The sequence below is a fragment of the Trachinotus anak genome, unplaced genomic scaffold, assembly GCF_046630095.1.
Source record: "Trachinotus anak isolate AG129_WGS33_773 ecotype Australia unplaced genomic scaffold, CSIRO_AGI_Tana_v1 ptg000017l, whole genome shotgun sequence".
Taxonomy (NCBI): domain Eukaryota; kingdom Metazoa; phylum Chordata; class Actinopteri; order Carangiformes; family Carangidae; genus Trachinotus; species Trachinotus anak.
The window spans coordinates 2153705-2275600 of record NW_027273868.1 but is presented as its reverse complement, the minus strand read 5'-3'; the positions used below and the strand labels follow the sequence as shown (position 1 = coordinate 2275600).

Genomic DNA, 121896 nt, shown 5'->3' with positions numbered 1-121896 from the left:
GTGGACAAACACAAAAAAAGAAAATAGAGATGTCAGTATTAATTAATCCAAGCCAGAAGGAAAGAGCATCACAAAGAAAATATACACAGAGTTTGGCAACAACACAGGGATCAGGAGACAAGGGGGAGACATTCACACTCAATTCAAAATAAAGTAGGAACTGTAAGATAGAGAGGAGGAAACAGGAGAGAAGAAGACATCATAATATCAAGATGAAGAATCAGACACAGCAAACAGATGACAGGGAAACATCCAGGTAGACACAATTCAGAAAGGGAGGACAAGATGGTGGAGATGGAAAGACCAGGGCTGAGGAGTGTCCTGGAGGTGGCTGCAGGACAACGGGGAGGAAGATGTTCTCTCAACACCTGATGGGACAGATACAGTAAACTGGACAAGGGAGGTGAATGAGGCCGAAAGATGGCAGTAATGAAACTTCTTAGATGTCAGCTGCCGTCAAACACCACAAAAGAAGAACAGGACGCAGAGGAGGTAGAAGAAGAAGAAGAAGTAGACGGAAGCGGAAACGAGAGAAGAAGAAAAAGAAGAAGACGAGAGTAAACAGTGGCGGGATAACTCACCTTTCTCTTTCAGGTAACGTTACAACGTGTGAACAGCTTTGGTAACGGACTCGGCCTCAGCTCGTGTCTGTCCCGCTCCTCAACACACACCGGTGTGTTTACGTTCAGCAGCTAATGTTAGCATGTTAGCATCACTGCTAACAGCAACATTAACGCCGCCGTGTTTTCCTCCGGTGCTCCAGATCAGCTGATTCAACGAGACCATGACCCGCCACGGAAAGAACTGCACGGCGGGAGCTGTCTACACGTACCACGAGAAGAAGAAGGACACAGGTGAGAACCAGCTGCACAGGTGTGCACGGCTCAGCCCCACAGGAGGGCCGGGACCGTCCCACTGCCACCCGGGCAGCAGCGGCATGTAGCCGGTGTGGTAAACAGAGAGGAGACACACACACACACACCAACCATCAACGTCATCATCATCGTCCACTTTGAACGTCCGGTAGTCAGCTGACCTGTGGAGCTGGAGATCTGGGTCATTTCTGAGTCAAGACACGAAGAAATCTGATTTGACATCAGTGTGTCGACACTAAAACGTTCAGAGTCAGGCTGACACAACAAAACATTTACACACTGAGTAGTGACAGATGAGAAATGTTGTGTAGAGCAGGTCGGTGGTTCGATTCCTCCAGTCCACATGTTTAAGTGTCCTTGGGCCAGATACTGGACCACACACAGATGCTGACCTGATGGCTGTTCCATCATCGTGTGTGTGTGTGTGTGTGTGTGTGTGTGTGTGTATGTATGAATGTGTGAGTGAATGGGTGAAAAGTGCACATATGACATCAGCACCATGTGACCATGTGGCTCTCTTCCTGCTCAGCGGCGTCTGGTTACGGGACTCAGAGCATTCGATTGGGAAAAGACGCCATCAAAGACTTTGACTGCTGCTGCCTGTCCCTGCAGCCCTGTCGGGATCCTGTGGTCACGTATGTTCCTCTCACACACATACACACACACACACACACAGTAACATAATGTGACCTTCACGTTCGTCTTGTTTCTGCTGCTGTCTCAGTCCAGATGGATACCTTTATGAAAGACAGGCCATCCTTGAATACATCCTGCACCAGAAGACAGAAATCGCCAAAAAGATGAAGGTAAACTTGAACATCTGGCTCAGACCACATCTGCACTGCACCTCCATCCTCACAGGTGTTTCCATGATGATTTAGTGGAGAGCTCTGTCCATAGGCAAACATCTGAGCTAGACAAAAACAGTCGACATCTGCATCACAACAACATCTGGTGAGGACAGACAGACAGCTGCTGATAACATCTGTACTTCTGATAAAATGTCAGCTCTGACACAAGTCGATAACAACAGCTGTGTCATTAACACACACATTAACGTGTGATCACTGTGTGAAGTTAGACTTTACTGTCACACTGTGACAGGACACCAACACACACCAACAACATCAGGTTAATTGAGTGAAAGCAGCAGATATTTAAGCTGATGGATCCCTAAGGTCACAAAGCCTCCGACCCTCTGCACAGCTGACGCCTTCGTCTACCCGTCCACACTGGAACATTTTAAGATTTAAGTTTGTTTTCACTGGTTTATCAGTTTGCTGATAGCTGTTGTTAATCTGAATGAAATGTGTGTGTTTAATATGTGTTATGTTTGTGTAGCACAGTGATAGTATGTGTCTCCTGTGACTGTTCAGGCCTATGAGAAGCAGAAACAGGCTCAGAGGAGCAGCAGTCAGCTGGAGTCCAGGTCAGAGGAGAGAGAGAGGGTGGAGAGGTTTAAGACCAGGGAGAACAGCATCGTGTCCAAACCCATCAACCCGTTCACATCAGGTACCAGTCAGCGCTGTGACATCATCTGCTGGCAGTGTCACATGTCCTCTGCGGAATCGACATGTGTCACACATCCAGTCGTGTTATTCAGTCATATTCATAAAAATAATCCTGAATGTTCAGACAGTAGAGACCGTTTTCTCCTTCAGGACAGAACAAAGGAGGAGAGATGAGCAGGACAGACAGCAGCTCAGCAGAATCCTCCTCTGCCGCTTCAGCTTCCACCTCCAGCCAGAGTCTGCCCAGTTTCTGGATCCCCACCCTGACCCCAGAGGCCAAGCCCACCCTGCTGAAGAAACCAGTGAGTGGTGTCTGATCATCAGCAGTTTGATCATCTGTCAGTGTTCACAGAGGAGAAGTGAATCACAGGAAATCCTGTGATTGAGAGCTCTGACGCCTCGCTGGCAGCAGGTCAGTGATGTCATCTGTCAGATTCTCCTCCTCTCTGCGATCTGAGGGCAGGTTAACATGTTAGTTCAAGGGTCATCAGGAAAAAAACCCACCAGAAACCACCACTGATCACCCTGTTAACATCAGCAAGAGCGGAGCAGCGACAAACATCAGCACATGTGAGCACAACTCATCTCGTAGGTGTAACATCTGGATCCCAGTGGGGGCGGGTCTATGATGTCATCTGTAGTTTAGTTTCCCACCTGGAGCGTTTGTTCTGCCTGAGTTTGTTGATGTAGTGATGTGACAGACTGCACGATAGAGAGTCTGCACAAGGGGTTTTATTTTGAAAATTGCTCTTGTGTCTGACTTCCTGGTCTGAGTAGGTCGATGCTGTTTCTGTGAAAATAAATCGGACACGTGTCACATACTGTGTGTGGTTGTTGTTGCCAGGTTCACGTGTTTGCTTGAAGTGTTGATGTCATGTCGTTCTGTGTGTGTGTGTGTGTCTCCCCCATCAGAGTAAGGCTGTGTTATGTCCCATGTCAGGACGACCCATCAAGATGAATGAGCTCATCACAGTGCGCTTCACCCCCCTGGACCCGAGTCTGGACAGAGTGGCCCTGCTCACCCGCCAGGTCAGTCTGCCTCAGAGCTCAGGTGTGACGGGCTGACTCTGCATGTCACCTGTCTGTGTGTCCTGTGGTATCATCTGTGCTCTGTCTTCAGGACAGGTATGTGTGTGTAGTGACCAGAGACGTCCTCGCCAACAGCGTTCCCTGTGCCGTGCTGCGACCCTCGTGAGTCAACATGTCTGTCTTCACTCTGCCAGTCTGTGTCTCTGTCAGGACTCTGAGTGACAGTGTCTGTCCTCTGCTCAGGGGGACGGTGGTGACTCAGGAGTGTGTGGAAAAGCTGATCAAGAAGGACATGATGGATCCTGTGACAGGAGACAAACTGTCGGACAGAGACATCATCCCACTGCAGAGGGTGAGTGTGGAGCTGGGAACTGGTTCACATACAAATCAAGCGTGGATCTAACAGAGTCCAGCTGAGACTGACAGGACTCCTCAGGTGTCTCTCAGACAGAGGTTGTCACTGCTGCCTCAGATCATGTAGACACGCTGGCGGCCATGCTGCTGAGGTCAGGAGGTAAACTGAGGATCAGCTAAACTGACCACAGGTGGACACACAGGTAATGACTGATCAGCTGTAACCTGTTCTCCTCACAGGGTGGAACCGGCTTCGCTGCGTCCGGGGTGGACCTCAGTGCCAAAGAGGCACGTCCAGTGATGCAGGTGTGAGCGATGGAGGATCAGAGGACTGCGGTGTTGTGGACTTCCTGATTGTAGCTCTGCGCAGTGTAACAGACTCTGCCCACCACACTCTGATGATGTTGTGTATTTTTCCCGCTCCTGTAGATGACTTTTTTTAACCAGAGGTAATAAATGATGAGTCATGATGATACAGCTCCTCCCTCCTGATCAGCTTATTGTGTCTTCACTGACTGTCCCTGTCTCTGCTCAGCCTCAGTCTGACCTGCTGTCACTCACACACCTTCATCTTAAAGGACCAATGTGGTCTTCATCATCATGTTTTCATCAGTGTAGTCACCTGAGGCTAAGAATCTAAGAGAGGGAGAGAGAGAGAGAAGTCATTGGTAACAAGGCCTTGTACTAAAATCCAGTTCCACAGATCAAACGGGAGTCAGACACAGAGAGCTGCCTCTGATAAAAGTCTGTGAGGGTCTGGAGTCCAGGTGAATAAACACTCACCTGAGGTGGGTCCAGACTGAGGCTGAGCTCTGAGAGAGACACACAATAACAAAGATATTCTGTCTCTGCTCATTTTAGAGCGAATCAGCTGAAATCTTAGCACAGTCTTTGTCTTTCATTCAAGTGTTTGGTGATTCTGTCAGATGACATCACAGTTATAAAATAAGGACTTAACCACAGGAGGTCCAGACATGTATTAGGTTCTGACCTAGTCTTGTTGTGTCACCTGAAGGCCACCGTAGTCTCTCCTACATGCTTGGTAATGGAGGAGTGATGGGGTGATGCAGTTCTACAAATTGCAGGAGAACTTAAATTACATTAGTCCATGGAGATGAACATCATCTACAGTTAAGTCAGCTTCTCCTGGTTTGGATTTCCTTTTTTATAACAATTCCATATACAACAACATGGCTTTGACATCTTTGTTCTATACAAAAGGGAGCCAAAAAATTAAATTAAATTAAAGAACTTAACTATCGAGGTGGTGTTCCGCTAACGATGTGGGCTTTGTTGATAACTGGCAGACTTTCTGGGGAAGACCTGGTCTGATTAGACGAGATGGCATACATCCCACGCTGGATGGAGCTGCGCTCTTATCTAGAAACTTCACTGAGTTTATTAGAAGCCAAAGCCATGACAAACCAGAGCTGAGACCAGGAGGCAGAGTCGCAGTCTTACACTCTGCGCCTCTCTTAGAGCAGTCGCCTGCCATTCACCCCCTACAAACTGTGTCTGTCCCCCGACCACCTACATTTAAATATAATAAATCAAAAGTGAACAGAGGAGGAGTTAGACATGAAAACCTAATAAAAATTAGCACAACTGTTAGTCCAGAACCAAATAACAGGAAAATTAAATGTGGATTATTGAATATCAGATCACTCTCATCTAAATCTCTACTAGTCAATGATCTGATAACTGATCATAACATTGATCTGCTCTGTCTGACTGAAACCTGGCTGCAGCAGGATGAATATGTTAGTTTAAATGAATCAACACCCCCCACTCATGTTAACGTTCATATCCCTCGAAGCACAGGCCGAGGAGGAGGGGTGGCAGCCATTTATCACTCCAATTTATTAATGAATCCCAAGCATAAGGTTAATCATAATTCGTTTGAAAGCCTTATTCTTAGTCTGTCTCACCCAAACTGGAAGACACAAAAACCAGTCCTACTAGTTACTGTATATCGTCCTCCTGCTCCTTACTCTGAGTTCTTATCTGAGTTCTCAGACTTTTTATCTGAGTTAGCTCTTAGCACAGATAAAGTCATCATAGTGGGTGATTTTAACATTCATGTAGATGTTGAAAGTGACAGCCTGAGTCATGCATTTAATTCATTATTAGACTCAATTGGCTTCTCTCAGCATGTTAATGAACCCACTCACTCTTTTAATCATACCCTTGATCTGGTTCTGACTTATGGGATTGACATTGAATACCTAACAGTTTCTCCCAGAAACCCTCTTTTATCTGACCATTCTCTGTTAACATTTGAGTTTTCAGTCATGGACTACACAGCATCTGGGGAAAAAATCTATTACAGCAGGTGTCTGTCTGACAATACCATCAGCAAATTTAAAGAAAGGATCCCATCAGTACTTAGCCCACTGCCATGTATCAATGCAGTAGGGAACAGCTCTCTTAACTTCACAGCCACACAGGTTGATGATCTTGTTGACAGTACTGTAGCCTCACTGCGTGCAACTCTAGACACTGTAGCCCCTCTGAGGAAGAAGGTAGTGAGTCAGAGAAGGCTAGCTCCATGGTACAACTCAGAAACACGAGCTTTAAAGCAAAATTCAAGGAAGCTAGAAAGAAGGTGGCGTTCTACTAACCTGGATGAATCTCTAAAGGCTTGGAAAGACAGCCTGTTGGCGTATAAAAAAAGCCTCCGTAAAGCCAGAACATCCTATTATTCATCATTGATAGAAGAAAACAAGAACAATCCCAGGTTTCTGTTCAGCACTGTAGCCAGGCTGACAGACAGCCACAGCTCTGTTGATCCATCTATACCTTTAGCCCTCAGTTGTAATGACTTCATGAGCTTCTTTACAGATAAAATTGTCTCTGTTAGAGAAAAAATTCACCATCTCCTCCCCACAGCTGGCTCAGATGTACTGTCCAGTTCAGCAGCCTCAGAGTCGACTGTAACTGGCTTATATTTTGACTGTTTCTCTCCTGTACATCTCCCTGAGCTCACTTCAACAGTTTATTTATCTAAACCATCAACTTGTCTTCTTGACCCCGTTCCAACAAGGTTGTTCAAAGAGGTTTTTCCTTTAATCGACACCTCTATATTAAGTCTGATTAACTTATCTTTATCAACTGGTTATGTACCGCAAGCTTTTAAAGTTGCAGTAATTAAACCTCTACTTAAAAAGCCTACTCTTGATCCTGACGTTTTAGCCAATTATAGACCTATATCCAACCTCCCCTTTATCTCCAAAATCCTTGAGAGGGTCGTTGCAAGCCAGTTATGTGATTACTTGCACAGGAATGGTTTGTTTGAAGACTTTCAGTCAGGTTTTAGAGTCCATCATAGCACAGAAACAGCTCTGGTTAAGGTTACCAATGATCTCCTCATAGCCTCAGACAATGGACTTGTCTCTATACTTGTCCTACTAGATCTTAGTGCTGCATTTGACACCATCGATCATAAGATTTTATTACAGAGACTAGAACATATGGTCGGCATCAAAGGAACCGCACTAAGCTGGTTTAAGTCATATCTGTCAGATAGACTCCAGTTTGTTCATGTTAACAATGACTCCTCTATCATCACAGAAGTCAGTCATGGAGTTCCACAAGGTTCTGTGCTAGGACCAATGCTCTTCAGTCTATATATGCTTCCTCTGGGAAACATTATTAGGAGGCACCAGATGAATTTCCATTGTTACGCAGATGACACCCAGCTGTACTTATCCATGAAGCCAGGTGAGACTAACCAGGTAGCCAAGCTTCAGGTCTGTCTTAAGGACATAAAAATCTGGATGACCAGTAATTTCTTACTCTTAAATTCAGACAAAACTGAAGTTATTGTAATTGGCCCAAAACACCTCAGAGATACACTATGTGATAATATACTGACTCTGGATGACATCACCTTGGCCTCCAGTGCTACAGTCAGAAACCTTGGTGTCATTTTTGACCAGGACTTGTCCTTTACTTCACATATAAAGCAAGTCTCTAGGACAGCCTTCTTCCACCTGCGCAATATTGCTAAAATCAGACCCATTCTATGTCTAAAGGATGCTGAAAAACTAGTTCATGCATTTGTTACCTCAAGACTGGACTACTGTAACTCTTTATTGTCAGGATGTCCCAAAAATTCAGTAAAAAGCCTCCAATTGATCCAGAATGCGGCAGCACGAGTACTGACAGGAACGAGGAAACGAGATCATGTCTCTCCTGTGTTAGCCTCTCTGCATTGGCTCCCTGTAAAATCCAGAATCGAATTTAAAATCCTCCTCCTCACCTACAAAGCCATTAATGGTCAGGCACCATCGTACCTTGGAGAGCTTATAGTTCCCTATTTTCCCAATAGGACACTTCGCTCTCTAAATGCAGGTCTACTTGTGGTTCCCAGAGTTTGTAAGAGTAGAATGGGGGGCAGAGCCTTCAGCTATCAGGCTCCTCTCCTGTGGAACCAGCTCCCAGTGTGGGTTCGGGAGGCAGACCCCCTCTCTACCTTTAAGATTAGGCTTCAAACTGTCTTGTTTAGTAAAGCTTATAGTTAGGGCTGGCTCGGGTATGTCCTGACCCATCCCTTAGCTATGCTGCTATAGAGCTAAACTGCTGGGGGATTCCCATGATTCACTGGGCGCTCTCTCCCTATTTCTGTCTCTCTCCCCCGCTCTCTCTCAATGACTTCATGCCATTAACTTTGGTTTTTTTTTTTCTCTCCCGTAGTTTTGTGCTTCTCCTCTCTCTCCCTCTTTCTGTCCTCATTCTGCAGGTATCTCTGCCTCGGGAGCAGCAGGATCCAGATCCACCACTACTCATCTTTACTATTACTATTACCTGTCTTTATTATTAATAACGCCATTACCGACACAGCTGTTCCTGGTCTCTCTCTCTTCTCTCCCCTCTCCTCCCCCTCCCCCTCTTTCTATCTTCCCCTAAACCCAACCGGTCGAGGCAGACGGCCGCCCACCCTGAGCCCAGTTCTGTTGGAGGTTTCTTCCTGTTAAAAGGGAGTTTTTCCTCCCCCCTGTCGCCAAGCGCTTGCTCGTTGTGGGAACTGTTGGGTTTTTCTCTGTAACAAAGTAAGGTCTTGACCTTACCCTGTAAAGTGCCTTGAGATAATGTATATTATGATTTGGCGCTATACAAATAAAATTGAATTGAAATTGAATTGAACTTAAGAGGCTAGGTTTTTTGGGGGGAAAATCACAATCCTCTGTTATACTAGCCTTTTTCATGACTTTCAAGGCTTTTATGTAAAAAAGAAATTCATTATGAGACACACAGAATTTAGGTTTCACTTTCATATACTTTGATTTGTGTATATAAAATTTTCCAAGAGTGAGGATGGTGGTCATTTTCTTTATTGTCCGTGACAAGTCCATAAATGATGTTTGAGAAAAGTTTTCCAGATGAAGAACCTCGGGGTACAACCAGTCATATATATCAAGCCAAAAAGCTTCAGAAAACATATGCTGGGAAAACAAAGTAGTTTCGATGTCATCACAGAATATACAATTATTAGTTTCTATTCCAAAACTCTGTTGTAACTGGTCACTAGAAGGGTACACTTAATTTAGAATTTTAAAGTGGATTTCTTTTGCTTTAGGGATTATGGAAAATTTTAAATATTTAGTTTGTAACGTTTTAATAGTACATTTTGAATAAAGTTGTGAGATAGACTTTCTCTAAGATACAATAGGGTAAGAAATGAAGTTTCACATTTAAAGTCAGTGTTTGACTGACACTGTACAGAGGACACAGGACATCAGGGAGGAGTCGGGAGTTTAGGCTGATTATCTAACTAACTAACTGCTAATATATGAACCAGATGTTCAGGAGGTTTTTTACCAGCAGCTGAATTATCTGCTCCATCCTCCTCTCTGTAAATAACGGTCCAGGGGATTAAAAGAAACAAACAGTTTCACTTTCTGAATCAGTGACATAGGAAATCTCAGAGTTGATGCATGGACATCCATGAGTGACGGGACCTGAGCTGCCATTTACCTGTTTCCTCTGTGAACTTAAAGCCAGGACTTGTCCTTTACTTCACATATAAAGCAAGTCTCTAGGACAGCCTTCTTCCACCCGCGCAATATTGCTAAAATCAGACCCATTCTGTGTCTAAAGGATGCTGAAAAACTAGTTCATGCATTTGTTACCTCAAGACTGGACTACTGTAACTCTTTATTGTCAGGATGTCCCAAAAATTCAGTAAAAAGCCTCCAATTGATCCAGAATGCGGCAGCACGAGTACTGACAGGAACTAGGAAACGAGATCACATCTCTCCTGTGTTAGCTTCTCTGCACTGGCTCCCTGTAAACTCCAGGATAGAATTTAAAATCCTCCTCCTCACCTACAAAGCCATTCATGGTCAGGCACCATCGTACCTTGGAGAGCTTATAGTTCCCTATTTTCCCAATAGGACACTTCGCTCTCTAAATGCAGGTCAACTTGTGGTTCCCAGAGTTAGTAAGAGTAGAATGGGGGCAGAGCCTTCAGCTATCAGGCTCCTCTCCTGTGGAACCAGCTCCCAGTGTGGGTTCGGGAGGCAGACCCCCTCTCTACCTTTAAGATCAGGCTTCAAACTGTCTTGTTTAGTAAAGCTTATAGTTAGGGCTGGCTCGGGTATGTCCTGACCCATCCCTTAGTTATGCTGCTATAGAGCTAGACTGCTGGGGGATTCCCATGATTCACTGGGCGCTCTCTCTCTATTTCTGTCTCTCTCCCCCTCTCTCTCTCAATGACTTCATGCCATTAACTTTGTATTTTTTCTCTCCCATAGTTTGTGCTTCTCCTCTCTCTCCCTCTCTCTGTCCTCATTCTGCAGGTCTCTCTGCCCCGGGAGCGGCAGGACCCAGATCCACCACTACTCATCTTTACTATTAACCACTGTTACCTGTCATCATTATTATTGATAACACCATTACCTACACAGCTGTTCCTGGTCTCTCTCTCTCTCTCTTCTCTCCCCTCTCCTCCCCCTCTTTCTATCTTCTCCTAAACCCAACCAGTTGAGGCAGACCCCCCCACCCTGAGCCTGGTTCTGTTGGAGGTTTCTTCCTGTTAAAGGGAGTTTTTCCTCCCCCCTGTCGCCAAGCGCTTGCTCGTTGTGGGAACTGTTGGGTTTTTCTCTGTAACAAAGTAAGGTCTCGACCTTACCCTGTAAAGTGCCTTGAGATAATGTATATTATGATTTGGCGCTATACAAATAAAATTGAATTGAATTGAATTGAAAAGCCAGACTTCTGATGATTAAAATCCTTCATCCGGTTAAAATATATAGTAGAAAACGACCAAGGTGTAAAGTGTAAACTGACAGGTGACCAGATGAAATGGACCATTATGGTAAATAATATCACTATTTCTCTGGTTTGGGAATTGTTATTTGGGACACATTTGGGATGATGTAAGTACATAACTCAAAAATGTTCAACACAGGTCTGGTCATTTTTAGACATTTGAATGTGGAAAAGTTATATATTATAACTTAAAGCCTCACAAAAGCAGCATCTGACAGGGTCTGTGTGAAACCAGCTCCTCATGTTGGTTTAAGCAGGACCTATGTGTGTGTGTGTGTGAGTGTGTCTGTGTGAGTGTTCTCAGCAGGTCTCATGTGATTCACATTAAACACGCACAGACACATATCTGGCTGTTTTTATTGGATGTAGATTCAGATTGAATTCAGCATCAGACAAACTCCAGTTAGTGGATCTGTGAACATGTATCTTGACATCCTCTCCTCAGCAGCTTTGCAGCGCCTCTTTGAGTCTTTGCAACGCCTCTTTCTGGCTGTTGTTGGCCACTTCAGATGGACGTCAATCACTTCTCTTCACAGTTCATCATGGCCATCCACCCTCATGCCTCCGTAGTCAGTGATGGTGCTGGTCTTGATGAAGTCCATCTTATCCAACATCTCAGACAGAGTGAGACGACTGTCCTGACGAGCAGAGGACAAGGGACAGAGGATAGGGGGCAGACGACAGGGGACAGAGGTCGGGGGACAGGGGACAGGGGACAGAGGACAGGGGGTAGGGGACAGGGGGTAGGGGGCAGGGAGGGTTAGAAATGTTCACAGGGTACAGATCATATGTATGGCCTCAATAGTGATGTAATGACCACTGACAATTTACACTGCTTCAATAAAGTTTTACACCTGAATAAAAACAAACACTGACACTGTGTTTTCTCCTTTGGTAAACAGTGTGTGTGTGTGTGTGTGTGTGTGTGTGTGTGTGTGTGTGTTACAATTCAATTCAATTTTCAATTCAATTTTATTTGTATAGCGCCAAATCATAACATACATTATCTCAAGGCTCTTTACAGGGAAAGGCCGAGGCCTTACTTTACACTGTGCTCCTGTACTGTCACTCTGTGTGAAAGAATCAGTCACAGCTCACTGAGGGAAGAAACTCGCAGTAAGGCTGACTGCACTTTAACCGGTCTGAGCTGATCATCAGCTTCAGTTTGACCACAGTGACTACAGGCTGACAGGGTCATCCATCATGATGATGTTACTGTTCATCAATCACGATAATGTCACTGTGTGAGCACGGACACCTTTTGTTCAAAGATCAGGTTGTGTATGAAGTCCCTCACTCATTCCCTCTTCCCTCCTCCCTCCTCCCTCAGACAGGTCTCTGTAGAGGACGATACACTGAGCTCATCAGTGAAACTGAAAAACACTCGGACGCTACATAAGTTTCTCTGCATCATTTTTCAGTCTTTCACCACGAGTGCAATGCACAATGGTAAATGTCGCTTGGTTAGTGACCATCGGTTGTACACTACTCTTGATGATGCATTGTGTGATACTATGAGTCCAGTATATAGTATATATGTATAATAATTCTCACTGTATAGTGAACTATAGAGGGAGAAGTGACTAATTTTCGGACACCAGGTGTGTGGAGGTGGCTGCCTGATGAACGTATTCACTGGTTATGACATAACAGAGGTGAGGGCTGGTCAGAGAACATTCAGTTACACTAGAGAAGAAAAAATAAGCAAATTCCTTTCATTTTATTGCCTCAAACTGTAGTGTCAGTCATTAACTACACTAAAATGGTAAAACTACTTGAATCACTATGAACATATGAATGTGGTTGATCTAGTTAGTTAGTTACTTAGTTAGGTACTTATTTGGTTGAACTACCAGTGAGCTGCTGCTAAATATAGTTAAACCTCCGGTTTAATTACAGGTGGTTCACTACAAGACTGTTGATTCATCATGAACACAACAACAACAACAACAACAGGAAGCTGATGTTCAGAGAGGAGGAGCTTTGTCAACCTGACAGAAACTACAAACAGGACAAGTACAGAGATGCAGCTTCGTCATACACTCAGTGATCACTTCATTAGGAACAACACACTGACACAGGTAGCTCCTCAGGTCTTCAGGTCCTGGATCCAGATGTTGAAACTTTCCTCTGAGACTCTGGTCCATGTTGACATGGTTGCGTCACATTCATGCTGCAGGTCTCCTGTTCTACCACACCCCAAAGGAGGTCTACTGGATCCAGGTCTGAGACTGAACTGGACTCAGTATCATGTTGATGAAACCAGTTTGTGTCATGGAGCATTATCCTGCAGGACGTAGCCGTTAGAAGATGGTGAACTAGGCCATGAAGGATGAACATGGTCAGCAACAACAATCAGACAGACTGAGACATTCAGATCAGGATTGATTGGTGTTAAGACCCAAAGTGAGTCCAGAAAACAACCCCACACCATCACACCTCCACCACCACCTGGACAGGTTGGTCCATGGATCCAGACTCTGACCCTACATCTGCTGCCTCAGCAGATCCAGATCCATCAGACCAGGCCTTCACCTGTCCAGTGTTGGTGAGCCTGTGTCCACTGCAGCCTCAGGAGTCTGGTCTTAGTGACAGGAAGTGGACTCTGACGTGGTCTCTGCTGTTGTAGTCCATCCACCTCCAAGATGATGTGTTGTTCACTCTGAAGTTTTTCTGCTCAGCACAGTTTACAGAGTGGTTATCTGAGGGACCGTAGCCTTTCGGTCAGCTCCAACCAGCCTGTCCATTCTCCTCTGACCTCTGACTTCTTTCATCAACAGAGCTGAGCTCACTGATGCTTCTGTTGAGATCAGCAGCTTCACAAACACTTGGACCAACAGTCACGTCACGGTCAGAGTCTCTGAGTCACTACCTGAAGCTCCTCACCTGGATCTGCAGGAGGTTTATACACTGCTGCCATGTGATTGGCTGATTGGATAATTACATACGTAAGCAGGTGTGCAAGTGTTCCTAATAAAGGTCACTGAAGGTCACTTAGCTACAACATGAACTACAATAACAAAGATGTTGTGTGGAACAGATGAGCCACAGTGTGACCTAACACCCAGCTGATGTTCTTCACGATGAAATTTGAAAGTGATCAAATGACAAAAAATCATCTGACACAGATTGAACCTGAAGCTTTTGGCCCCCCAGAGATCTGAGGCCCCATCCAGCCTCTCTGAAGCCCCTTCACATCCTGCAGGGGAACCTGGGTACTGACTGACTCCTCCCAGCTGAGATAAAGATAATGGTGTTATAAATGATGAAGGTGTCTGCAGCCTGATGGAGGACAGCTGGGCTCAGCTCAGGAGACATCATCATCATCATCATCATCATCATCACACTGATGGAGAAGGTCTACTCTGCTGGTTAACACTTCAGACTGTGGTGAATGTGCTGATCCTGAGGCTCAGCAGAAAACTGTTGTAGCTCAGTGATTTCAGGTGGACCCACCTGAACCCCTCACTGAGATCAGTACCACAATATGAAGTACTTTCTCATTATAATATGGTAAATATCTGTAAAATTACATATGAAATGATCAGTCAAGTCAGTGCTTTTGATCATCTGCGTATAACAACTTGTATAAGTAAATGAGTTAAATATCAAATATAAAAACATTGAAATGATTGATATAAATGACAGAAATATGATGATTTAATATATTTCATCACTGAATCTACTGCTGAGCCTCACTGCAGCAACTTTAACACCAACACCTCCAAACTGTGCTGTGTCTTATTGGAGGCAGGAAACTGGAGCAGCCACAGCTCCACACTGGTCTGTACAGCTGTCATACAGTCATGTGACCTTATGAGACAGTCATGTGACGGAGGCTTCAGTTGGTGCAGAATAATAAGGACTATATTTGTAGAAAAAAACAAAACTTTATTTAGAGTCAAACTCAAACAAAGTCAGTAACAGCCCTTTAGTGTCATCCCTTCTAACTCAGACAGCAGAGACCTGCAGCCTGATCATGTGACCATGTGACCATGTCTCAGATAAAACATGTGGTCTCCAGTGACAGCTGGCTTTATCATAAGAACAGCTGTTTTCAGCTGGAGGATAGAGACATCATTGTCAGTGACATCTGAAGACACAGTGTGTTAGACAGGCACCTCAATTTGACATGTAACAGACATGTGTGTGTGTGTGTGTGTGTGTGTGTGTGTGTGTGTGTGTGTGTGTGCATCATCATCAGTATGATTTGTTCACATACACAGTATGTGACTGCATGCTGAGATAAGTGTGTGTGTGTGTGTGTGTGTATATATAAGGGTCCATGACCCCACCCTTGATTCTGGTGTCACCCACAGTCAGACCCCCCCCACCCCCACCCCCCACCCCACCCCCACCACCCTCCTCCCCTCTCCCATTGGACCATGAGGGTCATCAGAGCTCGTCGTGTCTCTTCGTTAAGTCCTCTCCATAATTAGTGGCCTGGCTGCCCACAAACATGTTCCAGTTGGCCAGGATCTCCTTCTTGGTGATTTTCTCGTCCTGTTGGTTCATTGGTTTGTGATTGAGAGGAAGAGGAGGAGGAGGACATGAGGTGATGAAGAACAGGAGTGAGAGACAGACACAGAGAAGCTTGTTAATCAACCAGTAATTAACCCACAATTACCCCAATTACCTCCACCATGTTAACCAGAAGAGACTAGTTCTCCCTGTTACCATGCAGCAGTATGTGTAGTGCACAGTATACTGTGCGAACAGTGTGATCCTGGTCCAGGTCCACGTCCTGGTTCTGGTCCTGCTTCTTTACTCCACCCTCCATTCATTGATCCATTGTGTTGCACTCATTGTGTATTACTGATGTGTGTTGTTTATCACATCATCGGCTCTGCTCTGTGTGTTGTGTGTCACTGCAGTCTGTCTCTGTTTTCTGTTGTGTTTCCACTGACAACCTGTAACAGTCTGTTGTATCAGACAACACAACACTGACCTAGGTGTTCCTAATAAACTAACAACTCACTGTACATCAGTATTGACTGTTCAGAGAAGCATATGGTCTTTCCATCTGTCTGACTGTCTGTCTGTGTTGGGGACTACTTTCAGAGGCGGATTAATCCACATTATGTGCAGTAGTGAGGTCTGGTTCAGATCCAGGTCTGGATGTTGGTCTGGTTCTGCACATATAGTTTATACAGTTAAATTAACTGAACCACCATGTCCCTGGTTCTTCCCTTTCACAATAAAAGCTCTATCCTCTGTCAGTTATAATCAGAGTGTTGGACAAACTGAACAGATTCAGCTGCGTCTCTGAACACTCCCTGCTCACATCATAACGGTCACTACCTGCACTGTCACCTCTCTGCTACTAAACCTTCAGGCTTCAGGTATTGATACATGATCATTGTGTGTGGGGTGACCCTGTCTGTATCACAGTGTCTGACCCAGGATCAGGTGTACCTTGTCAGTGTCTGTCTCGTGGATCAGGTGTTTGGCCTCGTTGTCAGCGTGGTCAACCTCTCCTGGCAAAATCCAGTGGGCCACCTCAGCAGCGTCCAGGTATCCGTCCTGAACAACACACACTGACTGTTAGAGCTGTGAGGACAGAGACACTGAGACAGACACTTCATACTACACCAGCGGACACATCATCAGTTCTTCATCACCACATAATCCACCTGAGGTCACCTGAGGTCACCTGCTGCTTCTCACCTGGCAGCCACAGACTGTACAACATGTACACCTCCACAGACCTGTCTGACTTCATCATGAGCTCATCAGCTGCTGGACTGAACCTTGGGCTTCAGTCTCTGAGATATAAGATGAACCAGTCCACAGGACAGGACCTCTCTGGTCCTCGGGACCTTTACTTGTCTGGTCTACAGTCCAGCAGCAGAAAGAAAAGCTGGTCCAGGTTGCCTGCAGCAGCTGATGGAGATGAGGCTGCTGATGGAGGAGTGTGATGTGATGATGGAGGAGTGTGATCTGATGATGGAGGAGTGTGATGTGATGATGGAGGAGTGTAATTTGACCTGATGGAGGAGTGTGATTTGACCTGATGGAGGAGTGTGAGCTGATGATGGAGGAGTGTGAGCTGATGATGGAGGAGTGTGATTTGACCTGATGGAGGAGTGTGAGCTGATAATGGAGGAGTGTGAGCTGATGATGGAGGAGTGTGATTTGACCTGATGGAGGAGTGTGAGCTGATGATGGAGGAGTGTGATTTGACCTGATGGAGGAGTGTGAGCTGATGATGGAGGAGTGTGAGCTGATGATGGAGGAGTGTGATTTGACCTGATGGAGGAGTGTGATTTGACCTGATGGAGGAGTGTGAGCTGATGATGGAGGAGTGTGAGCTGATGATGGAGGAGTGTGATTTGACCTGATGGAGGAGTGTGAGCTGATGATGGAGGAGTGTGATTTGACCTGATGGAGGAGTGTGAGCTGATGATGGAGGAGTGTAATTTGACCTGATGGAGGAGTGTGATTTGACCTGATGGATGAGTGTGAGCTGATGATGGAGGAGTGTAATTTGACCTGATGGAGGAGTGTAATTTGACCTGATGGAGGAGTGTGAGCTGATGATGGAGGAGTGTGATTTGACCTGATGGAGGAGTGTGAGCTGATGATGAAGGAGTGTAATTTGACCTGATGGAGGAGTGTGATTTGACCTGATGGAGGAGTGTGAGCTGATGATGGAGGAGTGTGATTTGACCTGATGGAGGAGTGTGAGCTGATGATGAAGGAGTGTAATTTGACCTGATGGAGGAGTGTGATTTGACCTGATGGAGGAGTGTGAGCTGATGATGGAGGAGTGTGATTTGACCTGATGGAGGAGTGTGAGCTGATGATGGAGGAGTGTGAGCTGATGATGGAGGAGTGTGATTTGACCTGATGGAGGAGTGTGAGCTGATGATGGAGGAGTGTGATTTGACCTGATGGAGGAGTGTGAGCTGATGATGGAGGAGTGTGATTTGACCTGATGGAGGAGTGTGAGCTGATGATGGAGGAGTGTGAGCTGATGATGGAGGAGTGTGATTTGACCTGATGGAGGAGTGTGAGCTGATGATGGAGGAGTGTGAGTTGACCTGATGATGGAGGAGTGTGATTTGACCTGATGGAGGAGTGTGAGCTGATGATGGAGGAGTGTGAGCTGATGATGGAGGAGTGTGATTTCACCTGATGGAGGAGTGTGAGCTGATGATGGAGGAGTGTGAGCTGATGATGGAGGAGTGTGAGCTGATGATGGAGGACCTTTTCCTCACCACACTCTGACAGAGGACGTTCAGTTAAGTTATTACTTCAGTTGTTGGGGGGGGTTTGTCAACAAAATAACTCTGATGATGTCAGGATGATGTCATCAGGGAGTTGGGGGTTGACAGAGGAGAAGAAGACAACCTGCAGTGAGTGACCTTGTCCTCCAGGGGGCAGCAGCTCACCAGCTGTGGCTGTAACAGCTGTTTCTCTGAAAACAGCTGGATGCTTAACAGAGAAACACTGAGCACGGTGTGAACTCAGTCCCACACACTCCTAAATGTTAAACGTGTTCAGTCTGGCCTTGACCCCCCAGGTAAACAACCACCTGTCCCCACACAGCTGTGAGCTACAGCGTCTCCTCCTGCCGTCTCTCTGACCTCAGAGGACCTGAGCTCTTACCTTGTTGGAATCTCTGAAGTCTGAGAAGTGTTTCCTCTCCGTCTGGACCCAGTCAGGCTCGCTCTCCCCACTCTCAGGTGTGTACATGTCACCTGTGGAGCAGCACACACAGATTCAGGACAGGCCACCTCGAGGAGAGCAGTGGAGGGGAGGCTGGTTGGAAAGAGGCAGAGTTACCTACCAATGTATTCATCCATGTTGACCTTTCCATCTCCGTTCTTATCAATGTCCTCCATAGTTTCCTGAAAGACAGAGACTCAGTTCTCAGTCCTGAACACTGACACTTGTGAGAGGAGGAGGGGCCTGTGAAAAGTCTCCTGTCTGTAGTATCTCACTGTTAATTGAGTTGTGTCACTGCTGTTTAATGAGCCAACAACAAGTCCCTGAAAAGATCTGAACCAGACTGAAGGTGCCCCCCCAGCTCCCCCTGACCCTGTTCACCTGTCCACCTTCTCACACACCTGGTGACAGCGGGCTGCAGCTTCAACTGGAGGACATGGTTTACAATATGACAGCAGAGCCAGATCAGCAAGGGGGTCCACATAGAGACCACCCCTGTGGTTAGAGACCAGGTCCTACCTGCACCACCACGTCCCTCATGTAGTCAAACTCCTCGGGGTGCAGGAAGGCGGTGAACTCCTCCCGGGTGGCGATGCCGTCACCGTCTTGGTCAGCATTCTTAAAGCGCCGCTCGTCCCGGGTGAGCATGGACTTGTAGGTGGCCTTGTCTTCAACGTCATCAAACTCCTCATCTGAAAAACACAAGCTGCAGTTTTCAGAGCTGTGGGGGTCCTGGTGGTCCCTAAAGAACTTCTGAGTAATCAGTCATCTGTCCAAACTAACACACATCTGTCCCTACAAGGCTTTTATTTTGGGGAATATTTCAACATCCACTAAAATCCAACTGAGCATACTCCATCTGCTGATGAAGACCATGTGCTATGACTGAAAGCTCCAGAGAAGCTAATAAATGGAAGTTGACGTTGTTTTACTGACTTTTTTCTCGACATCTGACCTTGAGATAAATCCAACTCAAGACACATGATGAAGACAATCAGTTGCTGAAAGCTCCAAAAAACAAGAGTGTACAGACTGCTGTGCCAGGCTCCGCCCACCCTGACCAGGAGGCACTTCACTCAAAGGAAAGATGGAGGAGGAGATGGTTCATGTTCTGTAACCTCAGCTGTGTCACTGCTGTGATGACAACACTGAAACCAGTCTGAACTCACAGAGGAGGAAACAAGAGGATGTGCAGAAGAAGTCAGGACGGAGGACCTGTCTTACCCAGGTAGAAGCCGTAGGTGGTATTCTTGTACTCCTCCCAGGCGATCTTGCCGTCGTTGTTCTTGTCGTAGTCGCTCCAGTGCTTGTTGACGTTCTCCTCGATGTACCTCCTCTGCCGGTGTTTGATCCAGTAGTGCAGCTCTGCGTGGCTCACGTAGCCGTCCTTGTCGGTGTCAATGCGGTCCACGATCTTCCTGCGGGGAGAGGCGGGGTCAGAGTGGTGGATGAGGTTTAGACAAGACCCAACTGATTTCTCCACAGCTCCAGTCTGGAGGAGGAGGAGGAGGAGGAGGAGGAGGAGGGAGAGTCTCTTCATCAGTTTACATCACAACACAGTTCATTTACTGTTTATCTACTTTTCCATTTTTGTCCACACTGAGAGTCTCCTCCTCCCCCACTGTATCATCATCATTATTACAGTAATGTTACAGTAGTTCTGACTTCATTTCCTCCTCCTATAACCTGCTCCTCAGGTCTCTAGAGACAGATCACTGACCCTGACCCTGACCCTGACCTGACCCTCACCCGCAGCCTAACCCTGACCTTGACCTGCTGTGTGACGTCACTGAGAAGTAAAATCAGAGTACAGTTCAGAGAGAGAGAGAGAGAGAGGAGAGCGGGGGTGGGGGGGGGGGGTGTCAGAGAAACATACGCTAGTCTGCTTTTGCTCTCCTCGGGGGTCAGCTGGTCGAAGGTCTTGGCCTCCTCCTTGCCCAGGAAAGCCTCGTGGTCATACTGGAAGCCGTGAGCATCATCGTGGGCGTGGTCGCTCAGATCAGCCTGGTGATGGACTCGCTTCTCCTGAGCGGGGACGGCAAAGGCGACAGCGACCAGGACACAGAGGGATGCTAGAGACTGGAGCAGCATCATGGTTGACTGGAAGGACAGAGAATACAGAGACTGCTCAGACCAGACCAGAACTTTAAAAACTTAAAAACTTTAAAATACCTAAAGCATAAAACATGAAGCCTCAGAGTGTGGACTGTGCAGCAGGGCTTAGTGGTTCTGTCAGGTTTTGTCTACTCAGTCTTGTGAGGAGGTGAAGTGTGGACCACGTTTCTTTAACTGACTTTAACTGAGTCTGGTCCTGGCTCTGGTTCTGTCCTCATCAGTCTCTGTCCACAGCAGGTCCCTGATCAAATATGGCTCCAATAATCAATAATCAGTCTGAGCCACGGTCACCTCTCCACATCAGTCCACATCTGTCTAAATCACTCCACATCAGTGTATCTCAGACCACATCTGTCCACATCACTCCACATCAGTCTACCTCAGGCCACATCAGTCTACCTCAGACCACATCAGTCTACCTCAGACCACATCAGTCCACATCAGTCTACCTCAGACCACATCAGTCCACATCAGTCTACCTCAGTCCACATAAGTCCACATCTGTCCACATCACTCCACATCAGTCTACCTCAGTCCACATCACTCCACATCAGTCTACCTCAGTCCACATCTGTCCACATCAGTCCACATCAGTTCAGATCATGGACCTGCTGAGGTTCACCAGCTCCGCCTCCCCCACCTTCAGGTACGGGTAACAAACACACTCACCAGCGTCCGGCGGCCTCTCGTGACACCGGGTCTTCGTGATGAGTGGGCAGTGGGTCAGTCCGCGTTGGCACTCCGCACCGTTAAATACCCGCCTCAGGGGGGCGGGCCCTGGTCTTCAGATAGCCAATCACCAGCGCCCTGACGGGGACTCTGACCAATAAGAAGCGGGAGGTTGTAGCTAGGTCATTTATGACACGTTCTGATTGGCTGTTAACCGCCACGTTGTCACGCAAACACGTCTCACGAAACAGCGGTCACGTTTCACTTCCGTGATGCCGCCCTATCAGCGTTCGCTCCGGTGCTGATGAAACTCCTTCTTTGGAGCAGGCCGTGGATAATACATCTACGGACCAGGCCGGGAACGGGTCTGGGGTAGACCAGGTGTCCCGGCAGACGAGGCGGACGCAGTTTTCTGTACGATGTAGAAAATGAACAGCTTTTATTTTTGAAATATTTCTTGTCCCAGCTTCCGTTTGGGGGGTGGGGGGTGGGGGGGTGGGGTTCTCCCTCAACGTCACTCAGGAGCCACTGATGTGACGTGTTTGCAGAAGTGATGTGTGAAACCACTGATTTCTGATCCAACACCATGAAACACATCACAAGTAACGAGAAAGAAAAGATATAAAACAGCCAAACATCTGATTTACTGCACCACAGTGCACCCTGAAACTAAAAACATAAATCATTTAAAACTCAGACATGTTCTTCAACATAACCGTCTGAGATCCACCTCACAGGGCCACCTCACAGGGCCACCTGTGGTGACTTGTAAGAGAGGGAGAGGTATGAGGGACAGGGCCAGGACCATAGCAAGTCACAAAACTGAAGCCCTTGATAGTTCTTCTAGTTTTATGGTGTTGATAGTTTTATAGTTTCAATAGTTTTATTGTGTTGATAGTTTTATAGTTTTTACACTTTTTGATAGATAGATACTTTATTATCATTGTGCTGATAAAACAATACAACAAAATCTGGTTCAGCAGCACTCCATATAGCAGCATCCTAAAATAATGACATGATATCCTAAAATAATAAATAGTTACAATCACTACAATGACTAATATATCTTAGTATAGTTTTTATCGTTTTATAGGGTTCTATTGCTCAATTCCATGGATTTGCATTGGTTTCGATGTATATATGTATTTATGTATTTTTATGATGACTTTTTTATGCTGTAATTTTTGTGTTGTATCTTGTTACCTTTCACATGTATAGTATCCTGTTGAATAAAGGCAAAAATGCCCCAAAAGAAATGTCTTTAAAAAAATCTACTGGACCAGATCTGATTATGATAGAGAACTAGATTAGACAGATCTGCACACAGCCAATACGTGAAACTTGATTTATTGATTTTTGTCAAACTTCTGTTCCCAGGTCAGACACAAACTTTCAGACTGAAGAAACAAAAACTCTGGTGCATTAGTCAAACTTAATTTATTGATCACAGAACATGGACAACAACAGAGCCATCTACAATAATCACATCAATCATGAGTTAAAGAGGGTCATCACAGACTCTATGTAATACTGACCGACACCACCATATTCTTCATCATCATGATCATGATCATGATCATCATCACTGTCGTATTGCTCAGGCCTGACACCCTCCTGACCTTATTAGATCTTCATTAAATCTAGTACACATTCTAACACTGGTCTAAAAGCTCCATGAACATTCACAAACACCGATGAGTTCTGAGGTGTTCTACAGTCAGCTGCTTCACTGCAGACACATGGACAGAGCTGCGACCTCGTGTCTGTGGACCACCCTGTTTACAGCAGTGTGAGCATGGTCTCCATAGAAACGCTCAGCCAGCCAGAGGTGGTTGTCATCCTTCAAGTCTTTCCTCTGGAGGAAGTGAAAAGTACTGCCTGAAAACACCTCAGGTAAAACACAGAACTCACCTATAAATCTCCTGTCAGGTTGTTCTCAGGTGTGGGACAGCCTCACTGTTGCCTGCCACCCCACCCCCCACCTACAGTCCAGTACCTGTAGGAGTTCACTGCCCTCAGGTGTAAGGGGCAGTAATAAGAGGAAGAAGACAGGAGAGCTGTGTGCTTCACTCTGAGTGTTTCCAGTGGATGAGACCGTCCCACAGAGGCCAACCTAACCGGCTACTAGTTAGTTATTAACAGCACTGTCTGTGTTGAGTGTGACGTCACAGTCAGTGTTAATGTAGATATGAAGTGATGTTACAGGTTAAAGTTAGTGACGGAGCAGAGAACAGAAACACAGAGTGAAGAACATGCAGGCACTAACTCATCTAAGACATCTTCATGGTCCAGTTTAGAGTCAACAACATCTCATTCCTATGAAGAGCAGCACAACAGAGCGAGCACAGGGACATCTCTAATGGGTGGCGATACACATGCAGGCGGCTCTCAGCTGTGTGGTGTGTTCATCGCTGACACACAGGTGTGTGTCTGCCTCCTCCCTATGAGGATGAAACACATGAGCACTGACAGAAACTGAACACAGCACTTTGTTCTGAGGTGAGTATGGGCTCAGCTGAGGGTCAAAAAGCTCTGAGCTGCTCCCAGTGTGTTGTTTAGATCAACCTGTCAACTATGTTTGTACATGTGGTGATGACATCAGTGATGAGGTCACACAAAGAGGGTGTGAACTGATACTAAACTGTGTAAATCTCAGTCACACTGTGTGATCAGGTTACAAGTATGAAATTTAACCCTGTTTTTATCCCTGAATCTGATTGGACAGTGACAGTCCAAACACACAGCAGAGTGCAGTCAGAGGGCAGGTGGTTCTGAAAGGTGTGGTGGGTCTTTATGATGGACGACAGTGTGTCTCCTCTGCTCCTCATGTACAAAGTTATTCCACAGGTTGAAATCTGATCTATAGCTACACACTGTGGAGAGATCTGTCAACTTCACGTCACAAACTCACAACCTTTTTGACCCTCAGCTGAACCCGTACAGTGACTGAGGGCCATTAGGAGCTGTGATCTTATTTACATTAATTTATCTGTAGGCCAGATTAAGAAGGGGGACGTCATCTGTCTGAGCCAGAACCACAAACAGTGGATGAGATGAGCAGAGGTTTACGTCAGCTGATCTGTGACAGGACGAGACCTGAACAGAACCTCAGGTCGATCGACATCATCCAGTCCAGACTTTGTTTCCATGACGTCAGACTGTTTTAATGACGATGCTGTCAGGGAGCAACGATACAGGCAGTAAAAGGTGTGAAACAGAAGGTGACGGAGATCATGGACCATCTGCCAGGACCTGATCCAGAGTCCTGCAGGTCTTGTCAGTCTACATGAACTTGATTGTGGAGGTGGAGCCATTTATTAGAGCTGTTTTACAGAAACATTAACATGTGTGAAATCTACTGTGACAGGGGCCACTGTGGCCACTGTGCTGAGTGGGCACATCTCTATGGTAACAAAGGTAAGAGGACATCACCAATATGATGTCTGGCTGAGAGGATGAAGACTGGCCTTCACTGTTAGGAACTGGGCTGTTCCTGTGTCTGGGGTCAAAGGTCATATGGGATATCAGCGTGATTATGGTGTGGATTGTGCTTATCGTGGCATGAGCTGTTTCCCACCCTCCTGTCTGGATGAACTCGTGTAGAGTCAGGCAGGTCCCTTCAGGGTCAGGGTCTACTTGTGCTGGGCCAACACGTCGTTGAAAATGTTGAGGAAGAGGTGGACGTGGTACTCTTTGAAGACCAGTGCTGGACGGAAACGGATCGATCGATCCCCACAGCCTCCCAGGAGGATACCTGTCAGAGACACACTGTCACTGGTAAGAGACATCGACTGTCTGACTGACAGAACCTGATGAGAGCCTGATGAGAACCTGATGAGAACAGTCCACTGACATCCTACTGCATCAATCAAATCAGTGTCTGCAGACTGGACATTAACAACACTGAAGCAGTGACTGAGACTGACCTGAATTTGTCTTATAACAACTCCTGCCCCTCAGGTCAACACTCAGCATGTTATCAACCTGCCTACTAATGTACAGGCCTCATCTGTAAGTACACCTGGAGTCCACTGACAGCTCACCTGTTCCTTTAATGAACAGGTAATTAGAGCAGTCAGTCTGACTCGGTAGGAGTCCAGAGAGACAGCAGCACAGTCACCACAGAGACCTTCAGCTCCACCAGGCTCAGTTATCCCAGTGTCTCCCCGCAGCAGGGCCAGACCATGATTGTCCACACTAATGTGAACCGTGGCAGCCCCTCAACATGAGAGGGGCCGCACTGAGAGTACAGTGACGCTCTTCGTACCTTTGTCTCTGGCCTTGAGCAGGATGCTGGTCCGTGTTGCATCATCACAGATATCGATGGCACAGAAAGTCCCCTGTCCTCGAGCACGGCTCAGGATGCCTGGGTACTGAGCCTGGGGGGGGCAGACAGAAACATTGAGGTCACATTCACACACATTCATCTCATATTCACACTGAGCATGATCCAAGAAGCTATAGTCAGTCTGCTAGTGGAGACAAACACTGAGGGCCTCATGGTGGATAGATATACAGAGATATACACTACCTGCAGCTCATAGAGACCGTTCAGCAAGGCTCTCCCAGAGCGGGTCACCTCCTCCAGGAGGTTCTCTCTGCGAATCACATTGAGAACCTCAGATAGGAACAAGTTCTTTGATGGGTCCCCCATCCAGGTGTTGAAGATACGGTACGCCTGGAAACACACAATGCACACAAAGAGAGCACACGTGTCAGTAATGACAATGACCTTATAGACATCTTCTTACATGTAGGTCACAGTCAAACCTCAGGTTCATCACAATATGGCATCAGACTGAAGGAGCAGTCAGAAATGATTTTAGTGGACAGCAGAGTTCAGGATGGACAGTGCTCTGGACTAAGAACTGGTTTCTGGGTGTTCACTGTCTCTAGAGGAAACTGTCTGATGACCCTCTGACCTCTGGGCTGAGGATTAGGTCAGAACCATCACTTTGTACCACAGACTGTAAATAAAGATGGACATAGCCATCAGAGTAAGCTGTTCCACCATCGCTATCTTGGCAGCTAATCCAAATATGGTCAAAGAGGTGGGGTCTGTGTGTAGATTGTTTGTGGCAATCATAACCTCATCCACCTGTCACTCAAAGAGGCCATGCCCTCAATTCTCCATCACTTTAGTCTGTAATAAAATGTAAACAGGTGAGTTCTATAAAATTCAGCTTTACAGTCGTCATGAAGGAGGAAATTAGCTCAAAAACAACCAAAACAGTTTCTGTACCAGGCTGTAAACATGTTTCTTTCTGCTGTAAAGTTGGACATTTGAACATGGGAGTCTCTGGGGACTGACTCACTGTTGGAGCCAGACTCTAGTGGTCACTAGAGGAGCTGCAGCTTTCAGCTCTTCACTGTTGTTTGTTTGTGATCTAATGAACTACACTACTGACCCCCTCATAGACACAGTCTATGAGGAGGTCACATTCATGCTACCCAGATGATGAACTTTGACCCCATGTTCAGTGACTATAGCTCCACCCACTGAAACCTTCAGCCCCAGCCCTGGAGAAACAGCTGATCAGCAGATTCATACTGTGAACACTGCAGGCTTCAGGTTTCAGGTGTTTGTCTCGTTCAGTCGGACACATAAAACCTCACTGATGAGTTCAGTCTGAGCTCCACCTTATCAGCCTGTAGTTCAGTCTTGTGGTAGTAGCCCCCAGTCAGAAGCTTCTTGCTGAAGGAGACGATGTCAGCAGGGTCATCCATGCCCCAGTGCTCATGGGCCCAAAACTTCCCGGTGGACCCCCCACCGGTCTGGACCTCATCCACGTGGAAAGCACAGCCATGCTGGGGAGATAAAGGGTTAACAGACTGAGACATGGCCAACAGATGGCTGATGTAAGGAGGAGAGAAATAAATACACTCTGAGCATAAATCAGTTCAACACAAGACAATTTACTTTATTGAAAAAGGATGTGCACCATCCTCCAGACCACCAGGATTTCAGACCACTCACTACCACCCTCCTGTCAGGACCATGTGGACACTTGGTCCAAACCAGTTTCAAGAGTAGTCCTGAAACTGGACTGCTGCCATGACGAAACCCTGAGCTCACAAAGACCTGATGTCCACTCAGGTCTGTCTGAGCTACACTTCAGGACAGGGACAGTTTCAGGTCTGCCCTGGTCTGTGTCCTCCACAGGTGACTGCACACCTCACTGTGACCTCACTGTGACCTCACACTGACCTCTGACCTCTCACTGGCCTCACCTCACTGTGATCTCACCTCAGTCTGATCTCACTCTGACCTCACAGTGACTGAAGCTAGTAAACCAGTAAACCTTTCATGTTGATGCAGCTGAGACTGAGCACAGCTCCTTAACAAAGTCTTTTTAAAGGACCTGTTGCCATGGTGATAACTGGTACCTTGCGTGCAATGTTGCGGAGGCTCCTGAAGAAGTTTGGGGAGGCGTGGTTATCTCCACCTTCAGCCTGGATCGGTTCAATCACAATCCCTGCTACAGGCTTCCCCTTCTGCCTCCACTTCACGATCAGGTCCTCCACCTGACACACACACACACACACACACACACACACACATTAAAATCACAGATTTCTCTGGAAACATTAGTGATGATGTAAGAACACAACTCAACAACATGTAGAACAGAGGTCTGGTTGATTTAATGAGGGACAGGTACAGGTGATAACTTTAAAGACTGACAGAGAAAAGAGAAGGAAAACTAAAGATTATATATATCAAAATATAATCAAAATTATAAATATCAAAATGTATACAGTCAAAGGTCTGGTATTTAAGAAACGTTTCTGTAGCATCAGGTTTAAGTGAGAAAGTATATACAACTTCATGATGTGACAGATCAGTTAAATTAAACTAAATATGGCTGCTGCTCCATCTTTCTTTAACTAACAGGATAATGACTGAAACACCTGAGCCACTGTTAGTGGTGACAGGTTCACCTCAGGCGTCAACACAGGTGACCTCGCCAATCTGGTTTAACCTCATCAGGTAGTGTTACTGAACATACAATAACCAGCGCGCGCACACACACACACACACACACACACACACACACACACACACACACACACACACACACACACACACACTCTCTCTCAGCCCACCTCCTCCAGACAGCGAGCCTCCTCCTGTGCATTCTCTCTGGTGAACTCCTCCAGTGGATATTGTAGTCTGGGGAACGGAGCGATCGGCCAATCAAAAGAGGGCACATCCAGCTTGTGGATCGCTTTTGAGTGTGTTGTTGCCAAGCAGCCTGAACAAAGCAACAGCACAGTGTTAGCCATGAATCTGCACAACAGTCCCTCAGACCACTGTCCCACTGAACTCCACATGCTCCACCCAGCCCCAGACACTGAGCATCAGCCAGTAAACAACTTCACTCTGACTCTGTGCAGATGTGGCTGTTATGGAAACAGCTGCTGTAACAGTCACATGATCTGTGTTGAACATACCCAGAGTTCTTCCATGGAAACCTCCCATGAAAGATAAAATACTGAGGTCTGGACATCCTGGAGCCTGGAGGGGGAGGGGGGGGGGTGGGGGGTGGGGGGTGGGGGGGGGTGGGGGGGGGGCATATTCAGTACCATGTAAGAGGACATCCCAGAATGCTGTGCTGTGTAGTGACCTTTCTCTCCCTCACCTGGTTGATCATGCAGCTGCTGACGTCTTCTTCAGACGGTGTCTTGTGTCCTCGCTCCTTGTTCTATACCAAAGGATAAACACAAAGTCAGGACTCACAGAGAGGAGGCTCCATTCACATTTACATGATGAGATTAATTTAAGTTTTAATGTTCATCATGAATATGAAAAAAATGACATAAGATATAAATAAATACAGAAATAAATGAAAAATAAATACTCTTTAGTGGTGAAGAATGCTATTTCTGTATTTCTACATGTATTCATTTATGTCTGTGTCTGTATGTTAATTAGGTGGGCGGTCCTACCTCAGCCTAAAGCCGGATTGGTTACAGTGATGAGATTGATTGTCTGGATCGATTAGTACTGCCTTAAGTGGTCCACAGGAGGTTTACCTTTAGCTCGTTACTACATTAATAATTACATCCATGTAGAAATAAATAAATGAAATTAATGCAGAAATACAGAAATAAAATTTTTCACTGTGTTTCATGTCACAGCCGTTAGCTGTTAGCATGTTAGCATTTTAACCAGTCACTCACCCTGTACCAGATAAACATGGCTTTGTAGGCATTCTCATTGGAGCAGGAGCCACAGGCCATGGTCTGAACACGAGTCATCCCACTGGGGGCCACCTGGGGAAAGGGGGGGGGGGGGTTTCCATCAATCAGATCAATAACAAAACACCATCATCTCAACTCTGTGTGTGTGTGTGTGTGTGTGTGTTACTGACTGAGAGAAGACTTTCAGTGAGCTTGTCTGGAAAGTTCTCAGGAGGCAGGATTCCCAGAGCAGGTCTGTTCACAAATGTGCTCTGAGAGAGACACACAAAATAAACACAAATGAATGAATGAATGAACACACACATCCTTCATGTTTTACTGACGTTCTATTGACAACGAGAGAAGAAAGGTTCCAGTAACTGATTTATATTAATTACACTGATAAGAGGAAAACTCCATTTAAACCCAGTTAATATTTATTCACCACTGGTTTAATATGAACAACTACAGAAGCAATGAAAGGTCACAGAGCTTTTACATGATGAGGAACTGCTCATGGATGATTGGACCATTGTAAGTACCACACAGAACCACACAGAACCACACAGAACCACACAGGACCACGCAGAACCACACAGGACCACGCAAAACCAGACGGAAGCACGCAGAACCAGACAGAGCCATGCAGAACCAGACAGAAACAGACAGAAACAGACAGAACCATAGAGAACCACACACACTGTCACTGTAGCTGATGACATGCGAGGTGCTGACCTACCAGATTGTTGGGGTTGGACATCAGCTTGAGGAGAGCAGGATGGTTGTAGCCTGAGGAAGATGAAGATAAAGAAGAGGGAACATTGTTTACACTGTGACTCTTCATCAACACTACGTCCTGATAAACATCCTGTAAGATCCAAACAGTTTCTTCATTAATGTGACCTGAACAACATCAGATTCAGATATCAGGGTCTTTAAGTTCACTGGGAGAGTCCAGAAGAAATAAACCAAATAAAGACAGAAGAGACCAGTCAGTGTTTTAGAGCAAAGCTTCACATGTTATGACGATGATGATGATGATGATGATGATGATGATGATGATGATGATGATATTTCTGCAGCACAAATGAGTGATTTTCATTAGGGTAAGTGAACACGTTGAAACAGAAGATCAATGGCAGGTGGTGGATCCTGGTCTCCGGAGGATTATGGAGCAGAGAACAGAGTCAGCAGGGAGTCTGTTAAAATAGACCAGAAATCAGCTCCAGTACCTGGAGCAGGATCAGGTCCAGCTAACTTCAGAGAGTCTGTGTTCTCTCTGCTCTGGAGACTGCTCAGTCTTAAATAACTCAAACCGTCAGGATCCTCACTGTGGGTTTCTGGGTAAACACTGGTCTTAATGAGAACGCCACCTAATTACTGCTGTGGAGAGCTAAGTGGGCCGACTCCACTGTGGGGTAGGGGTTGGTCTGTGGACCCTTAGTGAAAACACACTTGTCTTCTGAGCACAGTGACAATAAAGCTTTGAATCTTGAATCTTACCTAAGCTGGTGCAGCGGAGTTACATAAAGAGCAGCTCCTCCTGCAGCCAGCAGAGGGCAGAGAGGAGCTGTGAAGCTCCCGCTGCTCTGAGGCTTCCACACATTCTCAGTTTTAGTTCAGTTTTTCTCAGGTGAATGATCCACCATAAAGAAGGACAGCGTGTCCACCTCTGCTCATGTAACACACACACGTTACAGCTGAAACACATCGCTTCACATGAACCTGATGTGCAATCTTTCAATGCCCTGACATCAGCATCTAGTTCACATCATCACACACACAAACAAACACACACACACACACACACACACACCAGAGGAAGAGAGAACAGGAAGTGAGGGCCTCATGCTCCTTCTGTTTTCCATGTCATTTGAATGCTGCAGGGCAAATCTGTAGTCCACAAACCCTGGAGACCTCCACCACAGTGACACACACACACACACACACACACACACACACACACACAGCCTATTCAGAGCAGGAATGTTGGGCCTCTACTCCTTCTTGCTGTTCTGTATAAAAGGTATATAGAAAATGGTTAGGGGAGTGAGGAGGGAGGGGGGTGGGGTGGGGGGGGGGTTCACAGAGCCAGATCAATGCCTGTGTTAAAGGTCGTCATGGTGGGACAGACACTGATGCTGTTGTGTTATACTTCTCACTACCTGAACACCAACATGTTTTCTAAAATCATCCTGTTACACTGGTGGGGAGCTTCTTGATGGAAACAACGTCCTGGTCCTGGTCATGATGTCACGCCAGATCCAGGAAGTGAGCACTGACTGAGGTCTGACATGAACCCCCCTCTCTGAGAAGTGTTGGCACTGAACAGACAGGCCCTTTAACTACTGAATTAATGAACAAACCCTTCTGTCAAAAGGGCCCCCAGGCCTGGGGCACAGACCACTGACTGATTAAATATTTGTTCACCACACATGGTGTGTCTCTGCTCCACAGAGCATCTGGATCTGTGCTTCAGAGACAGAATCACAGCATTTACAAACAGTGAATTGTTTTATTGTGCTGGACAGTGTTACGGTGTCTCTGTGAAACATCCTGACGTGTGATTTACTCTGAGGGAACAGTCCACAGAGGGGCAGCAGCATGCTAACTATCAAACAGACGTAAAATCACTCTGCAGCTCCACCACAGAGGGTTAGCTTTGGCTGCTACAGGCTAGCTGCTCCACTGGCTCTTATTACCGTCTGACAGTAACATTAGCTGCAGAGTTAGCGAGGCTAACCAGCCTACAGCTGCCTCTGTCTGTCACATGACACTCGCCCTGCCTGTTGTCGAGCTCCATCAAGTGTCTCCAGCTGTCGCACAACTTTATTTTCAACTTTATTTGGTTTGTACAAACAGGAGGGAGAAACAGAGGAGAGGAGATTTTAACTGGTTGGACACAGTTGGACCAGTCCCAGCCTGGTCAGGTGCGAGAAAGAACTGATGAAGCCTCTTGGATGAGAGGGGAAACGTCTTCCTAGACAAATAACCAAGTCCAGTTGCTTTCGATTTAAAACTCCTTTGAGATACTATGACCTGGACAAATGAGAATATTCACAGGCTAACTGGTTCATCATGTGGTGTCTCTCAGTCATGTTTCACCTCAGTGTGAAGCAGTGCATGCTGGGTTTTCTTCTGACCATCTGCATTCATCAAACTGTGAAATAAGAAGATCTAACATAAAAACATGACTTCTGTCCAGCACCAGCCCCCAGGCTCCTCACTGTAATGACCCCTGTCTCTGCTGAACTCATCACATCATCATGTCTGTGGGCTGCACTCAAAGAGGAGGGGGGCTGAATGCTGAAGAGGAAAAGGTGATCAGACTGGTCAGTGGCTCTACAGCACAGATGCTTCATATGACATGTAACCAGAGCTGCTCCCTCAGCTAGACCTCCTCCCAGCAGCGTCTCAGCCCCTCCCCCACTTCTCATCACATACAAGGCTCTATACAAAGAGTCCTGACGAGCTGCTTCACTGACCGTGTGGCCCTGCAGGGGCTGGCGGGAACAGGACAGAAGCTCATTGGCTACAACAAGACCCTCAGACAGTCTCTCTCCACTTATGACTGTACAGAGTGGGGCTTCTTCACTAATAGATGATCCTGCAGGAAACAGCTGATGTGACCTGCTGCTGGATGAAGCTTCTGTCCTCAGACAGAGAAGAGGGTCTGGGGCTGGTACCAGGAGCCTGGACTGTTTCTAGTTTCTGAGCTGAGCTGAGCTGAGCAGCTTCGCACTGACTGTTCAAACAGAGCAGCATCGATCTTCTCAGACCCAAACAGACCTGACAGAGTCAAACTTAGATGAACCTGTCTGCAAGGTGGAGATTCGCTGACAGGAACAACCAACCAGTCCATCAATATCAAAACACGATCAACACTGAGTATAAAATGACACACACCCTGACAGAGGGTTGAAGCCTCACTACACATCCTACAGTGTGGGTGGGTGTTAGGTACTGACCAATGGGGATGGAGGAGATCTGGGTGTAGATATCCAGCATGCGGTTCCCGTCCACATCCACCAGGTAGTTCCCCCTGCTCTCCTCATAGTTACAGAAGAAGTTGACGGCTCCAACGTTCTGGGAAGAGACAAGAGTTAACATCAAACATCAAACAGTCATCACACACACACACACACACACACACACACACACACACACACACACACACACACAGTTACTGAGTCAGACACATCTGAACTTCAACAACTCCACAGATCCAGTCAACACCTGTAGAAACAGACCTCAAGTCTTTGTCTCTGCTGTACCTGCAGCTTCTGACCACAGACTGACCAGGATCAGACTGACCAGGATCAATCAGACTGACCAGGATCAATCTGACAGCAGCCGTTACAATCATCGAGGACTAAAACTACACATGTTCTGATGTTTTCTTCCTGATTCCTGACCTTGTGTATCAACTGATACCAAGCACTGATCTGATACTTAACAGCTGTATATTACTGACCCTGTGTGGATGTGATGTGACGGCTGTCATTGTGATAAATAGTATTTAATTCTAGTTTATCTATTCTATTATTATGAACTATTAATTTTCTTATGTCTGTTTTTGTTTGCTAACATTATTATAGCAATGTAACAATGAGATACAATAAATCTATTTTATCGTATCTCATTGTCAGCTTTCTTACTTGATTGTCCTTTTGTTTTTAGTTTATCAGTCATGTGTGAAGCACTTTGAACTGTACTAATCTGAAAAGTGCTATACAAATAAAGATTAGTTGATTGATGAATGGCTCAGGTTAAACTCTTTGTAAAACAGGAACACAGAGTCTCTTTTATTATGAAACCTGTCTGTCATAAAGACATAAATGTAGGAATAAATGATTCTTCCTACACTGCACTCCAGATTAGGGTTACAGCCCGGACTCCAAACTGAGACACCTTCAGAGAACATGAGCTCTGATGTGATCAGTTCAGTGAAGCTTAATTTCTCTGTATCACTGATGATGATGATGATACTGTATATGAGCCAAGTCAGATCAATCACTAATCAAATGATTGTTTATGACACACAAACATTGTTGCTTATGGACCTGGAGCTTAGCTTGTTGATGTCACAGGAACACATGCAGATTTTTGTTTTGCATGTGCAAAAACATGAGGGAGACATGATTTAGCAAACATTTGCATGTCAGTACACACATACACACACTCAGTCCTCTGCAGATTCCAGCAGCACTGTATGTGGAACAGCATCATCGCTGCAGGGTGCATTTAACTAGTTCACTGAGTTGATATAATTGGAGATCCCAACTGGACACACACACACACACACACACACACACACACACACACACACACACACACACACACACACACACACGCTTCGTTATAGTCCAGCTACAGTAAGTAAACTCTTCATGATTCCTGTGAATGATCTGGTCTGAGCTCCACTGTCTCCTCCACCAGCACCTGGGTCTGTCTCAGTGTGAACAGGTCTCTCCTTTAGTCCCAGGTCAAATCACTGCAGGAGGCTCAGTGTTTATCAGCAGTGATGGAAACGTGACACCTGAGTGGACATACTGACATTCAGCCCTTCTCCACCACCATGCTCTTATGTTGCCATGACTACAACCTTCCAACCAAACTCACATCAAGCAGAGAAGGCGCGACACACACACACACACACACACACACACACACACACACACACACACACACACCAGCTCACCTGGATTTCTCCCAGTTGTTTTGTCAGCTCCTACAGATTGAAATAAAAAAATTTAGTTAGTGATGATCAGTAAAAACATGGTTGTGTTTTTAATCATCTGTGTGTGTGTGTGTGTGTGTGTGTGTGTGTGTGTGTGTTACTTGTGATCGTGGCCCTGGAACTGAGGTTTTCATGGAGGGTCCATCGTAGTCAAAGTCCACCTGGGTCTGTGGTGCTGCTTTACTGACGTATCTGCATCCTGGAGGAGACAAGGTAATTCGTCATACTCATACACACACACACACACACACACACACATACTTGTACTTCTATCTTTGTGAGGACACTCATTGACATAATGCATTCCCTAGCCCCTTACCCTAACCTTAACCATGACAACTGAGTGCCTAACCCTGACCCTGACCTTAACCTAAACCTAATTCTAACCATAACTCTAAAACCAAGTCTTAACCCTCAACATGTGATTTGAAGGTGTCTCAAAAAGTGAGGACCGGACAAAATGTCCTCACTCTGTTAGTAAAATATTTTTTTTGGTCCTTACTATGTAGCAAGTACAAGTACAAGTACACACACACACACACACACACACACACACTCACACACTTCTAACATCACTGTCTGCACATGTGAACACCAGGTTCTGGTTTCAGGATTCTGGATCAACCTTTTCTCCAGGTTTTATCATCTACCTGGAGCTGAAACCAGGTGACCTGATGACACCTAATCCAGGTGTCTGATCACAGGTCCATCATGATGGTGGACACAGTGAACGCTGACTGACGAGCTCCTGTCATTTTTCTGATGTTGTCAGAAATATGAAGAACTGAAGAGCTAAACCTGCAGTTCCTCTAATGACCACTGGAGTCAGGGAGTCAGTCCCCATAGACTCCAGACTAGATCAGATCAAATCAGATCTACAACCACACAGTCTCACCTACAGTCTCCCTGTAGTTTCATGTCCACTGCTCTGATGAATCACCAGCACACCTGACACAGACTGAGCTGACACCAGTAACAGGAAGTGAGGTGTTGCTCATTATCACAGCAGGAACCTCCTTCACGTCCTGACAGCGTTAACTCACCTCTGTGTCTCTGCTGCCTCAAGTCTGAACAACATTCACATACAACACCTCAGTGTCTCAGTGACATGGACCTGACACTTCAACAGACACACCCCATCTCTGAAAGGACCACTGATACCCCCACCCACAGAGAAAACTAGACAGGGTTTGGAGGAGATGGTTGCATTATTATATCATTGTATTGTACTTGTGATGGAGTCTGTCTCCTCTGACTGAAGCCTTACACACAGACCAGTCAACAGCAGCATCCTGAGGTGCAGGACATGTCTACAGTCTGACACAGAGTCCTGGAAGTGGGAAGTGAAGGGTTCAAACACACACTGTTCTTTAACAGAACCCACATGTCAGCTCCTGACACGAGAACAGACACACTCTGAGACCAGCTGCTGCTCCCACATGAGACCTCCACCTGAGACTGTCAGTGACTTCATTAAAGATGAAACCTCACAGGTACGAAGACCAGACCGGCTCAGATGGATCCTGGATCTCCATCATTTCTGTTCTGATCTTCCTCACTGAGTCTGAGCTGAAGGTTTCAAACACATACATTTCTCTTGACTAAAGATTAGATATGACCTTGTCTGCTTCTTTAGTCTGTAGCTCTTCCTGAAGATGTAGCAGCTGCTGGGGACCAGTACACTGTACTGACATGGTACAGCTGGAGCTGTGTCTCTGTGTTGGAGCTGTGGAGACCTATAGTGGCTCCGTGCACAGACTCAGAGGTCGTAGCTGATGCACCTCCACAACGTTGAGGCTACGGTGTCGATAGAAACACCGCTAAAGAACCGTGACTTGTTTCTGACGGAGGTGGAGTCTGATGAGAGTGAAGACGACCTGCAGGAAGTCGTGTATTTCACACAGTGATCACCTCAAAAAAGGGAAATCCCCTGGCTCTAACTCCAGGTCTGTAGCTCACAGCTGATCACACAGAATGATCATCATCATCATCAAATCTTGACTGCAGGTACCTACAGCAGAGTCCACCAATGTCTGTCGCTCGTCTCCTTGACGACAGCATCAGCCTAACCTCAGCTCTGCCCAGCGCCGGCAGTCAGTGCAGCAGTGCACAGAGACTGAACCTGGGTCCATGTAACAGTCTCACACACTGCGGCCATGAGTGGAGTCATGTTGTGGTGTGACCTTACACAGCTGTAACCTCTGCAGTCTCTCACAGTGATGTTTCCTCTTCACTGTAGCTGAGTGAACAGACTGTGTGTTATTGTGCTTCACTGTGTGGAGACGCTCTGACCTGGAGTGGTGAAACCACTGACTCAACCACAGACAGGCTGATAACAGACTGTGCCCAGAGCTTCTTCTTCAGTTCATGACTTGACTCAAGTGACATCAGGACACTGCTGCTGGTTGGTGGAGGCAGAGGGTAACAAAGGTCACGGACAGTGACTGGAAAAAGGAGATGTAACACTTTTTATTTGCATTATTAGAAATGTATTAAGGTCTTGATGAAAAACAGTGGCTGTGTCTGAATGTATAATGAAATTATTGAATGAATTATTATCCCACAATGCATCAGGAAAAGTAGTGTACAACCAGTGGTCATTAACCAAGCAATATATACCATCATGCATTGTGCTCGCACTGAAAGACAGAAAACAAGCGGTGCAGAGAAAATTAGCAGATAGGTTCTACTGATGAGCTCAGGACTCAGGACACCGAGCAGAGGAATGAATTCAGAGTCAACCAGAACAAACAGAACTAGGGCTGAACAATATGTTAAAAATCATATTGCAATTATTTTGGCAGATATTGTGATACAAGTCATGACTTCAGTTCAATGATCATATTTCATTGAGTTATTATTTGGGAGGATTAATCACTCATTATCTGAATAAAATATATGAAACCAATTATAAAACAATAAATGTTAAGATAAAGGGAGATATCAAAAAATGGTCAACACTTGTATTAGACTTTAGTTCAAAGACAGAGGCAGTGAAAATGAACCTACTGCCAAGGCTGACCTCTTCTTATCTTTACCAGTCAGACTTCCAGAATCTCAGTTGAGATTCATGAGATAAACAGTTATTCAGGTTTATATGGGCAGGAGCAAGACCAAGAGTAAAATTGATACATTGTCTAATGGTGTTCATCTGACTACCAAGCTAGATGGAAGCACATGGAACTAAATCCTGACCAATCTCACCCTCAGGCCAACCTAGGCAGGAAAGAATACAAAGCCCAAAAGGGGGGAAACTATATCTTTGAAAATACATTTGAAATTATGTATGAGATAGTTAAAAATATAAAAAATAAATATAAATAATATAAATTGGAAGGAGATAGAATTGATTGATTTGGCCCTCTCAGACATCCAGGTTCAGACCCGGAGAGATGGATAACTCATTTACAAGGTGGAGGGGAAAAGGGATAACAGTAATGTGTACTCTCTCAGAGGGAAAGGCTTTTAAAACTTTTGAAAAACTCAAACAAGAGTTTGATTTGGAAAATGGAGACCTGTTCAGATATTTACAGCTAAGACATTTTTTTGAGACAGAAGTCAAAAAGGGAATCTCAGCAGAAAAAAATGAGGTGATTGAAGAGTTGGTAAATGCATATAAACAAACACCTGCAAAACCTGTTTCTGAACTGTACAGAGGTTTACAAAAACGAAATAGAAATAATTCATTATATGTGAGACTGAAATGGGAGCTAGAACTGAACATTAAATGATCAGAGAGTGATTGGGATTCTATGTGTAGAACACAACAAATTTCCACCAGCTCTAAAAGATGGAGAGAATTTGGACGAAAGAATTTAATCTGCTTCTTTATTACATCCCAAATTAAAAGTAGACAATAGATCCAGATGATCGAGGAGATTTTAGGTTACGAGACACCAAGGAACCCACAGACTATGTACCTGGGTCTGATACCTGACAACAGTATATCTCTTTAAGATTTTGACCATTACAAGGAACTGGTTGAAGTGTGACCCTCCAAGCCCAGGACAGAGGCTGGACATTGGTGAGGAAATATACTCAATGGAAAGACTAACTCACTATCTAAGAACTAAAGCATGGACTATGGATCAGGGCTGGGAAAAATTGGGCTGTCTACAAAAGAAAAGACGGGCAAGAGCTAGATGCTCTGTATCAGACTCTCTCATTTCGTAAGCAGATAAATCAGGAGCGGGTGACAGGTGAAGGTTCTCTGTGTGGATGACCTGACACCATCACAGCTGCATCAATGACAAACCACCTGTCTGATCTCAGACTATCTGACCTCCACCTGCTGGTGGGCTACAGGTGAGGTGGTGCCGTTATGTGCATCCAGACACTCTGACAGTCTGGATCCTGATCAACAGTGTCCTGTAAATGAAGTAATAACAGACTGGTCCATTGATGATTGACAGGAGAGAGGCCCTTGAGACATCAGTCAGTGAGGAGCATGAACACAGGTACTGATAACCACATCCTGCCGCAGGTCAGTGAAACATTTACACTGCTTATGTAACAGCTGTGTTTTCACTAGTCTCATGTGGAGCTGAAGAGAAACTGATCAGAGTCGACAAACATGCTGACTTGGAAATTAAGTTTGAAATCAGTAGTAACACACACACACAGACACACACACCCCTCACATGGTGGAGCAGGTGTAGCAGGGCGAGCTGCTGTGTTACAGTGAGGCACAGTGATTGGACAGTTCACTGATGACCTGCTCTCAGACTCTGCTGTGACTGAGTCCCAGGTCTTCACAGTGGCTTCCAACTACACACTCACATGTAAAGTTGACAACAACAACAATGTAAAGAACAACGCATGTCTAGGTTAACCTACAAAGTCACATGTCACACACTGACTGGATCATACAAGAGGACCTGATGTAAACTCACCTGGAGCACTGAGCCACAGGTTCTTCTGCAGGGAGAGAGCAAGCTGACGGCTGATCAAGGAGGACGCCATGGCAACACTGTCAACAGACAGGAAGTAGAGTGAGACAGAGGCAGCACCTGCCTTCAGGGTTCAACTTCACCTGGTCACCTACAGGAGGAGGAGGAGAAAGAGAGAGAGAGAGGAAGTTACTCATTACTCTAAATCCTACATGTACGCACAAGCACCAAAACGCACGCACATGCACACACACACTTGCAGTGTAACAAGCAGCAGCTCCAGGGGTTTACTGAGCAGCTAGCAGTTATCTTTGCATTAGCCTTTGCAACTGCACATCATGGAAGAGCTAGTTGCAAAAAAAAACACAAAATGACCTGTTTGCGATTATTTTGTTTGGCAAACTAGGGACCTCAACAAATCTGCCGTCTTTGCAAACATGCGGTGCAAAACAAAATAAATCACCTTGAGATCTTTGATAAGTAATAAGCTGTAGAGACAGGTGGAGCAGCTCTGACACTACTTGAATTGAATTCTGAAGGAGGCACAGCCTTAAATTAGCTAAATAAAATGACAAAAATCACCCAAAAAACCAACCAGTGATGGACTCAGCCAATCGCTGAGAGCCAATATATTCGTCTAGTCGCCCAACCCTACTGCACACAGCTCTCCAGATGTCCTGACTTCAGATGTTGTATACAGCCTCACCTCTACAACACAGGTGACTCCTGAATGTCGACACACCTGTCGCTACCACCAGCCACATCAGCCAGTGAACACACACATTTAAAATATCAATATGACCCTTTACAGGGTGTTTCCTAACAGGCTGAGAGTTACCTGTGGTGGTGGGAGGTGTGTCATGTGACCAATGTGCATGCAGATGCTGAGCTTAGAGCAGGAGTGTTAACCAGGTTTTTTCCTCACAGGCAGACTATTGGTAGATGCTACAATTTACAGATGACCCCAGAACACCTCAGATGTAGGCAGAAAGAAACATGTATGAAACAAAAGTAGCACACACGCTGCAGGACTCAGGTGTTTGGACAAAAATTAGTTAATTAGAAAAGAGTGAAATAAGGTTTTAATGTCAGATTCACCTAAATTGAAACTGAGTGATTTCATCTACCTGGCACCAAGTTTCCTTATCCCAGCAGCACCGGATCAATGAGACGTTCATGTTACATATTGAAATCAAAATAAGGGTCACTTCAAAACCCAGCGTTGGCTGTTTAACACTGTGACGCTGAGCAGACGTTTAGCAGGCGTTTGCTCACGACAGTAATGTTGATATTTTCTGTGTTTAGATGGTGTGGACATTTGAAAGACATTGGAATTTGTTTTCTTAACAACACAACTTGAATCCAACAAAACACCAGCAACAGCTGTGGTCAGAGTCCTATTGAGTCCCATCAAATTGCTGTTGTCCTGATATTGAGTTGTGTTCACAAATGTCAAAACCTACAATCAACCAAGTATCAACGTCTCACGGTGCTGCTGACCAGCAGTTAGTCTGCTGTTATATGTTCCATCTCACCCTCTGACACTGGTGCATTACACTGTGGAGAAGATGTTGACATGAGGCAGTCCATGTGAGGGGGAGTTAAACTCTATGGACTTTTTGACAGTGCACTGGCCCACATTATGTATGAAACTAGTGCTGGTGATCTGACCTTATAAACAGACTGCTAACCAGACTGCCTTAACTGTCAATCAGCTAGTTGCTAACCAGACCGCTGTAACCGTCAAACAGCTAGCTGCTAACCAGACCATTTTGTCAAACAGCTAGCCACTAACAAGACCACTCTAACCTTCGAACACCTAGCTGCTAACCAGACTGCGTTAACTCTCAAACAGCTAATTGGTAACCAGACCACATTAACTGTCAAATAGCAAGCTGCTAACAGCACTCCTTGTTCTGGTGCTGGAACACGGTTCTGGATTGTTCCGGCCCACTTTAACCAAGGTTAATCAGTTGAGTGTTTTATACAGTGAAGGCTTGGTTAAGTTTAGACCGATAAAAACACTTGGTTTATGTTATGGACACAGACGTTTAGGTTCAGGAGCCTCTGACATCATGATTGTCATTAAGGTTAAATGCAAGTGTGTCAGTAAAATGTCAGTTCACTGCTGATCCATCAGCCTCCAGACAAACTGACCTGTACCTGCAGCTGCTGACAGACGCCTGAGGAGACCTGACTCCATCAGCTTCACAATGAACAGGAGGCATCAGCAGCTCACACTATTTAACCACTCTATCCCATTAACCACTGGTGGTGTGTTTTAAAATGAACACGTTGTTGTTATTAATATTATCCGATGACAAAAGGAGAAATGAAAGAGGAATCTGAGCAGAGAAACTAGAGCTTGGCCACTCCTCTCTTTCTCTCCCCCCTCTCTCATCCTCTTATGTAACACTGGCAGCAAGAACAGGAAAATTCCAGTTATCTGCTTTCACACAGCAAAGGGAACCCTGGCCATTCACATTCACATTCACATACACACACACACACACACACACACACACACACACACACACACACACACACACACACACACACACACACACACGGTTTCTTGGCAACACCTCATGAACTGGATGAAACTGGTTTAGAGTACGAGAGTTACACAAGACTACATCTTCCTATGCCCTCGGGGGTGGGGGGGTATGTGAGGGGGTGCATAATGAAGTGATGGAGGACGCAGCGGGTCTGAACTGGGATAAGCTGGAATCTGAACACAAAGGAGGGCGACAGCTCCGAGGTCTGATGGAGGTTTCAGTGGTCCTCATCACAGATCACCACAGTCCATGAAGCTGGAGTTTACTGACTGATCATCAATGCACCACTGACATCAAAATGTGATTTACATCATCAGGCCTGTGTCTTATTTACATCTGGGCGAGTCTGGGTAAGACAGGTTGAAAAGCAGGTCATCACGTACGTGTGCGTGCGCGCACGTGTGTGTGTGTGTGTGTGTGTGTGTGTGTGTGTGTGTGTGTGTGTGTGTGTGTGTGTATGGGGGGCAATCATTTAAATTCAGAGAGAACAGCGCTGGTTTTCAGTCTTTCATAGATCCAGAGAGGTTCTCGTCACTGCAACCACCACAGTTAATCCTGAACAGAGCACAACTCACCTGGACACACCTGTCCAACCGGCAGCATGTCAACACAGCTGGACATAAACATTTAACAACATCTGGAATGACCTGCCGGCTCCACTTGTTCAGTGTATGTGTCAGTGTGCGTGTCAGTATGTGTGTCAGTTCTACAGAGTGCAGCTCTGTCACAACCAACAGACGTTTATCATCAGAGGAAGAAAACTTCAATATTAAAACTTTATCAACATTTAGAGGAAAACCTCTGATGAAACTCTGATGTATTGAGATTAGCTGATGGTGACAACAGGAGGAGCTGCATTATATCAGGTGTGTTTCACTGTGCTGAGTCATTTTAAATGTTTATTCTGAGTCTTCCGCACCAAAGTGTGATGACCTGTAAAACTGTGGTTCGACTGAGTAAGTTAAAGATACATTGCCTGTTTTAACTGGTTTGATTAGAAAATCAAACCAGAGTCAGCCGGTCGTAACCGTCTCCCTCCTCCACTCAGTTTATCCAGAGTCAGATTAAATATTAACTACTGTAAAGCTTTTGTCATACTGTTCTGTGAAGTCTTGAGTAATGGTTAAAGTGTTTTATGAGGTCACACTGGCCTTGACCCTTGACCATCAAAATCTAATCAGTTTGTCCTTTGGTCCAGGTGAACAACCTGAAAACAGTACGTTTGTGGCTGTCGGTGCAGAGGCATAAAAACACACTGTGGATCTTTATGATGGAACAGGTGCAGCAGCTCCTCACTGACTCCACATGAAAATAAAATAAATACACATTTTACTAAGGTCCAAGGTCCTCTGGTATCAGACTAATTTATATTTTAGAAAGTGACAAATCCCCTGATCAGTGTTTTGTTATTGTCTTCATTATATGATTTAGAAGCTCTGTCTACACTGATCTGAGGTGTCTACAGTGAACACTGAACACCAGGAGCTTTTAATACATAAACACCCCAGATCAGCTTCACCTGGGTCAAACTCTGACAACAGCTGGGACATCAGGCAGAGACACACCTGCTGCAGCTGAGTAAGGCTCAAACGATTCATCGACTAACTCGAGTTTCCAGTTTCACGCTAAATCACAGTAAAAATGGCGGATGTTCAGTGTCACTGCTTAAATTTTAATCACCACTCTAACTGTGGCTGATTACTATGGTTAATTTAACTCACGTTAGGTTCTGTCAGAGACAGAGTCAGAGCCAGAGCCAGAGATAGAGTCAGAGTCAGAGTCAGAGACAGAGACAGAGTCAGAGTCAGAGCCAGAGCCAGAGCCAGAGTCAGAGACAGAGACAGAGACAGAGCCAGAGCCAGAGTCAGAGACAGAGACAGAGACAGAGTGATGCCTGTTGGTGAAAGGTGACTCGCAGGAAAGAGCACTGCTCCTTCTTCTCTTTTACCAGATGACTCCGACCTGTTACAGACCCAGACCCAGACCCAGACCCAGGACCAGGACCAGGACCAGGACCAGGACCAGGACCAGACCCAGGACCAGTCCCAGGACCAGGACATACACCAGGGTATAGTCACATATAGTTACTGGTTTCTAAGACCACATGTTCTCTTGACTTCTAGTCATTAACGAGGTGTGGGTCGTTCATATGATGTCACTGATTCTCACCAGTGAGTCAGAACCAAGCTTGACATCTCCAACCGGTCTCCATGGCAACAGCATAGGCACAAAAAGAGATGGTTGTTTGGTGTGGCTCATAAAGACAAACTGCTCCAGAGAGACGTGGTGTCAGTCCATTATCCTGATGACTGTACTGTTGGCTGTGTATGGTAACCACCATACACAGCCTACTACAGCCAGTTCAGCCAACCAGCAGAGGATGGTGGTGGTTTACACTGGCTGAGACCTAAGGTTAAGGTTGTGGAAGGTCACACAAGAAATCAGTGTCACAAAGGAAACAAACAGCGGTCACCTGACTTCCTCCTTTAGTACCGTCATGATCACTGTGACCACTAGAAGTCGCCTCACAATCAACCAGCACTGTGGGTTGTAAGAGGATCCTGTGGGCCGGCCTCTTACAGGAGCACAGTCTCAGGCGACTCATCATGAAGCTGCTGCTGAGGAACCAGCTGCAGTCAGGTCAGATCTGGAGCTGGTTCAGACACAGGTGAAACACCTGCACTACATCTATTTCTTTGTTAATGTGTACAGCTGCTTTATGAGCAAAGCAGAACTGAGCTCTGCTGATGAGGATGATGATGAAGAGCATGAGTGAGTGACAGCTGGCATATTCAGGTGCAGAGGAGGTCACAGGCGAATCACTGGAATTCAAATATTCAGTATTTATGATTCATCAGAGATGATCACAGAGAGCAGGTTTCTGCTTCCTCTGAGGAGGAGGAGGAGGAGGAGAAACTATTTTAGAACATCACACGGTGCAGTTTGAAACCTGCAGGCTGCAGCGCACCTGAGAGTAAACAGGTCCCACCACACAGGTATGAGAGCACGGCTTTCTGCTGTGTGTTGGAGGTGGTCAATCTGTCATTAACCATGGAGGTTCAGACATGACACAACCAACATGACTGCTATGGGAACGTGTGTGTGTGTGTGTGTGTGTGTGTGTGTGTGTGTGTGTGAGGCTGCAGTCAGGACAGACAGGTGAGCATCAGGTCAGATGTAAACAGGCAGCCCAGCAGAGATCCAGACTCCTCCCCTGAGCCTTGACCTCAGTGTGGAGAGTCAGTCAGAGTCCGGTCCAACCAACCAGTAACGAGTCCAGTAGACCTGGACCCCTGACCCTGACCCAGACCCACTGGAGAATTCAGTCCAGAAACATGGACGTTATCCTGGATCCAGATCCACATCTGAAACGTGAACCATTATAAGGGTCTGAAAACACCTTGGTCAGAGGGACTCTGATGTCGTCCTCCTCTCGTTCAAGAGTTAATGACCGACTGAAGCTCGAACACGTGACAGCTGTTCTCAGATCTTCGTACTGGATTCTGGTTTGTTTCAGAGTTTTCTTGTTGTCTTGCTCCTCATCACCACCTTGACCCTCTGGTCCAAACCTGTCAGACCCTGGGTCACATAACTTGGTCCTGCTGTAAACAGTTGTGTGCTCCTGTGGGTTTTCCTCACTCTGATTGGTCTTTGTGTATGTGGGTGTGGAGAGAGGTTAGCCTGGTTTGTGCTTGAAGCTGGTCTGGGACAGTCAGATCTACTGTCCCCTGGTGACCTGAGCTCACATTGATAAAAACACTGTTGTGTAACCACAGCTGCAGTGTGGTGTCACTGAGTGGAGCTGCTGGACTCCACCGTCCACATCAACTCAGTGAAGCTCCTGATTTCTGAAGTCTACCTGTTCTGAGCGTTTGCTGCCACAGACCAGACATGGACCAGGAAACGTGTCTTAGCCACAGCCAAGAAATCCACATCACACAGCATCAGATTACATCTCCTGTAGCAGACAGTGAAAGCACCACACTGTTTTGATTATAAAGCAGGTCTAGGTTCTATATTAATACTGTGAAAGTATCAAAGCCTCAGTCCACAGAGAAATGCACACAGCCTGTATTCACAAATTGAGCCTTAAAACCAGCCGTCAGGACTTCTGGAACTTTGTGATGTCACAACAAAGCAGTCACCACCCTCAGCTACGCTCCAAGCCCCGCCCACCTGGACCCACCATCCAACCTTGCAGGATTTGGTTTCTCTAAGTGTTTACCTGAAATCTGCTACATTTTTTATTGGATCACTCAGAAAACAGTCAGCCAATCAGATCCTCAGAACATGGTCCTGGTCCTGGGGTCAGGACAGAATCCCTCTGTTGCCTTCTCCTGTGTTGGCTAAATAACTAATCTGCCAGGTGAGCATGTGAAGTAACTTACTGTGTTACCTCCTCAGTATGTATCCCAGCATTCTTTGCATCCCTACTATAACCTGTTCTATTTACAGTACACGTTGAACAGGAAAGGAAAAGGCTGGTTCCTAGAGAGAAAGACATTTAGTCAACACAGGAGCAGCAAACAGAGGGATTCTGTCCTGACCCCAGGACCAGCGCCAGGACCAGGGTCAGGGTCAGGCTGGTCTCTGGTGAACCAGTTTTCTTCAGGTGCAGTGAAGCTGTGGAAGAGTTCAGCTGATCCACCTTCAAAAACAGCTCAGAGTAAACATGAAAGCATGTGAAGAACAGTGGAGGTAAACCTGAGCACAGTCGAACACAGTGTCATCAAACAGTAGACACAGTAGATCTGTGCTTCAGTGTTTCTACCGCTGTGTAGTTTTAAGCTATTGTGCACTGAGCTGGGGAGTGTGGGTGACTGAATCACAGGGTGTGGTGTGTTGTCACCATTACCTGTAAAGACTTGTTGTTGGTCTTTACTGTGTTTCTCTTATTTGTGTTAAATGTTATTGTTTTTATGTGACAGAAAACAGGAAATAAAACATCTGTTGTCATGGAAACACAAAATCCAAATCCTCCAGCAGAGTCAGTGCTACGTTCCACATCGTCACCATGTTTCCATAGTGATGCTTTGTTTTTGATGGCATAGGAAACAGTTTTTAACAGCACAGATGAGCTGAGTCACCTGAGAACTGTCACAGCGTTATGGTCCCAGGACCCTGACCCCTGACCCCTGAAGATGTTTGAGGTGTACAGTGACAGTGAGAGGTGAAATAACCAATAATGATAAAATCAGCCAATATTCGCTCTCATTTCATCACTGGCTCCAACAACAGTCATTTGTCATCAGGTTCCTATTTGTTGTCATGTGACCCTCACATTTTATGACACTGACTGTGGAGACATGAACCTGTCTCTACTGTGGTGGACAAACATCTCTGTCATTCCTGTTTACATGTGACCAATACTACAGAGCTGCAATCAGTCACCTGGCAGACTGAGTCCTGAACTCCTCTCCACTAACTCACTGATTATTACATCTCTTACCTGCTGGTTTCTGCTCTCCAACGAGGGTGCCGAGACCTCCAGAGACCTCCAGAGACCTTAGCAGAGCAGGGGACCTACAACAACACCAACAAGGAGCTGCTTTATAAAACAATATGTCACCTCCTGATACACAGCAGTTCTTCATTAAAACACTGAGGTACAGCTGCACCGGATCAACTTCTCTGATTGAGGGTTTCTGTGCTGGACTCGGTCTGGATCCAAGAGGATCACAGGACCACAGGGCTCCTCTGATCCTCTTGGATCAATAAGAATGAAGACCAGGTCTCAGCTCAGACTGACTCATCCAGGTTTTACGGAGCGGGACTGAGGCTGTGGAACTTGTTTACACGGATTTTGTTTGTTCAGGTGTTTTTCGCGGGTCTGAGTTTCTTCTGAAAAATCTGGTTCCGACTGGATCTGACTGGTTCCCACCGCAGGTTCTGGATCAGAACCGCTAGAACCCACTCACAGCCTCTCTGCTCTTTCTGAGGTGATGCTGCTCCAGACTGACGCGGCGTCAGACATGGACGCTGCTGCGCATCCCGACGGGTCCGCGGCTCAGACGCTCTCCGACAGACAGCGGTCTGATCCGGGCCCGAGTCGTCGACGAGCCGAGAGCCGCTGCTGGAGGCTGAGCAGAAACTTACCGAGGATCCAGAGGCAGCAGCACAGTCTGCACGGAGCTCCGCGCTCAGGCTGACGGTCGGACGGCCGCAGAGTGTCTCCGGTCTCCGGTCTCCGGCAGCCAGGCCCGCTCTCCACAGGAGGAGGGGCTTCTCCTCCTCTTTTTTAGAGAAACCTTTATTTGTATTGAAAGACCACACAGGCCGATGAAAGCAGGAGTTCTCCGGTGATGACAGCCCTGAACACGGTGTGGGCTCAGACAGTGAAACTCAGCAGATGAGATTAAGAGTATTAAACATTAATTTACTGCAAATTGCCTTGGGGAGGGGGGGGGGGGGGGGGCTCGGACACAGCGGAGCAGACTGTGAAACTGCACAACTGCAAGACAAAAAAACAAGGATATATCACGATTTATACACAAAATGTCGTGATATTTAGTGTTATTGAATATTTGCTGAAGCCTAATGACATTTCTGCAGGGATCTGACAAGAATGACGGTGACGTGAAGATCATTCTTTTATTTGTATGTATCTTGGCTCACATAATGTACACACGTGTCCCTGGTTCAGATAAAGCCTGCAGCTGTCTGTCAGATGCTTCATCAGTGTATCTGGTCAATCACCTGACTGCTGCTGGTCAACATGGAGTTCAGTGACACGATGACTTCCTCCTGCTCAGGGACTGATAACAGAGCCAGGCTCTGCAGGCCTCAGCTGGGTGTCCTCCCGTCCATCTGTCGCTGCACACAACATTTACAACACATCATGAACCTGTCAGAGCCACAGAGAGACTCCAACAGACTGCAGATGTTACTAAGAGAAATGAAGCTGCAGGAGGATGTTTCCTTCATCCATGCTGGAGTCTTGTTTTTGTGGCTGGTGTCACGCAGACACCTTGATAAAGCTGAGTGATGTTGTGCTGATAGACAAACCACAGACCTGAGAGAGGCTGCTGTCACATTAGAGGTGAACTTTATTGTATGTATATTTTCTTGATATAATTTATTGCAGCATCATAAATACTAATGATCATCACTAATGTGAAATGGTGTGGTTTCCAGGTGAGCTCAGGTGTCGTCAGCAGTGTGATTTGTGAACAATGTTACTTATTTTTCCACCATCAGTGGACACACATGTTCAGGTCTCTCCAGATGCTGGATTGGGTTCAGGTCAGGACTCTGGCTGGCCCCCTCAAGGACATTCAGAGTTGTCTCTGAGTCTCTCCTGTGTTGTCTTGGCTGTGTGAACCTTTAGTCCAGTCTGAGGTCCTGAGCTCTGGACCAGGTCTTCATTAAGGATCTCTCTGTACTCATCAGACCAGAGAATCTGGTTTCTCTCAGTCTCAGAGTCCTTTAGCTGCTTCTTTGCAGTCTGTCTCTGAGGAGAGGCTTCAACTGGACCCTCTGACATAAAGTCCAGGATCAGTGGAGCTGCAGTGATGGTTGTTCTTCTGGAAGTTTCTCCATCTCCACAGGATCTCTGGAGATCAGCACATCAGGCTCCTGATGTCTCAGTTAGTCCAGGTCCAGATCTAGAAGAGTCCTGGTTGTTCCAGACTTCTTCATGATTCTTCAATGATGGAGACCACTGAGCTCTTGAACCTTCACTGAGCCTCGTCACAATCCTGTCTCTGAGCTCTGCAGCAGCTCCTTCCTCGAGTGTGTCCAATCAGCTGATTCACCACAGCTGGACTCCAGTCCAGGTGTCGAGACATCTCAAAGCCTTATTTTCTTCTGAGAAGCAGTCAGAGCGTCTCACTTCCTCTAATGTCGATGTTGCTCAGTAATCTTTGACCATGTTCTTTCTGTGCCTCAGTAATCTAGGGGTGAGGGAGACTTACTGGATGCCATTTATTCCTTCCTCTTCGGTAAATCACCTGGCACTGATGGCATCTTTTAACTGGTCTTTAAATATTATCAGACATAGAAACAGGTATTAACACATTATTCCTGGAGGATGATCCAGGATAAAGCTCTTATATCTGAAACAGTGGAGACCACTGTTCTGCTGTGATGCTCTGTGTTGGATTGAGAAAGAATTATTGGTGATATGATAAAATATGATAATGTATGATCCTTGTTGTTATTGGTGATAACAGCCTTCACACTGTACCATCCCTGCACTCCCTCTATTACAAAACCTAAAGAGCCTCACAAGCTGACAGGGTATGGCTGTTTAATACTGTCAGGGCACCACCAGATGGCAGCATCAGATAATTATATGAAGACCAGAGAAGAGACAATGGATATGTTTAAATCACTTCTGAATAATAAACATGTTGTAGTCTCTGTGGAACCAAAATCTTTTGTTGAATCATGTTTTATCTCATTCACCGTAATTAGTTGACAGATTTTAGTTCAGGTAACTTTTTCACTAAATTCATCAGTGCAGCTCAGGATAACATAACACTATATAACATCTTTGAGTGGTAAATTAGAATTTTGTTATTATTTAAACATTCATCATTTGTCATCATTTATTATGCTCCAACAGTAAACAGGGTTTCATGGTAAGAAAACAGAAGCTACCACTACAGGTTCTCTTATGACCAGCTGACAAAGGGCTTGTGGAAGTTAATGTTTTTTTATTTCTATATGCTTTCATTATAATGCAAGTAGGCCTGCATTTTCTTTTATCATTCATTTAGACGTGTCATTTCATTTATCTTTATGCCATCCATCCCCCCATCAGGACGCCTCTGGGCACTTTCCATTGGACTGTCCAGCTGGTAGGAGGCCAGGGAAGACCCATAACACACTGTGTCCTCCTTCATTTAATATAATGGGTCAATTATGCATGTATGAGGTGTCAGATGTAAAAATTCAGTTACATTTTTTATAGCTGATATATTGTGAATATCTAGCTGACTTTTAATTAGCTCATTTTCCTCATTTGAGACATTTGAGAAATTCATGTGAAAAAAAACATGTAACTGTTAACAATGTGTATATGTTAATAAATATGTTAAATGTTAACTCTAAATCTAAATATTTAAAGGTCCATACAGTCTAAAGGCAGATGTCCATGTGTGTTTCTGATTATAAAGCAGGTCTAGGTTCTACACTCAGCCAATCAGAAGAGAGGCTCAGATCCTCTCTTCTGATTGGCTGACTGACCTGTTGTTACTAGAGCTCCAGAGAGAAGCCTGAGAGAGGAGATGTAAAACTACACTGATGGTTTTTAGTTCTTAAAATAACAAATATATCTTCTGATGGAGATCAACACTTCAAATAAAACACAGAAGAACATTTTAATGCTGCGATGTAGTTTCCTTGCCATGTGAATGAAAAATGTTTTAATAGCAACTTAATCATACAGCATTCTGAGCTGCCACTAAATCAATACATAAATAATAAGAACAATAGTTTTAAATGGTTAAATAGCATTCCGAGAGAAGAGAAATTATGAGAAATTATTTTTTATTAGACCTTGTTTCAATTGGTCCAGCTCCAGGTGACTTTCCATTAACAAAGTTAAAAGTCTTTCTGTTAAGGTCAGGTCAGAAAGCATGACTCTAGTTTAACAATAAATAATTCTACATCCATGCAATGGATCAGTGAGCCACTTTAAAAACACCTGACAAGCTTTAGTTGTCCAGATGTCTGTCTGTATGTTGAATGAACTAAATGACATCATTTTACTCAGGTAGGAACAGGTGATGCTGCCACGAGTTTCAAACCTTCACCTGTTCCTGCAGCACACTGTAGATCTGATTCTGGGGACAGCAGTGTTACACTGCTTTGATGTGAGTCCAGTCAAGTCGAGACCACCTCAGATTCAGACTGAGCTCGGTCACATGGAAGTGGAGTGGAGGTCACCTTCCACAGCTCCTACAGAAAACCAGAATAAAAATTAATCATCTGATCCATCCAAACTGAGCAGGACTGGGGAGATACAGGACTTCCATACACACAGCTCTGTGTGCGTTACTTACAATCTCTGCAGGCTCTGTGTGAGTCTGCAGAGGATGTGTTCAGGTGTTCAGACACCTGTGGAGGTCACCTGTGTCAGGAGCTGGACTCTGGGTCCAGGGTTGTTTACAGGTAAATACAAAGACGTACGAGAGCGTTTCTCTTACCAGCTGCTCTATTCGCTCATACAGAAGAAACTGTGGAAAATCAGCAGGAAGCTGCTCCACTGTGAATCTGCACCGTCCGTCCACCAGCTCCTGCAGCTGGGACAGACACAGGCTGAAGTGGTTGTAGGCCTCACAGGAAACATTCATGTGTCTCAGGGTGAAGTTCATCCTGGAGCAGAGAGACATGGAGACAGAGGAGGAGACCTGAGCACTGCAGAGGCTGTGAGACTGAGACACAACCAGCAACCACCACTCAGACAGACAGTTTACAGTTTATCAGCTGTTTCTCCTTCACTTCATTAAATTCCTGCAGCACCTGAAGGCAGCAGGACACACGTGGACACATCTGCAGCCTCTGATTACACACACATCATCAGACCATTCCTACAACTGTATGATGACGACAGGTATTCTCATCACCGGAGAGAAACAACCTGGACGTTCCACAAGCACCAGACAGAACGTCAGCTCTGATGTTCCTGAACGCCTCCCAGCACCTGGACTGGTGGAGACACTCACCCTGTCACAGTGAGAGGATGAGGAGCAGACTCTTACCTCTTCTCTATGGAAATGAAGACGGTGCAGCTGTGAGTGAAGTTACTGCAGAGTCGGTACAGAGTCCTGAAGAGGCCGTCGGTCAGGTCGTCGTCGTAACAGACTGGTGACACAAAGCACAGTGTGAACCTTCATCCGCTGCTCTGTCAGTGTGGGACAGACTGTCCAGGTCATCTGACAGTAATGAACCTGTGGTACAGTGGGGGTGTCAGTTCCTGTTCATTCTGTAAATGGACAGATGAACAGTTCACCTGACAGGTGACAGTGGAGAGAAACTCCAGTGGAGGGAAACTCCAGACATTATTCACATCAATCACCTTCCATTAGATTTAATACTTTAGTGAAAATGGAATAAGGATTCTTATTCTATTCTAATACAGTCAAATTTGGACTGAATTAATAAATGAAAGTATTTCATAAATGATCTCCATGACTATTTTAGGAAGAAAATCTCTTAGAAACCTGTGGAAATTACAGAGTGATTTTAGTCAGTGTGTAAATCCAGATGTTGTGTTGTGTGGTTCATTTACAGGTCGTCACTACAGACGAGCAGAAACATCAGGAAACACAAAGACCTGTTCAACTGGTTTCTGTGTTTTTAAAGGAGAATGCCTCAGAAATGAGCAGCTGGACCCCCTCAGATGCCCTCAGGCCATCTCAGACCCGCTTAGACCACCTCAGACCACCTAAGACCACCTCACAGAGAAAACTGGTCTGGATGGTCACTTGTGATCCCTAACCACCTGGTGGTGGGAGGAGTCTGCTCTCAGCTGACTGAGGTAAAGACTCAGTGTGTTTCATGGATTCATTTGTTAAATAAAGTGAAGCTGATCCTGTGTCTGTGAGAAGGTGAAGATCAGTTCATCAGTTCACTGTTTATTATCATCACATGTATTAACTCCCTGTGAGTGTCAGGAGGACACATCAGGCTCCTCCTGCACTCCAGTGTCAGCTGTGTGTGTGTGTGTCTGTGTGTTGTTGTTGCAGTGACCTACTGTCAGCAGCGATAATGAAGCTGGTGTTGTCGTACATATCAGCTACTTCCTCCTCTGTCCAGCTGAATTCAGCGTCAGCATCTGCACAGATCAGAAGGACACATTGTCAGAAGGGGGCGGTTCTTCAGGAGGTCTTTGATGATGTCATCCCGGTAGCCTCAGGTTACCCACTGAGCATTAGGCTAGTTCAAGATGTAGCTGTTTGGAGGGTTAGTTACTGACTTCTCTTAAAGACATGATATCAAAGGAGAATAAACAGTGAACTCAAGTGGTCTTTGGTCCACATTAAGGACCAGCATAATCTGGATCCATGAGTCTGTACAGTCTTCAGGGTCTTGGTAAAGACAGGTTGGTGTGAAGGGGTACTCATCATGTTCATCATGATTACAACACATGAGCTCTGCAGTACCATGAAGAAGACATGATCACCACTGAGAACTGGTTTAAATAAATCAGCTACTGCAGTAATGAAAGTATTAATAAGATACTGTTGATTCTTCTACAGTAAATCACAGTTCAAGTGTGTTCTGGCAATTTCTGTTGAATAAAGCACAAAGTCAAACTCTTGTCTTTCTCTAAGTTTAATTCATTCAGACCCACAGCACTCTCTGGAATGAGATGAGTGAATGAGTACAAAGTAAGGGAGATGTCAGGTTATATACAGAGTCTCATTATCTAACGCGGTTACTCATTGTTTTGTCTGTGAGGTATGACTGAATTCTTCAGGACTGTCAAACCTCAGAGAGACATCAGAGACCATGTCTGTCACTGATCCTCCTGTAGCTGGGTGGACCAGGTATAGATACACAATAATAATAATAATAATAATAATAAATATTTATTTATAAAACACTTTTAGAAAATGTTATAAAGCACTTGACAAGGGCAGCAAAAATAAAATCAATAAAATCAATAGATTTCAAATAGAAGAAACAAAGATGTATGTGTATGTGTGTGTGTGTGTGTGTGTTACCTGTACAGAGGTCATGCTGGAGCCAGTCTAACTGTCTGACTCTCACCTCACCACCTGAGGGACAGACACACACAGATTAACAGGCCTCTCTGGAGGTTTCACTGTTTTTAATGGAAAAGAGCAATCAATAAAATAAATCATCAGTGAATCGATAATAAAATCAACTGTGATGAGAATAAAGGTTTGGTGTGAAGTTCATATACAGACAGTAACAGTAAATACATTTAAGCTTTTATCCAGAGCAGCAGGAAGCTTTGTTTGGTTTAGTCCTGAAGCTCCACCCACCTGCAGGTGAACACAGGTGTACATTTTCTTACTGTCATTATTCCTTTACAACATTATCAAAACGTCTGGCAGAGACAGCTTTAACTCGTTACACTCTCCTAGTGAAATCCTCACTGCTGCATGGGGAGGACGAGCTTTAACTTCATCTGTGCTGGAGGAGGAACATCACAGCTCCTCAGGCCAACTGCACAAACACTGTCCTCTGTATCAGCAGGAGGTCACTGAGGAGGAGTCATCTCACCTGCAGACTCCGTCATCTGTCTGTTTAATGTCACATTTCTCTTGCACATGCTCAGAAGGTCCTCTCCCACATCTGTAAGACAAAATGACAGTAAAGTGTGTGCATGAGATGAGTGTCTCACACATGTTCACAGTGCAGAGGAGCACTCAGCTCCTCCTGCCTCCGCTGTCCAGATGTTTGGACATGATGGAATCAGAGGCTGATGTGACGTGTGATGTATGATACACAAGACAAGACGCTCAGTCAGTGTGCGAACCTCAGACAGGAGGAGGGCGCACAGTGAGCGGGGGGAGTTTGGAAAGGAGGATTTCTGAGAGGACGTGTTGAGGCCAAGCTGCAGTCCACCTGCACTCGTCCCTGGGGAGTCCAGGTGTTGTAGGACGTAGTCCTGTCCACTGGTACATCCACTGACCTGTTCACCCAGAGGGAAATGCTGCTGGGGAGCTAACGCTAAGGCTACAACACCGGCTAGGATCAGAACTAATGCTAAGGCTACGACTCTGGCTAAGATCAGAGCTAATGCCAAGGCTAATGACACAGCTGATCATGTCCTGTGTATCTTTGAATCTCTTGCTCAGCTCAGGTTTGTGTGACTGAATGTGATCGTTGAGGATCTGTCTTGATTCTTCCTCTGAGGTTTCAACAGTATCTCACTGCCTTGATGCTCCATGCACTGATGAAGACCATGAGACACTGTTCAAAGCTCAGGTGTATTCACAGTAGTTTAATTCACTGAGGACACACAGCAGCTGGTCAGTGTCTGTTTTCATCAGGATGCCTGCTCGATGGCGTTATACCTGTGCAGTACACTGTTTTGGCTAAGGTTGCCATGACGATGCTGGTTAAGCCTGTTCCCGCCCCCAGCTCGAGCACTGTCGCTCCTCTGAACATGGCGGGCTCAGAGAGGATGAAGTCAGCCAGGAGGAAGGCCCCTCGCCATACCTGGGGCAGGTAAAAGAGACACACACCAAGTCCTGATGGGAAACCACTGCAAGTCATGTGACACAGAAGAAGGCTCATGGTGAGGGGAGGGGCAACAGACGGACAGGTAAGTGAATTTTACTGACCTGTTTGCCGACATCCTCCAGGGGCGTGGCCATAGTGTGCTCTGCAGAGGGAAGAGACTCATAGGTTAAACACAGGCTGAGTGTGATGTCACTCCTCAGGTGTTTACAGAAGTATTCAGACACTTTACTGTGCTCAGCTGCCTCTCCTTTCTCTGGATCATCTCTGAGATGTTTAACATTATTTTCTACAGCATCATCATCAAATATAATCATTTCATTTGAACAACTCTACCTCTTTCATGTGAACCAGCTTGTAGCTGGATGAGAAAACCCAGAGTTATCAGCTAACCCTCCACAGCTATCAGGACGGACCATGTTAGGCACAAAGTCACTTTTATCCTGCTTTAAGCCACATTTCTATTTTACTCTATATTTAAACCAGATGGAGGATTTCAGTCATCAGATATTTGGATCACTGGTTTATTCAGATTATTCCTATAACATCTCTGTCCTGGCACAGAAGCTTTCAGAGTGTCCACAGCTCAACTCTGACCTCATCATCCTCACACAGAAACACTGAGCTCAGCATGCCAGAGACTGGTGATACCCCACAGGTGGGGGAGGGGTGGAGCCTTTGAAATGTTATATGAGCAGCAGCAGTGGGTATTAGTGCAGACATCACCATGATCAGAGGGGGCAATGGCAAACAGCAGCTCCTCATATGAACTCCAAGCTGAATTCTGTCAACACCTTCATTCACCATCAGCACTCAGGCTCTAGACCTTTACGGATATTTAAACACTTGACTTTGGTGAGACATTCATGATGATGAAAACATCTGGGTTCTTACCAATCCTGATAATATCTTTGGAGCACTCATCTTCTTCATCATCGGTACACTCCTCCTCTTCCTCCTGTCCAGGTTCAGACTGTTTGAGAATGATGGGACAAACCAGATCTCGCCCGCTGCCCTCCACAGGGTTTTTCCTTGGTCTGGGGGTCATGAGTAGGGTAGTGTATCAGTTAGTGTGTGACCACATGCATGTTTCATGTGTGGTACATGAACAGTGAAAACATTAATGCAGTCCGGGTCCTGGTCCGGCCTCAGACCCTCTCTGAACAGGCCACTGCTGGTCCACACCTGTGTTTGACATCCAGGTCACCGTCCTTATCCAGGCCTAGCTCCACACTTCCTCCTCCAGCTTCCTGTCCAGCGTCTTCTTTGGTGACAGCTGTGCGTTTTTCCTCGTCTGCCCTCAGGTCATCGTGTTTCTCTTCCTCTGCGCTTTTCCCTCGATCACTGTTGTGGTCATGCTTTTCAACACCTGACAAGATCCTGAATTTGGAGATGAAGACTGGATGGATGAAGACAAACAGGGCACACATCAATCACATTTATTCCAGCACATGAACCTTCTCTGTCTCCTGTTTCATTTGCTCCTGTGTTCTTGTTTTAAAAATGTCCCAAAATATCCAAATAATATCAGAGGTGAAGTTACTATTTAAGATGTGTGAATACTTCTGGCTGATAAACGTGATCAATGTGAAACAGCTGATTTCCTCTAACACGTGAACACGTGACACTCACCGGGCTGTCCCACATGGTTGAGGCGTGTCATGAGGTGGCATGCATTAGGCAGGAACATGTGAATGTCTGACAGCACGGTATCATGATGAAAAGTGATCTGGTCCATGGCCGATGGTTCATGTTCACCCCAGTGATCTGCTTCCTACAGGCTGGAGACACCGAGCACAACAGGCTGAGTGAAACTGAGCACGCACAGACACAGCAGCAAAACCAGAGCAACTACACCTTCCTCCACCTCGTCAACACCTGGCACCTACATCACCCTCAATGCTGATGTTTTTCTATGAAATCCAATCTACACACTGAACATGGGAAAATAAATGATATTGAATCTAAAGTGATCTGCAGGTACAGCAGCTGAGCCTTGTGCCCCAGTTATAAATCACTGTGATTCAGAAAATTAGACGAATGAAATCACAAAACAGGAGATCTGTTTTCCTTAAAAAAAAAAAAAAGAAAAAAAGAAAGCAGAATCACTTGATTTTCTGCTGAGTAACGAAAATAACAATAATGATTATATGGGACTAGGGTAAAAAAAAAATGTCTACAAATATAGTCCCATGACTCAGAAACTGGTTTCTTAGGTTTGTTTTCAGTGACGTTTGAATTATAATTAAATAAATCACGTTAGTTCTCATCTGTGTAAATGAAAACACGGATTAACAGTCCCGTTAAATCTGCGGCTCAGCAGGTGGAGTCCGGACGTCTGGATTCAGAAACTTTACCTCTGCGCCTCCGGAGATTAAAGTTCCCACAGACCCTGAACAGAGCACACCGCCGGGAGCCGTTAACTCTTCCCGCCAGGCTCCTGTCAGACAGACCAGGTTGGATCAACGGCGGGTTTTCATCGTGGTTTTCATGAACCGACGGGACTTACCGTTTCTGTCACAGCAGCACGGAGCACGCCCCCACCACTCAGCTGCCACTGCCACTCAATATCAAAATAGTGCCTTCTCAAATCGTGTCCGGGCTGCAACAGTTAAGATACAGCTTCTGTTCCGGGAACTAAGACGATCAACACAGACTTGGAGGTTACAGGCTCAGCGGCGCCCTCTGCTGGAGGACGGTGGGTTCACAAAAGATGTGAATATCATCACTGTCCTCTGTATGAATACAGGCAGTGATTATTGAGATGTTATTGATCAGCGTTAACAGTCGGTGGTCATCTGACAGGGCCCAGTGCTGTCGCTAAGCTGGCTGCTCTGTTCCCGTCAGACAGTAGACAGTGAGTGACAGGTTGTGTGCCTTTGCAGGTACAGTGGTGAGCTCAGTCACACTCAGGTGAGAGGGGACACACCTACAGACGTCACAGGTGTTCCTCTCGGAGCACACAGGTCTCCTCCCGGCACCTCTGTGCTCATCTCTACCGATCACCGCTGTAACAGGCGTCCCTCTCCTGTGTTACGCTGTAAAACGTCCGTTCAGGCGGAACCAAATAAAGCGTTTCTTTTTCTTTTTTTTTGATGCAGACAAATTGAAATGTTTTAAATTATAGCTCCTATAACAGGTCTGGAGGATCCGTATGTACGTATGGTTATTCTGGAAGTGTCTGAAGTGAACGTTACAATACACATCAGTAAAAACAGGTGGTAGTGGTATTTAAGTGGTTTGGTTTGATAGGTTTTGAGATTTGCTGAAACACCATCTGACACAACAACACAAGGAAGGAGGCAGCAGAATGAAGCAGTGTCTTCAGAGACCAAGATCAGATCCTCTGGACCACAGCTGTAGACTTGAGATTTTGACTTGAGCCAGACCTGAGTCACAGAAACGAGGACTTCAGACTTGACTCGAACGCTTCAGACTTAGCTTTTTAAAATCTAAAAATTCATTCAAGTCTCAATTTGACTTGATAAAACCACAGAACAGTAATCTTAAATGGGTCTTTCATGGTCTCACACCAATTCATTTCGTTTTAATAGAATAAGTCTGTGACTTTTGGTCAGACCATTCAACTGATCATTAAAGAAAATAAGTGTCATTAACACCAGCTGGTGTCCATGCAGTCAGCCTGGAGCCTGGAGCTTGGGCAGCTGGTAACGTAGTCTTCTGGTTGGGGAGAGGTTGTCAGTGCAGCAGCTGAGTTACAGCATGAGAGTGAGGTTTTAAATGCAGTGATATGAAGAGACACAGACTGAGAGCAACGCATCAAACACACTGCACTGCTCCTCGTTTACAGCTTCAGTTTTAATGAGGAACAAAGAGGAAGGAGACACAAGGTTACTGTGAAGCACAACTAATACAGGACATGACTGCAGGTGACTGCAGGTGACTGTTTCTCGTGTAGTAAAAAGGTTGTGTAGTAAAAGTGCCCCGTTAAGTATGGACTTAACGGGGCACTGCAGGAAAGAGTGAGATATCCAAACCTTTAGCTCTTCTCATCTGGGTAGTGTGCGAAAAACTCCAAAACACAGGATCCTATATTTCCCATAATGCAACTCAGCAGGTCTTTAACTACGCTGTCTCTGACTGATGCTTTAAAAACCCACATCCTTCAAACTGACATCACAGTCATGTCAAATCACATGAAACAGCTTTCTGCACAAGCTCAATAGAACCAAGAAGAAAAAAATACAGACACCACAAAAACACATGTGACAGATGATTACAACCAGTGATCCATCAGAGGAGTTATTGATTATTGATTCTTCTCTCACATCCTGGAGGTGAAGTCCACTCTCCTGACTAGAGATCTGTTCACCTCGGACACAGAGCGACAACCTACACACACACACACAAATCACACATATTACAAAGATACACACATATACACAGAAGGGCTGGCCCGAGAAAATGAATGAATGAATGCTGACAGGTGGGGATTTAATTTTTGTGTGTGTGCCTGTGTGTTACCTGACAGTGCCATAGCCAGTCGCAGCTCCTCTTTGAGAAGTTCCAGGAGCTCAATAACTCCCTGCTCCCCCTGGACACACACATGTTTATAATAACCATAAGCACTTGTTTCATGATGATGTTGATGACCACATTTTATTATTTAGGTCTAAACACAAACATAAAAAAATCCAGTTTCTCATCCAGTGGATCTGAATTTCAGAAAACCAAAAACCAATTTCAGTCCTGACACACAAACAAAGGAAACAACTGTTTGGTGTAGGAAACTGCTCTGAGGGTTTGGCAGGGTGACTGGGGCTGGGGTCCTCAGCCCCCCTCCTGACTGAGTCTGATGAGACTGTGGGTGAGTGTGGTGCCTCACCTGACAGGCGAGGCCCCACAGCACCGGTCGACCGACGAAGACCGCCTTGGCTCCCAGAGCTAAGGCCTTCAGGACGTCTGTCCCTCGCCTCACTCCTCCATCCAGGTAGACGTCACAGCAACCCTGCACCGCCTGCACCACCTCCTCCAACACATCCAGCTACACACACACACCTTATATTGTCACATAAAGTACATGTAAACGTTGCCTTGTGATATTGTATGTTTCTCTAGCCAGCAGCAGAGAGCTGACCTCACTGTGTCCAGACTTCTTGATTATTCCATATTTTGATACAATATTATCTATAGTAGTTCACACTGTCAGAGATATTTCAGTAACAGCACACACACACACACCGTGGCAGGAACCCCATCCAGTTGTCGAGCTCCATGATTGGACACCAGGATGCCACTGACACCATAGTTCACGGCCTGGATTGCATCCTCACCTGACCCCACACACACACACACACACACACACACACACACACACACACACACACACACACACACACACACACACACACAATGTCAGTGTGTTCTCACAGGGTTAAAAACAAGTTTGGCTGGTGTGTGTGTGTGTATACCATTCAGTACTCCCTTCACAATCACAGGCAGATGTGTGTGTTTCTTCAGCCAGCTGATGTCGTCCCAGCAGAGTGTGGGGTCGATGGCTTTGGCAACATAAACAGCCAAACCACTGTCATTTCCATAGTTACCCTCAGAGAAAGCCAGGGAGGCTGTGGAGAAGTTAGACATACTGAGGACACGGACGGACGGACGGACGGACGGATGGACGGACAGACACACACACACACACACACACACAGTGAAGAGTTAACATGGTCTCCATGGTGATATTTGAGAAATGTTGCTGTTGTATTTGGTTCCTACCTCAGGTGTGGGGGAAGTTTAAAGTGATTGCGCATGTCATCCCATCTCCTCCCAAGGTATGGTGTATCCACGGTAACAAAGATAGCCTTATAGCCCGCCTCCTCAGCACGGCGTACCAATGACAGTGTGAGCTCTCTGTCTTTGTAGATGTAGAGCTGCAGCCACAGGACACCCCCCCCACCCAGTGAGGCTGTCATTGATGACATCACTTCCTCTATAGTGGAGGTAGCCCAGGAGCTCAGCATCATCCCCGTTCCCACTGCTCGGCATGCTGGGTAGACATAGGTAGACTGGACTGTAGGATGATGATGGAGGTTGATGCTAACTCACAGTTCTTGTTCAAACTGAGTTCATGCTTACAGAGCTCTCCACACAGCTTCACCAACAACAAGAGGTCATCTCATCCAAGGTGCACAAAACACCACATCTGTCTTCTCCCTGTGTGGGGCTGAGGTCCCTCTATAGACCCTCTGTAAACCCTCTGTAGACCGTTTACCTCTGTGTCTGTCTGGCTCCATGTTCACAGAGAAACCAGAGGAACTGAGCCACAGTCTGATGAACAGTGATGTAGTGTTAGAACAGTGTCTTCAGTGTAGAGTGGAGTGTGAACAGAGGTTTGGAGGAGGCTGAGTTTGATGTTGGAACTGTGATGCTGCAGAGTTCAATCTGAGATCTCGAACAAACTGAACTCTGGACCTGGATTGAACTGAATCTTGATGTATATTTTCTCTAAAGGAACAAACAGCTGAAGTCTGTCACACATTTCTCTGCTCTGATTGGTTGCAGGTCTATGCAGATACATCCATACACATGTTGGTGTGTGACTACTGATAAGGCCTTGGAAATCAAACTGAACTGAGAGGCTGCAGACCTGTTCGCAACCGTACAGCTTACAGTAATATAGTGATTAGGGAGTGATTTACACACACCTCTGTGTGTGTGTGTGTGTGTTCACCTCTTGCTGTAGCCGTCTCCCCCTCAGGATGAGCCATCCTCTGCATCGCTGTGGCTGCAACACACAGAGGCATACTGAGCCTCTGACCCAGCACAGAGACAGACAGGTCCACTGAGGATACATCCTTCAACACCCTGGGGACAAGACACCACCTGCACACACACCATCATCAGTTTGACAGCACATGCAATGCAAATACACACAGCACAAATACAGAAACATGCTGGAGCAGCACCGACAACAACACAAAAAGTGATGTCCCTGCTGTGAAGGTGAAAAATCTAAAACTACAGGAAGTGTTTTTGGTTGATCCTTGGGGACGTATTTGATGTTCTCCAGCCAGAGAAGAGTCCCACAGATGCTTCAGGTGGTTCAGCAGATTTACTCTCCAACAGACTCCGCTCCACCTTTGTGCTGTTTGTTAGAGATACGTCGTTATCCAGAACCCCAGGCTGTTCTAAGATGTAGATCAGACATCACTGCTCTAACGCTGTTCTAACACTGCATTAACACTGCTCTATGTTCTAACACTGCTGTGTTCTAACACTGCTCTATGTTCTAACACTGCTGTGTTCTAACACTGCTCTAACACTGTTCTATGTTCTAACACTGCTGTGTTCTAACACTGCTCTAACACTGCTCTATGTTCTAACACTGCTCTAACACTGTTCTATGTTCTAACACTGCTCTAACGCTGTTCTAACACTTCATTAACACTGCTCTATGTTCTAACACTGCTCTAACACTGTTCTATGTTCTAACACTGCTGTGTTCTAACACTGCTCTATGTTCTAACACTGCTCTAACACTGTTCTATGTTCTAACACTGCTCTAACGCTGTTCTAACACTTCATTAACACTGCTCTATGTTCTAACACTGCTCTAACACTGTTCTATGTTCTAACACTGCTCTAACACTGTTCTATGTTCTAACACTGCTTTAACAGCGTTCTAACACTGCTCTATGTTCTAACACTGCTGTGTTCTAACACTGCTCTAACACTGTTCTATGTTCTAACACTGCTCTAACACTGTTCTATGTTCTAACACTGCTTTAACAGCGTTCTAACACTGCTCTATGTTCTAACACTGCTGTGTTCTAACACTGCTCTAACACTGTTCTATGTTCTAACACTGCTCTAACACTGTTCTATGTTCTAACACTGCTCTAACACTGCTGTGTTCTAACACTGCTCTAACACTGTTCTATGTTCTAACACTGCTGTGTTCTAACACTGCTCTAACACTGTTCTATGTTCTAACACTGCTCTATGTTCTAACACTGTTCTATGTTCTAACACTGCTCTAACACTGTTCTATGTTCTAACACTGCTCTATGTTCTAAGACTGCTAACGCTGTTCTAACACTGGTCTATGTTCTAACGCTTCTAACACTGCTCAATCACTGCTCTATGTTCTAACAGTGCATTAACACTGTTCTAAAGCCGCTCTGTGTTCCAACACTGTTCTAACACTGTTCTATGTTCTAACACTGTTCTAACACTGACTGTTAACTCTGCCTGTGGCAACAGCAGGAACTGGGAGATCGACTTCCTGTATCTGTCTGCATGTTTCTGGGTCATTAGGTTAGAGGGGATTTTTTTCTTATTGTCTTAGTCTGAAAATTGTCCCCAAAAGTAGCCACATGAGAGACACAGAGACACACACACACACACACACACACACAGAGAGAGAGAGAGTCCCCTCAACCAAAAATAGCTAACTGATCAGCTGATCAGCTGTAATCATTAACCTGCTGGAGGCTTCATCAGCTTCTCCTCCTTCTCCTTAATTTGCTCAGTTTACACAAGATAAAGTCATGTAATAAAGGAAAGAACAAACCCAGAGGATTGTGGGTGTTGTAGTCCTGTCTCTGTGCCTCACTAACGTTAGAGCAGCAGGAGCAGACACAGTGGTTGCATGGTCACTTGCACATTTTATAGTAAACTGTAAAACTACATCAAGTTCAACACGTTGATTTATGAACATGATGAGTGACAGACTAACCACAGAGTGAACCAGGGACGAGTCACTTTAACGACCACACCTGGACGACAGGTGAAGCTGCAGGTCCACATGTGAAAAACTACAGGTGTTAGACGACATTCACGTGACAGTGAATAGTCACAGCTCTGAGGCTGCTGCTGAAACACTGTGTGTGTGTGTGTGTGTGTGTGTGTGTGTGTGTGTGTGTGTGTGTACCTGTTGAAGGCAGCGACGTTGGCAGCCAGCGTCCTCTGCTCCTCAGCTCCTGAGCTGTAGTAATCATACACAGCTTTAGGAAGAACTTTCCTGGCTTCCTCCTCAAAGTCGGACACACACACACGCTGCGCTGACATGGCTGTCACACAACACCACCACAACACTGAGGCAGCTCACTGTCTCACACACAGCTGTGTAATCATTAACCTGCAGCAGGACTCTTAGCTGTGATCAGGACTTCTGAGCGAGTCTCTGCTCAGCTCAGCTCAGTTTACACTAGATAACGTGTTAGACCGGAACAAACCGGAAGACTGGACCACCTGGACCTTTATACCTGTCTGTGTTAAATCATGACAAGGTGCTGGCTGCAGGTGAACCTTGACCCCCACACAGTCAAGAGCAAAGTAATGATCCCCATCAGGAGGGACAGAGTCAGGGTCAAAGCTCAGACCCAGAACCAGATCAGAGTTCCAGTCTGCAGAAGTTGGCACAGTCCTGCTCCAGTGCAACCTCTGTCAGCCATCATGTTGTGTAACTGTGCGCGCACATGTACATACATTCACTTCTATCTAATGTTTCCTCTAAATCTGTGGTTCTCTCAGTTGGGTTCAGGGACCCACAGAGGTCCTTGAGGGGGTTCCTTGGGGTCCCCAGCAATTTTATTTTCACCATAATTTTACTCCTAACTAACACTGACTGAACAATTAATACAGTATTATCTAAATTACAGTGTGGCCAAGTTCAACATCCAAATGACAGGAGTTGCAGTTTTTTTGATGAAGGTAAAATGTGTCACAACAACCAACATCGATGAAAAATTTTGTTGCTATAGAAACGAACAAAAATCACATCATTTTTATATTTGTTTTCAGTGAGACAGAAATGATCATTCCCACTATAATCATGACTCTCATCACAGTATCTGTCAAAATAATCAGAATGTGATTTTTTCTTTTCAGTCCCAGACAAAATGTTTGACTGTACTGAAAACATCTAAAAGCAAAAACCTCTTCTTCTCTCTTTAATAAAAGGTCTGACCTGACCCTGTGAGAAGCCCTAAGATAACGTCCATTAGGATTTGGTGCTATACAAATAAAACTGAGCTGAATTATCAGACAGGCTCTTTGTGTAATTTGTATCAGTTCAGGTCCTGATGTGATAAGTACCTCTGGTCTAACTGACAGTGTTTGTTCAGTATTTTGTTCTCCAGGAGCAGAACAAGACAAAATGAGGTTTTTGCTTCTTTATGACTTTTGTTCACTTTTCTCTGATGAATTATTGCAAACTTTCACCTCTAAAAATCCTACAAACTCACTGTTCACAGCTAACGTCCATGAATAGTGTGAGAAGACGTCGATCCATTTTAAACCACAGCCGTGTTCTTTAAACTGTATCTTTCATGAAAAGACTGAAACTTCTGACAGTCTTTACCATGTGGTAAACTGGTGAACTATGAGAGCGTCACTGAAGCTTGTATCTGCAGGTTTATTCATCTGTGACTCAGTTTGATTAAATAAAAGTCAACTCTCCTCAGTTCCATGTTTATTCGTCTTCTAAAAGCCTTAAGAATTCACATTTGCACCATCACCAAAAACATAACTTCTCCCACTAAAAAGGTAAAATTAGAAAGTCAAGGTTAATAAAATGCAAGCTTCAGGGAGGGGGGGGGTGAATACATTAGGTCAGCTACAGCTGTAACAGGCAGGTGAAAAGAAGAAGAAGAAGAAGAAGAAGAAGTAGTCTACTCTACTTAAGTTCGTCACAAAGCACAAGACTACACTGAAGAAGAGTCAGACTGAGGCTCTGCTCGTCTGACGAGTCCCCTCGTCCAGATCCAGTCCACCACAGGACGTCTGACCACACAGAGCCTCTTGAAAAACACTCAGACTGGTCATCAATCAGTATCAATCAGTTTAATTATTGAATTTCTTCTCATTTCAGGGTTCAGCTGGGTGTCCTTGTCGCCTCCAGAACGCCGTCAAACCTGCGTTCCATTGTTCCCTTCCAACCGTGTCACCCACTGGCCAATCAGAACCAAAGCCGTCGAGGAAAGATTAGAGAAAAAGAGTGTGGCCGTGTAAACGCCCCGTCCACCTGAGCTGTAGCCCTGGTGAAGTCCCACCCACAGCCTGTCAGCTGTGTGCTCACTTCCTGCTTCATCCTGCCCTCAGGTGGATTTGATTGGCTCAACAGGATGCATTGATGTTTATGGGTACAACTTGATAGTGAGCTACGCAGGTGAGGGGGGAAGGTATCTCCAAGTCGAGGGTGAGAAGGCCTTTGCCCTCCTTCCCCCCTCCCCCATTTGGCGCCGCTTTGCTCGGTCAAACCCCAGAAAGGAAGGCGGGGCCGCAGGCCCACTAAGCGTTGTGTTGGCCCGATCGCCGATGGTTGGGGGAGTGTGGTTGCAGCGGTGCTACGAGGTCGCTGCCCCAGTTTGGGTGCCCAGGAGTTTGGGAGGGCGGACGAAGCATCCGCTTCCCATTTCCTCCCCCTAGTGTGGCCCGGTGCTGCTGTTCCGACACCCCAGACCCGCTGGACGCTGGTGAATCTCCAAGCCTTCGCTGGACCAAAGACATGAAGCAGCTAGCGTTCACACCCAGGCAGTCCAGCCCTCATACAGCTGGGCCAGGTTGTCCATGTTGGTGGCCTCCTTGATGACGAAATCCACCTGGAGCCAAACGACAGGAAACATGTTTCACAGCCTTTGACTGACTCCAGACCAGGTCTGACTCCAGAGCAGGTCCAAGATAAAACCGGACTGTCAGATACAGATTCATTCAACAGGCCTCATTTACACACTAATACAGGTGATGACATCAGAGACGGCACCCCAGCCCAGAATAATGACTGTATGAAGATGGATGACATCACAGCTCCCAAAGTGAAGCCAGAAGCGGAGATGTCATCCATCTGTCATTGGTCCAGAAGGAGGTGGTCATGCTACATGCTAGTTTAGTTTCGACAACAGTTAGCTTAGCTTGAGTTGATCAAAGCAGCTCCATGAGCCTTGACAGCAGTTTATTAAGTTATCTCAACTCGTCTTCTCTACTTCAGTCAAGTTAAAATTCCACACACCAACTTTTTACAGCAGACATTAAACAGGTAACTGTATATCCTCAGTATAGTGAAGAGTAAACACAGCTGACAGGGACACTGAGTGTTACACTGATGGTGTGTGTGTGTGTGTGTGTGTGTGTGTGTGTGTGTGACCTGCTCTGTGGCGCTCATCCTCCTGTTGGGGTCGATGTCTCTGCCCTCCAGCTTGGCTTTCACTCTCTTCCACACACTGACTGCGTACGAGTTCCTCTCCTGGACGGCTGTAACACACAGAGCAGCAGGTTCAGAGCAGTCACCACTTCACCACCATCAACATCACTGACTCACTCACTCACTCGTTCATTCATTCATTCAGGTTTGAATCCAGTCCTGCTGTAAGCTGAGCAGGATCAGATCAGAGAGAACAGTTCACTAAGTTTGGTTTGCATTAGACACCCATTGCCACGGTAACTGGACACAGACGGTAACACCAGTGAGAAGAAAAGAGATGAACACATCATTGACTTTCACCAAAGACTAAATCTAACCCACCGCTGTGAAGGTGTGTCTTCCCTGTGTGAATCCTCAGGGTCACACCTGTTGCTCTGTTGTTGTGTGTTCAGATGTGTTACATTGTGTGTGTTCAGAACGACCGTCAGAGTAAAGAGTGTGGAGAACCGTACCTCGTCCTGTTTTGGGGTCTCGTACAGCCCTCTTGGGGCTGGGGTTGAGGCCCTTGCTGTTCATCAGCAGAGTGCCCGGTGGGGTGTCATTGGGGGTCCCGAGGTTACGTGGCAGACCCTTGCGTGCATTCTGGGACATTGAGTCTGGCTGGGTCTTCACCCCACTGCACCTCACAGCTGGAGTCATGTGACGTGGTGTGAGAGAAAACAGTGAAGAGAAAAAGTTTGATCAGGATCAGACTGATGAGGCCTTTAACAGTCTGCAGCAGGTCACATGACTAAGACAGGAAGTAAACCTTGTGTGTTCCTGTACGTCTTCTCATCACTGCTAAAGATTGATGGAGGTGGAGGAGGAGACATCTGTCTCTACAGGAGATGATCTGAGCTTTAATTCATTCATGTTACCACCATGACTCACTCACTTCACTCTAACTAAACTGGTCATGATGCTGACAGTGACATCACTCATCCACTCGCCCTCAGAGGCTCTAGGTTGCTCTCAGTGCTGCTCACTGTGAGACTGAAGGTGGACACAAGCCACACAGTCTGTGTTTAATGTGACTGTCACCATGTTCATCCTTACACAGTATCTAGTCCCTGTGTCCTCAGGTCTGCAGAGGGCGTTCAAATGTCAAATGGCTCCTGCAGCAGTTTCACATGTTTCTCTGGATGTTTTCTCTCTAACTGTAGACAGCTGCTGCTCTGAGCTACAGGAGGAAGCTGTGGTGTCTTTACAGCATTAGAGGGGTGATGGGGTGAGAGGGTGAAGGGGTGAGGGGGTGAAAGGGACTGTATGTTCCTGTCAGTTGGTACCTGCTGCGAAGCTCGTCTGTGCTGCAGACACAGGACTGGCACATTCACTGTCTCTGTCCGTCACCAGGGGGGAGGCGAAGCCCACCAGGCCATTATACACACTGAGAGACACACACAGGGTTAATACAGGTTTATATGGAGACATCAGAAGAGTGTGTGTGTGTGTGTGTGTGTGTGTGTGTGCACGGATATGTGTGAGTGCGTGTGTGTGGATGTGTGAGTGTGTGTGTGTGTGCATATATGTGTGTTTGTGCGTGTGCGTGTGTGTGTACCTCTGGCTCTGGGAGTGCAGCTCCTTCAAGGTGGCAGGAATCTCCTCCAGCAGCTCGAGCTGCTCCTGGTTGCGGGGCTGCCCGCTGGCCTGGACCACGGTGAATAAGACCAGCTGGATGTTGTCCTGCCATGCTTTGTACTCCAATAGGAAGTGACGCACGCTGCCTTCATACACCACCTCTTCACCATCTGCCAACGCCGCCTCCTCGTCCTGTGTGACAGAGGAGGAGTGTCAGGTTACAGCTGACAGAGTCCTGGACCAGGATCTGTATCCAGACTCCTTCCCTTCCTGCACTTTACTGATTTAAAGATTAAATGTAGCTTTTGCCTCACAGTCATGATGATAAGTGCATGTTGATGAAAGGCAGTGCAGATGTGCAGGAGCTGCTTTTTGGTACCTTAGCCATGGCTTTCAGCAGGTTCTTGACGTCGGCCAGCTGCCGGTTGTGGTTGGACAGAATGGCTTTGATGGAGTCGACCAGAAGCTGCAGCGTCTCTCCACAGGACTCCAGCTGCTGCTCCCGCTCCTCCTGAGTCCTCCGCTCCAAGCTCAGCTCCTCCTCCAGCTGCCTCTGGGCACAGCTCAGCCAATCAGGACTGCCTATGGGCAGGTCCAGCAGTGGACTCTGTAGTGATGACAAAGAGCTTAAAGGTGGAGCCTCTGACCTGTGGTAGAGCTGTGGGCAGATTTTAATCAGTGACACGAGGCAGGAGAAGACTGTAAGCTGGACAACAGGGAGGGGTTTCAAATACTTAAAGACCTGATGCTCATGTTTCTGAAAGGCTGTATGCAGGACAGAGGTCAGACCCACCAGTCGGTGCAGCAGCTGCAGCTCCAGTGGAGACACTGTGCTGCTGAACTGGGCAGCGTAGGAGCAGGTCTGCTGGCAGCGCTTCAGGAGCTCAAACAGCGCAGCGTCCATGTTGAGGGCCTCAGGGGATCGGGTCCGAAGGCCTTCAAAGTTCAGGATGGTGGAGCACAAGAAGGTGACCTGGAACAGCACGGGAAGAAAACCTTTGTTAACACTGGTCGTGTATAAAGTGCTGTGGCCAGAGGAAGTCTCGTCACGTTACCTGACTGGTGCGCTGGTTCTCTCTGGCCACCACGCCGCGTCTCTCCCTGATGGTCATCTCAAAGTCCTGCAGAACCGGGGCCAGTGCTGGGTTGGCTCCACCAGCCCATTTCAGACGCTGCTCAATGCTGGCCTCCAGAGACGCCAGCTTGTCCTGAGACAACAGCAGTCAGACAGGAAGTGCACGTCAATCACAGGTTAATGAGTTACTAAGTTAAGGTTTTATTTATTCCGGGAATCTCTCCTCTGAAAGAGACCTGAGGACGAATCAAACACAAGATTGAGTCACTTTATCAGTACATTAAATAAACTGTGGATATGTGACAGGTCTGAGTGAACATGTGTGAAGTGCTGACTCAGAGGAGACAGTACTGTGATGGTGGAGTGTTATGTTATCAATCATATACATGATATGAAGAGATGTAACAGAAAGGATTCATTCCTGTGGGAGCAGAGGAGCTGAGGAGGCAGAGACCATCGGCAGATTTAGTTTTTCTTCTCTTCAGGGCGGCCACTAAAACTGGAGCTTTAAATGATGCTCATGTAACTTCTGTTGTTCTCCAGTGTAAAAATTATTTCATTTGATACAACAGCAAAAAGCGAGAACGATCCGTATGATAAAAAAAAACAAAAAACACGACCTCCAGTCTGGTAGGGTGTCTGGGTGAAGACATGTGATTCAGCACAAGGTGGTGTGTGTTGTGTGACACTGACCTGGATGCTGATGATGGCCCCCTCGTCCTGACTCAGCTTGTACAGCTTCTTCTTCATGTTGCTGAGGATGACGGAGCGAGGAGGGATGCTGACACTCAGAGGCTGATTGTTGGGACTGAGAACATCTTCATGTTGCCACTGGAGGTGGAAAACGATGACGAAAACAACAACATGTGATGTTACACCTGACTCCATAACCTTTATCACACGACTGACCCTCAATAATAAACCAATTCAATGAGTCACTGACACACAAGTTAACAAATCAAAACCCTTCGTCTTCAGCAGGAAGTTTCTGTAGGTTCTGTTATCTATGTAGCGGGATGTGAATCTGGCCAATCAGCAGCCTCCACCCTCCTCTGTGTACCTGGAACATGGCGATGTGCAGCTGGCTCCTCTGCAGGCTGGCCTTGGCAGCCTCCAGGTTGGCGTCCAGCCTCCGCAGCAGGTCCACTTTCTTCCAGGCCGTGTCGTAGGAGGAGGCCAGCACTGTGGCTCTGTTGAGCAGCAGCTGGGAGACCCGGCCTGAAGCCAGGCTCTGCTCCACGGCCTTCTTACAGAGCTCATCCAGAGACACCTGCAGAGCCACAGAGGGTCAGGTCCAGATCAGGTATGGCTCAGATACTGACTGAGTCTGTGTACTACCAATGACAGGGACCTCCATCAAGTTCTCCTCTTGGTTAGTTTATGATACTGTCAGCACAGTGCTGGTAATACCTTGGACTAGTTACTAAAACATGATGAGCAGGGCTGATAACTCTGACAACGGTGTGATGTCAGATTAACGAGCCAACATTTGAGAAACTACACACAATTGTTGTACCTTGCTCTCTGCACCGAAGTCTTTAGCCTCCACCTGGGTGACGACGTCGAGGCCAAGGGCGGACAGTGTGCTGCACAGGGCCAGACCGAGGGCTTGGCTGGGCAGACCCATGAGCATCTGCCGAACAAACTCTGCTGTGAAGGCCTTAATGGGGCGGGTCATCTGCTCCTCACTAACCACCGCTGAAGACCCTGTGGCACTGGGCCGCCGGTACAACGGCTTCCCCAAACCCACTGGTCCATTTGTGGGCAACAGGTCCTCGGCTGAGGGACAGGTACCTGGACAGAGGAATCGTCACACAAACACTCTACAAGCTTCTGTACAGCTGGTCTGGTCTAAAGAGTGGGGATTTTATAGAAGGATCAATAACATTAACATATGGTCTTGTATATAGTGAGTGGTCATCAGCCAGTCTCTCTGGGTGCCTGTAACTGGTCTGAGAAAACCTGAAGGTTCATCCTGAGGCCTTCACCTCACATGGCTCTTACCAGACAGAGTCTGAGCGAAGGAGGAGCAGAGCCTGAAGAAGTCCCGGATGGTCTGCAGTCTCTTCAGGAAGAACACCTCCTCCATCAGCTGTCTCTGGTTCAGACTGTCAAAGAAGTGGAGCTGTGTGGCCCGAGCCTCCCTCAGAACATCCACCTTCCTCCAGGCTGACGGCACCTCCAGAGAACTCAGCTGAGGATGAGGAAGAGCAGAGGAAGATGGAATGATGAGCATAAATGCCCTTTAGTCAACCAGGAAATGATGCTGGCTGGTGGCTCAAAGTAGATCAATGTACAGTCAGTCACTGGACAAAGCTCCTGTCTGCAGCCTGTGGTACAGGTCTGTGTGGACCTGTGGTCTGTGTGGGCCTGAGCACCTGTGGTCTGTGAGGATCTGTGGTCTGTGTGGATCTGTGGTCTGTGTGGATCTGTGGTCTGTGTTGGCCTGTGGTCTGTGTGGGCCTGTGGACCTGTGGTCTGAGGGCCTGTGGTCTGTGGTGTGTGGACCTGTGGTCTGTGAGGGCCTGTGGTCTACCTGTGGTAGATTATTGATTGAACGATCAGATAGATTATTGATTGGATTAATTATTAAGTGGCATCAACCATCAACCAGGACCTTGTAAAGTTCCTTCCCTTGTTGTGTGTTCTGCAGCCACAGCTTCTTTTTAATGTGCTGTGCTGTCCCTGTGACAGTGCCTCAGTCTGCCAGAAACTGTAAAGTCTTACTCCAGTGTTCACACAGTTCACAGTTATGACACTTATGAGGAGAAACCTGTAGTAACATCAGCAGTCTGAAAACTTTAAATCCAGAGTGAAAAAGCTCTGGAGCTGATGATAAAGGATTCAGAGTCAGACAAAGATGCTTTAAGTTACTGCATCTCTGTGGCTGTCTGAGGAGGACAGCTTACATAAGAATCTAGCCTAGGTTCTAGAGGATGAAAACGTTAATATAACAGGGATCAGACAGAACTCACTGTCATTCACAGTTATTCCACTCTCTACATGTGAAGGAGAACCTGCCGCTACCTTCTCTGTGAGCTGTCCGAAGGCTGTCTCCAGCTGCGTGAACATCCCATCGAAGGCCACCAACAACATTTGACCTGCAGACATCTTCGGTGTGTCCTGGCCTGGTCCGTCCATGCTGCGAGGCTGGATCAGCTCAGAGTACTGAGCACGAAGCATCCTGAGCACAAACACAAATGTTCAGATATCACTCATGTAAAAAACAGGTAAGGCACAGACAGATCTCTACAGCAAAGGTGGAGAGTGACCCACAGAGGCCAGGAACTAAACTGGAATGGTTCTTTAAGTGTTTGTTTAATTATTTTAACCAGTGCTGCACAGCCACAATCACAGCAGCTACTGACCTGGAGATGTGGAGGCAGTGGTTGTGCCCGTCATGGTCCAAGCCTGTGGTAGCCTGCAGACTGTCTGCCAGGCCCTGCAGGCCGAGACCATCAGAGCTCTGCTCCACCAGCTGCTCCAGCTCAGCCAGCATGGACTCCAGGGTGGGCTCTCCTTTGATCATACAGCGCAGAGCCTCTGGAAAGATGATCTGACGGAAGTTGGTGTTCAGTTCCTACAGACAACAATGAGACACATTTACATCCCTATGAAAACAAAGCTTCTGCTTTTCATCCAGAAAACAGTTGTGGGGGTGCACCTACCTGCAAGCAGGTGTACACAGTGTTGGCCAGGTACACAGCCTGGGTGGTAGCAGAGGGTGCAGGCAGCTCCAGGTCATGGGGCAGTAGTGGGCAGCGTTGTAGCAGTGTTGCCAGGGCGCTGACATTTCCAATCATACTGCAGAGCTCCTCCAAAAACCACGCCCCGTCCCGAGATGTCAGGTCCACCAGCTGCTCTCCAGCGCTGGCTGCTGCTCCCTCCATCACCATGTTCCTCCTGGAAGAGAATAAAACACGGTGACTTCCTGCTGTCCCCTGTCCAGAAGCTCCACAACTGTGTAACTGTGGTTATAAAGGTTTCAGATATGAACAGTTACTAAACCACTTTCTCTACTCTCCATTAGTCTGAAAGATGAGTTAAACCTGCAGAGTGTGCAGAGGGCAGAGGTGATGATTCCAGCCAGGCTGAGGGAGCCGGGTTCTCCGTTCTCCCGCAGGAACACTGTGATGCAGTGTTCGATCTCCTGCAGCTGCTCCTCACAGGCTGCTGCTGTGGTACCCTCGGCCTTCAGTCGCTCTGCCTGGTGCATCACGCGGTCGTTGGTGTCAGCCACCTGGTGCTGCAAAGTCAGCTCCACACTGGACAGGAACTGGCAGGAGGCGGCAGGAGGCTGGGGGGCAAACAGCACCTCGTACCTGTGAGGGGAACAGGAAACAGAGCTCAGGTGGGGGCGGGATCAGTTACATGACAGGAAGGTACTGATGAACATGGCGTCTGTGGACTATCCTGAAGAACTAAGACATCATGCTTTTTGTGAATCCACCTTTCAGTAACTCAACACAGAGGAGAACATGTTGCTTAGTACTAGCTACAGACAGTAACAGCCTTTCATCCATGAAACAGAGAGCAAGTCAGAGCAGAGGCTGCACCAGGCTGGACTTCTGACATCACTGCTGACCTGGGGCCAGTAACAGTTTATGAAGAGCAAACTACAAGTAGACTGACCTGTCAGCTTAGGAGAAGACTGAAGGGAGTGGATGTGGGATCTCGATATCAATCACTGGTGTGGTATGTCAAAGGTCAGTTAAAATTCTACTACTGTAAATCTGCAATGTGAAACTTCACTGAGGGACTTGTGGTTAAATAACCATGTAGCCAGCTGTGTAAAGTTAAACAGCTCCAGTCACTTTGAGTCTGTTTTAAGTTAAGTGTCTGGTACTAATGTTCAAATAAAAATATCAGACTTCTCCCTCTAACTACTGTTGCTGTTGTCAGTGAGAAAACATGTACCACTAATTAACACAACACACAGGCTGCTTATAAACTGCTAATCTTAGGTCCCAGGAATCGGGACTTCTGAGTGACCATACTGAGCTAACACCAACTGTGACTGTAGCCGACTGGCTCATGTGGAGCCTGTGGGATTTTAACAGGCAGTTGTTTCTTGAATAAACCTCCCGAGCAGAGACAAAACAAGTCCTGATGTTTCATAGTGTCATAGCAAGTGATGGGACTTCCATGAGCTGTTACTGGCATCAGATCACAGTGTTGTTGGCTACTTCCTCGCCTCAGAGCGCCTGTAAAGATGCGTCTGCCTCAGTCTCCAAGAGGTAGTCTGTACCAGGCAGAGACGGACAACAGTAATACTTATAACAACATCTATACAGTATACAGTACTGTACTGTTTGATCATATAATTATTTATCTCATGTCCTTTAGTGTGAGGGACTGATTGAAATATCTTTTTAGTGTGTGTATATCTATCTATCTATCTATCTATCTATCTATAAATATATAAATGATAAGAAAAGTTATTTAAATTTTTTGGCTGCCAGGAAAATGAAAATATAGAAGATGCCAGTAAATCTCTGGTCTACTGACCATCAAAACAGAGCCAGTGAACAGTATAAAGGTGTTGACAGTCTGTATGACAGCAGAGGGGAGGGCCTGCTGAGGTTCCTTACTGTCTGTAGATGTGCTGGCAGTGCTCAACTGTCATGTCTCTCAGCAGCTCCTCCAACCAGGCCTTCCACTGGTGGGCCCGATGGAGCAGCAGAGTGGCCCGTGGGTACAGCAGAGCCACTGTAGCATAGCTGTGCAGCTGCTCCAGGCAGCCACGCAGAGCCCCACGGCGCTGCTGCAGCAGGGAGCTCAATTCCGCCTCCAGGCTCTCGCACTGGCTGATCAGGTGGGCCTGGCCTGCGTTCTGCAGGAAGGCTGTGGCTGGCACGTAGCTGGGGGGACCTGGAACAACAAGGTGTCAAAGACACTAAAGTAAATAAAATGCTCCGTGTGGTATTTTAACAAGAAACTTAGAGACATTAAATTAGTCCTAAAAAACGAGCAGCCTTTACAAGACCTTCTTCATTGCTGGCAGCTCTGATCGAGCTCAGTACAGCCAGAGAATATCTTTATCACATGTTGTCACAAACCTCTTTTCAATCACAATCTGTGTTTTACCATAAATTAACCTAATTAACACCCAAACTAGCTCAATAACTACATGAAATCCAGTAACTGAGGATCAGTATTATACATTAAGAAATGTTACTAAAATTAAACCAGTTCATCCCGCGTCACTTCCAGTGGGACTAACCCAGGTCTATGGGGCTGCTGATGTCCTGCAGCAGGCTGGCCAGCTGGGTGGCCTCCAGGTTGGAGAATGCAGCCTGGTACTGAGAGATCCACTGGTCCAGGTCAGCCAGCTTGCTCTGGATGGCCTCTTGCACTGTCCGCTGCCGCGACTGCAGCTGTGTATGTTCAGAGTACCTGTGACAAGAGGGGGTGGAGGTGGATCAATGAGCCATCAGAGAGTGGAGCAGCTCCCCCTCCATTTACAGTGAGGTGAGGAAGTCTGAACATAAACTGAATGAAAAACAAACATCTGAACTGAAAGTCAAAATTATTCATCAAAATGTTTAGTGAAGATTTGGATTTCGTACGACAGTAATGTGTGTGTGTTCCCTGATCAAACCCGACACATAAAGTGTTATATGGTCTCATTATTAAGTTGAAGAAAAAAAGACTTGAGCTGTGTATCTTTTGGCCTCAGTGTCTACATCTGCTGAGCTGCTAACTACACTTTAGATACAGACGGAGAGAGAAGACTGAGAACAGATACAGGACGATGGTTGCTTATGATTCTCTGACTGACATTATAAATGTAGATCAGTTTAAAAACCACTCTGTGCTGCCTCAGACCTTTGCTCCAAGGTGAGGATGAGATGGTCTGGGTGGTTCTCTGCCCCCTCCAGAAAGGCTATCTCCTCTTGCAGCTTGGCCTGTAGTTTCTCCCCCTGGAACAGCAGCTCCTGCAGGACCAGGTACTCCTCCACGGCCTCCTCCACTTGTGGCAGCACTGCTAGCATCTCGTCACGATTCTTAAACCAGTTCACCTGTACACAGTCCACCAGTCACACTCTGGTGTTACAGTAGCTGCTCGTTTCATTTCCCACTGTTCAACCACAGGCTTGTCCTCACCTGGACCCGGCGGTCTACACTAATACTAATACACCAATACTGTGCAGCAGCATCATCATCATACTCACCTACAGAACTTCTTTCTAGTCAGACTGAGAGAACCTCTGTATCTTCATTTACACAATGCGACTTAACTGTTGAAGAACTAGGATTATAATTAACCTCAGGAGGAAGTCCATCACTGGCTGATACCTCACCTTGATCTCAGCCACCCTGGAGGAGAAGAGGGAGCGTGTGATGTCTCGCTCCATCTCCCTCTTGCTCTGCTTACTGTCAGCCTGTTGGCCTCCTCCTCCGTACACTGCACCAGCGAAGCCCACCTCCCCCCCAGCAGTCCAGTCCACCAGGGGATCATAGACGAAGGCCTCCAGCAGGGTCAGTAGGGTCTCTCTGCCCCGACGCATCATTTGAACAACCTAAAATGACACACTTGACTTCAGCTCAAGATCAAGTCTAGGTCCTGAACACCAACTGCTCCTCTTCTGGTTCTATAGTCAAGTCCTAAACTGTAAATACATATGTACACATTCAGTGTGAATGTAATGAGGCCCAGTGAGGGAGGTGTGGCAGAGCAGAGTGTGACATGTCAGTGACCTGTTCACAGGACAGCCTGAAGATGCCCTCCACCCCTGTGACTCCCAGAGCGGTCTCAATGTTGTGGGTCATCCTGAAGGGGACCTTCTCCGGCACCCGCAGACTCTTACCTAGTGTGTGACAGACACACACACACACACACACACACACACACACACACACACACACACACAATTGTGATCAGCAGTGGCTCATTGTCCACACACTGACAGGACATTATGTTTTTATGTCATTACCAGCAAACTGACCTTTTTCAAAGCAGACGTTGTAGTCAATGTGCACCACCTCTCCAGTGGTCATGTCAATCAACACATTGTCAAGGTGACGGTCGCCAAGGCCAATGATGTATCCCACCATGGACATGACAGCAGTGGACCTGGCGTAGGACTGCAGCATAAAGAAGAGGAACATCAGTAAGACACTGAGTGGACGACTGTCAGAGCGTCCCACACCCTCACAGTTAATGTGTTTACATCCACTCTTAAATTGCCATGGTTACCTGAGTGACCCTCCACCACTCGCTGGGTGTGGTGCAGGAACACCACAGCTCCTTGGCCAGCAGGTTGGAGGGCGTAGCCTCCATTAACTCCTTCAGCACCTCCTTCATGACGCTGAGAGGCCAGTCTCGTCGGGTCACATCCAGACTCAGCCCGACCGCCTTCAGAGCTGGTCCAATGCGGCTGTAGTAGAGCTCACTGGGGCGGGGAACTGGAGGCACTGGCTGCTGCTGGAAGGAGTCCTGAGCCTGGTCAGGACAAAAAGACAAAAAACAAAAAGTATTTTTATCTTGACCTGATCCAGTGTCTGTCCGCAGTGCAGCATAGCACAGAGGAGAGCATCACCTTCTGAGCCTGCAGCACAGCCTCCCTCTGCTGCCAGCGCTTGTAGAGGCCGAAGAGGGGCGTGGCTCCGTCCACCCACTGGATCAGTCCTGACCGGGTTCCCAGGGGGGTGACGGAGTAGTGGCGGGCGTGGAAGTGAGGCTGCTCCTGTTGGTTGATCTTGGTGAACATGGTGTTGACGATAGACAGGAACTGCATGATGCGCTCATCCAAATGTAAATCCTCCAGACCTGAGAGACAAGGGTTTAATCACATCTGAATCAAACATTCACGGAGCAAACTTCATCTGGATTCATCTGATTTACAGCCTGCTTCTGTGTTATGCAGAGTCGGAGGTTTTTAATACTGTGAGCAACACAAACTAAATTCCATTCACCTCCACTGTACAGAGGTGGAGGCAGGTGACAGACACAGAGTGAAATATAATGTTTTCCACATGGAAAGAGCCAAGACAGATGTGACAAATGAAAACAGAGCTGAGAAGTTCAAACCCGGCAAACTCTCTCACCTGAGCATGAAGAATTACACAAAAGGTTGGACACAGGATGTATCTACTCCTTCATTCATTCCCTCCCAGCTGCTCTCCTACCTTTGAAAAGGTACGGGTAGTTGCGTCCATCTGAGCCAAGGAAGAACAGCTTCTTTGGCTTGGTCTTGGTGGGCAGGATGGTTATGGTGTTGCCGACGCTCTGTATGGTGACGGCGTCTGAGGCAGACACCTCACCTGGCAGGGCCATCTCTGTCGTCGTCATGGACACCAGGCGAGGACTGATCTCATCCAGGTGGAGCAGGTAGCTGGCTCGCTTCTGAGCACGCTGCTGCAGGCTCATCATGATCTGAACACACACACACTACTACATTAATGTGTACAACATATAATGACTGTAAGGCTGTTGTGTAGACACTATCATGCATATTAATGAGACAATATTTATGCAGAATGATTTACCAAACATACAGATGTGCACACACCTGTTTGAACGGCAGCCAGCTGCTGGCGGGGTTTGCCGGATTGGCCGGGTTCCTCAGGCGCTCCAGGGCAGTGGTGATGGCGTCCCCGTAGGTCTGCTGGAACCAGGTCTCATGTGGCGTCTCTGCTGGAGCTGCAGTGATGCTGCAGACATGATCCAGGGCAAAAACCATGGGACGCATCAGCGCCGAGTGCTTCTCACGCATGATGGCGATCTTCTCATCCCTGCAGCACAACGAGGAGAGTAACTAGACAGTAAGCACGTATAACAGGGTCCAAGCAATTCAGCAGTCTAGAGGCTCAGAGACACAGAGTGACTGAGAAACCAAGAGCATTATTGAATCGGCCTTCAACAAGTTAACAAGTGGTTTAACATCGTTTGTACGTTAGGGCAGACACACCACCTGCAGTGCACAGCCAAGGAGAGTCAGTACTGTCTCTGTCTTACTTTTCATCTCATCTGCGAGACACGAAGTGGCAGAGTTTAGTCTAACTCTTCCACTCTTATCCATCAGTGCAGGTTACCTCCAAAATTACACATTTACAGATAAAAAAAACTCAAACCTCTAACCATTAGGCTGTTGGAAGCCTGGGAGGAAGAGAAGAGTTTAACAAGAAGGCACAGACAGACCTAAACTAACCAGGTGCAACAAATCCAGATAGCCGATTATGAGATATAAACATTGAGCATTTGTTGCCCCCTAGAGGCAGAATATTACAAGATTGTGCAACAAAGCTAGGACCTAGCATTTGAACATGGTTACTGAGTTGGGTTAAAGTAACTTTAGTCAATTTTGATTTATAAGCTTTTATGTAAAATGTAGCTTAGAGACAGGTTCAAAATTCAATTTAATTTGTTCGTATAGTGACAAACCATGACAGACATTATCTCAAGGTCGAGACCTGACAATGTTTTAGAGAGAAACCAGGAAAAAGTCCCTTTAACAGTAAGAAACCTCCAACAGAACCAGATTCAGGGTGGGGTGGGGGTGTGAGGGTAGGGTGGGGGATCTGCCTGACGGTTGGGTTATAATTGTATAATTAAAAAATGAATTGACAAATAAAATTTTTAATAACTTTTTGGCAGCATTGTCTGTAAATGATGATTTTGACAGTCTTGAACTACTTCTGATGGAAAATCTGGTGTTTTTAGAGACGAAGATGAACGGAGTAAGGATGGAGATGAACAGGGAGATTGACAAGACGAAAGCATTTTGACTCAAGGCTAAATTAAACATTTAATTATAAATACATAGAGTGTACAAAAGCTCGACAGACCCCAGCTTTTAAAGGTAAGCAGGTGAACCTCACCTGCGCAGTGTGTTGTTGTTCTGCACCCTCTTGACCTCATCCTCTAGCTGTTGGATCCTCCGCAGGACGTGCATGTGTTGCTGCTGTAACACGCCCAGCCACAGTTCGTCCCACAGTAAGGTGACTCTGCGCAGCTCCCCCACCAGCTGCTGCACCTGCTCAGCACACAGACTGGTGAGGTCCAGAACACCACAGGTACACCAACACATGCTTTACATGCTGACTAGACCTCTTCTCAGGAAGAAGTTGTGCACACTGTTTGATTGACAGCTTCCTCATCCTGTTAAGTTTTAGCATTTTAAGACAGGAAAACTTTTTCTGTGAGCGGCTGGTAAAGAAACAGCTGAGTTCATTGATCAACAGGTCAGAAATAAACCAAGCTGGGAGGGGATGGTAAGAGTGCCCTCTGCAGACCACAAGGCAAACTTTTTTTTAGACCACATCCAAATGAATGTTTGAATTTTGAATAAACAGTGACAGTCGTGATGTAAACCTTATTAAAAATAAAGCCAATCAAATGTCAGTCAGTAAAGTCAGTGTTGTATAGACCTGAAGTCTCCATCTTATCCAACTTATAAACATGAACACACATGTTGTCCTGCACCTTCACCTGCTGAACTAAGCAAACACACACTGATGCCAGTCTGTGGGATCACAGCTGCTCAGATGAAGCTCATTAAACAGCATGTTACAGTCACCACATGCTGCTGTGGTTCTTGCTCTTCAGTACCACTAACACCTGTCTGAGCCTGACATGTAGCTACAACACAGGTTTGTTTACCTGCCAGCGGCTGTCAATCAAACACAGACACACCATCTTCCTTTTAATAATAGAAAAAAGTTCACTCTTCACAGTTCTCTCTACCTGAAGCACCATGGTGGGGTTGGCTAAGGACAGCTTCTCCACGATCTTGCTGTAACAGTCCTGCATCATGGCTTGGTCTTGACTGGAACAGAAGGTGGGCAGCTCCTCTGCAGCTCCCTCCTGTCCTCCGCTCTCTGGCTGCTCATCCTCCTCACCACCCAGGCCCTCCCCCTGCATGCTGCCCAGGAAAGTGGGCAGAGCTGACGGCAGTTTGCTCCCTGTCAACACATCAATCAATTAAATCCAGTGTATTTACATTTCTCCTGGCATCACTGATCATGTCAAGTCTCATGAAGAACGGATAGTTTCAGTTCCAGGGGAGGTTTTCTGTTCCACTGTCGCTGAATTCAACATGAAGATAATGAGAATAAATTACTTCTAATCAGATGAGTGAGACATGATGATTTCAGACTTTAAAGGAACTCCACATGACTGGGTCAACACAATTAAAATAAATACCTGGGTTCTGAGCCTCCCCCCCCAGGGACAGTGAACCCACGATGGCTGGGTAGAGGATGAGATGTGGGGAATCCTGGGCCACTCGACACAGCAGGCTGCAGATGCTCTGTCGGATGTAAGCCTCCGGATGATTGAGGCGGGAAAACAGCTGGGGGATGATCCCTGAAGAGGACACAGATCATCAGAACAGCAGTGGTGACAGTCGGGTTAAGTCAGAGGAGAACTAGTTAAGAGGCAGAAGTTCTGACAGGTGGCAGAAATACATTCATCACAGAGGGAGGGAGACCAGATAATGGTTTCTATATGATGATCTAAACCCCTTCTTACTTTCTCACCTCCACACACCTGGTCAGTCCCTGCATGAGGAGGGTGTGAGTTTTAATTTCAGCTCTAAACATTCTCCTCTCAGGAGCAAGAGAAAATCTCTGGGAATGTGTGACGTACCCCTCCAGGGCGCTGTGGGGGTCGAGGCTAAGCCCAGCTCAAGCCCCTCCCTCAGTTCACCGGCATGCTTCACCAGCAGGCGGAGGAGACGCAGGGTTGCCATGACGATCACATCGTCATTGCTCTGTTTGTTGTTGTGACAGGATAGCAGGAGTTTCGGGTCATCCTCATCTATAGGGACCTAAACACACAACACACACTGAGGATGAGGAACTGAAGATGAAGCTGCTCTCACTCCAGTCATCAGGTTCATACAGGTGTGAGTCTCACCTGTCCTGCATTCAGCTTCAGGAAGGTGAAATAGGCTTGGCAGGAGACCCGGTAGAGGCCGAAGATGCGGTCCACAACCCGTCTCCAGACCCGGATCAGACCATCTGTGACGGGCTGGCCCACTTCCCCCAGCCAGGGACATGAAGCGGTGAGCTGCCGCCAGATTACGTCTACCATGTCGTCCTCATCGTCGTCCTGCTGCAGAGCCATGTCCTCATCCTGACACACCACAGAGGAGCAGATTCAGAACCACCTGCACCGACATCTGACAGTCTGCTGCAGAACAGTGACCAAGCCCATGACCCTCCTCCATCAGACCATCTGTGTGTGTTTGTCTACACAGTCAATGATGAGCAACTTAGAGTCATTGTGTAGTTCAGTGTATTCACTGTTGTGTGACTGATGTCTTATTTGTTGGTGACTTCTAAAAGTAAAAAGTAGAACTAAATAAAATTAAGTAACTTTTGAAAAGAGAATTATGACAAACTTTTTGAAGTTTGTCAAAAATATAAACTAAATGATGATGTGACAGATGAACAAACTAATTCCTGTTTCAATGAAAACTCTTATACAGTGACCTGCCGGCATTTGCAGAATAACACACTGTAATACTGTAATGTTGGCGATGTTCTGATGAACAAACAGAGTTATGGTCTCCTCTACAGTCTACTGAGCCTCAGACAGAGAGCAGCTGAGACAAACTGACAACATGCAGGCAGCACATTATTTACAGAACATGAGCTAACGTCACATCATCAGGAGCTGTGGATGAGGATGTAACGGTGACCCGACTTTCAGTCGGCTATCTTTTGTGTCGGCCATCTTTAGTGCTGCTGTCAGAAGGAGGAGGAACGTTCACCTCCAATCGACCAGTTAAATCTTCCTCCAGATGTTCACCACAGAAACATCGCTACGTTAACAGTCTGCTGTGTCACTGCAGAGCAGAGAAGCATGGACTCCACAAACCTCACCAGAACCACCATTAACTTCACTTTGATTTTAATAATTACATTTTAGTCAGTTAATCAGGTTTGGTTGTACTTTCATAGTGTCATTAATGTTGCAGTTCTTGTTTTTTGTTTTGTTTACTTATTGTTTATTGATTTATTCTTTCTTTTCAGAAAAAAGAGAGTGTGGATGGAGGTGAGATCTGTGGTTGTTATCTGATGTCTTATCTGTTAGAAGATTAAAATCAGATATAAAGAATAAAAACCTCTCTACCTGTATGCCAGTGGGTCGACACATAGCCTGTCCCAGAATGCTGAAGATGGTGTCCTTGTCTTCTTCGCTGGTGGTTGCTGGCAGCAGCTCCTCGATCTCCTTCTTTTCCCCAGGAAGAAGAGGCAATCCCTCCCCTTGGCTGAGGAGGAAAATAAAATCACAGTATTATGGGCCTGGAAATACCAGACAATATAAAGCAGTCCAATACAACAGCATCAAGAGTTACCATGGAGTTAAATCAGCACCTTTTCTACACATACGAGCCACTGGCTCCACTAACCTGGCATTGTCTACCACCTTCCTGCCCCAGCGGTAAGCCCAGCTGGCCAGGGCGGCCCAGGACTTAGCCACCTCTGGAGCCAGGCTGGTGGAGAGCTGGTAGAGCTGGCCCAACACGAAGTCTGGCTCCCCGACTCCCACACTCACTGCACAGGGAAGATTAAAACAACCATTAAACAAGCTTCTGACTGACAAACACAGCCCTGGTGTTTCTACACTTCAGAGGTTTGAATGGACTGGAGGTGGGAATCTGGTTCATGATTTGATTCTGAATCTTGTGTCATGATGGAATCCACTGACCCTTGAATAAAAGCTGTGACAGGTGAGCTGAGACTCTGCAGCTTTTATTCAAGTTAACTTCATGATGGTGTGTGTTCAGAAGCCTGAAGAGACTGTCCTCACGTGCTGCGGTAAGCGTATTGTGTCACTTCCGGGTGTTGGTGGTGTTGTGTTTGTTGCTGCTCTCCCTGAACTCAGCTGATCCTAGTTATATCTTTGTATACAACCGCTAATTATCTGTTGTACTGTCGAACTTCTGTTCGATCACTCTCAGCTCTCTCCTTCTCTTCGTGAGATTCTCATTAAAACACAGCTGTTTACACGCTAGCTCTGTTAGCTACTTTAGCTTAGCAGTTAATGATGGCTTCTGTCTCTCCCTCTCCTGCTCTCTCTTGCTCAGCCTGCTTCATGTTTAGTTCCTCCTCTGCCTCCTTTAGTGGTAATGGTACATGTAATAAATGTAGTTTGTTTGCAGTTATGGAGGCGAGGCTCAATGATTTGGAATCCCGGCTCAGCACCATGAAACCACATCTTTAGCTTCTCCAGTTAGCCAGCCCCCAGCAGCTGGTGCGGACCGACCCGGTGTAGCACCTTCTGTCGCTCCTTCTCTCCCCCCAGCAGCTCCCGAGCAGCCGGGAGGTCAGGGCGGCTGGTGACTGTTCGTAACAAGAAGAGGCTTAGTCCTAAACAAAAGCTCACGGCTCACCACCAACCTGTTCACGTTTCCAACAGGTTCTCCCCACTCAGCGACACACCCGCTGGGAAGCAAACTCTGGTCATTGGTGACTCTATTCTGAGAAACGTGAAGTTAGCGACACCAGCGGCCATAGTCACATGTTTCCTGGGGCCAGAGCGGGCGACATTGAATCAAATCTGAAGCTGCTGGCGAAGGATAAACGTAAATACAGTACGATTGTAATACACGCCGGCACTAATGACACCCGATTACGCCAATCGGAGATCACTAAGATTAATGTGGAGTCGGTGTGTACTTATGCTAGAACAATGTCGGTCTCCGTAGTTTTCTCTGGGCCCCTCCCCAACCTGACCAGCGATGACATGTCCAGCCGCTTGTCATCGTTCAACCGCTGGTTATCGAGCTGGTGTTCCGCTAACGATGTGGGCTTTGTTGATAACTGGCAGACTTTCTGGGGAAGACCTGGTCTGATTAGAAACAAACATCCCACGCTGGATGGAGCTGCTCTCTTATCTAGAAACTTCACTGAGTTTATTAGAAGCCAAAGCCATGACAAACCAGAGTTGAGACCAGGAGGCAGAGTCGCAGTCTTACACTCTTCTCTGCGCCTCTTAGAGCAGTCGCTGCCATTCACCCCCTAAAAACTGTGTCTGTCCCCCCACCACCTACATTTAAATATAATAAATCAAAAGTGAACAGAGGAGGAGTTAGACATGAAAACCTAATAAAAATTAACACAACTGTTAGTCCAGAACCAAATAACAGGAAAATTAAATGTGGCTTATTGAATATCAGATCACTCTCATCTAAATCTCTACTCGTCAATGATCTGATAACTGATCATCACATTGATCTGCTCTGTCTGACTGAAACCTGGCTGCAGCAGGATGAATATGTTAGTCTGAATGAATCAACACCCCCCACTCATGTTAACGTTCATATCCCTCGAAGCACAGGCCGAGGAGGAGGGGTGGCAGCCATCTATCACTCCAATTTACTAATAAATCCTAAGCCTAAGGTTAATCATAATTCATTTGAAAGCCTTATTCTTAGTCTGTCTCACCCAAACTGGAAGACACAAAAACCAGTCCTACTAGTTACTGTATATCGTCCACCTGCCCCTTACTCTGAGTTCTTATCTGAGTTCTCAGACTTTTTATCTGAGTTAGTTCTCAGCACAGATAAAGTTATCATGGTGGGTGATTTTAACATTCACGTAGATGTTGAAAGTGACAGCCTGAGTATTGCATTTAATTCATTATTAGACTCAATTGGCTTCTCTCAGCATGTTAATGAACCCACTCACTCTTTTAACCAGACCCATGATCTGGTTCTGACTTATGGGATTGACATCGAATATCTAACAGTTTCTCCCAGAAACCCTCTTTTATCTGACCATTCTCTGTTAACATTTGAGTTTTCAGTCATGGACTACACAGCATCTGGGGAAAAAATCTATTACAGCAGGTGTCTGTCTGACAATACCATCAGCAAATTTAAAGAAAGAATCCCATCAGTACTTAGCCCACTGCTATGTATCAATGCAGTAGGGAACAGCTCTCTTAACTTCACATCCACACAGGTTGATGATCTTGTTGACAGTACTGTAGCCTCACTGTGTGCAACTCTAGACACTGTAGCCCCTCTGAGGAAGAAGGTAGTGAGTCAGAGAAGGCTAGCTCCATGGTACAACTCAGAAACACGAGCTTCAAAGCAAAATTCAAGGAAACTAGAAAGAAGGTGGCGTTCTACTAACCTGGATGAATCTCTAAAGGCTTGGAAAGACAGCCTATTGGCATTTAAAAAAAGCCTCCGTAAAGCCAGAACATCCTATTATTCATCATTGATAGAAGAAAACAAGAACAATCCCAGGTTTCTGTTCAGCACTGTAGCCAGGCTGACAGACAGCCACAGCTCTGTTGATCCATCTAATCCTTTAGCCCTCAGCTGTAATGACTTTATGAGCTTCTTTACAAATAAAATTGTCTCTGTTAGAGAAAAAATTCACCATCTCCTCCCCACAGCTGGCTCAGATGTACTGTCCAGTTCAGCAGCCTCAGAGTCGACTGTAACTGGCTTATATTTTGACTGTTTCTCTCCTGTAGATCTCTCTGAGCTCACTTCAACAGTTTCATCATCTAAACCATCGACTTGTCTTCTTGACCCCGTTCCAACAAGGTTGTTCAAAGAGGTTTTTCCTTTAATCGACACCTCTATATTAAGTCTGATTAACTTATCTTTATCAACTGGTTATGTACCGCAGGCTTTTAAAGTTGCAGTAATTAAACCTCTACTTAAAAAGCCTACTCTTGATCCTGATGTTTTAGCCAATTATAGACCTATATCCAACCTCCCCTTTATTTCCAAAATCCTTGAGAAGGTCGTTGCAAACCAGTTATGTGATTATTTGCACAGGAATGGTTTGTTTGAAGATTTTCAGTCAGGTTTTAGAGTCCATCATAGCATCTCGTCATAGCCTCAGACAATGGACTTGTCTCTGTACTTGTCCTGCTAGATCTTAGTGCCGCATTTGACACCATTGATCATAAGATTTTATTACAGAGACTAGAACATATGGTCGGCATCAAAGGAACCACACTAAGCTGGTTTAAGTCATATCTGTCAGATAGACTCCAGTTTGTTCATGTTAATAATGACTCCTCTATCATCACAGAAGTTAGTCATGGAGTTCCACAAGGTTCTGTGCTAGGACCAATGCTCTTCAGTCTATATATGCTCCCTCTGGGAAACATTATTAGGAGGCGCCAGATGAATTTCCATTGTTACGCAGATGACACCCAGCTGTACTTATCCATGAAGCCAGGTGAGACTAACCAGATAGTCAAGCTTCAGGTGTGTCTTAAGGACATAAAAACCTGGATGACCAGTAATTTCTTACTCTTAAACTCAGACAAAACTGAAGTTATTGTAATTGGCCCAAAACACCTCAGAGATACACTATGTGATAATATACTGACTCTGGATGACATCACCTTGGCCTCCAGTGCTACAGTCAGAAACCTTGGTGTCATTTTTGACCAGGACTTGTCCTTTACTTCACATATAAAGCAAGTCTCTAGGACAGCCTTCTTCCACCTGCGCAATATTGCTAAAATCAGACCCATTCTGTGTCTAAAGGATGCTGAAAAACTAGTTCATGCATTTGTTACCTCAAGACTGGACTACTGTAACTCTTTATTGTCAGGATGTCCCAAAAATTCAGTAAAAAGCCTCCAATTGATCCAGAATGCGGCAGCACGAGTACTGACAGGAACTAGGAAACGAGATCACATCTCTCCTGTGTTAGCTTCTCTGCATTGGCTCCCTGTAAACTCTAGAATCGAATTTAAAATCCTCCTCCTCACCTACAAAGCCATTCATGGTCAGGCACCATCGTACCTTGGAGAGCTTATAGTTCCCTATTTTCCCAATAGGACACTTCGCTCTCTAAATGCAGGTCAACTTGTGGTTCCCAGAGTTTGTAAGAGTAGAATGGGGGCAGAGCCTTCAGCTATCAGGCTCCTCTCCTGTGGAACCAGCTCCCAGTGTGGGTTCGGGAGGCAGACACCCTCTCTACCTTTAAGATCAGGCTTCAAACTGTCTTGTTTAGTAAAGCTTATAGTTAGGGCTGGCTCGGGTATGTCCTGACCCATCCCTTAGTTATGCTGCTATAGAGCTAGACTGCTGGGGGATTCCCATGATTCACTGGGCGCTCTCTCTCTATTTCTGTCTCTCTCCCCCTCTCTCTCTCGATGACTTCATGCCATTAACTTTGTATTTTTTCTCTCCCGTAGTTTGTGCTTCTCCTCTCTCTCCCTCTCTCTGTCCTCATTCTGCAGGTCTCTCTGCCCCGGGAGCGGCAGGACCCAGATCCACCACTACTCATCATTACTATTAACCACTGTTACCTGTCATTATTATTGATAACACCATTACCTACACAGCTGTTCCTGGTCTCTCTCTCTCTCTCTTCTCTCCCCTCTCCTCCCCCTCCCCCTCTTTCTATCTTCTCCTAAACCCAACCGGTCGAGGCAGACGGCCGCCCACCCCGAGCCCGGTTCTGTTGGAGGTTTCTTCCTGTTAAAAGGGAGTTTTTCCTCCCCCCTGTCGCCAAGCGCTTGCTCTTTGTGGGAACTGTTGGGTTTATTCTGTAACAAAGTAAGGTCTTGACCTTACCCTGTAAAGTGCCTTGAGATAATGTATATTATGATTTGGCGCTATACAAATAAAATTGAATTGAATTGAATTGAATGAATTTGGAAGCATCTTCTTCCTCTGCGTCTTTCTTTATGAACATAATGACATTTAAGGTAACATTATTCTGTAGGTTAGGGTCATTAACTCTAAACAGCAGATGAATATTTGCGTCTTTGCAGATGAATTACAGGACGACTGTAGTATGTCTGCACAGTACTCTGTCACTGGTCTGTACTGAGCCCAGTTCAGTTCTGCTTTAACCATTATTACAAAAATCAGTGAATTCATTCAGACTAAGTTGATGTTATTCCTCTAATATGGACCTATCAGGATGTGTCTCAGTTTGTCTAGAGGTTTGAAGACTTCAACGTGTGTTGACTTCACCATAACTGTGTTGTATTAATCCAGATGTGCCTGTGCTGTAGATGTTACCTGAGATCTCAGCGATGATGTGGGGGATGCCCTGGTCCTCCAGGGGCAGTTCCAGCAGGGCAGCAATGTTCCGGCTCAGAGGTGACATGTTGCCCACAGCGTTGGATGAATTTACGGTTCCTGACTTCTTCACCACCTGTGACATCACCAGTCCAGTTAATTTAGTCTTTGATAAAATCATCACCAAGAGCACACTGGGTGTTCAGGGGGGATACAGTACAATCAGAAAAGTTGCTTTATGTTGGACAGCTAAATAGAGTGAGTGAGGTCATTTTTAACCAATGAACACCTCAGTGACATCATCACAACATTTTAAACACTGAATTCAGTCCAAAGGAAAAAGGTAGAGCTGTGCTGATGACAGGTGAACTGTACTGTGCTGATGACAGGTGAACTGTACTGTACTGATGACAGGTGAGCTGTACTGTACTGATGACAGGTGAACTGTACTGTACTGATGACAGGTGAACTGTACTGATGACAGGTGAACTGTACTGTACTTGATGACAGGTGAGCTGTACTGTGCTGATGACAGGTGAACTGTACTGTGCTGATGACAGGTGAACTGTACTGTACTGATGACAGGTGAACTGTACTGTAGACAGGTGAACTGTACTGTACTGATGACAGGTGAACTGTACTGTAGACAGGTGAGCTGTACTGTGCTGATGACAGGTGAGCTGTACTGTAGACAGGTGAGCTGTACTGTACTGATGACAGGTGAACTGTGCAGATGACAGGTGAACTGTACTGTACTGATGACAGGTGAGCTGTACTGTAGACAGGTGAACTGTACTGTAGTGATGACAGGTGAACTGTAGTGATGACAGGTGAACTGTAGTGATGACAGGTGAACTGTACTGTGCTGATGACAGGTGAACTGTACTGTGCTGATGACAGGTGAACTGTACTGTACTGATGACAGGTGAACTGTACTGATGACAGGTGAACTGTACTGTACTTGATGACAGGTGAGCTGTACTGTGCTGATGACAGGTGAACTGTACTGTACTGATGACAGGTGAACTGTACTGTAGACAGGTGAGCTGTACTGTGCTGATGACAGGTGAGCTGTACTGTAGACAGGTGAGCTGTACTGTACTGATGACAGGTGAACTGTGCAGATGACAGGTGAACTGTACTGTACTGATGACAGGTGAGCTGTACTGTAGACAGGTGAACTGTACTGTAGTGATGACAGGTGAACTGTAGTGATGACAGGTGAACTGTGCTGATGACAGGTGAACTGTACTGTGCTGATGACAGGTGAACTGTACTGTGCTGATGACAGGTGAACTGTACTGTGCTGATGACAGGTGAACTGTACTGTGCTGATGACAGGTGAACTGTACTGTGCTGATGACAGGTGAACTGTACTGTACTGATGACAGGTGAACTGTACTGTGCTGATGACAGGTGAGCTGTACTGTACTGATGACAGGTGAGCTGTACTGTACTGATGACAGGTGAGCTGTACTGTAGACAGGTGAACTGTACTGTACTGATGACAGGTGAACTGTACTGATGACAGGTGAGCTGTAGTGATGACAGGTGAACTGTACTGTATTGATGACAGGTGAGCTGTACTGTACTGATGACAGGTGAGCTGTAGTGATAGGTTAGCGTACCTGTTTGAGCTGAGGTGTCATGTCCTTCCAGTCAGCCAGCAGCCATTTGCAGAGCGTCAGCAGTGAGCGGCAGGCAGCGCCTTCATTCTTCCCCACATGGCAGTAGGACAGAGCGGCTCTGCTCAGCATCTCCATGGCTGTCATGGACTGACCTGAGGACAGAGACACGGCTTAGAGGAAGCTGAGCACAGTGACCTGAGCAACATCAACACACTGCAGTGGGTTCTGACAGCTGAGCTACTGGAGTCACATGGAAATTCACCTGTCAGCGGATTTTGTGTCTTTGTTAGCCTCCTCAAAAATCAGTTTCCTGTATCTCTAGGTTATGTATGCTGGTTCACAAGAGCTCATTCTCTGAGCTCCTTTAACATATTCACATGAACTGTCTTCAACACTGTGGTGAGAAATGTTATTCTTGTGGCTGTGTGCTGCAGCTGGACACATGTAATAAAGATTTCCAGCTTTGTAGTAGCTGAAATCATAATAATACCAGTGCACAGACTTTGAGTGCTTGCTGCTCCTCACCTGCAGTTCTCAGGACCTTTGCTTTCTCTATCTGCAGCTCTGGCCCCCACTTTTCTCCCAGAGTTCCCTCCAGACTGATGCGTCTGAAGGACGGGCTCAGCTCGTCCTGCTGCTTCTCCTCTAGTGTCCCGTCACTGCACTGGCTGAGCAGGTGGGATGCAAGGGCAATGTTGCCTTTCTTCCGGGCAAATTTGACGGCGGTCAAACAAAGCTCAACAAGGTGTCCGTCTACGGAGGAAGAGTAACCTGGACCAGAGGGAAAGTGGACAGATACAGGGATCTTCAGGTGCTTGTGGTTCATGCTTTTTCTTATCTATGCTCTTTATTTTTATACGCACTCAACATTATTACTGAAGATGATGAGGAGGAATATGTCATCCACTCCCCTGCACATGTGGAGTCAGGTGACCACACTCTGACATCGACTTTTACGATGCGGAGTGTGGAGGAGTTTACACGAGTCATGAGTACAGCTATGTGCTGCACCTTGCCCTCTCACTGATCTCTACCTTTGAGCTTGTGGAGGAGCTGTCTCTGGAACATGGTGTATCTGAGGGCCTGGAGGAAAGGCTGGATGTCCTGCTGCTTACAGGAGCTCAGAGCCTCACTAGACAGAGGAATCACACAGTCCTGCAAACAAAACACACAACACAGGGAGGGATTACACTTCCAGCTTCTCTTCTGGACAGGTCTGAAAAGTCGAGGTGTTTGCTTTAGGCTCACACAGTCTCTGTTCAAGCAACACACTCCATGAACTACACTGTTCTCTGAGTTCTTGGTGTTGAGCAGAGAATGAACTTAAATTTCCATTCTCTGCTGTACAAACCAGTGAACAATAAATAAAGCTGCACAAACGTTCTTGTTGTAAATGCATTTCATTCATACTGCACAGTCATATTAACAGTGTGTGTAAACATACTTCTTGTCCAGTGAGTGTGTTCTCCAGGGTGGCGGTGCAATGGAGCTGCAGAGTGGGCAGGGTGGGCAGGGCAGCAGACAGAGTGAGGGTGGACAGGCGAAGAGGACCCAGGCAGATCCGTCCAGTCTGTTTCAGGCAGCGCACCAACGTACTATAACATCACAGCACAGGGTTTACTACAAGAACCTCCACTCTGAGCTATGAGTGGAGCTGGGCTGCAAATAAAAGACTATTCACATCCGTATTTAGTCCAACAATAAGAAACTCTGGTTTCAGTCAGGAATTAACCACGGCAGCTTCTCCAGTAAAAACCAGACCAGAAAACCAGCTACTGTCAGTACACTCTGTCTGTACATGGATCCCTGAACACTTCAGGACCTGATAGAGGTTTCTCTACCTCAACAGCTATACTCACTCTTGATTGGCTGTGGTCCTCTGCTCCTGCTGCTGATTGGCTTTCGTCATGGCACTGACAGCGCTTCGAAGGAGCTGCACCTCGATGGCTCTTTGCAGCTCAGTTGGGTCTGGACTCATGGAGGGTAGCAGCCTCTTCAGATCTGACAAAGACAGGTGGACTAAGTCTTTAAACCTTTTAACTAAGTGACATCTCATTGTTTATTCTTTCATTATTCATTTCAAACAATCAGAGTCAGGAAACTTATTTTCTAAAGGTGTCATTTACCCAGCTTGTCTTTGGTGCTGGACAGTGAGCTGTAGTCCTCTCCAGGCAGCAGCTCCAGCTGAGACCCACACTCTGCCAGATCCCCCTCCTCAAAGCAGCTCAGAGCCTGGATGTAGTTGAAATCCGTCCTCAGGCTGATGCTAACAGGGCTGGTGGAGTTCTGCTTGAGGGTGTGGACGGTGGCCTGCCACTCCTTCACTGAGGCCCAATCACAGAGTGCCACGTAACACTGACAAGCTTTGTTGGCCAGGAAGTTGACCACCTCAGGAGAGCACTCACTGGACTTCAGCAGCACGGTCTTCCTGCTGTCACCTTTTCGAAGGAAACCCCCCACCCACAAAGAGCTCTTTGAGCAGGAGTTGTCTGATGCTGCAATGCATTACAGTCTTCACAGTGTTTAACAGTGGTAAGTAGAAAGAATATTCTTCTAACATGTTGACTCAATAAATACACAAGGAGCTAAGTTCCCGATACATCATCATATTAGTGTACAGTTGGTCTTAAATAAGTCCACTTTAGGTTTAGATCTGGTAATGTCTGTTCAGCGGGACTGGGACTTAAAATGGGTACAAAGGAAACCAGCTGTGGTCCAGATATACCAGCTGTCACAAACCTCCTGCTGTGCTCCACCTGAGTCTAATCCATCATTACAATGAGCAGGTGAGCTTCAGAGTCACAGATATCCAGCAGCGCAGAGGTCCTTTGTCTTCAACTCACTCTGCTGGTGAATAGGAACCTCATGTTCTGGTAACTCAAGGGTTTAAGGGGCTATATGCAAGTTTTTTCAGTGGTGGTGGTGGTGATGATGGTGGTGGTGGTGATGATGATGGTGGTTGTTTACTTCAGCCATCATGTTTACAAGACCAGAGGTTAGAATATATCCTGATCAGTGCCTCCTCTTCCTCCTCTCTGAACTGAGGGCAGACTGGATGCTACAGTGACTTTCTATCACAAAGTGGTATTATGAGAGGGGACACCTGGGGCTAGCTGTTAGCATGCTAATGTGACAGATACAAGGGTTAACATTGGTGTTTGTCTCCACCTCTGGAGACAGATGTTGGTGAATAAACAGCTGCTAATGTTAGCTATGTAGCTGTAGCAAATCTTGGGTTACTAACTTTATTTTACAGCAGTGGGTGTGGAGTAAAGGTGGTGGTTACCGTTGCTGCTGTGCTTGGGGCTGCTCATGTTGCTGGAGAGTTTGAGCAGACAGCATTCAGAGCTTTTGATGCTGCAGTCCATCCCTGTAACCGCAGACAGCTGATCTTGATACTCCAGAGCCGCCTTCTCAAACCTACGCACACAGAGGATAACCAAACGAATGAAGCACAGATGTGGATGTGCAGGATTCAGTTGAGTGCTCAGCTGAGGTGTGAGAGTGTCTGGTTGAGTTGGTGTAGCTTACCGTCCCTCAGCCTGCAAGGCCACTGACGACAGCCAGCCTAGACTCCTGCCGGTGGTGGTGAGGCTCCAGGCTGCCAGGCCCTGGATGGCCTCAGGACAACGCAGCTCACACAGAGCCTCCACCAGCAATGTCAGAGGGACCTCCAGCTCCGGAGCACCCTGATGAGGATACAAAAACATGCCATTCAGTCACCAGAAGATACCATCAAATACACACAGATATGTTTGTTATAAATGTTGATATTACAAGTTACACACAGACACTAGAGAGACTCCACCAGAGCCCTCTGCCTTCAACATGTCTGCACACACATGTGGATGTAGAGTAGGACCAGGTATCACCACTGACTCCCTCAGTCAATTCATGTCTGACTCACAAGGTCCTAAATTCTGACTTGATTCAGGTTCGATTCATTAGGGACATTTCAGGTACTGCTGCAGTGACTTGTACAAGGATCCATCCAACCTGGAGCATTAATAAAAATATTAATGTTTACATACAGACATGACCACAGAGCTGTTACACTGATCTACTTTTTTATTTACCAGCACAGTGAGAGGTAACTGTTTAGTCATTTAGTCATTTTGCAGACGCTTTTATCCAAAGCGACTTACAGAAAGGGGAACAATCAAGTTTAAGTGCGATAAGAAGTGTTAGCGCAGCAATAAGTGCTAGTGACGATTCTTTAAGTGTAGATTTGTCATGTAGTGCTAGGAGAGAAGGTGCTCTCTGAAGAGCTGGGTCTGGGTCTTTTAAAGGTAGAGAGGGACGCCCCTGCTCTGGTAGGAAGTGGTAGTGCGTTCCACCAACGGGGGGACAACGTGAGAGAAGTAGGTATGAACCCACTGCTCTGGAGTTAGGACGACTCTCTGCTGACTGAAGTGAAGCAGCGATGCTGTGTTTCACATCTGTATCAAAGTCACGTCGCTGATGTGTTTGTGTCAGTTAAACAGTGGTCAGTGGTTGTAGAGTATTAATGAGGCTTCAGAGGCCAAAGTTTAATATGTAAAAGTTGCGAAAGAGTCAGGGGAGAGCTGCCTTCTCCAGTATAAAAATGGATCTGTATCTGTACTGACCTGGGAGCTGCTGTTCTTAATCTCTGTGAGCAGGTCGAAGCCGTGACGAATGGTCACTGCTGGTTGGCCAGATAGAAGACCCACCCTCATCAGTGCCAGGCGGATCCTCGTCAGCCAGTCTTGGCATGTCTGACGGTTGGTGTAGAAGAATGTTCTGATGCCCTGAGACACAGAGGAGGAGTCGTCATTATTTATACACAGACTATTACTGAGGGGAGGAGAGCATTTGCTCACCTTTGGTGGGGCAGTGAGAGCGTTGGCACAGCCCTCATAGGCGTTGTACATGAGCTTCTCCAGGTTCTCCAGGTACTGAAGCAGCAGAGCGAGGCGCAGCTGATTGGAGTGGTGACCGTCGCCGTCACCTCCAGCACCAGCCCACGCTCCAACATCCTGCTCTGGGTTCAGACTGTGGGCAGCCAGACTCCGGATCATACCTGAAACACAGGTACACAAGAAAAATAAGAGCAGGCTGAGAGGAGCTGGTGGTCTGGAGGTTAAGGTGAAGACCATGAACCTCCATGAACCATTGACGAAGTGTCCAACCAGGACACCATCTACCATCACCATCATTCCCCATCTATTCAATTCAATTCAATTTTATTTGTATAGCGCCAAATCATAATATACATTATCTCAAGGCACTTTACAGGGTCAGGTCAAGACCTTACTTTGTTACAGAGAAAAAACCCAACAGTTCCCACAACGAGCAAGCGCTTGGCGACAGGGGGGAGGAAAAACTCCCTTTAACAGGAAGAAACCTCCAACAGAACTGGGCTCAGGGTGGGCGGCCGTCTGCCTTGACTGGTTGGGTCTATCTCTATCTAACCATGTCCACATGTCCTTTATTAACATTACAAAATCCTGTGACAACAGCACAGGTTGTCACTGTGAACACAGACTCATCGTGTCCTTTACCTTCGATGGTCTGGAAGGTGTCCTGAGCTCGGCCCAGTGGCGTTCGGAGTTTGGACAGCACGGTGAACTGTGCAGCCTCCCACACTGCCCACTGCCACAGCACCACCTCAGTTTTCAACAGCGCCCGTGGAACCACTCCCGGCCTGCTGCTGTCTGCACCTCCTCGGACATCCCGCTTCTCGAGCCGCTGGCAGCTGTAGTACAAACGCTCCAGCCAGGGGTCCTTCCTGTGGTGATGAGACGTGAAGCTTTTTCCATACATTTGAGTTTTATTTGTCATTTTTAAAGTTTCACCAAGATCCACAAAGATTCAGAATCAGCACAACCTCAGCTAATAAATAACAATTATATCTGTCACTAAATCAAGACTTCTGTATACTGTAAAAAGGGATAATTCAGTGGCGTGACTCTAAATGCAAAGATGGCGGATGAAACTTGATTGATAAACATACAGAGAGAAAGCAGCAGTGCACCGTTCAAAAGGTAGGACCATCCAAATCTTTTCTAACTTTACATATTAGTTTATTGAGAACTAGTTCTCTAGTTTACTAGAGAACTGGAAACTGACAATTCTCCAGTTTAATGTAAAGAAACAACATGTGTCTAACTCAGACCACAACAGAGTAATTACAGTCTAAAGACAAGATGATATTTGGGAGTGTATACACTCCTGCGGGCTTCAGAGGGTTAAAAATGTCTTGATTCGGAAAAATAAAAATAAAAATAAATAAATAAATCTCTTCTACCTTTTCTCTCCTCTGTGAACCAGTGTGTCTAACTCCTCACTAACAGATGAGAAAAAGTTTTGATCTCGAGGAATCAGAAAATGACGAAAGACACTAAATAAATACTGAGGTTAAATTAATGTTACATATAGAAAACTGAACAGACCCCACAGTAGTAGTTCAGTATGAGCTGAGCTCAGTGAGGTTTAACACAGTGTTATAATCTGTCAACAGTGAGCTGCTGTATCCACCTCTGTACCTGGAGTGCGGAAAAAAGTCTAAAATCTGAGCAGCTGACCCCTGTCGCTGTGACACGTACCCTCCACGGTGCAGGACCCCATATAGGATGAAGCTAATGAGGTCGCTGAAGTCCTGGGGGTGGAAGGTGCTGCTTGGTGCTCGGCTCATGTGGTGGCGGATGGCCAGAGAGATCTCCCTCATCTCAGGGTGGCTGTGGTTACTGTGGACAGACAAAAGAAGCACACACACCTCATTGATAACACCTGAACATGGGAATGAATCTACTGACATCTACAGTGACAGCTGACTGACATCAGAGCGTCCTTCAGTTCATACAGTGGAGTCCAAAGGTCTAAGACGGACCAGGGTCTTACCTCAAAGCCACATCAAGGGGGATTGTCCTGAGCAGCTTGCCGTAGGCCTGCCTCACCCTCACTGCTGAGTGGACCAACTGCACTCTGCACACGTCCACACACCTGATGGACACACACAGACAAGCAAGATTACAATTAACTTAGAGATGAAATTTTAAATTCTGTTACTGTGTGTGTGTGTGTGTGTGTGTGTGTATGTGCGTATTGTTCACCTCTGCAGCAGCTCAGTGGACAGAGATGAAGACAGGACCTGTAAGCTGTGGCAGGCCTGCAGACAGATACTCTGGTCTTCATTCAGAGCTGTGCAGAGAAACAAGGAGGACGAACATTGAACACAAAGCTGATGTGTCTTTGAAAATGACCCGTCAACCTGCGGAAGGTGACCAGATCTCTGATGGATGTGGAGGACATGTTGGGCTCACCGTTAGCCAGCAGGCCTCTGCAGAACTTGTTGAAGGAGGGCAGGGAGAAGAGAGGGCTGTAAGTGTCGGACTTCTTCATCAGCACAGAGATCTCCTGAGCCCAGGTCAGCAGCAGCCTCCTAATACCAACACAACAGAGTCAGAGCAGCTGTCTCCACTAAATGTTGTCTGTACTTAGAAACGCTCCAAATTAAACTGAGTCAGACAGAGAGGAAGAACCTGGCCTCAGGGTAGAGGTGCTCCTTCGCCAGCAGACCTCCCAGAAGGCTTAGCAGTGTGCTGAAATGTTTCTTAGTTGCCGTGGTCACTGTACTGATGACAGCGCCGTCGAACAGGGAGGGAGAGGACGAGGACAGGCTGGATGAGATGAAGTGATCATGTCTGGACACAAACAGAAGATACAGAGTAACCACAGAGCAGACACGTCACTGTTAATGACAGCAGTCACTGTGACCATTAACACTCTGACCAAACTGACAACACGTCAGTGTCAGCACTTCCTCAGGGAACACATACAAACCACAGAAGAAGAACATATTCCTGAACCCACCACAAACAGCACTATGAGGATGGGTTGCACCAGTGACTCGTCTGAATGTAGCTAAGGTGAATAAAGGAACGCTCCACTGGTTTTACACATGAAGGTCAGGTGACTCGTTCTAACTGAAGGCCTGAGGTACAAACTGGAGGTGTACAGGTCTTGTGAGAAGTTGTAAAATGATGAAGGTTGTGGAGCTTGATGCAGATCAGGAACTAAAAGTCAGAATATCTCAGCCTCTCCATTGACTCAACATTGACTCTTGTTTTATGCCCAAATTTTATGCAGTGTGGTAGAACTACACTGGAGCACCCTGTAAAGCACCTTTCAGACACAGCCTCTTCACATTGATCTGATTAACCAGTTTAACACGTTGACCTTGTGTCTGTGTAGGAACCCCAGTCACTTATTTAAAAGTCATGATTACATCTTATGAGCTTGGCAATCTAACATTTCCATAAAACTTCCTGAGGGAAAACTACAGTTTATTAAACTGATCTTATTTTCTTTACGTATAAGAGAAGACGACTGAGATAATATTACATTTATCACAGTAATCTGATGCCTGGATTCCACTGGGGACGATTGCGTTGCATTCAGACTGTGATGCGTTTCAGATACACATACATCAAGGAAAAAATGACCAAATCAACAAGGTCAGGCAGTAAACACTCTGCTTGTCAAATCTCCCTGTTGGGTAGACGTTCCGCAGAGGACGGAACAAAACCACATCACAGACAGAAAGTCTTAGATCTGCACCTGATGAAATCTAGGAGATAGAAACCAGAACTCAACACATCTGTCTCTGTCTCTATTTACTCATTTTTATCCAAAGCGACTCATGACTGATGGACATCACATATCTGCAGCCCATTCCTCATCACAAACTGTGAAGTTCATGTGCTCACTCACATGTCCTCAGTACAGGTGTGTCGTTGTCATTCTCAGAGGACAATGTTAAGTCTATGCAGTACTTGCTGTATTCTGCAGAACACAGTACAGGTGTGTGTATTACCTGGTGCAGTGGGAGTACAGGGTGTAGAGGACAGCGTACTGGATGGCAGGGTAGTAGACAGCTAATTCAGAGTGGACCAGCATCAGATTGTGACTGAGGAGAGCGAAGACTGTAGGAGACAATGCCCACATCTAAACAGATAAAACACACAACATAAAACACACATGGCTCCATAAACAGCAGTTCATCATCTGTCAGTGAAACATTGAAAACGTCCTGATGCAGATTCACCATTAAACCTGTTCAGCAGCCAGCTGGTGTTTCATGTAGCCTGAGTGATAAACAGCCACCTCCTCGCTCCTTAAAAACAGGTCTCCTTAAGGTGCTGACACTGTTTGATGAGAATATGTGTGTGTGTACCTTGGGCCTGTCTGGAAAACTCCACCTAACAGCTGTGAAACAGCAGCAGACAGTGGGTTGATGGGGTGATGGGATGTGTTAAGATGTTTACTGCAGTTTAACAGTCACGTCCAATTAAAAATGAACTGTGTGGTCCACGTCCACACCACAGGCTCTGAACTCAGCTGCTCACAGTGGGACTGGATGGAAACTGTCATGTGGACGTTACAACTATTTCCCCCACAGAGAAAATGCATTCCCGCCTCTCACTGGCTGCTTCAGTGTAAAGCTTGTTGTCTGCAGGTGAAGCAACAGCTAGCCAAGCTCAAGTGCAGCAGGTGAGTCCTGCACCTGTCTTCAGAGGTAACCAAGACATTAGGTACGTCCTGCTGCAGCTGGTGCAGCTGGTGCAGCTGGAACACTGGTTGTTAACACAAACCATTTAACCTGTGCTACCTGTGCTGTGACACTGGGGTGTTATTCACTGTGATGTCCAGTGATCAGCAGTACAGAAGGTACAGTGTCTCACCCCGATGAGGGAGTTCTTGGTGTTGCCGATGGTGGTGAGGGTGCTGAGGTTGAAGATGAGGGTGAACTGGGCCTTCTCCAGTGGAAGGGTGAGGGAAGCAAAAGCAGGGTGCTGGATGGAGGGGCACAGGCTGTCGGGGGCAGAGGCCCTATCAGTGGGCTCCAGGGTGATCGTCAGGCTGGACAGGGCACACGCCATCTCACCTAGTACCATCTTATAAGCTGCCTCCAGAGTCGGTATGTTTTTCAGGCTCAGCAGCGCCTGGTACACACCGTGAACAGCTGACATCACCTGTGGAGAGCAGGAACGCACACAGACAGACACACACACACTTTAGATGACATGATCATATTTGTTTTATCTGACCTCACCTCAATCATGACCACCAGCAGCCTCACCCTTAGTAGCTAAGCCAGGTTCAAACATCTGGGGAAAGTCTCCAGAGCAGTGGAGGTTGTTGCTGCAGCACATTATTACTGTTGGTTTTAAAAACACCTTCAACTGCCACATATAAATGGAGGGTTTGGGTAACCACCTATGTTTGGCCTGTGATGTATTTTCTGTACAGAAAACATGAAACATGCCTCACACACCTCTTTCTCTCGGTGGAAGCGCAGCTTCAGCAGCTGGGAGTCAGGAGCCAACAACTTCTCCACAAAGAACGCAGGCAGCTTCGTGTGGATCTGGTCCACAATCTGACAGCAGAGTCAACAATATGTTAGAGGAAATACTTACACCTCTGTCTCTGAGATGTACACAGTGTGGCAGGCTGAGTTCAGAGCGACAGTCCTGCATGACAATGATGTCTCCTTTAAAAAGTGTTCACACCAACATGTCTGAAGTTACAGAAGACGTCTGCACACTGAATATACAGGGAATAATAATAATGCTCAGAACATCTACGGCCAACAGCCCCAGAACTGCTCCAATATAGTGTGTTTGGATCAGTGTGGTGTGAGGTGAAACAAACAGCAGGTGTGACTGTACCAGAGTGAGCAGGCTCAACACTGCCAGGTTGTAGTCTGTGCCACAGGCCTGGCAGCACTCCAGCTGGTCCAGGCCATAGGCCAGGACGGCCTCCATCAGCTGACCACAGGGCTCCACACTGGCCAGCAACACACCCACACACTCGTTCCCTGCTGTGAGAACCGCCTCGGAGAACTGGACCTGCTTCGCTGTGGTCACACAGGCCAGAACCCGGTTCAGAACCTGAGGAACGGAGAAGAGAGGAATAAAACACAACTCAGGTGAGACATTTACAGTCACTGACTGGAACATATACAAGTTTATTAGGACATGTCCGTATCAAGTAGGCAGGAGGTAGATTTAACAACCTCTCCTGATCATTTTACAGCTGCAAATATGACAAACAAATACATCAATACAAAATAAAGAAAAGTTAATCAACTTTGGAAGACATGTCCATAAACCTCATTATATCTGCTATAGATCTGTTCAATCACATTGGGAGTGGAGATAAACAGGCTGATAACCATCTGTGCGTTGGGACAACAAAAAGATAATCGATAAAATTAATCTTATAAATGAAGAGGAAAATAAATAGATTTATATTTAGATTGACAAGTAACTTTAAGACAAGTCTTAAAGTTACTTCAGTGTTTAGAGAGCCTTCACCATCCCTGTACTACAGACTAGATTAGGTTACTACAAACAAGTTGACAATAACAGAGTTATAACTCAGTTTTTTTTATTATTTGACTTAATGATATCAGGCTTGTTGAGAATCACACATGGGCTGCAAACACCATTAGAATGACTTAAGACTGATCACTGGTTCCCTCCTGTTACCCTGGACGTCACGATTTAGGAATACTGAGAGCCTTTAACAATAAACTGAATCCATCCCTGTGGCTGATCCTCTGCTCTGTCCTGCTCCCTCTTTGCTGATGTGAAGACACTGACAGAGCAGAGGGGCTGCGGGGTTTCAGCCTCAATGTTCAGATACTAATCAGACTGAAGCAGCTGTAGGTTGAGAGGGACAGTGAGCTCCTGCAGGCAGAGCTGTCAAACACGTCCACGTTTATGTTCTGCTTCTTCAGCAGGTGTTTGATAAACTGCTCATACTGACACAACTGTATTCGACAACTTGAAATGTAACTGTTTCATCCTCTCTGCTCTGAAGCCAGTCTGCTGTCTGATCTGTGTGTGTGTGTGTGTGTGTGTGTGTGTGTGTGAGTGTGAGTGTGAGTGTGAGAGAGAGAGAGAGAGAGAGAGAGAGAGAGAGAGAGAGAGAGAGAGAGAGAGAGAGAGAGAGAGAGAGAGAGAGAGAGAGAGAGAGAGAGAGAGAGAGAGAGAGAGAGAGAGAGAGAGAGAGAGAGAGAGAGAGAGAGAGAGAGAGAGAGAGAGAGAGAGTTGAGCAAACATGCAGTGACACAGCTAAATCAAAACATGTCAATACTAACGACCATGTCTCACCACCACCTCTCTACACTGACATGTTTTCATTCTCCCCTGAGTCAACTGGATCTCGGTGCACCTTCAGCAAAATGAACTCTGCTCCACCCTCAGTGTGGGGCTCTTACATCAGTGACGTAGGCCTCAGTTATGGGTGGTCCTCTGAAGGGGCTGAATCTCTCTCCGATACTGCGGACCACTGTACTGAAGACCCTCAGCAGAGCAGCTAGCTTGGGCAGTGACACTGAGGGAGGGGGGATGTCTTCATCCAGCACCTCACCTGACACCACATGGCTCAGGTCCTGAACAGAGGACAGACTCAGTCAAGTCTCTGACAAAGAGCTCATCAGCTCTAAGCGATAGTGACAAAGATTTGACTCTGGACTAACTTCACCTCTGCATATGCCTCCATATCCTCCAAGAACTGTCCCAGCAGAGTGGTGGAGAAGGTCAGGTCTGCCACCCAGAACTGTTCCAGACTCTGTAACCAGCCTAAACACAGACAGGAGGAGCAGAGTGGCAGATGAAGAGCACACAGCTTGTCCACACAGGCAGTGCAGTGAACTCAGGAGTTAAGTTAATCACACTGAATTACAAGTTTCCAGCCTGAACACTGACACAATAAGAAACTGACCTGAGACCTGCTGAGTGAGGGACTGCTTCTGTGTGTGGTCAATGTGCCAGCCCACCAGGATGTCCACTGTGTCCTGTGGAGGCAGCAAACATTTAAGGAGTGTTGATCTGACCTCAGGTGACCTGTGTGCCTCAAACATCTGCAGCAGCACCAGCCGCTGCTGAAACACTCACCCTGAAGTTGGTGCTGAAGACGTGTGGGTAGCAGCGAGCCACCTGAAGAATACACTTCACACTTTGACAGAGCAGCTCAGGTGTGTCCACGTTCTCCAGGATGGACTGCAGGTTGCTCATCACCAGCTGAAACACACAACACACTCAGACCACAACACCAGCCAGTACACACTGTCCTCTCTCTGTACTAGCATGAGGGGAGAGATTCACTGGGCCTGAAGCATTAAACATCACAGCATTTTACTCACAGATCCTAAATGGACCAGGCTCTCAGAACCCAACCTCACATGCCCTAAAGTACAGTACAGCAAATGTACATGACATAAAAAAAGACTGAAGTCCTAGGCTAGCCAGAGTCCTCTGTGGGTGGTTACCTGCATGACATGAGAGAAGGCCTTCCTCTCTCCAGCCGTCTCCAGAGCACGCTGTGCCGCCACCAGGTACAACAGCTTCACCTCGTCTCGACTGCTGGAAGTGAACTTGAGGAACAGCCACTTGAAGATGCGCTCAGCCTCGTAGCTGAGCATGGTGCAAAGGAGGCCCAGACAGGCTGCAGCGTCCTGACGCAGCTCCCACAGCAGCTTACTGCTACACACACCAACACCACCACAGGAGTTAGAGTCAGAGAGGAGGCACTGCTGCAACAGCAGGCTGTGCTCTAAAGGTCTGGTAATGTCATCAGACAGGCCCCATTCATACCTGGTAATAACATTTGGATCACCAGTGTTCAGCTCTGAGTTCAGGTGTGAACGCACTCAGGACACCTTTGAGATCCGATAACTCAGACCACATTCTGAGGTGGTCTGGACCGCATGTGGACACATTCTATAAGCAGTGTGAACGCGAATGTGTCCTGGGTCACACTGAAGGAACGCCTCCTCAACTGACGTCCCCTGACAAAGTCTGATTTGTCCAACACTCTGTCTCTCTGTCTCTGTCGTCAGATCACAAGTGGTCACTCATGTGGAGCCTCATTTTAAATAAGGTGTGAACAGACGAACTCAGAGCTGAACACCTCAGACTCAGGTTAACACCGGGTCTGAACAGGGCCACAGAGGGGTCTACAGTGAGCACTGCACCCCCTTGAGACTCATGACACTCATTAGGCTGTTGAAATTAAACTAACGACCTTATTTCACTGAGATGGTTATTTTAAATGTAAAACTACTAAATTAAAGCAAATTTTGGTGCAAATTTTCTCATGAACTGATGTTTCGGGTGGACTCTCTGGTCCAGCCCCAGTTCACACATCAAGAAGAGAGAAAACTGATCCAACCACTCCTCCTACAGTCCAATAAACACAGCCTCCTCTTACCTCTCATTCAAAATGTCATTCAGGGTGCTGAGGATGGTGTCCAACTGTTTGACCAGGGTCTGTGTGAGAGAAAACACAAGTCTTAAGTGAGTACTTAGATTCTGTTTCATTTGAAATTAAATATTGACGTGTTCACCATCAGTGTGATCATAACCAAACTGGGTGAACACTGTAGGACTCAGACATACACTCTGTGTCTACATTTTAGGACAGTACAGCAGGACAGAGATTGTCGCAGGTAAACCACAGTATTCTTCACCTTTCCGTAAACATAATGTCCATAACAGTCTGACCCAGTGTACACACAGCCTCTCACATGTAAACAAACTGCTGTACACAGTTTAAAATGTATGGTCAAACTGATTCAAGCTCCTAACTAACAAGTCTAAATTCAGCTGAGTGTGTGTTTGGGCCTAGAACAAACACAAAGATCCCCTGAACCAACAGGAAGTGAGGCTGGCTGGAGGACAGCGGGAAACAAACCAGAAGTCAGTTTATTTTTATTAAGAGTGGGGTCTGAAAGTCTGAGACCACCCTCCCATTCACTTCAATGAGACCTTTGGACCCTACTGTATGTAGGTCCAAGACTTCAGTCGTCGACCACAAAGGATTTACAACCAAATGGTTTCATATGATGTTCACTTTATATTAACAACTTGTTTCTGTTAGTGTCTGTGACACTGACATCTGTTGTAGCTACGCTCCAAACAGGCTAATGTATTTAGGCTAATGTAGTGACAGCTCATAACATGAGCAGGGTGCTCACAACATTAGCAGCTACAGTCATCACTGTTCAATCTGTTAAAATATCAAACTGACCTTCTGTCACCGAGTTAGTTTAAACTGCTGCTGTACACTGACTGCATGGAGGTGTGGATATATGTGTGTGTTAACACACTGTGTGTGCAACAGCTTCATGACATCCCTGCTGCTTGCAGCCCTGTCCTGCTCAGTTCGTACCTGTGTTGTTAATCTGTGTTCACCTGTGGTAAAACTGGCAAACTTATTTACCAGTCTTAGGTAATTAGAGCTAAGAATCTTTCAGTGGAGAATGCACCAGCAAAACATTAAGCAGGTGGTGATCATTTTCACTGACTGACCCTGAACATCATGTATGTAACAATCTGCAGCTGACAGATACTAATAACCAGGATGAAGCTGCATCTGAAGTGAGTGTCAATGTTATTTCACCTTCAGTTTTATTAAAAAGAACCTCCAAGGTCACAGTCCCATCATCATCATGGATGAAGACAGTTGCTGTGTTTCCATTTCAGTTCTGCGCAAAACAGAAGTGCTTTTTGAGCTCAGTCGACAAAACACAATTGTGAATCTGCAACAGATGTTATGAGAGTAAAGCTGAGTTTTCTCCTCTCGTGATATTGTTCCAATTAAACATGGCGACTGATTTCCAGCATCTGCTAATTGTTGGGACGATTCCTCCTCCACAGCAGCTGGTGTAGTGTTTTACTGAAGGTGAAGATGGCGTCTGGTGCAGCTAATGACAGAAAGACAAACCTGTTATCTCTGTCAGCAGCTACACATCAGGGATTTATGAGAGATAATAGTCAGCAATGTTTTTGGATGTCATGTGACTACTCTAGTCATGTGACTCTGCGGAAAAGTGTTTCCATTTCACCTTTGTGAAACATTGCTTTGTTTAATAGTCTGGAAAAATCACCTCACGAGTTGAGACATGTTTTTACAGCATTCGAGATGAAATTCTATTTTCAGAATTTCAAACTGAACATTAAGCAGGTTAATGGAAACTGGCATGTGTCTTACTAGGTGTGAGCGGGTGTGAATTGCTTGTTTAATAGAGTCTGAGGCAGCTGGTCAGTTACGGTGATGAGTGACACCTGTGAACACTTCCGTAACACCACAATGTGGAGCCTGGGAGGCGTTCGTGTGAAGCCAAAAGTAAGATGTGACTGACCACTTTACTCTCTCCGTGGCTGATGAAGTCCTTCAGCTGTTTGAGGGTGGCCAGCCTGCGGTCGCGATCGTCCTCCCTGGAGACTCGGCGCAGGAGGTTGGCCAGCCGAGACTCCTCCGAGTGAGCCACCCCTCTGTCTGCAACGACAGCGCCACACGTCAGTGACGACACTCTCACGTCTCGGTACCATCACACGCTGCCATGTGCACATTCAAAATGCTTATATTTAGCAGTGTTTAGCATCACGTGACCCAACCATAACCTTTTGTTGTAAATTATCTTTTATCGTGTCCAAACCATGTTGCCCTTGTCTTGTTCAAACTGCCAGCAGAAGTCAGTGTTGAGATGCCATCGTATACATTTGATCAGCAGTAAAATACAAATAAAATATTTCACCATTATATTCTTCACTGACTATGAAACTGTAGGATCCTCCAGATCTATCACAATCCTTATTTTTAAATGAGACTTCGGTTTTCTTTAGACTAATTCTCAGCTGTTGTTTTATTTTATTCACTAATTAGAATTTAGCCTCAGTTTCTTTGAATCTGGATTATCTGCTGCTCTGAGCATGGTCTGAGAATAGCTGATAGGTGTCAGAGAGCTTACCCTGCGATTTCCTCATGTCCTTTGAAGCTAAAGCACGGTTTCCATGCTGAAAAGGAGTCAAATCCGTCGTCACGTCATTGGGCCTCAACTCTTGCCCCAGCGACTTCCAACCAAACGTAGTATCACAGACACCTTGACCAGCTTCATATCCACCTACGGGACACACACCATGTTGGAATAAACCAGTTTAAGACACAGAAAGCCTGGGCAGACATAAGACTGCACAAAACAAAGAGAAGCAACTTTTGTTTAATGTATATTTGAAATTTTGATTTAAGTTAGAAAATCTGCATCAACATGAACAGTTTTTTTCTCAGGTAGGGACTCTAAATCTCTGTATTGCATCTGGCACAGATCATATGACGGCACCTTCACATATCTGGTCTCACGTCTGAATAATCACCACAGTCTCTGACAAAGAATTTTAACTTAGTTCATTAAACCAGGAAGTGAAGGAGCCAAACCCTCTCATATCAGATCAGTCTATAAAAATCTGCCTTCTGGTACAGGAAAAACCCAAATCAGTAACCTGACCACCACTCTATATTTGAGTCTGTTAGCCTATGAAATAAATAATGAAACCGATGATGAAACTGGTTCACCACATTTAAGACTTTTCTTTTATAGCACATACAATGAAATATGTGTTTCAGGCTCATACCAGTCAAAGTATTGAAGCATGACGGGAAACAAATACAGATAATATAGTCTGGGATTAGGATCTTTTTCAGCACTAAACAACAATAATTCCTGATGACATAATTAATTTAACTAACAACCAGGACCTGGATAAGCAGCAGAAAAAGGATGAATGAAAAAAATATTAATTTCAAGTTCACTTCAGTTCTGCTTAAACTGGCGCAAGGGGTATGACTGTAGCAGTGACAGTGTTGTCTGCAGGTCTGAACAGCCTCTTGAACACCACTTACTTTGGACGCCTCTCAGCCACAAACGCAAACAGATTTAATACAAAACACGACTCAAAAGGAGACGTCTGACGCTGTAATAACTCTTGATGATCCAGGTGTGAAATCTAAAGCATATCTGATAAGAGATCCAGCAGGCCTCACCCTCTTCCTGGAGTGTATCTGCAGCAGCGTAAGCATCGCTGGGCACCGCGGGCTGTTCAGGGCAGGTGGAGGGCAACACGTCGTACAACGCTCCTGAACCAAGCTCTCTGGACTTCACTGCGTCCTGGCTGGATGACACACTGTCAACTCTGAACACAGGGACAGACACACACGACAAAAAGTTAGGTCCTATATCTGAAGATAGTGGTTTCATTTTTCATTTGGTGCTGGGTCCCCATCTTATCTTTCACTCTGCAAATGAAAGGAGAGGGAACCTTTGAGAAAAACATAATTCAGTGTGGATTCTTGATTCTTCAATTCAACAGTAAAGCAGAGAAACATGTGGTGGAGCATGGTGCAGCTTCTTAATTATCTGAAACATGTAACTACAATAATGTGCGAGCTGTATGTTACAGTCTTCTGTCTGAGTGAGAATAATGAAGCTAAAGGATCGTTTACTGACCACCATCACTGGCTGGAAGTCTTGGTACTTTTGTGTAGGAGTCCCACTGAAAATCCGTCATTACCCGGAACAGAAAGTGAAACTGGCAGTGGACTGAGTCATTTTCCTCACACAATCACAACGAACTACAAGTGCTGTACAGTGGTGCAGTAAATGCCACTCCACAGTCATCTCAAGGTGGTGGTGTAGAAGTATTGTCTGTATGAGACATTCACTTTCCTTCACTGAGGACAAACCCTGATGAGAGAGAGTGTGTGTGTGTGTGTGTGTGTGTGTGTGTGTGTCACCAGAAGAGACCATATAAATTATTAATGAATCTGGACTCTGAATTGATTTCAAGAATCACAATTGTTATATAAATCATTTTTTCCCATCCCCACCTTTACTGCCTAAATCTGTGGATCCTGACAAACCACTACATAGATCAGGAGTCATCAGATAACCAGGTACTAGTTTCTAGTTAAATCTCTTGTCAGTCACCTGCACAATGTTTATGCAATTTAAAACATGTGAAATACCCGTTATACTCATCCAGTGCATGACAGTCTGGGCACCACCTTACTGTTAATTTGTTAACTTTTTTTTTTTTTTTTTTACTGAAAACGGTGGTCACCACATCCTCCATCCTCAGCGTGTCGGTAAGTACTCACTATAACTGATAGGAGGGATGACCGCACAGCATCACCTGAATTATGTATTTCAGATCAAAGCTATATAAGCCAATGCTGTGCAGCCAAAGGAAATGAATGTAGTTAAACCTCTGCTATAAAAGTGAAGTTTTTTTTCTTTTTAAAAAGCTGTACATACTACAGAATACATTCACTGTAGTGTTAAATTACCACACTGCCAGAAGGCTGAACAGCTCAGAGTTCAAATGCCTGTAGTTAAACTTGGATACAACTCTGCCCAGGATTATACTTGACTGGTGATAACAAAGGGACCATAAGACAATGAACAGACAGTGTGTAGACAGACAACACACAGTGTCACCTGGTCAGCCATTGTACACACAGATGGCTGTCAGCCAGTAGCTAAAACTGGACTCCAACTGTCCCAACATGAAGCTATGAAACCCTGAACAATGGACACATCTTTCTTCTCATGTGTCAAGTTATACGCTGTCCACAAAACGTAGAACCTCTGGACTGATGCCACCATTACTGTGGTGGTTATCCCCTTCTAGATGGCCTAACTAATGCACAGGTTGTTTTGTACTTAGTAACACCATTTTTCCACCGCATGGTATCGTCTGCAGTGATGATGCAGTAGTGATGATTCTCTCTGACCAATCTACAGCATATTCATCACTGTTTGGTATCATTTATCAAAAAAAGAATACCAGGTACTATCCACAACTTTAGCCGTATGGAAAACCAAAACAGACAAGTACAGTTGAGCCAGTCTTTAGGTCTGTGGAGTGAGGGAGTTCCATGTGGGATCACATCACTGTCTATATGTTAAAAAACTGCTCTGACTGTGTTCTTTTACCTTAACCCTTACAATTTTTGTGTTCAATCAAGTGTCCCTTGTACTGAATGTAAACTCAGTGCATGTGGCTGACAGTTGTTACTCCCACCACGCAGTCAGTCAAAATGGAAAAGGTCAACAGGGGGTTAACATGATGGCTGAGGAAAACTTGCAGCAGTGTCTTTTTGGTGTAACACGTTTAGAATTACACTTGCTCTGCTCGCCCTGTCAATGTGTTAACCTGTAGCCCTGTGTTGTTTCAGCCTTTGTTCAAGATAGTTACAAATTGTCTGTGAAGAGCTGATACACAGGGCCAGAAAAACCTACCTGAGGAGCTCAGGCTAAAATTAACTACTGGGCCAATATCCAGCTCCCTCACACAGCACCTACAATTTAGTTATCATTTGTGACACTTTGACTATACTCAAAAATAATTCTGCACTAAGCAAGTTGTCAACTCCAATATTAAAAGCAAGTTACTGTATTTTGACACGGGGCCCCTGTGTCAAGACAGGGCCTCAAGGCTTGGTAAAGGTACAGGAGTCACCAGTGAAGCATTTTACCAAACAAATGTTCAATTTATCCAGATTCCACAAATTAACTGGTGCCACCGCTGCGACCCCGGGGCAGCAGCCACCCTGACAAGGATCACTCTGCACCTGGTGGTACAGATGTCATGAAATGAGCTACGGTAACACATGTGACGCTAACTCTGGACCCCACTGCCTCAATAACCGCCGTGTCCACTTTTACAGTTAATTGTTATGAGCTCAAAAGTTACGAGACCGACGCCGTCATACATTTCTGTGAACACGTTTTAAAACTACAGCCAGAAGTTTTCTGGGAAGTTGATAACGTTAGAACAGGGTGGCGTCTTCCTGCTATTAGCTGGCTAGCATTAGCCAGTGCAAACAGTACCGTAGTAACGCTAACCGGCTAAACGCCGTAGCCCACAAATATAACAACCACAGCTCATTACTCTGTCACCCTGTGGTTACTTAAAATCACTAACTTGGTTCGTCACTGGGGCTAACAGGAAGTCACGTTTGTTCTTCTGCTTTAACTGAGTTAGCAGCACCCTATCAACATGTAGCTAATCAAAGCTACCCACACAGAGCGAGCTAACGTTAGCTCTGCGCTCAGGGCTCCGCGAGGCGGCTCGTTAACGGCCAACGCTCGGCTCCGGGTGTACTGCGTGACGGGCTACGTCGAGAGTACGACCTAAGGACATTACAGCTAGACAACCCTGAGCGTTAACTGTCATGGTAAAGACACACACACAATATTTTTCTCCCATGTGGCCACAAGTTCATAAAGCAGCACGACACAGGCCCAAAGAGTCACCGCTTTATTGTACCCAGCCTCCCCCGGAGCCCAACACCAACCTGGCCTGCCAGTCATTCCACTGTGGCTGCAGTTTGTGGGCGCCGCTGAGCCGAGACCCCGAGGCTTTACGGCTCATTACCTTTTAGAGAGCTGCATGACCCGCTGGCAGCGGTTACCGTGTCTCTCCTCAGGATTATTTTTCACTATTAGGTTTTGTCAAGTCCCACAAGTCGGTTAGCTACTCGTCGTTGTAGCTAGCTGAAGGTAGGTTCCTTCTTCTTCTTTGAGGTTGAACGGCAGGTGGCATCCTTGACGTTGCATTACTGCCACCTTCTGGAAGCACCACATGTACTACAGCGTCGGCTTCGTCAGATTATTCCGCTCGTCCTGGGGTCATATTAATCAAACTTTTGAAAGTCAGACTTTGAATTTAAGTGAAAGATGAAAGTAAAAATCTTCCATTCTTACTCCTACCTAAACATTTGAGATTAAAAGCCATTTATCAAATTTCAAAAATGCTCTTAATTGTGACAGACACAGAAGTGTCTTACGCTGGTTCAGATATATTTCAGCACTTTCCCCCCTTTTTTTCTTCTTTTTCATTTATCAGGCAGCAAACAAACAACAAGAATAAATCCGACACTGATCTTATTCACAGCCACTGTCTAATTATCTTCACTGTCTGCGCTTGTCAATGTGGAACAAGCTTCTCCTTATTATCAGATTTCTCTGACGTAGCTTGTCTAGCAGAACGTCTTTCAGCAGAAGTTTGTTTCCATTTCAGATAATTACCTATTATTTTATCCCTGTGTAAAGACTCATACATTATGAATATATTAGATTGTTGTTCCATGTTAATTCAGATATTTAAAGGTTTCATATAAATAAAATGAACTTTTGAAAATAAATGATAATTCTATATGCTCTTGTAGAATAACATCCCAATTAATAAAGTCTACAATTGGCTATTCCTTCTCTGATCAAGAATTTGACCTCACTCTCACCCAAAATTGTGCCACAGACTGCCAGCCTGTCAACAGTCACACCCCTGCACCTCTAGGTCCACTATTTAATTCACTTCACCGTATGCCTCCTGAAACTGCCATCCATCCCACCACTTCTGGTTTAATTCAACTGCAACCTCCGCAACTCCTATCCACCTTTCCTCTATGGTCACCTCCGTTCTACCTCCTTTTAGCACATTTTCCTTGTTAGAGGTCATTGTTGCTACAGAATCTCTCTGCTCTACACTGACCTCATGCCTGGGTAGCCTGTGTCCTCCATCCACAAACCTGACCACTCTAACCTGCCTTACCCATGGCTGACTGACACTATTTGAAAGCTGTGCATAGATCTCAGAGCTGCTGTGAGAAAATGGTGTAGGGGCTATTAGTTGCTCCTATCTTCCTTCTCATCCAGCATCAGTGCTACCAAAACCTTATTTTATATAATGATATATAAAAAGTATAAGATTAGCAGTACCACAGACAGTCTGTGGTATCTTCCACCTTCAAAACTTTACTCAATCCTCCACCAGCCCCACCAGATACAAATCTCTCAGCTGATATCTTTGCCCTCAACTTTAAAAGGTGGTAGCCATCAGTTGTCATTTTCTCTGAGCCTCTCAAAGACGACCAGTCTCCCTCAGTTAAGGGCACATCATTCTTTCTATCACTCTCATACCCTTCCCCAAGATTTGGTACTGGCAACCCTTCCCTTTGCAATATACACCACCTCCTTGGGTCCAATTATCCACTCGCGTGGCTTCTCATATCACTGCTCTGCAGATGACACCCAACTACACCTGTCATTCATGCCAGATGAACCCACATTCTCTGCATGGATCTCGGCTTGTCTCTTTGATATCCACATGGATGAAGAAACGCCACCTTCAAATGAACTTCTCTAAGACTGAACCATAGTCACCCCAACCAATCAGTCTCTCCATCACCTGTTCTCTTTCCCATCGCAGCTGGGAAGCTTCTGCAGCTTCTCCTACATCATCTCCCTCACACTGCTGCAACCCTGACACTGCACCTGCAACTTCCAAGACACTAGGATCAAGTCTCCGGTCCCTTAAAGTGGATGAGGTGAGGGCTGAGCTCAAGAGGCTACGTTCTGGAAAGGCAGCCGGTCCGGATGGTGGGTGCCTGAGGCTGCTTAAGGATTGTGCAGCTCAGTTGGCTGAGCCTCCAGAGGATCTTCAACTTAAGTCTGCAAACAGGGAGGGTCCTGGTCCTATGAAAAACATCATGTCTTGTTCCTGTACCTAAAATAGGACGCCCAGCCAAGATAAATGACTGTAGACCAGTGGCTCTCACATCACACATCATGAAGACCCTGGAGTTGCTGCTTATCTGCCTTCTGAGGCCACAGGTTGAACACACACTAGACCCCTACAGTTTGCTTACGAGGAACATATTGGAGTAGATGATGCCGTCTTCTACATGCTCAACCAGGCCCATTCCTACTTGGATGAGCCAGGTGGTAATGTGAGGATTATGTTCTTTGATTTTTCAAGTGCATTTAGCACCATCTGACCCCCCATCCCAAAAGACAGGTAGAGTTGTTTTCCTGTTGCAGAACCTAAATCAACTCCACTTTCTGCAACATGTGCAAGCACTGAGACCTTAGGCCAGCAGGATACAACTTAAGTCTAAACTGGGCAAAAATGAGTGGAAATAGAAATGAGTAAAACTATGAACAACTGAACTATTGAGATAAGTTTGAAGTTAATGATTTTATTTATTGAAGCTAAGTTGGAACTAAGTATGAACAGTTATTGAAGTGGAGCGGCCACCTGGACGGGTACCAGCTTCAACACACATGATACTTAAAGAGCAAAAATCAGACCTTCATCTGATCTGAACTCTAACAAACTTGACTTTGACCAGTTTTAGACTGAAGTTACTTGAACTCTGGAAAATCCCATATAAGCACCATTTTCTCAGGTTTAAAGGGCCTAGTTTTTACTGTTAATATTCATGTAAATGTGATGTAGGTTGCATTGTTTTGCTGCTCATAAGCAAACTGAAGTTGCAGTTTACTGAATTCACCTGTGTTGGGCTTATTGTTGTTGAATTTAAAACTTCGCTCCGTCAGAACTTAGACTGGGGTGAATACACCCAGGAGTGGGTCACATTGTTTTGCCCTGTCAGTTCTGCTGCCCAGGTTAAATTAGCTGCATGATAATGTTGAGACTGTAGCCCAGGGGTCTCCAACGGGTGGCTCATGAGCTACCAGTAGCTCACCTACAGTTGCTCATCCAAAGTTTCTGAGAGTCTGTACAAGACATGGGTGCATCCTACAAACTTAATGCAGCACAAGTAAATCTACTCCAAATGTGACAAAGTCAAATATACACACACAGGTTTCTGACTGAGGACTTTCCTCTTCTTCTCTGGTTTCTGACTGAGGTGCTTCTTCTTCTTCTCTGGTTTCTGACTGAGGACCTTCCTCTTCTTCTCTGGTTTCTGAATGAGGAGCTTCTTCTTCTTCTCTGGTTACTGACTGAAGAGCTTCCTCTTCCTCTCTGGTTTCTCAGCAGGTTTATGGACGTTTATCTGCAGTGGTGTGATCATGTCTGTGTGTTCTGGTTTGACTGAATCCTGACTCAGATTTTTGATTCTGATGTGAGTTTCAGATGTTGTGATGTTTTAGATATTGATATTTGATGACTTGTTAAATTATCTTATTGATCTGGTTTGGTTTGGAGGTCAGTTTGAGTGTTTTGATACATTATGTGACTAAATGTAACAGTAATATAAGACATGAGGAGCTCTCAGCCCCTTTTATTTTGTCAAAGTAGCTCTCAGAGTAAAAAAGGTTGGAGACTCCTGCTGTAGTCTGAGTTATTTGTCCTAGGTTCAGTGGTTAGCTAGCTAGGTCTTGTTTATTTGTCACTATTAATGTTCAACCACTTGACTATAAAGGTTCTGCAAAATAGACTGATCTTCAACTTCAACTGTAGCCTGCAGTGAATGTCTTAGCCTATTATTACTATAATATTAATGCAACAGATTTGCACATTCACACTGTGTCACCTCTAGACATGAGTTAAAACTGCTGTTCAGATTAATCCAAATGTCTTCCCCTTCTCCCCTGATCCCAGTGCTGCTCCTCTCTGTGTTGATTTTCCTCCATACAGTGGTCTTTCCCTCTGAGGCCTGTGTTTTCTTTTCAGCATCTTGTGTGGTTTGTGTGTCCACTCTCTTATTACCCACAATGCCCATATGAGCAGGAGCCCAAATGAATGTGACCTCAGTTTTATTGCTGTTGGATGTCATTATTTCAAATAGTAAGTCCTGACAATTACTAAGATGCACCTGACTGAAGATTAGACAGAGGAGAGACTGGGAGGATTTGGTCTTCCTCTCCGTCGTCTCCTGTCGTCTCCTGTCGTCTCCTGTCTCTGTAGAATATTTGTGTCATTTTCTGCATCCTCCTTTATGACATATTGATCTTCACTCTCTCTGTTTGCTTTTTTTCAGCCTGAGGTAGTGTAATCTGATGCAGGTTCCTCCATGTCTGACAAACCCCTCTGCACCATCCTGACCAGCTCCTGGTACTTTCCTCTCCCTCTGGATGCTTGTTAAGCAGAGATGTGTTCCTCTCCCACTCGTCCACTGTTTGTGGTGCCCTCTGAAGCTGGAGGCTTGTTGGTTATCTCAGAGGGCAGTGTGTGACTCTGACTCTATCCAAACACCAGCTGGTGTGGACTGTAGCTGTGGACATTTTGCTGGTCTTTTCCATGAGAGCTCAGTCCAGGGAGATGTCCCAGTCTGTTAACTTGTCTTCACTTTCTTTGTGATCTTGTTGGTGTCGCTCTACGGGCTGTATGCAGCTATTCTTTATTTCTGTGTTGAAGTTTTATTCACCTCATCATTGTTGAACTGTCATTGAGCAGTTTCTCAGGTGGACCATGGACAGACATGACAAAGTGTTTCAGATAACTTTCTTATGGTCAGAAAGCTGCCTGCATGTATACGTGTACTTTTCTATAATTACATCTTACATCCAAAATTGTTCTGTTTCACAAATGATTTGTCAGCCCACTTGCAATGCCTCTGTGGCCCACCAGTGGGCCAACTTCAAAACTTCAAAAGGCCGAGAACATAAATGGACCAAAGTCAACGACTGTGTCAGTGTAAAAGTTACTGTTAGTGTCACAGCCTGATGTTTGAAAGTTGCTGTGTTGTCACTGGCCTTTCAGATTTCTAATTACTGATGTATTCCAGGACAGAGACCAGTGCTGACTGTTGACAATAATTTAGCTTTTTCCAGTGAATAGTTTAACAAATTTCTATTTCAATTCCAGTAATTGGTGTGAACTGACTTATTGCTGCTTGCAGCAGTATTTTTAAGTTTAGATGTAGTACATGTTTAAATCCAGTCATTAGATGCTGTTGAGCAAGATTTTTAAATGTAAAATAAATGTGTTAAAATGTACAGTTTACATTTACAGAGGATACTGAGGTTACACTCATAGGTTTAGAACTCAACCTCTGTCCTCTCTGCCAGCGGCACTTTGTTCCCATCAGGGTAAATGTTATATTTACACAAACAGGTGGATTTTTCATCCATGAATAAAGTCTGTTAAATAATTAGTGAATGGAGAAGGCTAAGCAAAATATAGAAGTGTTTATTTAAAGACTCTTCTCTGTTATCATCAGTTAAAAGTGTGAGGTTTGATAATTACAGGAAATAACAGATTAACAGAGTAATTGATGACTGTTGAAATATCTACAAAGTCATTAACCAATCCATAAATGATGATGGATGGTTATTAACAGTCAAAAAAATAAATTTTCCTTTATCATAGCTTTTTGACCAAAACTAGTTGTTAGATGAATTTCTGAATATGATGAGCATCAAAAAACCTTTAGGTGTCATCAGTCCACAAAAGATGACGCACGTTAACCTCAGCTTTAATGCTGTCATATAAAACCATAGTCTGTGTTCTCTTTATATGCTTGGGGAGATTATATTTATTTACTGTGGGTGGCAGCAGAGGTGTTAGACACTGATATCTCAGACCTCAGAAAGTAACAGCTGTGAGTGAAGCCGTCATAATAATATTTTGTCTCACTGTATCTACACTGCTGATGCTCTGCCACGTCTGCTCAGCCTCCTCTGTAGCAGATCCACACTCAGTGGTCACTGTGGTCAGGTGATTGATGTAACCAGTTCAGTTTATTTCACTCAGCCATAAAAAAAACAACAACACAGTCCTTGGTTGTCTTTTCTGTATCACTGTGTGACTCTCAGACAGGTGTAGGATTAAAGTTCTACACTGTGTATGTAGAGTATAAATACACTCTAAAAACTTCAACCTCTCAGTCTCATGTTTCATTCTAAATTCAGTGTTCTGTGGTTCAGTTTAATATTTCATACACACTATTACATGCCTGTCAGTAGAGGGAGGATGTGGGATGAATCTCATCCAACCTAATCAGGTAACACTCAGTCACCTGACAGGCCTCGGCTGTGACAGCACCACTAAGTGAACCAGTGCGGGTGCAGTGCTAGAGGTGAGATGTCTGTTGGCATTCATTCACTTTTTCGTTATGACTTCAGATGTCACTTTATTCAGCTTTGGTCTTCTTCTGCTCTGTGATGTCATCAACATCATCTGTCAGGTAGTTACCAGTCCATGTGGAGAGTAACCTGAGTATCATATCCCTTATCCATGTTTCTGGTCATCTGAGTAGTAATGTCTGTTACTCCTGTTACATTGTTTTCGATTAAATTTTATTTCCTGTGTCCTGTAATTTTCCTGTCGTCTCCATGGAAAGGAAATATTCACATTCACTCATCTGACAGAAGCTTTTCTCCTCAGAGATCACTGAAGTAGGTCAGTAGAGACCTTGAGGTCTCAGTTTTACATCTGTTTAATCAGTGAAGGAGATCAGGTAAAGAAGTGAAAGTGAAAGTCAGAGTCAGAGCTAGTTAGACATGTTTGGGTGTTAGGGGTGTTAGGAGAGGAGGTGCTCTCTGAAGAGAGGAGTCTTCAACAGGGTCTTGAGGATAGAGAGGGACGCCCCTGCTCTGATAGACTTCAGGAGCTGGTTCCACCATCAGGGAACCACAGACCAGAACAGTCTGGACTGAGACTGTCTGTGTGCAGGGATGGTGATGACAGACCGCGTTCATCAGAGGATGTCACACAGGAGTGAACACATCTGTGGCGGGACACATCAGACTGTTGGGCCACCACAATGTAATGGGAAACAGTACATGCTGTATTGGTTAGCTGAATGTGGCTAATGTTAGCAGCCCTCTGTCCCTGCAGGTGCAGTCCACACACCTGTGCTGAATGTGGTTACACACTGGTCTGGTGGAGTGGTGAAACACCACTTCATTCT

The 121896-nt window shown here is 45.9% G+C and overlaps 7 protein-coding genes across 14 annotated transcripts; 1 reads left to right on the top strand and 6 right to left on the bottom strand.

Moving 5' to 3' along the window:
* The first annotated feature begins 453 nt into the window (after nt 1-453).
* On the top strand, nt 454-4246 carry nosip (nitric oxide synthase interacting protein). 3 transcript variants are annotated; one of them, XM_071501461.1, is made up of 10 exons: nt 454-594; nt 764-854; nt 1405-1510; nt 1600-1681; nt 2252-2387; nt 2537-2688; nt 3299-3415; nt 3551-3577; nt 3659-3767; nt 4010-4246. In XM_071501461.1, exons 2-10 carry the CDS (start codon nt 785-787, stop codon nt 4210-4212), a joined length of 1002 nt encoding a protein of 333 aa, XP_071357562.1. In that variant the 5' UTR covers nt 454-594; nt 764-784; the 3' UTR covers nt 4213-4246. The 3 variants fall into 3 exon arrangements, with proteins under 3 accessions (XP_071357562.1, XP_071357564.1, XP_071357563.1); XM_071501463.1 differs by having other exon boundaries at nt 3507-3577; XM_071501462.1 differs by having other exon boundaries at nt 533-673.
* Nucleotides 4247-11380: 7134 nt separating this feature from the next.
* rcn3 (reticulocalbin 3, EF-hand calcium binding domain) lies at nt 11381-21633 on the bottom strand. Of its 3 annotated transcripts, none has more exons than XM_071501430.1 (8): nt 21497-21633; nt 20589-20812; nt 19937-20130; nt 19232-19404; nt 18834-18894; nt 18653-18744; nt 16457-16564; nt 11381-11679 (listed from the first exon to the last, which is right to left on the bottom strand). In XM_071501430.1, the coding sequence occupies exons 2-8, from the start codon at nt 20804-20806 to the stop codon at nt 11572-11574; spliced, it is 954 nt and encodes a 317-aa protein (XP_071357531.1). In that variant the 5' UTR covers nt 20807-20812; nt 21497-21633; the 3' UTR covers nt 11381-11571. The 3 variants fall into 3 exon arrangements, with proteins under 3 accessions (XP_071357531.1, XP_071357533.1, XP_071357532.1); XM_071501432.1 differs by having other exon boundaries at nt 11634-11674; XM_071501431.1 differs by lacking the exon at nt 11381-11679 and adding an exon at nt 14912-15544.
* Nucleotides 21634-22909: 1276 nt separating this feature from the next.
* On the bottom strand, nt 22910-49116 carry abat (4-aminobutyrate aminotransferase). The gene is made up of 17 exons (XM_071501495.1): nt 48964-49116; nt 48317-48390; nt 40313-40460; nt 35522-35619; nt 35382-35411; nt 33649-33766; nt 30420-30469; nt 29872-29952; nt 29681-29773; nt 29140-29202; nt 28952-29015; nt 28604-28752; nt 27884-28021; nt 27137-27304; nt 26028-26174; nt 25764-25875; nt 22910-25250 (listed from the first exon to the last, which is right to left on the bottom strand). The coding sequence occupies exons 3-17, from the start codon at nt 40380-40382 to the stop codon at nt 25129-25131; spliced, it is 1503 nt and encodes a 500-aa protein (XP_071357596.1). The 5' UTR covers nt 40383-40460; nt 48317-48390; nt 48964-49116; the 3' UTR covers nt 22910-25128.
* A 3226-nt stretch (nt 49117-52342) lies between these two features.
* Nucleotides 52343-59661, bottom strand: mettl22 (methyltransferase 22, Kin17 lysine). 4 transcript variants are annotated; one of them, XM_071501496.1, is made up of 13 exons: nt 59540-59656; nt 59388-59470; nt 58663-58811; nt 58216-58429; nt 57925-58067; nt 57135-57175; nt 56865-57009; nt 56068-56139; nt 55542-55595; nt 54569-54649; nt 53574-53676; nt 53019-53187; nt 52343-52770 (listed from the first exon to the last, which is right to left on the bottom strand). In XM_071501496.1, exons 3-13 carry the CDS (start codon nt 58766-58768, stop codon nt 52696-52698), a joined length of 1203 nt encoding a protein of 400 aa, XP_071357597.1. In that variant the 5' UTR covers nt 58769-58811; nt 59388-59470; nt 59540-59656; the 3' UTR covers nt 52343-52695. The 4 variants fall into 4 exon arrangements, with proteins under 4 accessions (XP_071357597.1, XP_071357598.1, XP_071357600.1 ...); XM_071501497.1 differs by lacking the exon at nt 59388-59470 and having other exon boundaries at nt 59540-59661; XM_071501499.1 differs by lacking the exon at nt 59388-59470 and having other exon boundaries at nt 58663-58804; nt 59540-59640.
* A 1169-nt stretch (nt 59662-60830) lies between these two features.
* On the bottom strand, nt 60831-66289 carry hao1 (hydroxyacid oxidase (glycolate oxidase) 1). The gene is made up of 8 exons (XM_071501501.1): nt 65927-66289; nt 63725-63876; nt 62770-63040; nt 62463-62635; nt 62233-62324; nt 61877-62035; nt 61516-61585; nt 60831-61383 (listed from the first exon to the last, which is right to left on the bottom strand). The coding sequence occupies exons 1-8, from the start codon at nt 66061-66063 to the stop codon at nt 61316-61318; spliced, it is 1122 nt and encodes a 373-aa protein (XP_071357602.1). The 5' UTR covers nt 66064-66289; the 3' UTR covers nt 60831-61315.
* Nucleotides 66290-67455: 1166 nt separating this feature from the next.
* On the bottom strand, nt 67456-114837 carry smg1 (SMG1 nonsense mediated mRNA decay associated PI3K related kinase). Its single transcript, XM_071501486.1, has 64 exons — nt 114592-114837; nt 111277-111425; nt 110207-110359; nt 109598-109734; nt 107665-107723; nt 106724-106937; nt 106350-106475; nt 106177-106249; nt 105937-106034; nt 105671-105844; nt 104115-104336; nt 103721-103822; nt 103128-103418; nt 102260-102390; nt 100926-101087; nt 100707-100825; nt 100497-100584; nt 100285-100386; nt 99990-100130; nt 98946-99172; nt 98265-98464; nt 98031-98192; nt 96955-97112; nt 96710-96843; nt 95550-95861; nt 95283-95424; nt 94868-95018; nt 94458-94578; nt 93949-94194; nt 93424-93575; nt 91796-91931; nt 86192-86336; nt 85912-86050; nt 84691-84909; nt 84421-84601; nt 83977-84138; nt 83518-83735; nt 82653-82807; nt 81344-81566; nt 80961-81207; nt 80372-80601; nt 80029-80274; nt 79778-79916; nt 79530-79639; nt 79133-79351; nt 78657-78850; nt 78052-78224; nt 77420-77699; nt 75878-76150; nt 75497-75731; nt 75197-75408; nt 74856-75012; nt 73833-74022; nt 73345-73622; nt 72889-73098; nt 72522-72659; nt 71809-71961; nt 71547-71726; nt 71133-71360; nt 70734-70945; nt 70462-70562; nt 69649-69825; nt 69140-69246; nt 67456-68597 (listed from the first exon to the last, which is right to left on the bottom strand). The coding sequence occupies exons 1-64, from the start codon at nt 114666-114668 to the stop codon at nt 68520-68522; spliced, it is 10968 nt and encodes a 3655-aa protein (XP_071357587.1). The 5' UTR covers nt 114669-114837; the 3' UTR covers nt 67456-68519.
* On the bottom strand, nt 91946-93059 carry LOC139634740 (dynein heavy chain-like; the record flags this gene model as incomplete). The annotated part of the gene is made up of 2 exons (XM_071501348.1): nt 91946-92320; nt 92963-93059. Coding segments are annotated over 2 exons (297 nt in total), but the record flags the coding sequence as incomplete, so codon positions are not given.
* Nucleotides 114838-121896: the final 7059 nt, after the last annotated feature.

Bases quoted from the DNA above. Each gene is read 5' to 3' on its own strand.
- hao1 (XM_071501501.1), bottom strand. From the start codon at position 66,063: ATGTCAGCGCAGCGTGTGTGTGTGTCCGACTTTGAGGAGGAAGCCAGG. The intron at 62,325-62,462 runs GTATACACACAC...GTGTGGGGTCAG, and splicing joins TGTGAAGGGAGTACTGAATG to GTGAGGATGCAATCCAGGCC. The intron at 62,036-62,232 runs GTGTGTGTGTGT...GTGTGTGTGTAG, and splicing joins TGGATGGGGTTCCTGCCACG to CTGGATGTGTTGGAGGAGGT.
- rcn3 (XM_071501430.1), bottom strand. From the start codon at position 20,806: ATGATGCTGCTCCAGTCTCTAGCATCCCTCTGTGTCCTGGTCGCTGTC. The intron at 19,405-19,936 runs GTAAGACAGGTC...TGTGTTTTTCAG, and splicing joins CACCTACGGCTTCTACCTGG to ATGAGGAGTTTGATGACGTT. The intron at 18,745-18,833 runs GTAGGTAACTCT...GCTGCTCCACAG, and splicing joins CAACATGGATGAATACATTG to GTGACATGTACACACCTGAG.
- smg1 (XM_071501486.1), bottom strand. From the start codon at position 114,668: ATGAGCCGTAAAGCCTCGGGGTCTCGGCTCAGCGGCGCCCACAAACTG. The intron at 109,735-110,206 runs GTAAGCTCTCTG...CTGTCGTTGCAG, and splicing joins GGACATGAGGAAATCGCAGG to ACAGAGGGGTGGCTCACTCG. The intron at 81,567-82,652 runs GTGAGGTTCACC...GTTGTGCTGCAG, and splicing joins AACAACAACACACTGCGCAG to GGATGAGAAGATCGCCATCA.
- nosip (XM_071501461.1), top strand. From the start codon at position 785: ATGACCCGCCACGGAAAGAACTGCACGGCGGGAGCTGTCTACACGTAC. The intron at 2,388-2,536 runs GTACCAGTCAGC...TTTCTCCTTCAG, and splicing joins CATCAACCCGTTCACATCAG to GACAGAACAAAGGAGGAGAG. The intron at 2,689-3,298 runs GTGAGTGGTGTC...CTCCCCCATCAG, and splicing joins CCACCCTGCTGAAGAAACCA to AGTAAGGCTGTGTTATGTCC.
- mettl22 (XM_071501497.1), bottom strand. From the start codon at position 58,768: ATGGACCAGATCACTTTTCATCATGATACCGTGCTGTCAGACATTCAC. The intron at 58,068-58,215 runs GTGTGGACCAGC...CATGACCCCCAG, and splicing joins GACCTGGATGTCAAACACAG to ACCAAGGAAAAACCCTGTGG. The intron at 57,176-57,924 runs GTAAGAACCCAG...TTCCCTCTGCAG, and splicing joins CAAAGATATTATCAGGATTG to AGCACACTATGGCCACGCCC.
- abat (XM_071501495.1), bottom strand. From the start codon at position 40,382: ATGGCGTCCTCCTTGATCAGCCGTCAGCTTGCTCTCTCCCTGCAGAAG. The intron at 35,412-35,521 runs GTAACACACACA...TTCAATCTGTAG, and splicing joins TTCCAGGGCCACGATCACAA to GAGCTGACAAAACAACTGGG. The intron at 29,953-30,419 runs GTAGGTCAGCAC...TGTCTCTCTCAG, and splicing joins TGTCCAACCCCAACAATCTG to AGCACATTTGTGAACAGACC.